Source organism: Mobula birostris, chromosome 4 (assembly GCF_030028105.1).
Source record: "Mobula birostris isolate sMobBir1 chromosome 4, sMobBir1.hap1, whole genome shotgun sequence".
Taxonomy (NCBI): Eukaryota; Metazoa; Chordata; class Chondrichthyes; order Myliobatiformes; family Myliobatidae; genus Mobula; species Mobula birostris.
Genome location: NC_092373.1, coordinates 206,443,713 through 206,557,865, shown reverse-complemented (window position 1 = coordinate 206,557,865; position 114,153 = coordinate 206,443,713). Strand labels below are relative to the sequence as shown.

The window sequence follows — 114,153 nt, the reverse complement described above, 5'->3', positions numbered from 1 at the left end:
GTACCCTAATGTACCTGTACCCCAATGTACCTGTACCCTAATGTACCTGTACCCTAATGTACCTGTACCCTAATGTATCTGTACCCTAATGAATCTGTACCCTAATGTATCTGTACCCTAATGTACCTGTACCCTAATGTATCTGTACACTAATGTATCTGTACCCTAATGTATCTGTACACTAATGTATCTGTACCCTAATGTATCTGTACCCTAATGCACCTGTACCCTAATGCACCTGTACCCTAATGTACCTGTACCCTAATGTATCTGTACCCTAATGTACCTGTACCCTAATGTATCTGTACCCTAATGCACCTGTACCCTAATGTATCTGTACCCCAATGTACCTGTACCCTAATGCACCTGTACCCTAATGTATCTGTACCCTAATGCACCTGTACCCTAATGTATCTGTACCCTAATGCACCTGTACCCTAATGCACCTGTACCCTAATGCACCTGTACCCTAATGTACCTGTACCCTAATGTATCTGTACCCTAATGCACCTGTACCCTAATGTATCTGTACCCCAATGTACCTGTACCCTAATACACCTGTACCCTAATGTACCTGTACCCTAATGCACCTGTACCCTAATGTACCTGTACCCTAATGTACCTGTACCGTAATGTATCTGTACCCTAATGTACCTGTACCCTAATGCACCTGTACCCTAATGTATCTGTACCCTAATGCACCTGTACCCTAATGTATCTGTACCCTAATGTATCTGTACCCTAATGTACCTGTACCCTAATGTATCTGTACCCTAATGCACCTGTACCCTAATGTACCTGTACCCTAATGTACCTGCACCCTAATGTATCTGTACCCTAATGTATCTGTACCCCATTGTATCTGTACCCTAATGTACCTGTACCCTAATGCACCTGTACCCTAATGTATCTGTACCCTAATGTACCTGTACCCTAATGTATCTGTACCCTAATGTATCTGTACCCTAATGCACCTGTACCCTAATGTATTTGTACCCTAATGCACCTGTACCCTAATGCACCTGTACCCTAATGTATCTGTACCCTAATGTACCTGTACCCTAATGTACCTGTACCCTAATGTATCTGTACCCTAATGTATCTGTACTCTAATGTACCTGTACCCTAATGTATCTGTACCCTAATGCACCTGCACCCTAATGTATCTGTACCCCAATGTACCTGTACCCTAATGTACCTGTACCCTAATGTATCTGTACCCCATTGTATCTGTACCCTAATGTACCTGTACCCTAATGCACCTGTACCCTAATGTACCTGTACCCTAATGTACCTGCACCCTAATGTATCTGTACCCTAATGTATCTGTACCCCATTGTATCTGTACCCTAATGTACCTGTACCCTAATGCACCTGTACACTAATGTATCTGTACCCTAATGTATCTGTACCCTAATGTATCTGTACCCTAATGTACCTGTACCCTAATGTATCTGTACCCTAATGCACCTGTACCCTAATGCACCTGTACCCTAATGTATCTGTACCCTAATGCACCTGTACCCTAATGTATTTGTACCCTAATGCACCTGTACCCTAATGCACCTGTACCCTAATGTATCTGTACCCTAATGTACCTGTACCCTAATGTACCTGTACCCTAATGTATCTGTACCCTAATGTACCTGTACCCTAATGTATCTGTACCCTAATGCACCTGCACCCTAATGTATCTGTACCCCAATGTACCTGTACCCTAATGTACCTGTACCCTAATGTACCTGCACCCTAATGTATCTGTACCCTAATGTATCTGTACCCCATTGTATCTGTACCCTAATGTACCTGTACCCTAATGCACCTGTACCCTAATGTATCTGTACTCTAATGTATCTGTACCCCATTGTATCTGTACCCTAATGTACCTGTACCCTAATGTATCTGTACCCTAATGTACCTGTACCCTAATGCATCTGTACCCTAATGTACCTGTACCCTAATGCACCTGTACCCTAATGTATCTGTACCCTAATGTACCTGTACCCTAATGTATCTGTACCCTAATGCACCTGTACCCTAATGTACCTGTACCCTAATGTACCTGCACCCTAATGTATCTGTACCCTAATGTATCTGTACCCCATTGTATCTGTACCCTAATGTACCTGTACCCTAATGTACCTGTACCCTAATGTATCTGTACTCTAATGTATCTGTACCCCATTGTATCTGTACCCTAATGTACCTGTACCCTAATGTATCTGTACCCTAATGTATCTGTACCCCATTGTATCTGTACCCTAATGTATCTGTACCCTAATGCACCTGTACCCTAATGTACCTGTACCCTAATGTACCTGTACCCTAATGTATCTGTACCCTAATGTATCTGTACCCTAATGTACCTGTACCCTAATGTATCTGTACCCTAATGCACCTGTACCCTAATGCACCTGTACCCTAATGTATCTGTACCCCAATGTACCTGTACCCTAATGTATCTGTACACTAATGTACCTGTACCCTAATGTATCTGTACTCTAATGTACCTGTACACTAATGTATCTGTACCCTAATGTACCTGTACCCTAATGTATCTGTGCCCTAATGCACCTGTACCCTAATGTATCTGTACCCTAATGTACCTGTACCCTAATGTATCTGTACCCTAATGCACCTGTACCCTAATGTATCTGTACCCTAATGTATCTGTACCCTAATGTACCTGTACCCTAATGCACCTGTACCCTAATGTACCTGTACCCTAATGTACCTGTACCCTAATGCACCTGTACCCTAATGTATCTGTACCCCAATGTACCTGTACCCTAATGTATCTGTACCCTAATGCACCTGTACCCTAATGTATCTGTACTCTAATGTACCTGTACCCTAATGCACCTGTACCCTAATGTATCTGTACACTAATGTACCTGTACCCTAATGTATCTGTACTCTAATGTACCTGTACACTAATGTATCTGTACCCTAATGTATCTGTACCCTAATGTATCTGTACCCCAATGTACCTGTACCCTAATGTATCTGTACACTAATGTACCTGTACCCTAATGTACCTGTACACTAATGTATCTGTACCCTAATGTATCTGTACCCTAATGTATCTGTACCCTAATGTACCTGTACCCTAATGTATCTGTACCCTAATGCACCTGTACCCTAATGTATCTGTACCCCAATGTACCTGCACCCTAATGTACCTGTACACTAATGTACCTGTACCCTAATGCATCTGTACCCTAATGTACCTGCACCCTAATGTATCTGTACCCTAATGTACCTGTACCCTAATGTATCTGTACCCTAATGTACCTGTACCCTAATGTACCTGCACCCTAATGCACCTGTACCCTAATGTATCTGTACCCTAATGTACCTGTACCCTAATGTATCTGTACCCTAATGTACCTGTACCCTAATGTACCTGCACCCTAATGCATCTGTACCCTAATGTACCTGTACCCTAATGTATCTGTACACTAATGCATCTGTACCCTAATGTACCTGTACCCTAATGTACCTGTACCCCAATGTACCTGTACCCTAATGTACCTGTACCCTAATGTACCTGTACCCTAATGTATCTGTACCCTAATGAATCTGTACCCTAATGTATCTGTACCCTAATGTACCTGTACCCTAATGTATCTGTACCCCATTGTATCTGTACCCTAATGTACCTGTACCCTAATGTACCTGTACCCTAATGTACCTGTACCCTAATGTACCTGCACCCTAATGTACCTGTACCCTAATGTATCTGTACACTAATGTATCTGTACCCTAATGTATCTGTACACTAATGTATCTGTACCCTAATGTATCTGTACCCTAATGCACCTGTACCCTAATGCACCTGTACCCTAATGTACCTGTACCCTAATGTATCTGTACCCTAATGTACCTGTACCCTAATGTATCTGTACCCTAATGCACCTGTACCCTAATGTATCTGTACCCCAATGTACCTGTACCCTAATGCACCTGTACCCTAATGTATCTGTACCCTAATGCACCTGTACCCTAATGCACCTGTACCCTAATGCACCTGTACCCTAATGTACCTGTACCCTAATGTATCTGTACACTAATGTACCTGTACCCTAATGTATCTGTACTCTAATGTACCTGTACACTAATGTATCTGTACCCTAATGTATCTGTACCCTAATGTATCTGTACCCTAATGTACCTGTACCCTAATGTATCTGTACCCTAATGCACCTGTACCCTAATGTATCTGTACCCTAATGCACCTGTACCCTAATGCACCTGTACCCTAATGCACCTGTACCCCAATGTACCTGTACCCTAATGTATCTGTACACTAATGTACCTGTACCCTAATGTATCTGTACTCTAATGTACCTGTACACTAATGTATCTGTACCCTAATGTATCTGTACCCTAATGTATCTGTACCCTAATGTACCTGTACCCTAATGTATCTGTACCCTAATGCACCTGTACCCTAATGTATCTGTACCCCAATGTACCTGCAACCTAATGTACCTGTACACTAATGTACCTGTACCCTAATGCATCTGTACCCTAATGTACCTGCACCCTAATGTATCTGTACCCTAATGTACCTGTACCCTAATGCATCTGTACCCTAATGTACCTGTACCCTAATGTATCTGTACCCTAATGTACCTGTACCCTAATGTACCTGCACCCTAATGCATCTGTACCCTAATGTACCTGTACCCTAATGTACCTGTACCCCAATGTACCTGTACCCTAATGTACCTGTACCCTAATGTACCTGTACCCTAATGTATCTGTACCCTAATGAATCTGTACCCTAATGTATCTGTACCCTAATGTACCTGTACCCTAATGTATCTGTACACTAATGTATCTGTACCCTAATGTATCTGTACACTAATGTATCTGTACCCTAATGTATCTGTACCCTAATGCACCTGTACCCTAATGCACCTGTACCCTAATGTACCTGTACCCTAATGTATCTGTACCCTAATGTACCTGTACCCTAATGTATCTGTACCCTAATGCACCTGTACCCTAATGTATCTGTACCCCAATGTACCTGTACCCTAATGCACCTGTACCCTAATGTATCTGTACCCTAATGCACCTGTACCCTAATGTATCTGTACCCTAATGCACCTGTACACTAATGCACCTGTACCCTAATGCACCTGTACCCTAATGTACCTGTACCCTAATGTATCTGTACCCTAATGCACCTGTACCCTAATGTATCTGTACCCCAATGTACCTGTACCCTAATGCACCTGTACCCTAATGTACCTGTACCCTAATGTACCTGTACCGTAATGTATCTGTACCCTAATGTACCTGTACCCTAATGCACCTGTACCCTAATGTATCTGTACCCTAATGCACCTGTACCCTAATGTACCTGTACCCTAATGTATCTGTACCCTAATGCACCTGTACCCTAATGTACCTGTACCCTAATGTACCTGCACCCTAATGTATCTGTACCCTAATGTATCTGTACCCCATTGTATCTGTACCCTAATGTACCTGTACCCTAATGCACCTGTACCCTAATGTATCTGTACCCTAATGTACCTGTACCCTAATGTATCTGTACCCTAATGTATCTGTACCCTAATGTACCTGTACCCTAATGCACCTGTACCCTAATGTATCTGTACCCTAATGCACCTGTACCCTAATGTATTTGTACCCTAATGCACCTGTACCCTAATGCACCTGTACCCTAATGTACCTGTACCCTAATGTATCTGTACTCTAATGTACCTGTACCCTAATGTACCTGTACCCTAATGTACCTGCACCCTAATGTACCTGTACCCTAATGTATCTGTACCCTAATGTACCTGTACCCTAATGTACCTGTACCCTAATGTATCTGTACTCTAATGTACCTGTACCCTAATGTATCTGTACCCTAATGTACCTGTACCCTAATGTATCTGTACCCTAATGCACCTGCACCCTAATGTATCTGTACCCCAATGTACCTGTACCCTAATGTACCTGTACCCTAATGTATCTGTACCCCATTGTATCTGTACCCTAATGTACCTGTACCCTAATGCACCTGTACCCTAATGTACCTGTACCCTAATGTACCTGCACCCTAATGTATCTGTACCCTAATGTATCTGTACCCCATTGTATCTGTACCCTAATGTACCTGTACCCTAATGCACCTGTACACTAATGTATCTGTACCCTAATGTATCTGTACCCTAATGTATCTGTACCCCATTGTATCTGTACCCTAATGTACCTGTACCCTAATGCACCTGTACCCTAATGTATCTGTACCCTAATGTACCTGTACCCTAATGTATCTGTACCCTAATGTACCTGTACCCTAATGTACCTGTACCCTAATGTATCTGTACCCTAATGTACCTGTACCCTAATGTACCTGTACCCTAATGTATCTGTACCCTAATGTATCTGTACTCTAATGTACCTGTACCCTAATGTATCTGTACCCTAATGTACCTGTACCCTAATGCACCTGTACCCTAATGCACCTGCACCCTAATGTATCTGTACCCCAATGTACCTGTACCCTAATGTACCTGTACCCTAATGTACCTGCACCCTAATGTATCTGTACCCTAATGTATCTGTACCCCATTGTATCTGTACCCTAATGTACCTGTACCCTAATGCACCTGTACCCTAATGTATCTGTACTCTAATGTATCTGTACCCCATTGTATCTGTACCCTAATGTACCTGTACCCTAATGTATCTGTACCCTAATGTATCTGTACCCCATTGTATCTGTACCCTAATGTACCTGTACACTAATGTACCTGTACCCTAATGCATCTGTACCCTAATGTACCTGTACCCTAATGTATCTGTACCCTAATGCACCTGTACCCTAATGTACCTGTACCCTAATGTACCTGCACCCTAATGTATCTGTACCCTAATGTATCTGTACCCTAATGTACCTGTACCCTAATGTACCTGTACCCTAATGTATCTGTACCCTAATGTACCTGTAATGTATCTGTACACTAATGTACCTGTACCCTAATGTATCTGTACCCTAATGCACCTGCACCCTAATGTACCTGTACCCTAATGTATCTGTACCCTAATGCACCTGCACCCTAATGTACCTGTACACTAATGTATCTGTACACTAATGTACCTGTACCCTAATGCACCTGTACCCTAATGTACCTGTACCCTAATGTATCTGTACCCTAATGTACCTGTACCCTAATGTATCTGTACTCTAATGTACCTGCACCCTAATGTACCTGTACCCTAATGTACCTGCACCCTAATGCACCTGTACCCTAATGTATCTGTACACTAATGCACCTGTACCCTAATGTATCTGTACACTAATGCACCTGTACCCTAATGTATCTGTACCCTAATGTACCTGTACCCTAATGTACCTGTACCCTAATGTGCCTGTACCCTAATGCACCTGTACCCTAATGCATCTGTACCCTAATGCACCTGTACCCTAATGTATCTGTACCCTAATGTATCTGTACCCTAATGTACCTGCACCCTAATGTACCTGTACCCTAATGTACCTGCACCCTAATGCACCTGTACCCTTATGTATCTGTACACTAATGCACCTGTACCCTAATGTACCTGTACCCTAATGTATCTGTACCCTAATGTATCTGTACCCTAATGTACCTGTACCCTAATGTACCTGCACCCTAATGTACCTGCACCCTAATGTATCTGTACCCCATTGTATCTGTACCCTAATGTACCTGTACCCTAATGTATCTGTACCCTAATGTACCTGTACCCTAATGTATCTGTACACTAATGTACCTGTACCCTAATGTATCTGTACACTAATGTACCTGTACCCTAATGTATTTGCACCCTAATGTATCTGTACCCTAATGTATCTGTACCCTAATGTACCTGTACCCTAATGCACCTGTACCCTAATGTACCTGTACCCTAATGCACCTGTACTCTAATGTACCTGTACCCTAATGTATCTGTACCCTAATGTACCTGTACCCTAATGCACCTGTACCCTAATGTACCTGTACCCTAATGTACCTGTACCCTAATGTATTTGTACCCTAATGCACCTGTACCCTAATGTATCTGTACCCTAATGTACCTGTACCCTAATGCACCTGTACCCTAATGTATTTGTACCCTAATGCACCTGTACCCTAATGTATCTGTACCCTAATGTACCTGTACCCTAATGCACCTGCACCCTAATGTATCTGTACCCTAATGTACCTGTACCCTAATGTACCTGTACCCTAATGTATCTGTACCCTAATGTATCTGTACTCTAATGTACCTGTACCCTAATGTATCTGTACCCTAATGCACCTGCACCCTAATGTATCTGTACCCTAATGTATCTGTACCCCATTGTATCTGTACCCTAATGTATCTGTACCCTAATGTATCTGTACCCTAATGTACCTGTACCCTAATGCACCTGTACCCTAATGTACCTGTACCCTAATGTACCTGCACCCTAATGTATCTGTACCCTAATGTATCTGTACCCCATTGTATCTGTACCCTAATGTACCTGTACCCTAATGCACCTGTACCCTAATGTACCTGTACCCTAATGTATCTGTACCCTAATGTATCTGTACCCTAATGTACCTGCACCCTAATGTACCTGTACACTAATGTACCTGTACCCTAATGTATTTGTACCCTAATGTACCTGCACCCTAATGTACCTGTACCCTAATGTACCTGTACACTAATGTACCTGTACCCTAATGCATCTGTACCCTAATGCACCTGCACCCTAATGTACCTGTACACTAATGTATCTGTACCCTAATGCACCTGTACCCTAATGTACCTGTACCCTAATGTATTTGTACCCTAATGTATTTGTACCCTAATGTACCTGTACCCTAATGCACCTGTACCCTAATGTATCTGTACCCTAATGTATCTGTACCCTAATGTATCTGTACCCTAATGCACCTGTACCCTAATGTACCTGTACCCTAATGTATCTGTACCCTAATGTACCTGTACCCTAATGCATCTGTACCCTAATGTACCTGTACCCTAATGTATCTGTACTCTAATGTACCTGTACCCTAATGTATCTGTACCCTAATGTACCTGTACCCTAATGCATCTGTACCCTAATGTACCTGTACCCTAATGTATCTGTACCCTAATGTACCTGTACCCTAATGCATCTGTACCCTAATGTACCTGTACCCTAATGCACCATCCGAAGCAGCACATTCCAGGCACCCACCACTCTCTGTTAAAAACGTGCTCCTCACATCTCCTTTGAAATTATCCCCTCTCTCCATAAATGCCAGCTCTCTCATATAAGACTTCTCAGCTCTGGGAAAAAGATACTATCAGTCTACTCTATTTATGCCTTTCATAATCTTATAAACATTCAGCAGATCTCCCCTTTAGCCTCTGCCAATCCAGAGGAAAAACCCAGGTTTATCCAACCTATTTTTATAGCTTAAGGAAATTTGTGATGGAGTTTAGTAGATCGTGTGTGACTGAAACACACGAGATCTTAAAGGGGTCTGATGTTGAGCTGTATTCACTGGTGGGAGAATGTTGAATGATTGAATACGGTGGTAAGAAGGTGGCCATTTAAAAGTGAGCTGTGTAGGAGCAGATTGCAAAGGGTGGTAAATTTTTGCATTGTGGTGGCTGAACCACCACTTCACTCACCCCAACACTGAACTGATTCCACAACCTATGGACTCACTTCAAGGACCCTTGACAACTCATGTTCTCAATATTATGTATTATTTATTTAATATTATTATTATTTTGTTTCTCTTTTTGTATTTGTATAATCTATTGTCTTTTGCACATTGGTTGTTTGTCTTTGTTGCGTGTGGTTTTCTATTGATTCTGTTGAGTTGCCTTGTATTTACTGTGAATGCCTGCAAGAAAGCAATTCACAGGGTAGTTTATGCTGACATATATGTACTTTGGTAATAAATTTACTTTAAACTTTGAACATAAAGTACAGAATATGAACAAGCACCTTGATCATGATGGCTATACTGACCATGATGCCAATTTGAACTGGCATGTCTGAAATACTAACACTTTGGATCTGACCTCTCTGCTAGACTGGTTTAAACCCAGCCAGACAGCTCCAGTAAATCTCCATTCTGGGATATTGATCCCCTTCCAATTCAGGTGCAACTCGTACCTCTTGTGATTCCTTTGGTTCAAGTACCTGAAGCCCTCCTTCCCGCTCCAGTCCTCCAACCACATATTCATCTGCCCTACCCTCACCAGTACATGGCACTGGGAGAAGTCCAGAGATTACAGACCTTTGTGTCTGTAATTTCTGCCTGATTCCCAGGACCTCATTTCCCTTCCTGCCTATGTCATTGGTACCAATATGGACCGTGACCTCTGACTGCTCACTCTTTTTCAAAGCTTGCCACTCTCTAAATCTCTTTCCCATTATCCTAAATCTATGTCTTCTAGTTTTATTTACCTCTGTTAGAAAATAGAACAATACAGCACAGTGTAGGCCCTTCAGCCCACTGTGTTGTGCTGACCTTTTTAAACTAAGATCAATCTAACCCTTCCCTCCTATATAGCCCTCCATTTTTCAAGGAGTCTCTTAAATGTTCCTAATGTATCTGCTTTTATCACCACACTGGCAGTGTGTTCCATTACTGTCTAGGAAAAAAAAGTTCTACCTCTTACATCTCCCCTATAATTTCCTCCAATCACCATGAAATTATGCCACCTTTTATTAATCATTACTCTCCTGGCAGAAAAATGGCTATCCACTCCATCTATAGTTCATACCTTCGATCAAGTCACCTCTCATCCTCCTTCACTCCAAAGTGAAATGGCCTGGCTTTCTCGATCTATCCTCATAAGGCATGCTCTCTGATGCAGGCAGTCTGCTGGTAAATCTCCTCTGCACCCTCGAATGCTCTGTATAATGAGGTGACCAGAACTGAACACAATATTCCAAATGTGATCTAATCTGAGTTTTATAGAGCTGCAAAATTAACTCAATGATAGGGGAGACATGTCTTGTTGTCTTCCTCACCTGTGCCTTTCATAAGTTAGTCCAATTCTTTATAGTTCAAGACAACTAATCAATGCAGCATCTGGTAAACCTCCACTGTACATATATTTATCCCTTCTGCCTAGGGGATGTCCATATCCCTTCATTTTCTGTGTAATCTTAAGAGACTCTTAATGTATTTCCCTCCACTACCACTCTGACACCGCTACCTGTAAAAACAAAACTTGCCACATACATTTCCTTTGAACTTTACCCTTCTCACCTGTAATGCATGTCCTTTAGTATTAGTTTTGACCCTGGTTAGGAGATACTTGTGTGCACAATCTATCCCCTTTGTAATCTTATAAATATCCAACAGCTCTCCTACTGCTCCAGAGAAGACAACCTACTTTATTCAATTTCTCATAGTATGTACCCTCTAATCCAAGCGACATCCTCATGATCCTCTTCTGCACAGCTTCCATGTCCTTCCTGATGTGGGGAAACTAGAATTAAACAGTTGTGCCCTTGCCGTATTAGAACCTGGGTGGTGGGGTGGCGATGTTCTTCTGCTAGTCTGCAGGTCACCCTGCTTAGCCTCCTGATTGGGGTCACATAAAGCCATGGGAGCAGGTGGTGGATGGTCATATGCGCAGCTAGTCTTGGTATGCGACCACTGATGGGTCTCTAAAGAGTATTGATAATGGCTGGGGTCACCTGCCTTGTAAGGACACTGCCCAGAAGAAGGCTATGGCAAACCGCTTCCATAGAAAAATTTGCCAAGAACAATCATGGTCATGGAAACACCATGATCGTCCGTGTCATATGACACGGCACATGAATGAATGTATTAGATCCAGCAGTCTGGAAGATGAAATGTTGTATGGTGCTACTTTGAAGCAATGAGCGCAAGATCAGAGGGTATAGGATAGTGTTAACATATTATGTTTTCCATTTTAGTATTACAGTAACAACATCCTGCTACCCAGTGCCATCCATCTGCTGTCATGACCTTGTGTATGACTGGTTTGATAGCCTTGCTGAGTGCCTACACTGGAATGTCCGCAAAAAGCAGTCGCGCTTTGAAGAAATCACGGATTCTTCAGACACTGAATGTTAGTCCGAGGTGCACGTTCATTTTCCCCTATATCACTCTCCTTGCTATTTCCCTTAAAAATAAATCCTAACCCCCTTGAGTTAGGCTGAAAGGGTATGCATCCCATTCACATTAATTGGAAGACTGCCAGAGTAATACTTGATCAGTTACAATTATTTTGTCTTCCTCTCTCTGGAAGCCCCCTTCCATGCCCAATTCCTTGTACCTTTGTCACCCTGAAGAAAAGAAAATTCCTGGAGTCAGAAAACCGGGGAGAATGGTGAAAATGCATCAGCTCCCTTCACTCGGGACTGGAATTTGGATTTTACTGCTTTCTTGCCTTTCTTTCAAGGTGCCTTTATAAGCAAGTTAGCAGATTTTACGGAATGCATCCTTGCTGCAGATGTAATGTTAAAAATGGAATATGACAGTTTCACCCGAGACAGAAGAATGGAATGAAGTATCACTCCAGAGACCTGAAGACAGTCTCGTCCCATTGCTGAGGAGGTGCTGCAGAGTCAGACCATCGTTTTGGATGTGTTGGTAAGCAAAGGTCCCATGTTCTCTCTTGCGGGCATAAAAATTTGTTGTTACTTTGAATTACAGATCTTTCTCCATTGTCCTACCAACATTTGCTTCCCTATTTACCATGATTGAAGCAGATTCACCATTGTTGCTGTTTATGGGATCTTTTAGATTGATTTCTCTATTTACCACAGAGACGACACCTGAAGAAGGAACCTGATTTGGATTTATATTGGAATCTCCAGTGATTAAAAGCCATGCTATTGAAATGCATATTTATTTTTAGCCAAGACATTACTTCAAGTCTAATGCTTGCGACATCATTACTGACTGGCACAGTTGAAGTTTATTTCCAGTTGGTGAATGAAGGGAAGTTGGCCATTACTTTGTTTCCCAAGTTTCAGCATTCCAGGATGTTAAAATTTGCCACTTTGGATGGAGCGGTGTAACTACATTGTCCCTTTGGCAAAAATAGAAAATAATATCTAGGAAAGATACTATTTCAAAATGGTCATTTTTGAGGCCTATCATTAGTTTGCAACTTAGTCAAGTGAGACTTGTTGCGAAATTGGCAGCCTATATTCCTTGGCTTGTTTTCTTAAAGTTAATTCATTCAATTGCCCCACATTTAAGTGCGGATGAGTTCAGGCTGCAATATCAGCAAACCAATCTTTCCTGAGGAATTCAAACTTCATTCCTGCCCAGTCTGATGGGATACAGTTATCTTCACTAGCCTATGTGGCTTTTGCCCGAATGGAGATTTCACCTGGTTTAATTTCCATTGTGCATGTCTACAACGTAATTCGTCAGTCTTGGATCCAACTTGTGGATGAACGTTGTCCTGAGAGCAGGGACGAGGGCAAAGGAAGAGCTATGCATTGGGGCTACAGTGCTAAATGCCCAAGAGCTAGCAAACACTGCATTTCGGGTGATGATCAAAATTCAATGTTTGTACCCTTTAACTTAAGGAGGTCAAACTAAAATGATTTCCAGCTGTAATTGACATTAATGTTCCCAATTTAACTTACAGATAATATGTCAAAGAGAACCAAATTCAAAAATAATATCTACATTTTCATAATGGATGAATGCACAGTATAGTGAGGTAGATATTGAACTTGCTGCAGATACACCCATAACATTAAAACAGTTTACATTTCCAGTTTAAGTATATGGAATATTATACAAAATTACCAAAGATTTTTCAATAAACTATTTTAAATCTTATATCATGCTACTCTTTTACTTGGTTAAATTAACAAGAGTGCAGTGTATTTGATAAACATGAGATTCTGCAGATGCTGGAAATCTAGAAGAACACACACAATCCTGGAGGAACTGAACAGGTCAGATAGCAGTGATGGAAATGAGTAAACAACAGTTCAGCTGAGACCTTACTGATGAATGACATTTGTTTAGTCATTTTCATAGATGTTGCCTGACCTGTTGAGTTCCTCCAGCATTTTGTGTGTGTTGCAGTGTAGTTGATGTAACTTTAAAGTCATGCTGGCATTTGGTTGAGAGGTAGCAGCAATAAATGGGATGTGGTAATTGAAGTTCCACAGCATTTCTGTCTGCTCACTTTCAACATTCATTTGACCCTCATACCCCGCATCTGGGGCCCTCATACTTGATGCTGGAGAACGCAGGGGGTCAGGCACATCTGTGGAGGAAATGGATAGCCAAGGTTTCAGATTGAGATCTTACCAGTCAGATGAAAAATCTTCACCAGAAACAATGACTCCCCATCCTCCATCCCAACCCCAACAGATGTTCCTCCAGCTTCTTGTTTTGCTGCTCCAGATTCCAGTATCTGTGGTCTCGGCTGCTTGGGATCAATAGCTCTGGCCAGTGGGAACCAAGATTCTTTCCAATCTATACTTGTTCATGAATGCCCTCAAACACTGAATCACTTTATGTTGTTGAAAGTTTAAAGATGTGTGAAAGAAGCTTTTTGCACAAAGGGTGGTTGTGAGGCAGGTACAGTGGCAACGTTTAGGAGGCATTTAGATGAGCAAACAAACAGGCAGGGAATGGAGTGATGTACAGGCAAATGGGGTTAGTCTAGATTCACATGGCGGGTCGAAGGGCTTATTCCTGTATTGTACTGTTCTGTCCTATCTTGACTTCCCTCCATCTTCTTTGAGTCCACTCTATTCTAGTTTCCCTTGCTTTAATCATACAATTCTGATGACCAGTGTTCAAATTTTTTTTAACAATACTGTGCTTTCTCCATTAGTATGGGTTGCATATCTCTCTGGCTTGCACTATATCTCATTTCCTGCACTACTGCTCTCACCCAGAACAAAAAGTTCCTCATTCTCATCTTGCACTCCCACCTAGACTCCAGATTCAAAAATCATACTTTAATTTCTGCCTCTTATAGGGTGACAGCTCCAACAGACATCTTCCTTTTGTAGTATTTTGAAGGGACAGACCTCTGACTCTCTGGTCCACTCTTCCATCACTAGCAATGGCCACCCCCACTCCAGGCACCTTCCCCTGGAACTACAGATGCAATTCCAGCCCTTTTCAGTTTTCTTCTGGAAACCCAAGCATTTTTTTCAGATGAGGCAGTCTTTCAGATTTACTCAATTCAGCATTTCATCATGGCTAATCCAATTTTCCTCTCAGCCCCAGTTTCCTGCCGCCTTCCCCTATCCCTGACCAATCAAGAATCTGTCAATCTCTGACTTAAATATACATGAAGACTTGGCATCCACAAATAACTGTGGCAAAGAATTCCACCTCATCTCTGTTCTGAGGCTGTCCCCACTTGCCTTACTCTCACATGGTGGGAAATATCATCTCAACATCCACTCTATCAAAGCCTTTCACCATTCAATAGGTTTCGATGAGGTCACCCCTCATTCTTCTGAATTCAAGTGAATGCTCGCCAAGAGCCATCAAACACTCTTCAGGAGACAAGCCATTAAATCCTGGAATCATTTTTGTGTACCTCTTTTGAACCCTACCAGTTTCAGCACATCCTTTCTAAGGAGCTCAAAACCTCAATACTCCGAGGTCTCACCACTGCTTTGTAAAGTCTCAACATTACATCTTTGTTTTTTATATTCTAGTCCTCTTGAAATAAATGCTAATGTTGCATCCTTCGTGCATTATTTTTGTATTTTGTCTCCATTTAGAAAATAGTCAACGCTTTCATTTCTTCTACCAAAGTGCACGACCATATATCTCCCAATGGTGTATTCCATCTGCAACTTCTAATGCCCATTCTCCTAATCTAAGTACTTCTGTAGCCTCTCTAATGTCCTTAAAATTACCTTCATATCATCTGCAAATGTTGCAGCAAAGCCATCATTCAAATCATTGACATATAAGGAAGGACATAAGCCGGGAAGATGTGGAATCGATATGGGTAGAGCTGCGTAACACTAAGGGGCAGAAGACGCTGGTGGGAGTTGTGTACAGGCCACCTAACAGTAGTAGTGAGGTCGGAGATGGTATTAAACAGGAAATTAGAAATGTGTGCAATAAAGGAACAGCAGTTATAATGGGTGACTTCAATCTACATGTAGATTGGGTGAACCAAATTGGTAAAGGTGCTGAGGAAGAGGATTTCTTGGAATGTATGCGGGATGGTTTTTTGAACCAACATGTCGAGGAACCGACTAGAGAGCAGGCTATTCTGGACTGGGTTTTGAGCAATGAGGAAGGGTTAATTAGCGATCTTGTCATGAGAGGCCCCTTGGGTAAGAGTGACCATAATATGGTGGAATTCTTCATTAAGATGGAGAGTGACATAGTTAATTCAGAAACAAAGGTTCTGAACTTAAAGAGGGGTAACTTTGAAGGTATGAGACGTGAATTAGCTAAGATAGACTGGCAAATGACACTTAAAGGATTGACGGTGGATATGCAATGGCAAGCATTTAAAGGTTGCATGGATGAACTGCAACAAATGTTCATCCCAGTTTGGCAAAAGAATAAATCAAGGAAGGTAGTGCACCCGTGGCTGACAAGAGAAATGTGACAAGTATCAATTCCAAAGAAGCAACATACAAATTAGCCAGAGAAAGTGGCTCACCTGAGGACTGGGAGAAATTCAGAGTTCAGCAGAGGAGGACAAAGGGCTTAATTAGGAAGGGGAAAAAAGATTATGAGTGAAAACTGGCAGGGAACATAAAAACTGACTGTAAAAGCTTTTATAGATATGTAAAAAGGAAAAGACTGGTAAAGACAAATGTAGGTCCCCTGCAGACAGAAGCAGGTGAATTGATTATGGGGAGCAAGGACATGGCAGACCAATTGAATAATTACTTTGGTTCTGTCTTCACTAAGGAGGACATAAATAATCTTCCAGAAATAGTAGGGGACAGAGGGTCCAGTGAGATGGAGGAACTGAGCGAAATACATGTTAGTAGGGAAGTGGTGTTAGGTAAATTGAAGGGATTGAAGGCAGATAAATCCCCAGGGCCAGATGGTCTGCATCCCAGGGTGCTTAAGGAAGTAGCCCAAGAAATAGTGGATGCATTAGTGATAATTTTTCAAAACTCGTTAGATTCTGGACTAGTTCCTGAGGATTGGAGGGTGGCTAATGTAACTCCACTTTTTAAAAAAGGAGGGAGAGAGAAACCGGGGAATTATAGACCGGTTAGCCTAACGTCGGTGGTGGGGAAACTGCTGGAGTCAGTTATCAAGGATGTGATAACAGCACATTTGGAAAGTGGTGAAATCATCAGACAAAGTCAGCATGGATTTGTGAAAGGAAAATCATGTCTGACGAATCTCATAGAATTTTTTGAGGATGTAACTAGTAGAGTGGATAGGGGAGAACCAGTGGATGTGGTATATTTGGATTTTCAGAAGGCTTTTGACAAGGTCCCACACAGGAGATTAGTGTGCAAACTTAAAGCACACGGTATTGGGGGTAAGGTATTGGTGTGGGTGGAGAGTTGGTTAGCAGACAGGAAGCAAAGAGTGGGAATAAACGGGACCTTTTCAGAATGGCAGGCGGTGACTAGTGGGGTACCACAAGGCTCAGTGCTGGGACCCCAGTTTACAATATATATTAATGACTTGGATGAGGGAATTAAATGCAGCATCTCCAAGTTTGCGGATGACACGAAGCTGGGTGGCAGTGTTAACTGTGAGGAGGATGCTAAGAGGATGCAGAGTGACTTGGATAGGTTGGGTGAGTGGGCAAATTCATGGCAGATGCAATTTAATGTGGATAAATGTGAAGTTATCCACTTTGGTGGCAAAAATAGGAAAACAGATTATTATCTGAATGGTGGCCGATTAGGAAAAGGGGAGGTGCAACGTGACCTGGGTGTCATTATACACCAGTCATTGAAAGTGGGCATGCAGGTACAGCAGGCAGTGAAAAAGGCGAATGGTATGCTGGCATTTATAGCGAGAGGATTTGAGTACAGGAGCAGGGAGGTACTACTGCAGTTGTACAAGGCCTTGGTGAGACCGCACCTGGAGTATTGTGTGCAGTTTTGGTCCCCTAATCTGAGGAAAGACATCCTTGCCATAGAGGGAGTACAGAGAAGGTTCACCAGATTGATTCCTGGGATGGCAGGACTTTCATATGAAGAAAGAATGGATGAACTGGGCTTGTACTCGTTGGAATTTAGAAGATTGAGGGGGGATCTGATTGAAACGTATAAGATCCTAAAGGGATTGGACAGGCTAGATGCAGGAAGATTGTTCCCGATGTTGGGGAAGTCCAGAACGAGGGGTCACAGTTTGAGGATAGAGGGGAAGCCTTTTAGGACTGAGATTAGGAAAAACTTCTTCACACAGAGAGTGGTGAATCTGTGGAATTCTCTGCCACAGGAAACAGTTGAGGCCAGTTCATTGGCTATATTTAAGAGGGAGTTAGATATGGCCCTTGTGGCTACGGGGGTCAGGGGGAATGGAGGGAAGGCTGGGGCGGTGTTCTGAGTTGGATGATCAGCCATGATCATAATAAATGGCGGTGCAGGCTCGAAGGGCCGAATGGCCTATTCCTGCACCTATTTTCTATGTTTCTATGATTCTATATTCTGCCAACATATTTGGTCTACCAAAATGAACCACCTGACACTTAACTGGGCTGAACTCCATCTGCCACTTCTCAGCCCAGTTTTGCATCCTATCAATGTCCCGCTGTAACCTCTGACAGCCCCACAACACTATCCACAACACTATCCACAACACCCCCAACCTTTGTATCATCAGAAAACTTACTAACCCATCCCTCCACTCCTTCATCCAGGTCATTTATAAAAATCACAAAGAGAATGGGTCCCAGAACAGATCCCTGAGGCACACCACTGGTCACCGACCTCCATGCAGGATATGACCTGTCTACAACCACTCTTTGCCTTCTGACAGCAAGCCAATTCTAAATCCATAAAGCAAGAAATAAGTAATCAATTACAGTATATGTATATTGGAGATTAAAAATCGTGCAAAAACAGAAATAATAGATATTAACAAAGTGAGGCAGTGTTCACTGGTTCAATGTCCATTTGGGAATCGGATGGCAGAGGGGAAGAAGCTGTTCCTGAATCGCTGAGTGTGTGCCTTCAGGATTCTGTACTTCCTACCTGATGGTAACAGTGAGAAAAGTGCATGCCCTGGGTGCTGGGGTCGTTAGTAATAGATGCAGCCTTTCTGAGACAGTTTTTGGGTTCAAATGAGTTTGGCTATCAATCTTCATAAGATATAGGAGCAGAAGTAGGCCATTCAGCCCGTCAAGTCTGCTCAGCTGTTCAATCATGGGTTGATCCAATTCTTCCAGTCATCCCCACTCCCCTGCTTTCACCCCATACCCTTTGATGCCCTGGCTAATCAAGAACCTATCTATCTCTGACTTAAATACACCCAATGACTTGGCCTCCACAGCCACTCGTGGCAACTGAATATGTATTGTGGATATTATCTGGAGTGCACCCCTGAACAATAGGGTCCTGAAAGCTCTGAACCTCAGGCCAAACAATGCTGATTAAAAATCATTTGGTTGTCTGTGTTGTGTGTGCAAATATGGAGATGTGAATTTTCTGTGTAGTTTCAAAGAAAGCATTGTCCATACTTTGTAAATATGGAATTGTTCTTTGATGTTTATCACATAAAATATCGAGCCCCATGTTGGACCAGCAAGACATATCAACCGAAATCATAAGACCATAAGATCATAAGATACAGGAGCAGAATTACTACTCTCTGCCTAAAGAAATTTCTCCGCATCTCTGTTTTGAGAGGACACCCTTCTAACCTGAGGCTGTGTCCTCTTGTCCTAGACTCTCCCACCATGGGAAACATCCTTTCCACATCTACTCTGTCTAGGCCTTTCAACATTTGAAAGGTTTCAGTGAGACCCCTCCCCACCAATCCTTCTAACTTCCAATGAGTTCAGACCCAGAGCCATCAAACGTTCCTCGTATGATAACCCTTTCATTCCTGGAATCATCCTTGTGAACCTCCTCTGGACCCTTTCCAATGCCACCACATCTCTTCTAAGATGAGGAACCCAAAACTGTTCACAATACTAAAGGTGAGGCCTCACCAGTGCCTTATAAAGCCTCAGCATCACATCCCTTTCTTGTATTCTAGACCCCTTGAAATGAATGTGAACATTGCATTTGCCTTCCTCACCGTCGACTCAACCTGCAAGTTAATCTTTAGGGTGTTCTGCATAAGGGCTCCCAAGTCCCTCTGCATCTCAGAATTTTGGATTTTCTCCCCATTTAGAAAATTGTCCATATATTTATTTCTACGACCACAGTGCATGACCATGCATTTTCCAACATTGTATTTCATTTGCCACTTTCTTGCCCATTCTCCTAATCTGTTTAAGTTCTTCTGCATCCTACCTGTTTCCTCAACACTACCTGCCCCTCCACCAATCTTTGTATCATCTGCAAACTTGGTAACAAAGCCATCTATTTCATCATCTAAATCATTTATATACAGCATAAAAAGAAGTGGTCCCAACACCGACCCCTGCAGAACACCACTAGTCACTGGCAGCCAACCAGAAAAGGATCCTTTTATTCCCACTCGCTGCCTCCTACCAATTAGCTAATGCTGTAACCATCTTACCAACTTTCCTGTAATGCATCGGGCTCCTAACTTGTCAAAGGCCATCTGAAGTTCAAATATACAACATTCACTGCATCTCTTTTATCTATCCTTCCTGTAATCTCCTTAAGGAATTCCAAGAGCTTCACCAGGCAGGATTTTCCCTGAAGGAAACCATGCTGACTTTGTACTATCTTGTCCTGTGTCATTAAGAACTCCATCACCTTGTCTTTAACAATTGACTCTAACATCTTCCCAAGCACTGAGGTCAGACTAACTGGTCTATAATCTCGATATGATGCCTGCTGTATCTTGTTTTGTCAAATAAAGAAGCTGCTTTGTATCTACCAGTATTTATCTCTGGTGTCTTCATTCACGCAGCAACATTTGGTGTCAGAAGTGGGATACCTTCATCACCCATCGCGTGGCCAGTAATCTTACTGGTCTAAGTGGGTGAGTATTTTTAGAAATTAGCTCTCACACTTGGATCTGTTTGAGTCGGTGCTACATGGGAACACGAGGTATTACAAACACGGAGAGCTGAACTGGTAGACATAAAAGTCGTGTGTTTGTGTGTGTGTGTGTGTGTGTGTGTGTTTGTGTAAGAGACGAAACTTTGCGTATTAATTTGGAGCGAACGGTGGTTACCAACGGTTCAGGACGCCAGAGTGGGGGCGTGTATACTCATTCCGGGGAGTTTCATTTTAGCATACAGGTTTTGCAAGTGTGATGCAAAGGAATACAACAGGCATCATGAGTTCAGATGCTGAAGAGTGGCAGATTGCGGAGTACATGCTCTGCAGGTTTAAGTATGTGCTGTTTAACTGGTACCCTTCTTTTATACTTTGTGAAGTGTGGGGATATTTCAGGGAAAGGTTTTACCCAGATATATCTCTCAGGATGGCACCTATTGAGATCTGGCAACGTCAGGTCGAGATCCCTGATGATCTGAGCCAGCCCGTGACTCTGATTACGACCATTCATAAGCCCTTCAACCCCGCCCCCCTCCCCCCGGGAGAAACAGAGCATTTTGTCAAAGTTGCCTCCACTTAAAGTTGCATGTGGGAATTCAGAATTCTGGCGCAAGCTCGAGGAACTGGTTGAAATTCATCAGATGCACCCTAAAGATATACATGTGTTGGTAAAAGCAAAGTGCCCAAGGAATATGTGGGACAGGGTGACCCAGGGAGTGCGGGTTGGTACCTGGGCAACTATCGGGAACGCCAGCAATAAAGAAAGATATCGCTTTTTTAAAGGGGAAGTGAGGCAGCAACTGGGGGGAGGCGAAAGTAACTGGGGAACGATAATGGCAGAGGATCAAAGAGCTGATGAGACAGCCATGGATTATGCAGAATGTAAATATCGAGCGTATGAGGAGTATTCCGGGCTGGATAATCCAGGGAGGGACGAACAAGTCTTCCTGAAAATGCTGAAGGAAGGTCAGAGCTCAGCCCACCAGGAAATTTTAGATTTAGGGTGGGGTCAACCTACTCTGTGATAGCTTTGTGGGCCAGTGAGATAGACTGAAGAACGTGCAAGAGAGATCATAAAGTGGCTATAGCTGCTGTGATATACCAGAGAGTTTGTTTTGGTTGCCAGTGACCAGGGCTCGAAGCTAGGAACTGCTGGAATAGATGTGGGAGGGTAAGGGAGTTGATATGCTCCAGTTGCGGCCTATTGGGACATGGTTGGAGGCAGTGTTCAAAAAAGAGGAAAGAAAAACAGGTGAACGTCACAGCAGACACGCAATCTCTCACCCCACCAGCGCCCAGTCTGACTGTCGATCAGATCATAGGGCTGGTAAAAACGGCTTCTAGGTCAGGAAAAGATGTGGCGGCGGCCCTCACTGCCGGCGCTAGTGACCCATGGATGTACACATCAGCATTGTTAGGGGGACGGCAATGTAATATGTTAGTGGACACAGGGGCATTGGTATCGATAACAGACCTACCCTTGCCAACAACCGAACAGGTAATTTACATTCAGGGTGTAGGAGGGAAAACAGTGAAAGCAGAAAGAAGGGATTCGCAATTACTCGAGATCCAGGGAGTGCAGCTTCCAGAGGATTTCTGAGTGTGTCCAAATAATGAGGGGCACCATCCTTGGAATAGACAACCTAAGACAAGCAGGGGCTGTTTTCGATGTGTGAAAGGGAGAATTAACATGGACAAGTCAGGAGCAGCGAACATGTACAACCCACAGAATACACAACACACACAACGCTGGAGGAACTCAGCAGGCCAGGCAGCATCCAGGAAAAGAGTACAGTTGACGTTTCCGGCCAATACGTCTCTTGCATAGAAGAGAAATTATGGGTTATGGGGAAAAGGCAGGTGGCTGGAGATGAGTCCATGGTCAGATCAGCCATGATCGTACTGAATGGCGGAGCAGGCTCGACGGGCCAGATGGCCGACTCCTGCTCCTAGTTCTTATGTTATGAAACCCTTCGGCAGGACTGGAGAAAAAAGCCGAGGAGTAGATTTAAAAGGTGGGGGAAGGAGAGAGAGAAACACAAGGTGACAGGTGAAGCTTGGAGGGGGAGGGATGAAGTAAAGAGCTGGGAAGTTGATTGGTGGAAGAGACAAAAAGAAAAGGGGAGGAACACTGGAGGGAGGCGATGGGTGGGCAAGGAGATGAGGTGAGAGAGGGAAAGGGGATGGGAAATGGTGAAGGGGGGGCATTACCAGAAGTTCGAGAAAGGCCCCCCACATCTGCCCCTTCTTAATTACGAGTTGCGGGGAGCCTATGGGCTTACAGGGATAGAATGACACAATGTGTGAAAGACCTCTGTAACCAACTTAAAGTGTTGAAGAACTGAGCAAAACAACAGCAGCGCAGTGCTGATCGGAGAGAGCCAGAGGGCAAGGAGATAGTCCTCCCCCAGCCCAGCGACCAAGTCATGGTGAGGGTGCTGCCGGAAAGGCCAGGGTTTGCTCCCAGATGGATAGGACCACAGCAGGTACTTTTGACAAGTGACACTTGGTCTGTGTGCAAGCTCGGCGAGGCAGCCAGTTGAAACACTGGACTCAGGTTAAACCGTACGGCTCACCTTCTTGTTGCTCCACAGACAGAGCATTTCAGTGTCTGACCGTCACTCCAACCCATCCTTGTGGACTGTATTTGGACACACAGGCTACACTCACACTCACACTCTCCAAGGGCACTGGACCTTGATCTATTGTGCCAGTGCATCAACAGTACCATCCACATGTAAAAAAATCTGTTAAGCAAAGATGCTTTCAAAAATAAAGAAATATCCAAATATCAAAAAATTAATATAAAGAGCAGTAAATAGTAAAAATGAAATCAAATCAATGTTTGGTGTGACCATCCTTTGCCTTTAAAGTTATATTCTGTGGATGCAAAGAGGAAACACAGATGGTAGTTTGTCTCCCAGGTGCCAAGGTCCGAGATGTTCCTGGACACATCCACAATATCCTGGGAGGGTGAGCAGCCAGAAGTCGTGGAACATATTGGTACCAACGACATAGGAAGACAAAGGGAGGAGGTCCTGAAAACAGAATACAGGGAGCTAGGAAGGAAGCTGAGAAGCAGGACCTCAAGGGTAGTAATCTCGGGATTGCTGCCTGTGCCACGCGACAGTGAGGATAGGAATAGAGTGAAGTGGCAGATAAGTGCGTGGCTGAGAATTGGAGCGGGGGCAGGGATTCAGATTTCTGGATAATTGGGACCTCTTCTGGGGCAGGTGGGACCTGTACAAAAGGGACGGGTTGCACTTGAATCCAAGGGGGACTAATATTCTTGTGGGCTGATTTACTAGAGCTGTGGGTGGGAATAGTTTAAACTACTATGGCAGGGGGACGGGCACCAGTATGGTAGAGCTGAGGATGAGCCAGCAGGTTTACAAGTTGATGATGGGTGTAACATGAATGTAAGGAAGGACAGGCCAATGATTGGGTACAAATGCAGACAGAGCAAAGAGTTAAACTGTAACTCAGAGGCAAAATTCAAAAGGGTGAAGAATACAGGACTGAAGGTTCTGTGTTTAAATGTGAGTAGCATTCAGAATAAGGTGGATGAACTCGTGGTGCAATTAGAGATTGGTCAGTAAGACATTGTGAGAATCCCTGAGTTGTGGTTGAAAGAAGGCCGTAGTTGAGAGCTTAACATCAAAGGATATAGTTTGTATCGAAAGGTCAGCCAGGAAGGCATAGGCGGTGGTGTGGCTCTCTTGGTAAGAGGTGGAATTACATCTTTAGAAAAAGGTGACATAGGGTCAGAGAATGTTCAGTCTTTGTGGGTGGAGTTAAGAAATTGCATGGTTAAAAAAACATTATGGAAATAATTTAAAGGCCTCCAAGTAGTAGCCAAGATGTGGGGTTGAGATTGCAAAGGGAGCTGGAAAGGGCATGTAATAAGGGTAATGACACAATTGTCCTGAGAGACTTCAGTATGCAAGTGGAATATTCAATATGTGCTTGAGCCTACTCGGGGAAAGGCTGTCTTAGATTGGGTGTTGTGTAATATCCCAGATCTTATTAGGGAGCTTAATGTAAATGAACCCTCAGGAGGTACTGATCATAATACGATTGAATTCATAGTGCAATTTGAGAGGGAGAAACATAACTCACATGTATCTGAATTGCAATGGAATAAAGGGAGAGAGGAGCTTGCCGAGATGGATTGGAGGAGGATACAGGCAAAGATGACGGCAGAGCAGAGATGGCTGAAGTTTCTGGGAATAGTTCACAAGGCACAGGATAGTTATGCCCCACAGAGGAAGAAGTTCTCAAATGGCAACCGTGGCTGACAAAGGAAGCCAAGGAAAGGGCGTATAAGGTAACAAAAGTGAGTGAGAAGTTTGATGATTGGGAAGCTTCTAAAATCCAACAAAAGGCAACTAAAAAAGCTATAAGAAGGGAAAAGATGTAATATGAGGGCAGACTAGCCAATAATATAAAGCAGGATACCAAAAATGTTGTCAGTTATATAACAAGTAAAAGGAAGGTAAGAGTTGATATTGGACCACTGGAAAATGATGCTGGTGAGGTAGTACTGGGGGACAAAGAAGTGGCAGATGAACTTAATGAGTACTTTGCATCTGTCTTCACTGTGGAAAACACTAGCAGTGTGCCAGAGGTCCGTGATTGTCAGGGAGCAGGAGAGCCTGCCATTGCTGTTACGAAGTGTAGAAGTGCTAGACAAACTCTAAGATCTTAAGGTGGATAAGTCGCCTAGACTAGATGCGCTACATCCCAGAGTCCTGAGAGAGGTTGCTGAAGAGATAACAGATGCATTGGTCATGATCTTTCAAGAATCACTTGATTCTGGCATGGTCCCGGAGGACCTGAAAATTACAAATGTCATTCCACTTTTTAAGAAGAGAGGAAGGCAAAAGAAAGGAATTTATAGGCCAGTTAGCCTAACTTCAGTGGTTGGGAAAGTGTAAGAGTTTATTATTAAAGATGAGGTTTCGAGGTACTTGGAGACTAATGATAAAATGAATCAAAGGCAGCATGGTTTCTGTGAAGCGAAATCTTGCCTGTCAAATCTGTTGGAGTTCTTCGAGGAAGTAACAAGCAAGGTAGACAAAGGAGAAGCAGTGGATGGCATTTACTTGGATTTTCAGAAGGCATTTGATAAGGTGCCTCGCGTGATTATCGAGAAATCATGGCATTACAGTTGGGCAAAGGCATTACAGGAAAGATACTGGCATGATAGAGGAACAGCTGACAGGCAGGAAGCAGTGAGTGGGAATAAAGGGGGCCTTTTCTGGTTGGCTGCCAGTGACTAGTGCTGTTCCTCAGGGGTCAGTGTTGGAATCACTACTTTTCACCTTGTTTGTCAATGATTTGGATAATGGAATTAACAACAGGAATTCTGCAGATGCTGGAAATTCAAGCAACACACATCAAAGTTGCTGGTGAACGCAGCAGGCCAGGCACCATCTCTAGGAAGAGGTGCAGTTGACGTTTCAGGCCGAGACCCTTCGTCAGGACACTGGAATAATGGAATTGATGGCTTTGTGGCAAAGTTTGTGGATGATACAAAGATAGGTGGAGGGGTAGGTAGTGCTGAGGAAGCAATGCGATTGTAGCAGGACTTGGACGGATTGGAAGAATGGGCAAAAAGGTGGCAGATGGAATACAATGTTGGGAAATATATGATAATGCATTTTGCTAAAAGGACCAATTGTGCGGACTACTATCTAAATGGGGGAAATGTTCAAACATCAGAGGTGCAGAGGGACTTGGGAGTCCTTGTGCAAGACTCCCGGAAGATTAATTTACGGGTTGAGTCAGTGGTAAAGAAGGCAAATGTGATGTTGCCATTTACTTCAAGGGGAATAGAGTATAAAAGCAAGGAGATAGTTCTGAGCCTTTATAAGACACTAGTCAGGCCACAAGGAGTATTGTCAACAGTTTTGGGCCCCATTTCTCTGAAAAGATGTGTTGTCATTGGAGAGAGTCCAGAGAAGATTCATCAGAGTGATTCTGGGGATGAAGGGGTTAACAAATAAGGGGTGTTTGGCGACTTTGGGCCTATACTTACTGGAATTTAGAAGAATGTGGGGGGATCTCATTGAAACCTACTGAATGTTGAAAGGACTAGATGGGGTGGATGTGGAGAGGATGTTTCCTATGGTGGGGGTGTCCACAACTAGAGGGCACAGCCTCAAAATTGAGGGGTGAACTTTTCGAACAGAGGTAAGGAGGAATTATTTTAGCCAGAGAGTAGTAAATTGGTGGATTGCTCTGCCACAGACTGTGGTGGAGGCCACATCCGTGCGTTTTTAAGGCAGAAGTTGATCATTTCCTGATTGGTCAGGGCATCAAAGGATATGGTGGGAAGGCAAGTGCATGGGGTTGAGTGGGATCTGGGATCAGCCATGATGGAATGGCGGAGCACACTGATGGGCTGAATGGCCTAATTCTGCTCCGATGTCTTATGGTCTAATATCAATTCTGTTCAGCGCAGGGGCGGCGATAAGGTGGTGCTAGCTGGGGCTATAGCCCCAGCAGAAGTTGCAATAGCCCCACCATAGCACCACCAAGAAATTAACTGCAGCTGCTTTGCTTTCTCCGTATAGATTTGAATACAGCTTGTTTCTCCAGCTGATCAAGTGAAACAGTGCCCCCAATTACCATAGCACCCACGCAGCAATAGAGTTATAAACTCTGTCAGATCCACTCTACACTTCTGCTTATTTTTCGTTGTCAATGTCTCGCTGTTGCTGTCCTCCGATCAGTTAAGCTGATCTAAGATCACTTAAGGTGGTGATGTCACTCACTCTCACTCACGCGAGAGATTGATAATATACATTGAGGCACAGATTCATAGTCTCGCGAGACCAACGGATGCCACACGCGCACACTGTGCTTTTACAAGCGAGTGTGGGCCTGGCACATGCATTATTTTGGCCGACATGAAGAATGGATCGATTTTTAGTCAGAAAATGACCTCATCCAGAGGAATCAGTGGTGTCTCAGCCTGAGCCTGTCTTAATTGAAAGTGACATGCAGAAAGAAGTAAGTGTGGATGAGGACGACAGCAGTTCATCGAAGGAGTTTGAGGGCGAAGTACAGGAACAAGAAATGGAGCGGGATTCAGAAAATAAAGGACATGTAAAGATTGTCCAAGAAAATCATGAATATATGAGAGCAGTGGTTGAGTCTCTACCCTATACTGCGTGCCAAGGCATTGCCCAGCTAGCACACCTGGAGGATGATTCATCTGGCAATACATGAAACTTTGTTGAGTTGCCCAGTGTAATTGAGAAGTTTGTTAAGACTGTAGCTAAAAAAATAGAGGACAATCCTGGAAATGCAAGAACCACCCATCACGATATCCAAAATGAAATTATGGGTATTATGGCAGATATGGTCAGATGTCAAGTAAGTGCAGAGATCAAGGAGGCTGGATATTTTGCCATCACGGTGGATGAAAGTAAAGACTTGAGTAAAAAGGAGAAAATATCAGTGGCGGTGCGGTATTTGAATAATGAAACAGTGCTTGAAGAATTCTTGCACTTCACTCCAGCAGAAGGGTTGGACGCAGAGTCGCTTCTTAAAAGCATTGAACAGACACTCGCCCAGTATGCTATTGATACGAACGCGTGTATAGGTCAGTGTTATGACGGGGCGGCAGTGACGTTGGGGTGCAATAACGGGATACAAGAGAGGTTCAGGAAAGAGGGCCCACAGGCATTATATATACACTGCCATGCTCACAGACTTAACCTTGTTTTAGTGAATGTTGTGAGCAATGTACCACAAGCAGGCAGGTGAGTTTTTTGAAACTGTGCAGCGCTTTACAACTTCTTTTCAAACTCTGTTGCCCACGATCTTTTCATGAAGAAACAGAGAGAACTGGAATCAACTGCACAGCCCGTGGAGTTGAAGAAATTGTCAGATACACACTGGGCATGGCAGTATACAGCTTTGTGAGCTATAAGGAAATCACTCCCTGCCATTCTAGCTACACTACAAGATATTATGGGTCAACCAAATACATGGAGGAAAATGGAGGCCAGAGCTGTAAATGGACTGATTGACGAGCAGTTTGCTTTACTTCTCACTCAGTTTGAGGATTTATTCCGAATCACCAAGTTCATGTTAGACCAGCTACAGTCTCCCAATTTGGAACTTTCATCCGCTGTGGAATTGGCTCAGCCTGTTATCGATGCACTCTCAGCAAAACGGGGAGAGGAATCATGGAGTGAAATTCAGACAAGAGCTAGGGACCTGTGCGTCAAGGCCGGTATACAGAGCAGACCACATGAAAGGAGACAGGCCCAGCCACCCTGCCGCCTACATGATTTTGTTGTTGAGGCCCAAATTGAACGCACACCTGTCACATCCTCTGATGACCTTCGCAACCACTGTTTCTATCCAGTTATAACCAGACTTCTGACTGAAATGAAAAGACGGTTCTCAGTTGAGACTGGGGGTGTTCTGACTGGAGTCTCAGCATTGAGTCCCAAACACAAGTTCTTCCTAAACAAGAATTGTCTTTGGCTAATGGCCCAATACTATGGAGTGACTGAAGTGAACCTGACTGCAGAGCTACATCAGGTTCGGCGTCTGCTGGAAATAAAACAAAAGCAAGGACAGACAGTGACATCCAGAAAATCATTGATACTTTCGCCACCAATCACAACAACAGATGGATTGTACTTCTCTGAAAACATTTATGGTGAGTGCAGTTGATTTTTTTAAAAATTTGGGCCAAGACTAATGCTGATTATTATTATTATCATTGACCAATGTAAGTGCATTATCGCCACCTACTGTTGCAGTGTGGAGCAAAGACAGAAAGTATACCCACTAATTTCCCCTCCACAAAAAAAATCTCAAATCGAAAAGGGTAGATACAGGACGAAGGAGTTTACTTTTGAATGTGCGCAGTACACAGAACAAGGTAGATGAGCTTGTAACATGGTTGTAGATTGGCACGGATGATGTTGGAGGCATCACTGAGAAAAGACTATAGCTGGGAGTTTGATGTCCAAGGATACGCATTGTACCAAAAGGATGGACAGGTTGGCAGAAGGGGTGTGTAGCTCTGTTGGTAAAAAAATGAAATCAAATCATCAGAAAGAGGTGACATAGAGTCCAAAAGTGTTGAATCATTGTGGGTAGAACTGAGGAACTCAAGGGAAAAAAAGACCCTGATGGGAGTTAGAAATAGAACACAAACGGTAGTAAGGATGTGGTCTACAAATTACAACAGGAAATAGAAAAGGCATGTCAAAAGGGCTATGTTACAATAGTCATGGGGGACTTCAATATTCAGGTAGACTGGGAAAACCAGGTTCGTGCTGAATCCTAAGAGCGGTAATTTCTAGAGTGTCTACAAGATGGCTTTTTAGAGCAACTCCCGGTTGAGACCACTGGGGGATCAGGTATTATGGATAAGGTGCTGTGCAATGAACCAGAATTAATTAGAGAGCTTAAGATAAAGGAACCTTAGCGACAAGTGATCATAATATGATAAAATTCACCCTGCAGTTTGAGAAGGAGGAGATAAAATCAGATGTATCAGTATTACAGTGGAGTAAAGAGAATTTCAGAGGCTTGAGAAATGAGTTGGCCAAAATTAATTGGAAAAGAACACTGGCAGGGATGACGGCAGAGCAGCAACGGCTGAAATTTCTGGAAGCAATGTGGAAGGCACAGGAGATATACATCCCAAAGAGGAAGAAATATTCTAAATGCAAGATGACACAACTATGGCTAACAAGAGAAGTCAAAGCCAAAGAGAGGGCATATAAGAGAGCAAACATTAGTGGGAAGTTAGAGGATTGGGAAGCTCTTAAAGAGGATAACAAAAGTTTCTTCAGGTACATCAAGTGAAGGTAAGAGATGAGAGTGGTTATTGGACTGCTAGAAAATGATGCTGGAGAGGTAGTAATGGGGGACAAGGAAATTGCGGACGAATGGAATAAATACTTTGCATCAGTCTTCACTGTGGAAAATACGAGCAGTATGACAGAAGTTCAAGAGTGTCAGGGGCAGAAGTGTATGAAGCTGCCAATACTAGGGAGAAAGATTTTGGGAAACTGAAAGATCTGAAGGTAGATAAGTCACTTGGACCAGATACACCCCATTTTCTGAAAGAGGTGGCTAAAGAGATTGTGGATGCATTAGTAATGACCTTTCAAGAATCAATTGATTCTGGAATGGTTCTGGAAGATTGGAGAATTGTAAATATCATTCCATTCTTCGAGAAGGGAGAGAGGCAAAAGAAAGGAAATTATAGAGACCTGTTGGTCTGACCTCAGTGGTTGGGAAGATTTAGGGGTCAATTGTTAAGGATGTGGTTTCAGGGTACTTGAAGGCACATGATAAAATCGGCTGTAGTTAGCATGGTTTGTTGTGTCTGTACTCTTGACTTGGAACTTCACTCTTGACTTGGACTTGGAACAGACTTGACTTAGATACAGGACACATAACACTGAGCCGGGGCTCCTCCTTGGACACAGGACATACAGCCGGGACATAACCGGAGTACAGAATCCACGGACCGGACCGTGAACCGGAATGTGGACATCACGGACTGGACCATGACAGATGATGCTGCTGCCTGCTACTCAAAGATGTCAGAGTTGGTGCACGAAAGTTGTGTGCAGTGTAACCATAAATGACAGTTTTGGATGATTTTCTTGCGATCACAAGACTCTGTTGGACGTTGATAATGTGAAATGCTGCAGGCTTGTTTCCCTTGTTTGGTGACAAGACAGGCGATGAGGCAGCAGTGTGATTGCAGCAAGGACTAGGCCTCAAGGGGGCTTGCCTGCTGTTGCAGTCCAGGTGAGACAACGCTGGAGACAGTGTAGCATGGCATCCATGTTCAGATAGGAGATGGCTTCTCCCATCAGTGCTGCCCTCCAGTGTTCGACTGGAGGAATGACAGGCAGGATTGCTTGGAGCTGTACCATCAATTGCATGTCACTCAGAAACTGGACTATACATATGTTTTCTTACATAACAATGTGAGTTGTTGTTTTCTTCTCTCACTATTTTGAATGTATGTTACGCACCTGGGCCCGGAGGAATGCTGTCTCGTTCAACTGCATCCATGTAGGGTCTGAATGATAATTAAATATGATTTGATTTGATTTGAAACATTTTCTTCTGTATGTTTTTTTTTTATCTTTGGTTGTGCTTTTTGTTGCCTTGCACACTGTCTCTATGTGGCCTTGTCTATGACACTTTCAGCAAGCCTTTCCTTTGAACCAACATTCATTTGCATCATGGGAGTATTTATCACATCGATAAAATTTTTGTTTTTTTACACCATTCAGGGACATTTTGTGCATTTCACATTCTAAACTCTTTTCCTGTAGTTCTGCTGCATTCTTTTCTGCAGTCTCTAACGATATTGCAAAGGTCGATGCCCATTCTAAGGTTAGGTCTTTCAGGCAGTAGCCTCTTCTGAGTGTTTTGACTACGCATGCCACATACAACCCTATCCCTTAATGCATTACAAAGTCCATCACTAAAGTCACAGTATTGGGAAAGTTTGCACAGTTCTGCAATATATTCGGAAATGCTTTCGTCCTTTGACCGGTGTCTTCGGTGAAATCTAAATGTCGCAGCTATTACTAGCGGTTTTGGGTTCAAATGACTTTGCAAAATTGCAACAATTTTGTTGAATGTCCTACTTGCTTGCTTTTCAGGAGTAACTAAATTGCTGAAGAGACTATATAATTCTAGCACCCGTTAAGCTAAGAAGTGTGGAGATTTTCTTTACCTCATCCACATTGTTAGTATTACAAAACAGTTCAACCCTCCCAGTCCTCATTAGCAATATCAAATTCATCAGCTTCCCTGACTAAGGCCATTGCCCTGTTATTTTTGTTTTAGCTTTGCTATACATGAATACTCATGTACAGGGTCAAGGTGCAAAAATACATTATTAACAGCCAGACACAGCGAGCACACACAAGACCACAATCACGTAATAAGACAACTCCCTCCTTTGTGATGCTGTGAGTTGATGCACAGTCCTCACACATACAAGTCAACAAACCCATACAGAGTGTCAGTAAAAATACAATGATGCAGAATATGCATATAGAGCCCAGACCCACACCCCCAGCCCACCAATATCATCTGTCGACAGGCCTCTGATGCCTGCGAGGTGACACCATGGCTCTGAGTCCCAGTTCTCACTCCAATGCCCGACTCCAGTGAGACAAATCCGCGGGTTTGAGGCCCAGCCCTCACATTTACAAGCACATATAGAATATTAGTAGAAGCACTGCCACACAAATACATATGTGTATAGTCCAGATCCCTCAGTCCTTTGAAATCTTCAGTCACCACGAAGCTTGTCTTCTGTCGAGCAAAACCCTGGGAGGGCAGCACCAACTTCATGTATCTACTGCCCCCGATGAAGGGCAACAACTTCATCTCCTCATTCCAGACAAATGCGAAAAAGGCGGCACTGAGGCTTCAGGCCTAATGCTAACTACGACCGAGGACTAGCCCCCTCCATAAAAGGGTTGACTATTTTCTAAAGAGAGAGAAAATTTAAAAATCTGAGGTGCTTGGGACCTGGGAGTCCTTGTGCAGGATTCCCTAAAGGTTAATTTGCAGATTGAGTCTGTGGCGAGGAAGGCAAAATGCAATGTTAGCATTATCTTAGAAGGGATGTGCTGCGAGTCTGTGGTGGCCAGTGCTATCATGTTCGCTGTTGCGTGCTGGGGCAGCAGGCTGAGGGTAGCAGACACCAACAGAATCAACAAACTCATTCGTAAGGCCAGTGATGTTGTGGGGATGGAACTGGACTGTCTCACGGTGGTGTCTGAAAAGAGGATGCTGTCCAAGTTGCATGCCATCTTGGTCAATGTCTCCCATCCACTCCATAATGTACAGGGTGGGCACAGGAGTACATTCAGCCAGAGACTCATTCCACCGAGATGCAACACAGAGCGTCATAGGAAGTCATTCCTGCCTGTGGCCATCAAACTTTACAACTCCTCCCTTGGAGGGTCAGACACCCTGAGCCAATAGGTTGGTCCTGGACTTATTTCATAATTTATTGGCATAAATTACATATTACTATTTAACTATTTATGGTTCTATTACTATTTATTATTTATGGAGCAACTGTAACGAAAACCAATTTCCCCCGGGATTAATAAAGTATGACTGACTATGACTAAACTGGAGAGGGTTCAAAGAAGGTTCATGAAAATGATTCTGGGACTGAAAGGCTTGTCACATGAAGAGCTCTGGGACTGTATTCTTTGGAATTTAGAAGAATAAGGTGTGACCTAATTAAAACCTATTGAATGTTGAAAGGCCTTGATAGGGGCCGTCTGGTGGCATTGGCACTGGACCCGGGAGCGGAGGTTGCCGGGTTCGAAACTAGTCGGGTCCACTCCCGAGTACGCTTTCCATCCGTGCCGGGTTGAGCGTCGAGGTCGCAACTCAACCTCGTAAAACAAAGGGAGAAATACTGCGAAAAATATCTGTGTGAGGGGTGGCGCGCCACACAGTCTCTCTCTCTTGCTCCGCGCCTTGTAAAAGCCATGAAAAAGACATCATCACAGATGCACGCACGCACACACACAGACTCACACGCACGCAGGCATACGCAAAAAAAAAAAGAAAGGTCCTGATAGTGTGGACATGGAGAGGATGTTTCCTTCGGTAAGAGAGTCAAGGACCAGAGGACACAGCCTCAGCATAGAGGGGTGTCATAAGAACATAAGAAATTGGAGCAGGAGTCGGCCATCTGGCCCATCAAGCCTGCTCCGCTATTCAATAAGATCCTGGATGATCTGGTCATCTCAACCTACCTGCCTTTTCCCCATAACCTTCAATTCCCCTACTATGCAAAAATCTATTCCAACTTGTCTTAGATATATTTACTGAGGAACGCTCCACTGCTTCATTGGGCAGAGAATTCCACAGATTCACTGCTCTCTGGGAAAAGCAGTTCCTCCTCATCGCCGTCCTAAATCTATTCCCTGTAGTTCTAGTCTCACTACCAGTGGAAGCACCTTTCCTGCCTCTATCTTGTCTATCCCTTTCATAATTTATATGTTTCTCTAAGATCTCTCATTCTTCTGAATTCCAGCCAGTACAGTCCGAGGTGACTCAATCTCTCCTCATAGTCTAACCCCCTCATCTCTAGAACCTCCTCTGCACCACTTCCAAAGCCAGTATATCCTTCTGGTAAAGAGACCAGAATTGCATGCAGTACTCCAAGTATGGCCTCACCAGTACCCTGTATAGTTGCAGCATAACCTCGCTGCTCTTGAATTCAATCCCTCTAACAATGAAGGCCAACGTTCCATTTGCCTTCTTGATAGCCTGCTGCACCTGCAACCCAACCTTTAGTGATTCATGTACAAGCACTCCCAAGTCCCTCTGCACAGCAGCATGCTGCAATTTATTACCATTTAATTAATAATCTGTGCTTTCATTTTTCCTTCCAAAGTGGACGACATCGCATTTACTAACATTGTACTCCATCTGTCAGACCCTTGCCCACTCACTTAAGCCATCTACATCTCTCTGCAGACTCTCTATATCCTCTGCACAATTTGCTTTTCGACTCAATTTAGTGTCATCAGCAAACTTAGATACACTACATTCGTGTCCCCTCTTCCAGATTGTTAATGTATATTGTGGACAGCTGCAGGCCCAGCACTGACCCCTGTGGCATACCGCTCACCACTGCTTTCCATTGGTTAACCAATCTACTATCCATGCTAATACATCACCCTCAACTCTATGCATCCTTATCTTATGGATAAGTCTTTTATGTGGCACCTTATCGAATGCATTCTGGAAATCCAAGTAAATAATGCCCATCAGTTCCCCTCTATCCACTGCGCTCATTATATCCTCAAAGAGCTCCAGTAAGTTTGTAAAACAGGGCCTACCTTCGCTAAGTCCATGCTGTGTCTGCCTGATGCCTCGCTATTTCTTCTTTAATGATAGCTTTAAGCATTTTCCCAACCGCAGTTGTTAAACTAACAGGCCTATAGTCACCTAATTTTTGCCTAGATCTATTTTTGAACAGTGGTGTGACATTTGCCATCTTCCGATCTTCTGGGACCTGCCCAGAGTCCAGATAATTTTGTTAAATTATCACTGAAGCCTCTACTATAACTTCTGCCATTTCTGTCAGTACCCTGGCATGCATTCCATCATGACCAGAAGACTTGTCTGTCTTCAGGCCCACAAGTTTGCTTAGCACTACTTGTTTAGTGATAGCTATTGTATCGAGGTCCTCACCTCCCATCACATCCATAACATCTCTCCTTGTGTGCAGTTTTGGGCTCCTTATTTTAGAAAGGATACACTGACATTGGAAAGGGTTCAGAGAAGATTCACAAGAATGATTCCTGCAATGAAAGGGTTACCGTATGAGGAACGTCTGGCAGCTCTTGGGCTGTATTCCCTGGAGTTCAGGAGAATGAGGGGAGATCTCTTAGAAACATTCCGAATGTTAAAAGGCCTGAACAGATTAGATATGGCAAAGTTATTTCCCATGATAGGGGAGTCTAGGACAAGAGGGCACAACTTCAGGATTGAAGAACGTCCATTTAGAACAGAGCTGTGGAGAAATTACTTTAGTCAGAGGGTGGTAGATCTGTGGAATTTGTTGCCATGAGTGGCTGTGGAGGCCAAGTCATTGGGTGTATTTAAGGCAGAGATAGATAGGTTCTTGATTAGCCAGGGCATCAAAGGGTATGGGGAGAAGGCAGGGGAGTGGGGATGACTGGAAGAATTAGATCAACCCATGATTGAATGGCAGAGCAGACTTGATGGGCCTACAATAAGATAGTCAGATATGTACTTATATACATTCCGATGGCAGTGATACTCTAACAAAATTTCCCTGTTAAACCGGATCTGTCCCAAAGATCTCAATTTCACAATTAGATGGTTCCTCTGCTCCTTGGAGGACCTGCGTTCAAACAATATACGTTGCACCATTTCTACACAAGTGCACTCCCTACAAATGTCCGTATCATGTATATTAATTCTGAACAAGGTTAATTCAACCTGTTATGTCCAATACACAAACGTGCAAGTATAACTTCATCCCCCGTCTTGTACCCATATCCAGTTGAGGTCCCACCACCCTCTCAGTTTTATATAAATTCTGTCCTTCTTTTTCATTGTCCCAGCTTTGCTGCCACAGAGATTGAATGGGTTTTTTAATTATCATCTCCCCCTTTGGCAAAGACACCACTGCATTGGAATCCCTAATAGTAAGTGATTGCTTGGCTAGAATGTCTGCCACCTTTCATTCAACCCCAACATGGGCAGGACCTGTTATGAAATGTCTACACACGCCTAGACCCTCTCAGGAAGAATATCTGGCCTACAGTTTGAAATCCTGAAGAAGGGTCTTGGCCTGAAATGCCGACTGTTCACACTTTTCCATAGATGCTGCCTGGTCTGCTGAGTTCCTCCAGTATTTTGTGTGTGTTGCTACAATTTGAAATACCTGTTTTAATAGATGTCAAGACCGAGAATGAATCAGAGCACCTCAGTACATAATCAGGGCGTACTTCTTTGCCCAACTCTAAGGCTAAAATGATAGCAACCACGTCAAGTCTTTTCTTACTAGTCAGCTGAAACTTTGAACATAATCTAGCTACAAGAACTTGTCTGGAATAAATAGTGAAGTGCTTCTCAACTCTTTCACCATGAATTATCCATGAATTGATCTTGAACAATTGTTTAGTAACACATCATTTAAAACAGCATTGTTTATTTCAGGGTCATGAAAATGTAATGCATGAAGTGTAGTGTGCAAATGACTATTCGTCGATTTTGGTTCGCTGCAGAAAACCTCTCCAACATGAGGTGTGCATGTCTGGATGAGTTGTTTCTGGCATTGGACCTGTATTTAATAATGTCACAATAGCATAAAATGATACTGTTTTTCTAGTGTTGCTAGGTGAAATTTAATGATGTTCTTCCAAACTGAACTGTCAGTGGTCACTCACAAGCCAACAAGATTTTAAGAACAATGATGGCTCTCCAACTGTGTTATTTAAAAGGATACTCATATTGTCACTTGCAACATATGGATTCTGCTGCAGGGCACCCTGGAAGCTGTGAGTCATTCTAAAGTACACTGAGTCACTTTAGGTGTTTATAATGAGCTTCAATGGAATTTCATAATTTGGAAGCTCTTTTGTATATGTGATTCTTTCACTGATGTAGCAGTAAGACAGAATGGGATTTCAACTGGTGGAGAAATCAAGATTTACACAAAATTTAAGGGAGGAAGCATTTAAAAGGTGGTAGCCGAAGACCTTACCCCACAGAACCTGTCGTCCTACCTTGAGCACTGCAAGTATCCACATTTCTGTAGAGTCCTAGGGTCCATGGACCCCTTGATTAATGGTAGGACTCCATGGCATAAAAGAAGTTGTGAAACCCTGCTGTAGATGGCAGTTAACTAAGGTAGTTGTCACACAGATCTACAATGTTCTGTAGTCTCAACTATAGATCCATACCCTTATCTGACTGCTCTACAAGTTAAGATCAAGGTAGCTATTAAACTGTAGGGTCAGTACAGCCAGCTTATTGTGATCAATGCCATATTTTACAGTTTGCCCCTCTTTACTGTATTGCTAATTTCACTGATGTGCTAAGCTGTAGGAAATAAAGTGAACTTGTGGATTTGCCAACATTACTGGCTTCCCCAAATTTCAGCCCATCTTCTTTTATACTTAAAGCTTCCTTCAGGATCTGGAGGTTTTTCATAGATCACTAGCACTTTAACTCAATCAATTTATGGTCAGCTGTGAGAGAAACTTCCTTAAGGTCAATGTTTGCATGCCTCTTTCATTTTATGGTGTTAATAGTTATTACCTTTCTGGGAGGGGGCAGTACAGTTAATATAATGCTATTATAGTGACAGCTGTAAGATTGGAGTTCTGTAAGGAGATTGTATGTTCTCCCCATGATGGTGTGGGTTTCCTTCCACATTCCAAAAATGCATGGTTTGTTGTTATGGGCAAGTTATCCTGGCGCCCGAGGGGGGGGGTGGCAACGTTTGCGGGCTGCCCAGCACAATCTTTGCCAATTTGATTTGATAGAAACAATGCATTTCACCGTATGTTTCAATGTACATTTGACAAATACTGTAAAACTAATCTTGAATCTTTTAAATTTTTAAACATACTGCCCTGATAGATGGATATTGCCGAATGAAAGCCTCACCCTCTTTTCCTGACTTCTGACTCCCATGGGTTTTCCAGCCACTGCTGCTTCAATGAAAGGTTCAGGATGCTGCCTCAAATATTGTGTTTTTGCCTTTTTGCAAAAGAAGGTCTTATATGATCATTATGCATTATGATCAGAGATTAAGGGAACTAAGGCTTTACTCTTTGGAGAGGAGGAGGATGAGAGGAGACATGGTAGAGGTGTACAAGATAATAAGAGGATTGGATAGAGTGGACAGCCAGCGCCTCTTCCCCAGGGCACCACTGCTCAATACAAGAGGACATGGCTTTAAGGTAAGGGGTGGGAAGTTCAAGGGGGATATTAGAGGAAGGTTTTTTACTCGGAGAGTGGTTGGTGCGTGGAATGCGCTGCCTGAGTCAGTGGTGGAGGCAGATACACTAGTGAAGTTTAAGAGACTACTAGACAGGTATATGGAGGAATTTAAGGTGGGGGCTTATATGGGAGGCAGGGTTTGAGGGTCGGCACAACATTGTGGGCCGAAGGGCCTGTACCGTGCTATACTGTTCTATGTTCTATAAAATTACACCTGAACACTAACTACTGGATGTTTTGGACCATCTGTTTAGATATATAAGAACGCATAATATCTGCCTGTCAGATATAGCTGAACTACCGGTCCGTCTTCAGGCGCCACCCCGCCCCCACCCGGTTGCGCGGGATCCATCCAGAGCGCGGCGTTTGAAAGTCCCGCTCAGCCGCCTACTCTATGCTAATTAGCCTGTGTTGGGCAGCCAGTCAGAGCCCGCTTTGGTACGAGGTGGGCCGGTATAAGATGCTGCGTCACGCGGTGCCGAGCCTCAGTCGGAGCGGGAGGTTGTTGAGTGTGGCGGCGTCATGGTGAGCAGGCCTGGGTCATGGCGCCGTGAGGGAGTCGGGCATGGGAGAGGCGAGCGCGGGCCGGGTTAGGCCTCGGGCTGTGGGGAGGGGTTGGGGGGGAGTGAGGAGCGGCGCGGCCAGCTGGGGTCTCCGGGGTCAAGTGCGTGGCCGCCCCCTGACGCTGTTTCTGCCACCCTGCAGGTGCTGCTGCATGTGTTGTTCGAGCACGCCGCCGGCTACGCGCTGCTGGCGGTGAAGGAGGTGGAGGAGATCGGCCTGCTGCTGCCTCAGGTGAGGATATCGCTATCGATCGGCCGGCCTGCAGGCATCTCTCCCCTCCCCCCCACCAGGGCCGCAGCCACCACGTGTGGGGCCTGGACTACAGGCCGCCCTCTCCCGCAGTACGCACGCTGAATTCCTCCTGACCCTTTCGTTTCTCGTCCGGACGTGCCGCCAAACTTGGCGGATGTTCTCGTCACGTACACACTTACCCGCTTACTAATTTCCTTTATGTCTCAGCTTCATGCTCTTTGGGAACTTCCATCCCCTTTATATGTGCTATACCCGTTATATTTTGTTTACGTCCATTTTAGGCTTGCGGCGTCAGACTGCTGTGTTCAATATTAACATTGCAATCCGGTTTTTGATGCTTAAAACGTAAATCCGACTTAGTTACAGATTTAATATGTCGTGAAATTTGGAGGCAGAAATGCAAAAGCGTAAAATTACTGAAAAAGTGATGAAGATGTACAATTTATCTTTTGATTGTCTATCTTGTGTGTGCTTCTTCATTGATTCTGTTGTGTTTTTGTATTTTAATTACATACTATAAAAATAAGTTTACTTTAAACTTTAGGTTTCACTGGGTTGGGGTCACATTTTGGCTCATGGGATCTGTGTGGGAATGAGCTAATGTTGGATTTTATTTCTGAATTGTTGAGCTCTTTGAACATGGTCACCTCACTACAGGAAGGATGTGGAAGCCATAGAAAGGGTGCAGAGGAGATTTACAAGGATGTTGCCTGGTTTGGAGAGCATGCCTTGTGAAAACAGGTTGAGTGAATTTGGCTTTTTCTCCTTGGAGCGACAGAGGATGAGAGGTGACCTGATAGAGGTGTATAAGATAATGAGAGGCATTGATTGTGTGGATAGAGGCTTTTTTCCAGGGGTGAAACGGCTAGCACGAGATGGCATAGTTTTAATGCTTGGAAGTAGGTACTGAAGAGATGTTGGGGTAAATTCTTTTTATGCAGAGAGTGGTGAGTGCATGGAATGGGCTGCCGGCAGCAGTGGTGGAGGCAGATACGATAGGGTCTTTTAAGAGACTCCTGGATAGGTACATGGAGCTTAGAAAAATAGAGGGCTATGTATAAGCCTAGGTAATTTTTAAGGTAAAGACATGTGGACATGTTTGGCACAGCTTTGTGGGCTGAAGTACCTGTATTGTGCTGTAGGTTTTCTGTTTCTATGGCCATGGTGTACCTATCATGTAGTTTCTGCCTGACAGGTGGAGGAGGGCATTGTGTCCATTGGGAAGTTCAACAACATAGTTAAACTGGTGGCGTTCTCGCCGTTTAAATCTGCGCAGAGTGCCCTGGAGAACATCAATGCTGTTTCTGAAGGTGAGTGTTTCAAATGCGGTAATGGGTTAACTCCAGTGAGTGAGCTGCTCACTATCTCCAACATGTGCTTATATCCCCTGGCATGTACATCAACAGCCAATCCACCCAGGGGTGTAGCCAGCAGGTGTCGCCATGCCAACATGACATGCCCACCACACCATGTTCAGCAGAGCACAACAGCAAACAAGTCCCCATGTGAACAGACCTCCCAACATGTCAAGGGTTTGATATCCAGGCTTCTGATTTATTCCCAAGGTGTGGGTGTTGTGGCAATCCATGCAACACAAAATTCCGGAGGGACTCGGTAGGTCAGGTAGCTTCTATGGAAAAGAAGTAGTGCACTTGTACATTTAGCTCACTCAGTGTTATTCTTATCCTGAGCAGAATAAACATAATACTTAATGTCACAAATTAAAAAAAAATCTGCAGATGTTGGGAATCAAAGCACTTTCTGTTGTACATCTCTTCTCCCTCCCCACACACACATCACCTGCTTTCCATAGGGATCACTCCCTAAGTGACACCCTTGTCTATTCATCCCTCCCCACTGATCTCCCCCAGCACTTATCCTTACATGTGGAACAAATGCTACACCTGCCCCTACGTCGTCTCCTCCCTCACTACCATTCAGGGCCCCAGTCTTTCCAAGTGAGGCAACACTTCACCTGCGAGTCTGTTGGTCATACACTCTGCTCCCAGTGTGGCCTCTGTATATTAATGAGACTGCTTCGCTGAGCACCTACACTGTCTGCCCAATAAAAGCAGGATCTCCGGGTGGACACCCATTTTAATTCCACTTCCTATTCCCCTTCTGATATGTCCATCCATCACTGTCAGGCCACACGATGGCATGAACATCGATTTCTCGAACTTCTGGTAGTTCCCAATCCCAACCTTGACCATTCCCTCTCCCCTTGTCTGCCTGCCCATCACTTGCCTCTGGTGCCCCACCCCTCTTTCTTTCATGCCTTCTGTCCTCTCCTATCAGACTCCCCCTTCTCCAGCCTTGTGTCTCTTTCACCAATCAACTTGGTGAACCCTTCAGGTTTCACCCATCACCTTGTGTTTCTTCCCCCCCCCCCCCCCACCCATCTTCTCTAGTTCTGCTGAAGGGTCTCAGCCAGAAATGTCGACGACTTTTCTATAGATGCTGCCTGGCCTGCTCAAGTTACTCCAGTATTTTGTCTTGATAATATTCCAAGTATCGAGTTCAGCTGTAGAGTGACTAGCAGCAAGCTGGGTGAGGAGGGGTGTAGGAGTACAGTTTGTTTGGCTGGTAATTGGTTGCAGCAGCTCTCAGTTTGCAGTGACTTTTCCTGGCTGGCTGAGTTGCTTTCAATGCTTGGTCTGGGGTGGAGAGTTCGTGGGGACTGGCATTGGGCATTCCTCAGTGCGATGATGACTCATTAATCAAATCTGTCAATCCACTGACTTCCAGTGAAGTGAACCAGTGAGACTGAGCACTGCAGCGAGCAACGCATCTCCCTCCCCTACTCCAGCTCTGCTCCCCTCAAACTGCAACTTGCTCCCTCCCAGGTATCGTTCATGAGGACATGAGGCTGCTGTTGGAGACCAACATGCCGGCTTCCAGCAAGAAAAGGAAGGTGATGCTTGGCGTGGGCGATCAGAAGCTGGGAGCGGCCATCCAGGAAGAGCTTGGCATCCAGTGCCAAGCAGGAGGGGTGGTGGCCGAGATACTTCGTGGTGAGTCACCTGATGAAACAAGATAAGAGGCATAATAGACAGCAGGATGTAATGGGGCATAATTTTAATGTGATTAGAGGAGCAGAAGGGTGATAGCAGAGTATCTGGAATGCCCTGCCAGGGGTGATGGTAGAGGCAAATACATTAGAGATGATTAGAGACTTGGAAAGGCACATGGATAGAAAAATCGAGGCTGTGTGGGAGTGAAGAGATTGATCTTGCAGTAAGTTTAATGATTAGTACAAGATCTTGGGCTGAAGGGTGTGTACCGTGCTTACTCTATCTGCCTGATCTTGCCACCCTGAGTGCATAATGCCAATCTGTTAGGCCATTAGATAATGGGGTGAGAGTGTCTCCCTGTTGCCTGGTTGGTGTTGTGAGGGGTCTTCTGTTGGTGTGTTAACCTCTCCTGATTCACTGGTTCTCCACTGTTTTGGTCTAGGTGTCCGCCTGCATTTCCATTCCCTGATCCAGGGCCTGACTGCACTCTCCGCTGCCAAGGCCCAGTTGGGGTTGGGCCACAGCTACTCGCGTGCCAAGGTCAAGTTCAATGTCAATCGGGTTGATAATATGATCATTCAGTCCATCAGCCTGTTGGACCAACTGGACAAGGACATAAACACTTTTTCCATGAGGGTCAGGTAATTCAGCAATTCTCCATGAGGGTCAGGTACCCGCAGGCTTGGCCAATAATTAGCGTATTTTAGAATCTCATTGTAGGAAGGATGTGGAAGCTGTTGGGAGTTCAGGAGATTTATCAGGGTGCTGACTGTATTAGAGAGCATGTTTTGAAAGGTTGAGCGAGCCCAAGCTTTTCTCTTTGGAACAAAAAAGAAAGATTGCCTTTAAACTTGCCCAACATGATCACCCCCCCCCCCCCCCCCGAACATTAAGCGCGTGTCCTCTGGTGTTTGATGTAATAAAAGTGCTATCCATCCGCCCTGATTGTTGGATGTGTATTGAATTGCCGGCACCCATGGGAAAAGGTAGGGGTGAGTGACCAGGAGCTTTTGAGGTACTGGATCTCTCCAAGCTTACCACAGGCTCTGCTCTCGTTTGGACAGCCTGTACAGGAAGGGGAGGCAGAGCAAGATCCCTGTTACACCCCAGTCCGGCTCTTCCTGTGGCCTGGGCTGGATTGTTGTCAGGGAGACACAGATTGCTGGCTTTGGCAGGCTGTGCTGCACATTGAGGATGGGGATTGCCTGCTCTGCTATATCCTGACATTCTCTCATCCTTGCAGAGAGTGGTATGGCTACCATTTCCCAGAGCTCATCAAGATTGTGGGTGAAAACTACACCTACTGCCGGTTGGCAAAGCTGATCGGAAACAGGAAGGAGCTTAACGAGGAGAGTCTGCCGGCGCTGGAGGAGATTGTGATGGATAGTGCCAAGGCCCAGGCCATCCTGGATGCATCGCGCAGCTCCATGGGTAAGTGGGTGATGGGCTCTAGACTGTGGGGTGGGGTCTGGAAAAGGGATAATCTAAAGGCAATGCTCTGCCATTTGTGGAGCAGCTAGTTATTTGCTCCTGGGTTAGTCGTTCCCCTCTGCCCCATGATAAGGGTGCTGGGTAACTCCACAATATGAGGTGCCTTCAGCTTCAATTCAGTTCAGTTTGGTTATGGATAGGACAAGCGTAGAGGGATATGGGCTAAACATTGGCAATTCGGACCTGCTTGGCTGGGAATGGCACAGACCAGTTGGGCCAAACGGCATGTTCCTATATACTGCCTGACGTGACCACGACCACATGTGCTGGAGGGGGCCTAATGTTTTCAACATAGGGCATTAATTTAAAGCATTTACCTATACTTCAGTAGTTGCACAGCTTGGGTTTGTTGTCCTGGTTCCAAGATGTCTGTCTATAATTACTCTCCTGTTGCAGGAATGGATATCTCTCCCATTGATCTCATTAACATCGAGAGCTTCTCAAACAGAGTGGTCTCTCTTGCGGAATACAGGAAAACTCTCCAGGAATATCTGCGTTCCAAGATGAACCAGGTGGCACCGAACCTGGCCACGCTCATTGGAGAGGTGGTAAGTGTCTGGTGTTTTGTCTCCCAGCAGCTTAGTGCTCAAAATATGCTTGCCTCTGCTGGGATATTCCTGTCAGGCCTCCAGCAGGTCATAGAGCACCTGGTCATAGAGCGGGAAGATTCCCAGATTCACTTAGAGTAAGTGTTGTCATGGCCACAGATGGCACAGTGATTAGATTACCTTTATTTGTCACGTGTAGTCTGTCGCAGTGCATTCACTGTGTTTTGATGTACACGTGACAAATAAAGGTAATCTAATCACTGTGCCATCTGTGGCCATGACAACACTTACTCTATATATGGGGAGAACGTAAAAGTTGTTAAACGGCTGCTATGCTAATGTGCTAGCAGTCAGTATTCCTGGGGTGAGAGTTTCTGGGCAGACAATCTGCTCTTTTGTTCAGTAAGTCACGTGACTTCCGGTGGCAAGGACGAGAAGGGTGCTGAATCTCAGAAAATAAATTCTAAACTAGAAAAAGAAATAGCAAGGAATTAAAATGGATGGCGTCAGACAAAAATTAAGGGAGATTAATTGATAAAAAGAACAAAGCTGATTCTGGTATTTGCTTGCAGTTTAAGTTGTGGTTTTCTCCCTGCAGGTTGGAGCTCGTCTGATCTCGCACGCAGGCAGCCTGACTAATCTGGCCAAATACCCGGCCTCTACAGTACAGATCCTGGGAGCAGAGAAAGCTCTGTTCAGGTACAACTGCAGGGTGGCTGTGATGATGGCAGCAGACTGGGAGTCCTTGTTGATGCACTGTCCGCAGTGTGTGTGATACCAGACCCCAGGCTCTGAGCAGCCACCACTTTGCTTCATTATGGTGCAGTGTGCATGTCTGTTCAGGGGTTTGGCAGGTATTTTGTCTTTCTGTCACGTTCCTCCAGTCTTGTTCTAATTGTTATCTTTAAAGTGGTGGTCCCCTGTGTTCTCCCATGACATACTCAATGGGCTGAATAGTGCAGCTGACTCTTGGGGTATTTAGTCAGTACCAGTTCCCTGTAACCCATTACAACATAGACCAGTACAGCACAGTGTGCTGAAGCAGTTAAATTAGTGATCAAACAAGCCATATACTTACATTTCCATCACATTCATGTGCCTGTCTGAGTATCTCATCTTTCTGCCTCTGCCATCACCCCAGCCACTCTTGTCATGCCCATTTACTACCTCCCACTAGTCTTCAGACAGTAACTAAACTGTCCATGCTTTTGGACTTGGGAGCAAAATTAGGCGAATCAGCCCATTTCATCATGGCTGATTTGTTGTCCTCAACCGCATTCTCCTATCTCCCTGTAACCTTCGATGGCCAGTGACTTGATCTCTACAACTGTTAATGGTAGTGAATTTCAGACTAACTACCCCCTGGCTAAAAAAATTCCTCATCTGTTCTAAGGCAGCGCCTGTGTTCTGAGGCTGTGCCCATTGGTCCTGACTGTGCCACTACAGGAAAAATTTCCCTCCACATCTGCTCTGCTCCTTTCAATAATGGATTTTGATGAGATTATTCTCTCTTCTCCCCCCCCCCCCTCCCCCCACCCCCCAAAACAGCATCAGGCCCAGAGCCATCAAATGCTTCTTGTTCACGGGAAGCTGGAAGCCCTGGGAGAGCTGTCAACTACCTAAGGCTCAGGACCAGATGTGGGTCTCAGCAGCTCACCTATTGTTGGAATAATTGCTCATTGGTATGGCAGAGGGTTCCGGTCCTTGTGGTGAATGGAGTTGTGTTTTAACCTTTGCTTCCATTTTTGCGGACTGCAGGGCCCTGAAGACGAGGAGCAACACTCCCAAGTACGGTCTGATCTTCCACTCCACCTTCATTGGCAGAGCAGCTGCTAAAAACAAGGGCCGTATCTCGCGTTACTTGGCTAACAAATGTACGATTGCTTCCAGGATTGACTGCTTCTCAGGTGAGTGGGTGTGGGGAGGTGTCTGCTGGTCCACTCCAGGCAGCTGCAGTGATGCTCTATTTTTCGTCAACAGCATCTCACTGCTGTGAATGTTGACAGCTACCTTCTGAGCAGAGTGGTGTGCTGTGTAGGGTTCCTTTGGTTCCCGGTGTTAGTCCATCACACTTGTCTAACTTTTCACAGAGGTCCCCACTAACGTGTTTGGAGACAAGCTGCGAGACCAGGTTGAAGAGCGGCTGGCGTTCTATGAAACGGGAGAGGCTCCTCGCAAGAATATTGATGTCATGAAGGAGGCTGCTGCTGAGGTGGGTGTCAGAGCAAGCTGTGTGTTTAGTGTGCCTTGTCCTGGGCAGATCTGATGGAGGTGATGTGACATTACCCACCTGACTAACACTGGAGGGAAAAGACTGATTTAATGAGACTGATCCGATTGGGTCTGTTTGGTTTGGTGATTCCACCAGGGCTGCTGGTGTGTGTTACCTGGCCCTCCCTGCCACAGCAGTACTCACCAGCAGTTGTCTCCTTGCAGGCAGCGGAGGTGACAGCACAACTGAAACGTAAAATGGAGAAGAAAGAGAAAAGGAGGAAGAAGAGGGAGAAACGAGCGCTGGAAGCTGCAGCAGCGGAGAGGGAGCTGGCTGAGGAGGACCAGGAGCCGCCTGAGAAGAGGGTTAAAATAGAGAATGAGGTAAGGATCTGACTGAGTAGAGGGTTAAAACGGAGAGCACGACCTGCATGTCTTCTAACTCAAACACTCTTGGGACTTCCTGCAGGTTGGAGACACAGAGCTGGTGAAGAAGAAGAAAAAGAAAAAGAAGGTGGAGATGCAGATTGAGGAAGAACCAACAGTGGACAGTGTGACAAATGGGGTGCAGGAGACTCCAGCCAAGAAAAAGCATCGCCAGCTTCTTGAGGCTGAGACACCAGAGGTCCCGGTTCTGGATGGTAAAAAGAAAAAGAAGAAGAAACACAAAGGTGGGGAAGAAGCCTCTCCCCTGTGACCTTTGGCTGCTGGAGCCACCTGACCTGCGAAGTTGTCCCAGTGGGTTTGGTCTTCGTGGACCTGGTCCCCTTGGTGAGGAAGACCCATTGCTGAGCCTCTTCCTTCACCAGTGTCTGGCAGCTCTCTTGTCACTGCTGTCAGCTCACAGGTGCCACTCAGATTACAGCAGTCATGTATTTGGCCTCTGGAGAGAGTGGGTTGCAGCCTTGTCTGCCTTGTAAATATGTAAAGACAATAAAACTCCAAACTCTTTCAGACTGAGTTCACTGGTGTAAGTTGTATACAGCCACAGGGTACCTGCGTGGATCAGGACAGTTCATCTCTGCCTGTAGCCCAATCCACGGCAGCAGCTCTGCCACTGAAGGCTGACAGTGGAATATTGCATTGGAGGGAAGCCCTGTGATAACTGGGAATGAATGGTAATTGCCACTACTCCTTCCCACTGGGAATACTTGGATTTTTTTTATGCCTATTGAGATAATTCAGTCCTCAGCCTGTGACTGGAGTAGATATGGGTTGCATCCCCTCAATGCCAGTCTTTGCAAGTGGGTGTCTGGAACTGCAATACTCCTGGAGTGTTCAGAACAATGCTTTAATAGTTCACCTGTGCTGCAAGCCTAGTGATTTTAATTGTGCTGCTACAGACAACCCATTCTCCTACACAAACATAGACCAGTGTGGCACATGAATGGGCTGTTTTGCCTAGTGTTGTGCTAAACCAACTTAGTAATCAAATGCCAACTAATCTCTGCCTACATAATGTCTATCCTTCCATTTCCTCCCATTCATGTGCTGATCTAAATGTCTACCACTACCACCTGCCACTGTCCCAGGCACCCACCATGTTATTTAAAACCTTGCTTCTCACATCTATAATTTTCCCCACTCATCTTAAATGCATGCCCTCTGGTATCCAGAACTGCATGCAATATTCCAGATGTGGCTTAATGAGTTTTATAGGGTTTTGCAACAGAACTTCCTGACTTTTGAATGATGTCTTGCATATTAATCACCCTATCCACCTGTGTAGCCATGTTCTGGTAGCTATGAACCTCTGCACATCTCCACTTAAGGGCAAGGCCCTAGTGTAGTTTCATTTCACAGTTGACACCAGGTTATTTCTCCACCCACAACTAATCTACATTCTTTGCCAGTCTAATGCTGCTGGACCAGACAGCATCAGCCCCAGGGTACTGAAGGTCTGCGAGCCAGCTGTCTGGTATTTTGCAGCACCTTTACAAGTCTTGAGTCAGGATAAGATACCAGTGCTATGAATGACTTTTGTGTTTGGTGTCTGTACCCAAGGAAATGCCACCTGAACTTAATGACTACAGACAAATTGCCCTCAGTGTTGGAGAGGCTGGTCCTGACTTGCCTAGAACTACAGGTGAGATCTTCATTAAACCCTTGACATTTTGCCTACCAACCTTCTGTGAGAGTGGACTCACTCCCACCTGGATGATGCTGGTGGCATTGAGAATCGCATTTTTTTGATTTCTCGCACCTTAAATACAATCCAGCCACTATGTGAGAAGCTGAATTACTGACTAGCTGACAGATAGACCCCAGTTTGTACAGCTGGGTAGTTCTGTCTGAGAAGGAGGAAGGGACGGGACTGACCTGTTTGCATTTCTGTTCACACTCTACGTAAAGATCAGAGTCTCCTGCAGTGGTTGGGGGGAAATTGCTGCTGAATGTGGCCAAAACCAGGGAGATTTTAGGATGAAGAGGACATTTTGGGAGAAGTGGTTGTGTTGGTGGAAGAGTACCTGGACACCAGACTTGACTACACCAAGGCTGTCCACAAGAAGGGGATGCTGGAGATCTTTTGCAGCATGTACAGCTGCCTCTGCGGCTTTACTTTGGGGGAGTGGTGCTGGTGATGCCAAAAGGCTGGATCAGTCCTTGGCTAAAAACCAAACATGACACAATCTGCAGATGCTGGAGGAGCTGAGTGGGCCAGGCAGCAGCTATGGAAAGCTGTGTTGCTTGTCTAAAACATGGACTCGAGCTAGTGGTGGAGTGGTCAGTAGGCCATGGAAAGGATATGCCTGATTGTCCAGTAGTGGAGCACCCTTTCGAACAGACTCATTTAACTCTGCTGTCACAAGGATTGTTGCAAAAAACCTTTCCTACCAAATGTAGTGAGTATATTCAACAATTCATCTCTACAACAGGAGAACACACACAGTACAATATCATACATTATTGCACATTGGTAAATTGTGTATATTCTGTACTTTATTGATAGTTAATATATTTGTTTTTAAATGCTGTAAAATAATTTCCCACTCATGATCGATAAGTACTCCGTGTTAATAAAAATGTCTGCAAACTTTATAAGGGCATTGAAGGTTACTGGATGATGATCAAAAATCTATTGGTCTTTGCTTTAAATATACTCACACCCAATGCTCTCTGAGAATGAATCATGTAGATTCACCACCTGCAGTTTAAAATTCATCTATGTTCCAAGGGTGCATAGATTCAACTATAGGAAACATGCACACCCTCAAGATCTTTCAATATTTGATGGATTACAATGAAATCTCCGTCATTCTTCTGAACTCCCAAGTACAGCCCAAGCCATTCCCAGAATCCGATGGTGAGAATAAGGAGCTTAAGCTACTACAGATTAACAAAATTCACACATACACCAGTATGATTAATTCAATTTAATAACACCACAGATGTGTGGACCGGGCAGCACTAAAACTAATGGGTAGGCTTGAGAGTCTGGTGGATCTCGGCTCCTCTGCGTTCAGGTGCCAAGGTTGGTGATCACAGCTGCTGTGAATTCTGCTGAAGTTGAGTATCCGCCCATGTCAGCAGTCCGGACCTGAGAAAGAGAATCTAGTTGAAGGCTGTTAACAGTCTGCTATCAGTGAGGGTTACAGCAGCACTGGTCAGAGAAAGCTTAATAGACCCACCTTTCCCATTCTGGTCCATCCACAACTTCAACATTTACCCTTAAGGCAGTTATGCATAGGTGCACATGCTGGGAGACTACCATCACTGGAGATGTAGACATTGTTTTATTTAATCAGTCAGCATCAAATGTTATGGGGGGAGGGAGGGGTTGAGAGGGATAATAAATCAGCCATAACAGAAATGGCCCAATTCTCCTAAGTCTTATAAGCAAAGCTGCTTTAATGAGGGCCACGGATAATTCTTCCATTCCCAATACCTGTTGCCAATGGAGCAAGGAAGCTTTGCACGCACCGTTTACAAACATACTGTCTGACTTTGTAGAAAAAATTCAATTCCTTGCCCCAAAGACCCATTAATCTTTCTCATCGAGGACGTATGACTTCTTCCCGCGCATTGGGGACACTCCCAGGATGGAAGAGCAACACTTCATTCTGTCTAAGTACCTTCTAACCTGATGGCATGAACATTTGCTTTTTCTGACTGCTTAACTTTTTTGCCCTCCCCCTTCTGTCTTCTATTCCCCACTCTGGCCTCTTTCTATTTCTCCCATCTCCCTGCTTGTCCTCCTTCCCCTCCCCCCACATTTTTGTCATCCTCCTTCCTTTCCAGTCCTGATAAAAGGTCTCGTTGTCCTCCTAAAACATCAGTTTTCTCATTTCCCTAAATACTGTCTGGCCTGCTGAGTTCCTCCAGCATTCTGTGTAATACTTTGGATTTCCATCAACTGCAGAATCTCAAACGAGGAAACCTGCAGATGCTAGAAAAACAAACACACAATGCCGGAGGAACTCAGTAGGCCAGGCATCTTCTATGCCAACGTTTCAGCCTGAGACCCTTCAACATGACTTGGGGGGAGAAAAAGATGAGTGATTTCTTAGTCTGAAACTTTTGGTTATACCTTTTTCCCATAGGTGCTGCCTGGCCTGCTGAGTTCCTCCGGTATTTTGTGTGTGTTACCTTCAGAATCTCTTCAGTTTATTATTTACATCGGGTACTGACCACTTTGCTCCATGGAGGAGCAGAGGGATCTGGGGATACATGTCCACAGATCCCTGAAAGTGGCCTCACAGGTAGACAGGGTAGTTAAGAAAGCTTATGGAATATTAGCTTTTATAAGTGAAGGGATAGAGTTTAAGAGTCGCAAGGTAATGATGCAGCTTTCTCTCACTCTCTTTCTTACACACATTCTTTCTCTCTCTCTCCTTTTTCTCCTTCTGTCCCTCTGACTATACCCCTTCCCCATCCTCTGGTTCCACCCCACCCCCGTCTTTCTTCCCGGACTTCCTGTCCCATGATCCTCTCGTATCCCTTTTGCCAATCACCTGTCCAGCTCTTGGCTCCATCCCTCCCCCTCCTGTCTCCTCCTATCATTTTGGATCTCCCCCTCCCCCTCCCACTTTCAAATCTCTTACTCACTCTTCCTTCAGTTAGTCCTGACGAAGGGTCTCGGCCTGAAACGTCGACTGCACCTCTTCCTAGAGATGCTGCCTGGCCTGCTGCGTTCACCAGCAACTTTGATGTGTGTTGCTTGAATTTCCAGCATCTGCAGAATTCCTGTTGTTTGCAGCTCTATAAAACTGGTGAGGCCACACTTGGAGCACTGTGTCCAGTTCTGGTCGCCTCACTATAGGAAGGATGTGGAAGCATTGGAAAGGGTACAGAGGAGATTTACCAGGATGCTGCCTGGTTTAGAGAGTATGCATTATGATAGGGCGAGATTAAGGGAGCTAGGGCTTTACTCTTTGGAGAGAAGGAGGATGAGAGGAGACATGATAGAGGTACACAAGATATTAAGAGGAATAGATATAGTGGATAGCCCGCGCCTCTTCCCCAGGGCACCACTGCTCAATACAAGAGGACATGGCTTTAAGGTAAGGGGTGGGAAGTTCAAGGGGGATATTACAGGAAGGTTTTTTTACTCAGAGTGGTTGGTGCGTGGAATGCACTACCTGAGTCAGTGGTGGAGGCAGATACACTAGTGAAGTTTAAGAGACTACTAGACAGGTATATGGAGGAATTTAAGGTGGGGGGTTATATGGGAGGCAGGGTTTAAGGGTTGGCACAATATTGTGGGCCAAAGGGCCTGTACTGTTCTATGATTGGTGTTGGTCTCCACACTTAGATAGACCTTCCTTTGACAGAACATCACAGGATAGGACACATTTTCCCTGCTCCCTCCACACTGAACACACCCTGGATTGTCAGTTCATGCTGGAGCTGCAGCCCAATTAAATTTTCCATCTCCATGCAAGAGTCAGGATTTTTCAGAGAGTGTAACAGATGGTCCATTGATTGGACTCTTTCTCATACCACACCAGTGGTTTTTAGATGCCTCCCTTCATCTAAAAACTCAAAGATCTCAACAGATGGACGTGGAGGAAATCTGCAAGAGGGACCAATCTCTGCTGTAAAACAGCCGCGAAAGGAGAGGCTGATCGAAAGACACAGCCGCCTGAGGACCCACCAATAGACATTCCCTTAGGGATCATACTTGAGTTCAGTGATCACACCACCATCCCTTCAAATAATCTCAGTCTTATGATTCCGTTTAATTTGTTAAAAAAGGACAAAGGAGATCAGGTCTGACCGGAGGGAGGTGGTTATTGTCAACACGCCTCCGGCACCAGCAGCATTTTGCGTTTGCATTCCCAGAAGGAGGGCTAGTCTGCTGGGTCCTGGCTCTGGGGTGCAATTAGTAGGAGGAAGTGGTCATGCAGGCACATGTCTCCCCTCTTCGATGCCCCCATCTCTAATCCAAAATGGCCAGCACCCAGTGGGATGTTTAACATGGCCCCTGGGCCACCCCCAAAGGAACTGAGGTGGGGCTCGAGGAGGCGGGCAGCCCCTGCCCTGACGGCGTGGCACAGCACTAGCGAAGGCGAGGAGGGTACAGGCTCTCGATGACGTTCTTCAGGAAGTCACTGGTGGTGCTGTAACCGCCCATGTCCCGGGTCCGCACCTGATCCGGGGAAGGAAGACCCATGGGAGAAACGGAAGTAAAAGAAAATGAGTGGAAACGAAAGAAACTGGGAAATTAACAACAGTCTTGTCAGCCCTGGACCCTGTGTACACACACTCACCATCATTCAGATTGGGCTGGCATGGCTAGAGTAACGCTTTACAGCACCAGCAACCGGTTTCACGTCCCACCGGTGCCAGCACATTCTCCCCGTGACAGCATGGGTTTCCTCTCTCAGTACAAAGGCATGCGGATTAGTACACGGGCTCACTGGGTCAGAAGGGCCTGTTACCATGCCAGATCTCTAATTTAAATTCATTAAAATTTAACCCCAGCTTCTCCAGGCCACAACTCTCTATGGGTTCCTCTGGATTTCCAGCATCTGCTTCCTGTCTCCCTGCGACTCTGCCCGCCCTAAGGATGGTGGGCAAATGAGGAGTGGGGTTACACAGCCACTGTGGTACAAATCCCGAGGTCCACATTCGCACTCCAGTTGTGCCGCGGACGGTCTGAAGCCCGGCTGCAAAAGGAGGAGGTTTTGCATGGGGCTGGCAAGCCAGTGTTAAAGAAACGGCAACAGGAATTACAGGGACCTCATCACTGGGAGAGGAAGGATGGGTCTGAAAGACTGGCCCAAGACAGAGGACCCTGGTGAGTTGCTGTTGGGCTTAACAAGAAGATACATCCAGAAACAGGCGTTCAGGTCCCACCACAGGCAAATGCCTGACTCCAGGTTCTGCGACACCAGTCATCCAGGTCACCGAGTCTGTGGCTCAGCTCTGATTCCCAACCTCAAATGAGTTGTAGGGAATAGAGAATCGACCACCCAGCCTCACCTGTCTCTCAGGGTCTGACACCACACACACAGGCCACAACTTTAGTGGTCAAGACCTCCCCTGAGACATAGGCCGTGGTAAACCCCCCACCTCCCAAGCTCTGTCCAAGGGCAGGACACTTCCCCCTATCGGCCCCCAGTCTCACCTACCTTGCCCTGTTTGATCACCTTCTTCACGGCCTTGGCTACCAGGTTGGAGTGGAAATCCAGGCTGCAACAGGACGAGAGGTCAGACTAACACTGCCACGCACATCCCGTCAGACCACCCACCTCGGGCAGAGTGGAACAGCCCCACCCCTCCCTCCAGAAATCACACCGCAGTACGGAAATGCTCAGCCTCAGACCTCCAGCACTGTCTGTAGAGTTCTCCATGTGAGCGCGCGGGTTTCCCATGGGTGCTCCTGTTTCCTCCCACTTCCTGACGAATGTAAATTGCCCTATTTCTGGTGAGGGGAAATAACTCAATGGGTCAAATGGCCTAATTCTGCTCCTATGCCTTAGGGTCGAAGAAGGTAACATCCAATGATCCCTAGCATCTTCTCCGCTACCACCGGACAGGAGGTACAGAAGCCTGAAGTCCCACACCACCAGGTTCATGAACAGTTACTTCAACCACTCAGTTCTTGAACCAACCAGCACAACCCTGATCACTACCTCCGTACAGCAACACTGTGAGCACCTGGCACTGCAATGGATTTATTTTTGTTCTAATTGTGGAAATTTTGTGTGTAATTGATGATTTTTTTCTCCTGAATTTCACAACATGTGTGATTCTATCTGATACTGTGTGCCTGTGCGTACAGGTACTGTGCCCCTGAGGCTACAGCCAGTACCCAGCGGGGTCAGCCCAACGCGGCAGTCGGTACCCAGAGTCACTTACTTCAGGTGTTTCAGCATGTTGGCGGCGCTCAGTAACATGGCGGTGGGGTTAGCGATGTTCCGGCCCATGGCCTGAGAGAATGGGTGGCGAGCTCCCTGAAACCAGACACTTTGTTAGTGGACGAACAGGCAGATACCTCCCCTCAGGTAGGCTCACAACCCCGTACCCACAGGTCCATCGCGGGTAGATATCCCACCCCCAACACCGAGCACATCAGGAAAGCAGCATCCGTACTCAGAGACCCCCAGCACCCAGGACATGCTCACTTCTCGCTGCTGCCAGGAAGAAGGTACAGGAGCCTCAGGACTCACACCACCAGAGTCAGGAAAAGTTATTACCCTTCAACTATCAGGGCCCTGAAACAGAGGGGATAAATTCACTCAAATTCATTTGCCCCGCCACTGCAACCTATGGACTCACTTTCAAGGACTCTTCATCTCATGTTCTCGATACTTACCACATTTATTTATTTATTCTTGTTGTTTTTGCACAATTTGTTGTATTTTACACACTTGTCCATCTCGTGCGCAGTTTTTCACTGAGTTTCTTGTACTTACTGTGAATGAATCTCGGTTGTATTTGGTGAGATACATGTACTTTGATCATACATCTACTCTGAACTTTGAGGTAGGTGGTGGAAAGGGTACTGGGAACTGACTGGGAAGTCCCGTTACTGCTGAACAAGACAGGTTTTGGTGTAGTCACACTGCAGGAGCATGTGGCAACAACAAAAGGGAGTGCAGCAGGGATTCGCCAGCATGTTCCCTGGAATGGAGGGCTGCACTTAGAAAGGCATACAGTTGATAGAAAAATGGAAGGCTATGGAGGAGGGGAGAGTTAGATTGAGCTTAAGGTTAAAAGGTCAACACAAACTCATGGGCTGAAAGGCCTATACTGTGCAGTAGTATTCAAACCTCTATCTGAGTGAGTGAGCTGTGGAATGGAAATCAGGTCCCTTTTAAACCTTTCCTTTCTCAGAAAACTCCATACAATGTGCCTGACCCTTTTTGCTTGTTATTTTTGTTGGGGGGAGGATTTGGGGGTTGACGTGCCTGATCAGCTTTGTTCGTTTTTCTTGTGTGGGAATGGGAGGAAGAATCTGATTGGCTTTGTTTATTTGTTTGTTATTTTGCAGGGAGGTGGGTTCTGGGGGTTAATAACCATGTTGCCTTTTTCTTTTTATCTCTTGGTTTCATTGCTACTAGCTGTGTATGTTGATAATAAAATGAACCTTTGAGATTGGTTACACATGACTTGCCACACACAAAGTCATGTTAACTATCCCTAACCAGGCCTTGCCTATCCAAATACTTTTAAGCACAAAAAGGTTAAGTTATGCCTGAACCCAGGGGGACCAATATCCTTATAGTAAGTTTTGCTAGAAGGTTTAAACGGGGGGACGGGAATTGGGGTGACAAGGCAGAGGATGCAAGTATACTTACATATACACACATACAGATAGGAGCAGTGTCTCCTGAGACTGAAGAAGGATAGGCAGTTGATAGAGCTATGTTCTATGTTGTAAGGAGAGACTGGATAGCAAATCATAAACACAAGAGACTCTGCTGAATATCTTCAGCAACACACAGACAAAATGTTGGAGGAAATCAGAAAGCATCAATGGAGAGGAATAAACAGTTGACATTTCAGGCAGACAGCCTTCGTCAAGACTGGCTTGACGTGCTGAATTTCTCTAGCATTTTGTGTTCGTGTGTGTCGCCAGTGATTGAATAGCCTGAGCTTATTCTCACTGGAGCTGAGTGTTTATAAAATTATGAGGGGCGCAGATGAGGACAGATGTCTGTCCCTCACCATTTTGAAGACGGATACACGGAGAAGGAATTGGTAGGGTGAGGTAGAGGACGCAACTGGAAGGGGCAGGCCGGATGTCTGTCTCTTACCGTTTCGAAAACGGCATACTCAGAACTGAAGCTTTCCCCCGGCACCACGCCAGCACCGCCCACCAGGCCTGCTGCAAGGTTGTCGATGATGTTTCCATAGAGATTCGGCATCACTAACACGTCGAACTGGTACGGGTCAGACACCAGCTGTGGGCCAGAGGGGCAGAGACTCAATGTGGGGGGTGGAGGGAGGCAGTGGGCTAACAGTGAGGATGGGGTGGGGGGAGGCGGCACATGACATGGGACGGGAGGTGATGGTTAGGCACACAGTGGGGGACGGAAGGAGTCAAGGGTTAGTACGTGAGAGAGGACAAAGGGATGACGGGAAGGGGAAGGGGCAGGGAACAGGGCATACGGCATGCGACAGTGGGGCAGGGCAGTGAGGGTTGGTGGACACAGATGGGGAAGGGTAACAGGGAGTGAGGGGGTGAGAGTTGTTGGATAGGCATCCATGAGACAGATGGTTTACCTGCATGCAGCAGTTGTCAATGATAACTGACTCGTACCGGATGTTGGGGTAAAGCTGGGCTATTTCCTCACAGCACTGCAGAAACAGACCGTCAGCCAGCTTCCTGTGGACAGCATGCACAGTGTCAGAGAACCAGAGAAGGGGGCAGGTGAGGGACAGAGGCAGACGGGTACAGGAGAGGGCAAGGGTGGGGTGGGGAGACAGTGAGCGAGGAGCGGCGGTGTGAGAGAGAGGTGTGCAGGTTGAGGGCAGGGAGGAGGTGAGGGGCTGGGAGGCGTCACTCACATGATGTTGGCTTTGTGCACGGCTGTGACTTTGCGGCGCCCGTTCTTGGTGGCGAAGTCGAAGGCAAACTTGGCGATACGACGCGACTTGTCCCTGGTGATGATCTTCAGACACTCAATAACGCCCTGAACACTCTGATACAAGAGAGAGTGAGAGGGAGAGAGAGGGAATGCCAGGGTCAGAGGTGGCATCTGGGATTAATGGTCAGGTCTGGGCTGGTTGCAGAGTTAATGGACAAGGTCAGGGCATTCAGGGGAAGGGTCGAAGTTGGGTTGGTGATCAGGGTGATTAGTGAGGGGTGGGAGTCAGAGGCCGGGCACTCACCTGGTGCTCCAGCGAGCTATACTCGCCCTCAGTCTGCTCACGGATGATAACTAAGTCCAGGTTGTTGTGTCGGGTTGGGAATCCGGGCAAACTCTTCACATGCACCACGTTAGCGAAGAGGTCCAGCTTCTTCCTGCAGAGCCCCGCCAGCCAATCAGCTCACAGCATCCTGACCCCGACCTTTCCCCCCTCCTCAGACTGACCCTTCCTCTCCCCACCGGTCCTGGCCGGTACGCTGGGGTACCTTGCAGTGGCAGAACAGACGCACAGATACAGATAAAACCACACACATCGCCCCCTCCCTCCGCTCTGCCCCGTCCTCAGCTGATCCCACCTCCTTACCCCCCTAACCCCCCCTCCTCACCACCAGTCTCACTCAGACACAGCCTCACATCCCCCCTCCTCACCCCCTCCAACCCCCCCTCCTCACCACCAGTCTCTCACTCTGACACAGCCTCACATCCCCCCTCCTCACCCCCTCCAGCCCCCCCTCCTCACCAGTTTCTCACTCAGACACAGCCTCACATCCCCACTCCTCACCCCCTCCAGCCCCCCCTCCTCACCCCCAGTCTCTCACTCAGACACAGCCTCACATCCCCACTCCTCACCCCCTCCTCACCACCAGTCTCTCACTCAGACACAGCCTCACATCCCCACTCCTCACCACCAGTCTCTCACTCAGACACAGCCTCACATCCCCACTCCTCACCCCCTCCAACCCCCCCACCACCAGTCTCTCACTCAGACACAGCCTCACAAACCCCCCTCCTCACCATCAGTCGCTCACAGACACAGCCTCACATCCCACCCCCAACACCTACCTCAGCTTCATCTCGTAGGACGAAAGCTCCCCTTTGTATTCCATTGGAGTGTGTATCTTCCCTGGAACAACGAGGGAGGCATCAGAGGGACAAAGAAGCTGAGAGAGAGGGTACGTGGAGAAACTCCAATAACTAACGCAATGTTATAACAAAGCCGGTGGCTGGAGGCTGCCCTGGAGTTGGAGGACTGTCTGAGTGGGGCTGATCTTGCTGAACATCGTGGATGTGCTGCGTCACTGCTGAAATGTATGGCAAACATTGCGGGTACCCACCGCATGTCTTCATTTATTTTGGTTGATAACATAAACAACGTATTTCACTATACACGTGATAAATAAATCACACACTGAAATTACAGGGGAATCTTAATCTGAGTAAGTGGGCTAAAGTATGGCAAATGCAATTTAATTCTGAGAAGTGCGAGGTGCTGTCTTGCATTTTTGGAAGACAAATGAGGCTAGGACAGTGAAGAAGAGTACAGGGTTGGTACGTTATATTACAGTGATGAAGAGTACAGAGTAGTGTACTTTATATTACAGTGATGAAGAGAACAGGGTTGGTACATTACATTTGTTATGTACTCCAGGGGTTCACTTTGGGGCACAGGAGGGAACTGAGACTAGCTTTTGGATTTCTGCTGATGAGAGAGAGGGGCGGCATCTGCCTTTCAGCTCGTGTTTACACTTTTACAAGGACACTGACTACTGCTGTCAGTTTCTGGGTTGCCATGGAAAGGGAAAGAGAAAGAGAGAGAGAGGTGGAGTTATTTGATGGACAATCCATGTTATGGTTTCTCTGCAGCGTGTTTACTTTTTACAAGGACAGTTACAGACACAGAGAAACACATGTTCTGAGTCAAGGTGGATTCGATCAATGGAAGACACCAGTGAGTGAGGTCCTGGTTTAAACTTTCAGTAGCCCAAAAGGGGTAAGTTGAGATCGATCCTGAGTATTGATAAATGACTCTCACAAGTTTTCTGCAACTAGAATAAGTTTAAAGGAAGGGAAGCGAGGAGAGATAGGTTTGAAACAGAATAAACCTAGTGACAAAGAGGTCACTGTTTGGACTCTGTGCTCTGTAGCCCGTAAGGGTGAGTTTGAGTTCTATTCAAATACGAAGGTGTGACTGTCACGTAGTTAATCCACAGGAGTGGGTTCTCTGGTGAGGGGAGTATCTTTGTGAATACCACTTGTGTGTTACCCTTGTTTGGGTGTGGTAGTTCGCTGAAGAAAGGCACCCCTGTGGCAAATCACTTTTGGGAGTTATTTCTCATGTCATGGAACTGAATAAATGGCTATCACATTGTGTGTGGGGTAACCTTGTGTGGAAACTACCTGTGTGTGATAATCCTTGCCCGGGTTGGTAGTTTTACCACTTGAGGACGGTACCTCAGTGATAAGCTACCGTTGGTGATAATCCATACGTGGATTCTGTTGGAGTATCCTGTGGCCACCACTTTGGAATGACCCGTAGCTGAATTCAGGTGTGGTACCACTTGTGTTGAAAGGATATTCACTGTCGGTGGTATTTCGTGTGTGGAGTGGAACAACTTCGGAGATAAAACCTATTACTATTGTTATCTTGTATTGCTGTCGTGGAATCTGTGGAATATCGACGTAATTGCCTTCTCTCGACATTTACTCTGGATTACAAGTATCTCTCTTTCTCATCACCTATTCTGTGGATGAACTGAACTTTCATACGTTACCATCTCAAGACCCTAAGCCTTGTTTCCCCCAAGCTCAATAGTTTGGGAGTTATATTTGCACACACATATACACGTAACACTGTTAACCTGTTTGATAGATCTGGTTTTATATTACTGTATTGCGTAGTTACTAATAAAATAGCTTTAGATAACAGCAATACCAGACTCCAGCTGTTTTCCATTTCTGCTGGTTCTTTAACCCGTTACGGGGTACGTAACACAATACAGTTGTATAAGATGTTGGTGAGACCTCATTTGGAGTGTTGTGGTTAGTTTTAGCCAATCTGTTACAGGAAAGATGCCACTAAGTTGAAAATACTGACAAAAAAGTTTATGAGAATGCTACAGGGACTTGAAGGACTAAGTCATGGAGAGAGGTTTTGCAGGTTGGGGCTTCGTTCTTTAGAGCATAGAAGGGAGACTGCGCCTGTCTGTAAATGGAGTAGCAGCAGTTTTGTGCTGCTCTTAGTTTTGTTTCTCCCCCGCTAGCTTAAATTTCAAATTTAAAATTTTTATTTGCTGATTCTTGAGGGGGAACAATATGTCTACGAGGAATGGGAAGAACTTGTCTGAATCTAGTGACAAAAGTAATGGGAAAGGAAAGAGCTGATGAAATGCCACCATGGGCTGAAGATATCATTCCGACACTGAATTCAATTAGAGATCAGAATGGGTCAATTAAAGACTAACTGGAAAAGAATAGTAATGAAATGAAGTCATTTCTGGGAAAACTTAAAGACTTGGAAACTCAAGTTATTACACACGAAGAGGAATTGAAGATAACTAAGCAAAAATTGTTTGAAGCTACAACTCATTTGGAAAGATATCAAAATGAGATTATAGACCTGGAAACTAGGTCTCGCCGAAGGAATATACGAATTGTTGGGCTGCAAGAAGGAGCTGAAGATGGAGATTTAACTGCGTACTTTGGTAAGCTTTTTGATACCTTATTTCCTACCATGTTATCACAGCCACCTACTATAGAAACAGCACACAGAGCTTCTACTTCGAAATTTAAAGATCCAAATAAACCAAGGTCTGTTTTGGTTTGTTTTCATCACTTTAAAACTAAAGATCAAATAATGCGACAGGCAAGAAAACAGAGAGTTTTTAGAAAACTCTCTTTTTAGAGTTTCAAGAAAACGTACGATCTGCTCCCAACATCTGCCAACCTCAGCACTTGTCTTATGTTGAAGATAAGACAGACAGGTGTGCTGCTTGTGGCGAGAAGGGAACACTTCAACATATTTTGAGTGCATGCAGAGTCAATCTTTCCAGTGGCATGTACACTTGGAGACATAACAATGTTCTCAAAGTTGTAACAGAAGCAGTTGAGCAGAGAGTACTGCAGCACAACTTATCTCATGCCCCATGCTGCAAAGAACATCGCATATCATTTGTGAAAGAAGGCTCCAAGTCAAGGGTGTTACAGCATAGGCTCACGATCAAGCATACTTTCTTCAGCCAATGATTGGTGTGTCAAAGCCGATCTGGATGGGCAAGGCAGTTTCCCAGAGCAAATAGCTTTCACAGCATTGTGTCCAGATATAATCGTATGGTTTGACACCAGTAGAGAAGCGGTTATTGGTGAACTCACAGTCCCCTGGGAAGACAACATCGATGAAGCCCATGAGCGCAAGTTAACCAAATATGCAGAGTTGAGATCAGAGTGCAAAGACAGAGGGTGGAGGGTCTCATGCTATCCATTCCAAGTGGGTTGCCGTGGCTTTATTGCGTTCACTTTCCAGAAGTGGCTGCGTGACCTTGGCTTCACTAGAAGAGAGATCAAGTCAACCAGCAGGGCTGTAGCTGAGGCAGCAGAGAAAGGATCAGCATGGGTGTGGACCAAGTATGTCCAGAGGGGCAGATAGTCAGACAGCGTATACATCTTTTGCAAACCCTTCAGTAGTTGCATAGACACCTGAAGAGTAGACTATCTGTTGGATGGAAGTGACCAACAACTCTGATAGAGGCAGATGCCAAGTTTTTAAGCTCACCGGTGGGAGGTGGTGCTTTAGCACTGCTGGCCCACCACCTCGAAGGAGTCTTGATCATAAGTGGGCCGAAACTCCTGGAGACAGGTGGCAGATCAACTGATGATCCCACTGGTGATAGCACAGGACAGTTAACATCTTAGTCCAAGTGTATTTTCAATTCATAGATTTAAGGAATCTGAGCTCTGTTTTTATGAGGGTTATCCGAAGGAGGTGATGGAACAAAGATGGAGATTTGCTCTGGTAATGAAACAGGCATATGATAAGAAACTGTTTCCTTCTTTGCGTTACCCGACAAGAATTAAAGCTTTTCCTCCTAACTCTCCTCCTTGTACATTTTTTGATCCAAAAGCCGCACTGGAGTTCGTTCAAACTATACCTGCCGCCGCGACCAAATGAACTATCTGAAAGGTTGTTTGGTTACCTGTATATTATTAGCATTTCAGAAAGAAGATTTATGAAGGTTACTTGGATATTTCATTAAGCGACTAATAAAAGAAGATAAGGAGATTTGTTCATTATTGCATATCATTAGTTTTTTTGGAAAGAAGATCTATGGTTCAAGTATGACTGTTTAAATAGTTAATCGGACATTCGACTGAGAAAAAGAAGATAAAGGGACTTGTTCCTTTAACCTAATATCAGGCTTGATGTTTTGTTTTGTTTCTTTCTTAATTAATTAATTGGTAGTTTTTCCTACTAATGGGGCTTCTTTTTATATATATATTTAAGGGAGGGTTCAATTACTTATGATATTATTAATTGGTATTTTTTGAAAATTTAATTGGGTTAAATATGCTATTAACTTTTTTCTGCTTTATTATAGCATCTTATAACAGAATTTAAAGTTTTTTTTAGGGATTTAATGCTAAATTTAAAAATGGCACTGGTTTTTCTTCATAAGAGGTAACATTATTTTGGTTCTTTCTTGTTTAAAAAAAGATTAAATATAAATATGGGATAGCTTGTAGATGCTGAAATGCAAACTTTCCTTTGTTGAGACTTCATCGTTCCTCTTACAAGGTCGGTCGGTTTTTTTTTAAACTGGGGGAGGGAGGGAGAATCTTTTAAAAAATTCTTCTGTACAGACAGTGCAGTCTCTGGCTTCGTATTCTATCATAGGGTGCCTGCTTTTTTTCGGGCTTTGGGGGGTGGAGGGTGGGGTTAGAGTTAGGAATTTTTTCCCATTGGGAGCATGCGTGTTTTCTATGTGGTTGTATTCTTCATCGCCGCCATTTTTGATCATCTTGTACTGGTATGTGCTCTGCGCATGTGTAAAGTAGAATAAAATTATAGTATGGTATTTAAACCGATTAATGTAATAAGTTGGAATGTACGTGGTTGGAATCATCCTATCAAATGAAAAAAGACTTTTAAAATCATTAACCGATTCCAACCTGATATAATTTTTGCTCAAGAGATACATATCAGGGCAGGAGACCAAAATAGATTTTTTGGATGGTGGAGGGGGTTTGCAGTTTCGCTCCACTTCTCCGAGTAAAACTATGGGCGTGTCCATCTTTATTAAATCCAATATATTTACTCAAGAGGATACTGAGTCAGATTTTAATGGTAGATTTTTAATTGTTAAAGGAGTGATCAGTAACAGAAAAGTTGTTTTGGTCAATTTGTACAGTCCTAATTTAGATGATTCTTCTTTTTTTAAAAAAGTATTTGCTTTACTGCCTGATTTAAATGAATATATGCTGATAATGGGTGGGGATTTTAACTGTTGTTTAAACCCTTTGATTGACAAGAGCTCAAGCAATCAGCGACTTCCAAATCACTCCGTGTCACTTATTAACTCATTTTTGACTGATTTCGGATTGATTGAATTATGGAGATATTTACACCCTGATAACAGAGAATATTCTTTCTTTTCACATGTTTATAAAAAATATTCGAGGATCGATTATATTCTAATCTATCCTCGCTTCTTGCCTAGTGTTAAAAAAATTGTGAATATGACACTATTGCTATATCTGGTCATGCGCCTCTGGGTTTGTCTTTTGAATTTGATGATGTCATTCTTGCCCGTTCACCTTGGCGCATGTCTCAGACATTATTGTAAAACTCGCTGACTTTGTCAGTTTCATTGAAACCCAGACAAAAGAATTTTTTCTTTTTAATGTCCAAATTAATTATATGGGATACATTTAAAGCATTTTTACGTGGTTAGATCATTTCTTATTCAGCTAAGCTTAAAAAACAGACTAAAATAGAATTGGATAAGATTTCAAAACAAATTAAAGACTTAGCTAATATTTATGCAATTTCCCTTAATATTGATTTATTTATTTATTGGGACTTGTGTACAGGCCACCTAACAGTAGTAGTGAGGTCGGAGATGGTATTAAACAGGAAATTAGAAATGTGTGCAATAAAGGAACAGCAGTTATAATGGGTGACTTCAATCTACATGTAGATTAGATGAACCAAATTGGTAAAGGTGCTGAGGAAGAAGATTTCTTGGAATGTATGCGGGATGGTTTTTTGAACCAACATGTCGAGGAACCGACTAGAGAGCAGGCTATTCTGGACTGGGTTTTGAGCAATGAGGAAGGGTTAATTAGCAATCTTGTCGCGAGAGGCCCCTTGGGTAAGAGTGACCATAATATGGTGGAATTCTTCATTAAGATGGTGAGTGACATAGTTAATTCAGAAACAAAGGTTCTGAACTTAAAGAGGGGTAACTTTGAAGGTATGAGACGTGAATTAGCTAAGATAGACTGGCAAATGACACTTAAAGGATTGACGTTGGATATGCAATGGCAAGCATTTAAAGGTTGCATGAATGAACTACAACAATTGTTTATCCCAGTTTGGCAAAAGAATAAATCAAGGAAGGTAGTGCACCCGTGGCTGACAAGAGAAATTAGGGATAGTATCAATTCCAAAGAAGAAGCATACAAATTAGCCAGAGAAAGTGGCTCACCTGAGGACTGGGAGAAATTCAGAGTTCAGCAGAGGAGGACAAAGGGCTTAATTAGGAAGGGGAAAAAAGATTATGAGAGAAAACTGGCAGGGAACATAAAAACTGACTGTAAAAGCTTTTATAGGTATGTAAAAAGGAAAAGACTGGTAAAGACAAATGTAGGTCCCCTACAGACAGAAACAGGTGAATTGATTATGGGGAGCAAGGACATGGCAGACCAATTGAATAATTACTTTGGTTCTGTCTTCACTAAGGAGGACATAAATAATCTTCCAGAAATAGTAGGGGACAGAGGGTCCAGTGAGATGGAGGAACTGAGCGAAATACTTGTTAGTAGGGAAGTGGTGTTAGGTAAATTGAAGGGATTGAAGGCAGATAAATCCCCAGGGCCAGATGGTCTGCATCCTAGAGTGCTTAAGGAAGTAGCCCAAGAAATAATGGATGCATTAGTGATAATTTTTCAAATCTCGTTAGATTCTGGACTAGTTCCTGAGGATTGGAGGATGGCTAATGTAACCCCACTTTTTAAAAAAGGATGGAGAGAGAAACCGGGGAATTATAGACCGGTTAGCCTAACGTCGGTGGTGGGGAAACTGCTGGAGTCAGTTATCAAAGATGTGATAACAGCACATTTGGAAAGTGGTGAAATCATCAGACAAAGTCAACATGGATTTGTGAAAGGAAAATCATGTCTGATGAATCTCATTGAATTTTTTGAGGATGTAACTAGTAGAGTGGATAGGGGAGAACCAGTGGATGTGGTATATTTGGATTTTCAAAAGGCTTTTGACAAGGTCCCACACAGGAGATTAGTGTGCAAACTTAAAGCACATGGTATTGGGGGTAAGGTATTGATGTGGATGGAGAATTGGTTAGCAGACAGGAAGCAAAGAATGGGAATAAACGGGACCTTTTCAGAATGGCAGGCGGTGACTAGTGGGGTACCGCAAGGCTCAGTGCTGGGACCCCAGTTGTTTACAATATATATTAATGACTTGGATGAGGGAATTAAATGCAGCATCTCCAAGTTTGCGGATGACACGAAGCTGGGTGGCAGTGTTAACTGTGAGGAGGATGCTAAGAGGATGCAGAGTGACTTGGATAGGTTGGGTGAGTGGGCAAATTCATGGCAGATGCAATTTAATGTGGATAAATGTGAAGTTATCCACTTTGGTGGCAAAAATAGGAAAACAGATTATTATCTGAATGGTGGCCGATTAGGAAAAGGGGAGGTGCAACGAGACCTAGGTGTCATTATACACCAGTCATTGAAAGTGGGCATGCAGGTACAGCAGGCGGTGAAAAAGGCGAATGGTATGCTGGCATTTATAGCGAGAGGATTCGAGTACAGGAGCAGGGAGGTACTACTGCAGTTATACAAGGCCTTGGTGAGACCACACCTGGAGTATTGTGTGCAGTTTTGGTCCACTAATCTGAGGAAAGACATCCTTGCCATAGAGGGAGCACAAAGAAGGTTCACCAGATTGATTCCTGGGATGGCAGGACCTTCATATGAAGAAAAACTGGATGAACTGGGCTTGTACTCGTTGGAATTTAGAAGATTGAGGGGGGATCTGATTGAAACGTATAAAATCCTAAAGGGATTGGACAGGCTAGATGCAGGAAGATTGTTCCCGATGTCGGGGAAGTCCAGAACAAGGGGTCACAGTTTGAGGATAAAGGGGAAGCCTTTTAGGACTGAGATTCGGAAAAACTTCTTCACTCAGAGAGTGGTGAATCTGTGGAATTCTCTGCTACAGGAAGCAGTTGAGGCCAGTTCATTGGCTATATTTAAGAGGGAGTTAGATATGGCCCTTGTGGCTACGGGGATCAGGGGGTATGGAGGGAAGGCTGGGGCGGGGTTCTGAGTTGGATGATCAGCCATGATCATAATAAATGGTGGTGCAGGCTCGAAGGGCTGAATGGCCTACTCCTGCACCTATTTTCTATGTTTCTATTTAAACAAAGGGTGGAAATTCAATTACAATATAACCTATTATTAACTCATCCTATTGAAGGCTATTTGCTTAAGTTAAAGAGCCAATTTTATATGTTTGGAGATAAAAATAATAAACTACTTGCATCTCAATTAAAAATGGCTGCAGCCAAAAGGCAAATTTTGAAAATCTGTAGGAAAGATGGTACCCTGGCTTGGGAATATGAAGAAATTAATAAGATTTTTCAAGATTTTTATACTGAACTTTATAAATTGCAATGTCCAGTAGAAAGATTGCTTTTCCTAAAATTTCTGTTGAGAATCACAAAACTCTTGATGCCCAAATTACTGAAGCCGAAATTCATAAAGCTATTATTTCAATGCAATCTGGTAAGGCCCCTGGACTTCATGGCTATCCTGTAGAATTTTATAAAAAATTTGTAAAATTGCTTTCTCCGTAAATGTTGGAAATGTTTAAGGATTCTTTTGTGAAAGGTGATTTACCTTCTGCTTTCTATGAGGCTTCTATTCCTTTAATTCTTAAAAAGGAAAAAGATCCTACTGATTGTACTGATTCACTAATGATTCATTACTGAATGTTGATGCTAAGATTCTGTCAAAGATAATGGCCAATCAGTTGGAGAATATTTTGGGTAAAATTATTTTTAAAGATCAAACAGGCTTTATAAAGGGTCGTTATTCTTTTTCAAATGTTTGGAGACTATGTAATATTATATGTTCGTCCTCTTTTAAAACTCCACAATGCAGCGTCTCTTTGGATGCTGAAAAAGCGTTCGATCAAGCGAATGGAAATATTTATTTAATGTTTTAGAGAAATTTGGCTTTGGTATTAATTTTAATAATTGGATTAGAATGATATATAAAGCTCCTATTGCTACTGTTATTATTAATAACTGTAGGTCTCCTTTTTTTCAGCTTTCACGGGGACAAGACAAGGTTGTCCATTAAGTCCTTTGTTATTTGATTTAATATTAGAACCCCTTGTTCTTCGTGAAGCTAAAAATATTTATGGGATTTTTGTGAATGAGACCATTCATAAGATTTCTCTTTACGCTGACGATTTAGTGGTTTATATATCTAATCCCGAGGAATCTATTCCTGCCTTGCTAAAATTATTTAATGAATTTGGAGATGTTTCAGGATATAAAATAAATTTTAGTAAAAGTGAATTGTTTCCTTTAAATGAATCTGTTTCTGTATACGATAATACTCCTTTCAAAGTCATAGATTCTTTTAGATATTTAGGTGTTATAACCACTAAAAAAAATAAGGATCTTTATAAAGCCAATTTTGTTCCCTTGGTAGACTCTATGAAGTATTTATTTAGTAGATGGAGTCCACTTACGTTTTAACTTGTTGGTCGCATCCATATAGTCAAAATGATGATTTTACCAAAATTTTTATATTTATTTCAGAATATTCCTGTTTTTTTGACTGAGAAGTTTTTTGAACGGATTGATTCTATTATTTTATCTTTTATTTGGAATAATAAAAGACCAAGAATTAGTAATTGTCACTTGCAAAAGTTGAAAAAGGATGGACGTCTCGCTTTGCCTAATTTAAGAATGTATTATTGGGTTGTTAATGTGTGATACATGTCCTTTTGGTTATATTGGGTTGATAAGAACGATCGGCCAGTTTGGGTAGACTTGGAATTGAAAGCTGTGAAACAGCTTTATTTAACCTCGTTATTGGGAGCTGCTTTACCTATACAATTAGCTAAAGTTGCTCATTTAAACGTATAACCTGTGATTAAGCATTCTTTACAAACCTGGCTCCAGTGCCGCAATTTTTTTAATCTTAAAAAATTTAAACTTTGTAGTTTTATTTATTGAAATTACTTTTTTAAGTCTCCTTTGAGTGAGCCAATTTTTTTTACTTTGGAAAAATAAAGGTATTAATTCCTTTTTTGGATTTATTTAAAGAAGATAGACTGATGTCTTTTGAACAATCAGTTGATAAATATTCTCTTTCATACTCACACTTTTTACAATACATTCAAGTTAGACACTATTACAAGTGAAGGGTTCCATTGGAAGAATTTATAATTTACTATTACAATGGGATAAGCGTCCTTTATTTAAGATTAAACAAGATTGGGAAAAGGAACTCAATTTGACTTTTATGACGGAGGACTGGACGCGGATTCTGAAGCTGGTTAACTCTTCTTCGATCTGTGCTAGTCATTCACTGCTTCAATTTAAAATTGTACATCGTTAACATTTGATAAAGGAGAGATTGTCGAAAATATTCCCTAATGTTGATAGTTATTGCGATAGATGTAAAACTGAGACAGCTACAGTGACACACATGTTTTGGTCTTGCTTTATACTGGAACAGGTCTGGAAGTCAGTTTTTTCAACAATTTCTAAAGCACTTAAAATTAATTTACAACCTATCAAATTAACTGTGCTTTTTGGAATAATTCCTCAAAATATCTGTGATATCTCTGTGTCTGACCAACATGTTATTGCATTTGTTACCTTGATAGCTAGGAGGGCCATTTTGTTGAAGTGGAAGGATACATCAGCTTCCACTTTGTCACAATGGTTCTCCCAACTGATGTTATGTCTTAGTTTGGAGAAAATTAGAAGTCGAACCTTTGAACCTGTTTGGCTTTGAGAAAAGATGGGATTCATTTGCTCGTTATTATCATTTGAGTTAATTCCTCCACGATCTAATTGTAAATTTTTGGTACATTTTTTTTTCTTGCTGGCGGTTTGATTTTTATCTTTAGAAGCTTTTTGTATGACGCACGGCTCCGGGGTTGAACACCTAATGGTTTTTTTCCCCACTTTTTCTTGCTTAGTAGGGTTTTTTTAAATCACCAAAATTTTTTCAATCTTTAAAATAATGTTTTTTTTTCTTGAGACATTGTAAGTGTTGTTTACTTTGATGTACTTGTGTTAATTTTGGATAATAATAATGAAAAGATTTGAAAAGAAAGGAGCATAGAAAACTGAGGGGTGACCTTACTGAGGTTCACACAATAATATAGATAGAGTGAATGCACAGTCTTTTTCCCAGAGTGAGGTAATACAAGAACCAGTGGACACAGGTTTAAGGAGCAAGGGGAGATATTTAATGGGAAGCCAATGGTGAGGGAGGAGATGTAGATTTTCCAGCTGGGGAATGCTGTGAATCCTCACCTTTAATGGCCACCCTGTTGGTCTTCATGGAGTCAAGAACTTGTTCCAGCTTCTGTTCTGAGGCTAAATTCTGTACCTCACTGACGTGGTGCTCATCAAACACTACCGGTACCTCTGCCGCCTGGGGAGAGGGAGAACACAGTCAGCAAACACCCCCACACAACACTCCTCTGTGCCATTCATCTTACACACCTTTCCGAAAAACAACACCGGTACCTTCACTGCCTGGGGAGTGTACATTCCCCCACCCTTGACATACAGTCCCACCTCATTCCCCCTCACAGTTATGAGCGGCTCACCTACACCCCCACCTCATTCAAACCCAGGACCCTATCGACACAGCTCACCCAACTGCACACACCTACACCACCTCCACAGCCCTCGTCCATGAATTCCCTTTCCTTGCTCTGTTGGCCCCCAACTCACAGATCCCTGCCCCGTCATCCCCCAAACCCCCACTCCCCCCAGCCTCTAACCCCTCTCACCCTCCTGCACTCTCGTACCTTGAACACCTCTTTAACGATGTGCATCAGCTCTGGTCCCACACCATCGCCCGGAATCATCGTCACCCGGTAACTGCCGTCACTCCTCCCCATGGTTGGGACGCCCATCTGCAGGAGAACCATGTCCCAGGTTGGAGAGCAGGGAAAAGGGAGTTTAATAAAGAGCAGCAGGCCATTCAGCCCAAACAATCCCTACTAGTAATGTCTCCATTCCACTCCAGCCCCTGGCCATCTCTGCTCTAGCCCTCCCTAACGTGAACCATCTCCCTGGTACCCGCGGACTCCCCAGCCACGCCCGACCAGCACCTCCCACAGCCTCACTCTCCAGATTCTCAGCCGAGTTTCCTGGAAATGTCACAATGATTTCCCCCAGCTAAGGGCTTTCAGCACTTTAAAGATCACCATGAAGTTGCCCCTTGACAGCAGAGGCTGTTTTGGTTCAGTCCTTTCTGAAGAGCACAAAGATCCTCGGTGTGCACATAACGGACAGTCTAACCTGGGCCCACTTGTCAAGGTTACATCATTGTGTTACACTGAGCTGCAAAACCCTATAGAGGACAAGAAAAAAAGCCAGGATCCCCAGAGTCTCCCTCTCCCCCTTTTTGTGATATTTACCCAGAACATCACAGATGAAGGGCCCAAAACATCGTTGAGAATCCCTACCATCCATCCTACAATCTCTTTAGCTGAAAGGAGGTACAGGAGCATCAGGATCAGGACTATCGGACTGAGTAACAGCTTCTCATGTAGATAAGCCAACTAGATGAGAGGCTGTAGTTGATCTGGTATCGGGAAAAGAACCTGCTCAGGTGTCAGATCTCTCGGTGGGAGGGCATTTTGGAGACAGTGATCACAACTCTATCTCCTTCAATGGAAAGAGTGAGGAGCAGACAATTTGGGAAAACATTTAATTGAAGTAGGGGGAAATATGATGCTATCATGCAGAAACTTGGGAGCAGATGTTCTCATGGCAAAAATGTTTCTGCACAGGTATGTTCCATTGAGGCAGGGAAAGGATGGTGGGGTAAAGACCATCATGTACAAAGGATGTAGAAAATTCAGTTAAGAAAATCTTATGAAAGGTTCGAGAAACTAGGTAGTTAGAGCTCTGGAAAATTACAAGGTTGCTAGGGAGGAGCTCAAGAATGGAATTAGGAGAGCCAGAAGGGGCCATGAGAAGGCCTTGGTGAGCATGATTAAGGAAAACCCCAAGGCATTCTACAAATATGTAAACAGCAAGAGGATGAGCCATGTGATAATAGGACCAAACAGGTGTGATAGTGGAAACATTGGCATGGAGTCAAGAGAAGGTAGCAGAGGTACTTAATGAATACTTTGCTTCAGTATTCACCAGGGAACAGGACCTTGGAAATTGTGGGGATGACTTACAACAGACTGAAACACTTGAGCATATAGACATTAAGAAAGAGGACGTGCTGGAGCTTTTGAAAAGCATTTAAGTTAGATTAAGTCCATGGGACTGGACAAGATGTACCCTAGGCTACTGTGGGAAGCGAAGGAGGAGATTGCTTAGCCTCTGGCGATGATCTTTGCATCATCAATAGGGACGGGAGAAGTTCCGAATATTAGAGGGTTGCAAATGTTGTTCCCTTGTTCAAGAAAGGAAGTGGAGATAACCTAGCAAGTTACAGGTCAGTGAGTCTGGCTTTATTGGTGAGCAAGTTGTTGGAGAAGATCCTGAGAGGCAGGATTTATGAGCATTTGGGGATAGTCAGCATGGTTTTGTCAAGGGCAGGTCGTGCCTTACGAGCCTGATTGAATTCTTTGAGGATGTAACACAACACATTGATGAAGATAGAGTAGTGGATGTAGTGTATATGGATTTCAGCAAGGCATTTGATAAGGTTCCCCGTGCAAGGCTCATTCAGAAAATAATGAGGCATGAGATCTAAGGAGACCTTGCTTTGTGGATCCAGAATTGGCTTGCCCATAGAAGGCAAAGAGTGGTTGTAGACGGGTCACATTCTGCATGGAGGTCGGTGACCAGTGGTGCTCTGCAGGGATCTGTTCTGGGACCCCTCCTCTTTGTGATTTTTACAAATGACCTGGACGAAGAAGTAGAAGGCTGGGTTAGTAAGTTTGCTGATAACATAAAGCTTGGGGGTGTTGTGGATAGTGTGGAGGGCTGTCAGAGGTCACAGCGAGACATCAATAGGATGCAGAACTGGGCTGAGAAGTGGCAGATGGACTTTAACACAGATAAGTGTGAAGTGGTTAATCTTGGTAGGTCAAATTTGAAGACAGAATATAGTATTAATGGCAAGACTCTTGGCAATGTGGAGGATCAGAGAGACCTTGGGGTCCGTGTCCTTAGGACACTCAAAGCTGCTGCGCAGGTTGACAGTGTTGTTAAGAAGGTGTATGGTGTGTTGGCCTTCATCAACCGTGGGATTGAGTTCAAGAGCCATGAGGCAATGTTGCAGCTATATAGGATCTTGGTTAGTCCCCACTTGCACTACTGTGCTCAGTTCTGGTCACCTCACTACAGGAAGGATAGGGATACTATAGAGAGAGCGCAGAGGAGATTTACAAGGATGTTGTCTGGATTGGAGAGTGTGCCTTATCAGAACAGATTGAGTGAACTTGATGTTTTCTTGTTGGAGCGACGGAGGATGAGAGGTGACCTGATGGAGGTGTATAAGATGATGAAGGGCATTGATCGTGTGGATAGTCAGAAACTTTTTCCCGGGGCTGAAATGGATAACACGAAGGAGCATATTTTTAAGGTGCTTGGAAGTAGGTACAAGGGGGAGGTCAGAGGTAAGTTTTTCACAGAGAGTGGTGGGTGCATGGACTGCACTACCAGTGATGGTGGTAGAGGTGGATACAATAGGGTCTTTTAAGAGACTCTTAGATAGATACATGGAGCTTAGAGAAATAGAGGGCAATGTGGTAGGGAAATTCTAGGCAGTTTCTAGAGTAGGTTACATGGTCATCACAACATTGTGGGCCGAAGGGCCTGTAATGTGCTGTAGATTTCTATGTTCAATGTTCTCCCCTAGTCTGTGACACAAATGAATACCCTGCCACCACCGAGTTCTCGTCACTAGGATAGCGAGCTGTTCACTGTTTACCCGTGCTGTGTACTACATACATTTTATTAACTTATCTGTGGTAATATTTTGTGCTGTGTGATATATGTCTTGTGGATACAGCGTAGTGCAGAGGAATGTTGTATATACGTATGGTCAGATGGCAACAGGCTTGAACAGGAACCTCTGTGTGCACTGCCATTCAACAGTGACAGTACACCATGCCACCCACAGACCGATCCCGTAAGCTGCCAGTTTTTACCTTCTCTGCATCTGGGTTTGCTTTCATGGCTTCAACAAGCAGCACAGAATGTTCAGGTATTGTGCTCTCTGACTCTGCTATGGCCATTGCACAGGATCGGAAAAACCTGCCGAGAGTTGTAAGCACAGCCAGCTCCACTGTGGGCACTGGCCCCCCCCCCGGCCCCAGCATCTTCAAAAGCTGATGCCTCAAAAAGACGGCATTACCGTAAGGTGGCTGGACATCATCTCCTAAATCTCTCACGTCTGCCACAAGGGGCGCTGGGGGACGTTGGCTGTGGTCTGGCTTAGAGAGGGAAGGGTGCTGCCAGGTCTCACTTGCCAAGACACGCGACAGCGCCCCTACAACCCACTGGCGGGTCGCAGTGATAAAGTTTAAGGGAATGGGGGATTCTCAGCAATGGGTTAAGTTCTGACTATGTCTGTGACTGCAGTGTGTTTGAATAATGTCTCACAGCTGCTTTCTTTGCAGCAAAATAAGGGTTAAAGTTCACCCAGATCCACATAGATGTCTCTGGGCTTTTCACACCTTTTGATTTTGACAAAAGGCAGAACCTGATGGAAATTAGACAGGCCATTCCCTTCTTAATTAAAACATACATTTGACGGATGTTCTTATCTTTGTACTTAAGTCGTGGCTCCAACAAACCAGGCAGGACATTCCTTTCTTTAATTAAGGTGGCTGGAGAGTCTATCAAACTGATTGTTTGATGGATTTGACCATATCAGCTGCCTCCTGATAATATGGCCGGTTGAAATTGATTAAGGGGGACACAGACTAGCCAACTTTCTTGCCCGTCCCACTTTCAAATCTCTTACTAGCTCTTCCTTCAGTTAGTCCTGACGAAGGGTCTCGGCCCGAAACGAACACTGTACCTCTTCCTAGAGATGCTGCCTGGCCTGCTGCGTTCACCAGCAACTTTGATGTGTGTTCTCACCCAGTGGCTTGTGCCTAGGCCCTTGTGTTGTGTATTTTGTGTCTATACGCTGTTTGCCTCGTTGGTTTGTCTGTGTTTCGTGTATTTGTGATTTTGGCTACTTGCTTTACTTTGTACAGCACCTTGGTCAATGCGGGTTGTTTTTAAATGTGCTCTATACTTGTCGATAAATAAGAACAACTGATAAGGGCAATAATGGGACAGGCCCTTGATACAGCTGTGTGTGAACGAATACCGGCTGTTAAGTGCAGCGCTAACAAAGAAACTAGGGAAATAGTGTGGCCACCAGGAGAAACAAGCACTGAATTTAATTTGGGAAAAGAATCGCGGTAAAAAGTGGAAATTATTGATTAAAGAATGGAAAGGTAGAGCCTATACTAAATGGAATGGTACCAGCTGGAGGAATAATGCATGTGATAAAGGGATAGAGGTATGTACAGCAGAAGGGACTCCCAAGAGTTGGGAGACACTGCAGGCGGGGTGCTAATGGGTAGAAGGGAGAAGAAAGAGAGAATGAAAAACAAAGAACACAGGCAAAAGTAGATATGGACAGACAGGAAGGTTTAAAATCAGCAGTGCTGCGTGCGATGGTCTAGGACCAATACGGGATCCCAAACCCATTATCTGGCATACCGACCCTGTTTAAGGACAGTGACCGCGATGAGGATTGGGCACCTACCTTACCAGAGGCCGAGTGCACCCAGTGCTTCCGAACAATCCTCTCAGTACTCAGATACGGTGGCCGCTCGGGTAAAACAGCAACGGCAGGGAAGGGAAGGCTCCCTATACCCTAGATCCAGAAAGGGAAAGAGATTATTCCGAGACTGGGAGGGAAGAATCCAATAAAACCCCAGAGTTAATGGCTCCAGACAGACAATTGCCTACCCAAATGCTGCCCAGTCCACGAGCAGCCGAGGAGGGACAGCCCTTGGTCACTCTTGTATGCACCCAGGAAGCCTCAAGAGATGGTAACGATCATGAATCAGGGCCCCGATAGAAAAGAAAAACCAGCACAGTTTGCTTAGTATGTCCACAGTACTACAGGTTTCCCCCGCCATCCAAAGGTACAGCGTTCCTATGGAACGGTTCGTAAGCCGAAATGTCGTAAAGCGAAGTAGCAATTACCATTTATTTATATGGGAAAATTTTGCGAGCATTCGCAGACTCAAAAATAACCTACCAAATCATGCCAAGTAACACATAAAACCTAAAATAACAGTAACATATAGTAAAAGCATTGCGTCGTCTCTGATCTGGGCCGACAATTACGTGTCGGCGGCACCTAATTAATTAGCATGTTTATTTCGGCTTTTTTCTTAAAGATGTGAGGTGTGCCTCCCAGCTACCGTTGCATTCTCCGCGAATCGGTATCTGTCTGCGGCCTGAGGATTGGGGTGGTGGGACATTGGGGTGTCATCTCGTCTTCTGTTTCCATTAGAGCAGGCAGCTCATCTTCTTCTATCTCTGCCCGCCTCCATGTTGAAGGTCGAGGTTCGTCGTCTGCTGTGGCTGATGTGGAAGGCATGCTTGACTGCTGAGCCTCGTGCATTTTTCTATCATACAGTTCTTTGTAAGGACTCAAACCATCCTGCAAATATCTCCTAAACCGACGTACCCTTTCAAAATTAAAGTCGTACTTTATCATTACTCATTTGGTTTCGATTGTTATCCTTTTTTCTTCCAATTGCATCAGCTCTTCATCTGTCAGTTCTTGGTCATGGGATGCCAAAACCTCTTCAACATCATGTTCGTCAGCTTCCACAAGCCAAACTCACGTTGTCCTTGCTTTGTTCACCACGATCAAAATGCTTAATTATTTCTAGTTTTACGCTAAGTGTAACACCCTTACGAGCTCTTTCAGGCTTTTCTGATACCATGGAACTCATCTTGCAAACGGCTGCTCACAGGCACGTGTTAAAGCAATGCAGTTCCGAATCCGGGGAGAACGGCTGCTCGGGGTGTGAGCTGCCTTTTATCGCGCACTGAATTTTTTTTCATAACAGTGAAAACACCTTCTGAAAGCGAAAACAGGGTACTAATGTAGGTCTTTCGTAACAGTGAGGTTTCGTAAAGCGAACATTTGAAAAGCGGGGGACACCTGTATACAAATGTTTAATGCGGCCCTGCAAGATTTATTCGGTCTCTGCTGCATGATTCTCTCATCTGATGAGAGGTGGAAATGGAAGGCAGAATTAAGATACCAAACCTATCAGGAGTTACAGGCGGGAATCCATAATGAGAATGAACAGACAGACTAGATTATTCAAGCCTTGGAGAGGGCTCTCCAGCAACCTGTAAATATCATTAAAGTACTTGAATGCAAACCTAAGCCTGGGAAATCGGGACCAGACTACTGGGAGCGATTTGTGGCCTGCTACGGCACTTTTGCAGGAGACCAAGCCTTTACTAATGGGAATCCGTCCCCCCAGTTTAATGCCCTACTGCTCTAATGCTTACCAACTAAGTTAACCAACAGGATTAAAACTAATAATATGGATTGGCCTGACAATAACCGAAATTGAATGTGACAAGCTTTGACATATGAGTGGGACCCAGCTTTCAAATCCTGATCAACTCCGAAGGGAACTAACATTAAAGGTGAATATGTTCAGCAGGAAGAAGGATGCTTCCTGCCGTGAGTAACACCCCTCAGGAAGAGCCCAGTATAATATTGTAAGATGCTGCAATTCTAATTCCGTTTATGATGGTATAAGAAAAGGGATACCGGCTATCAGACGCTACAATCACTCTGGGTTCGAAGGCACGGAACGTACATATTCACGGACCCAGCCACTGCAGATGGAATTCCAGGGGACCCAGTGTGAGGATTCATTTACAGTCACCACTAGTCTGGAGTGTAATCTAGCAGGGAGAGACTTGCTCTGTCTGTTGAAAGTCGAGATTCTATGCACGGACAAGGGTATCACCCTGGGACTAGCGAACAACCGACCGCCCAGTGCTGGGCACTTAATTTGGACTCCGCTACATTTGAACCCCCTCTGCCAGAGGCAGACTCTCATGTGACTCTGTGCTATGATCCTACAGGGTGCTCCACTGAGGAAAACCAGTATTATGCACCCCTCAAGGGACAGAAGTTCCCAGTCACGCTGACTAGAGAGGTTAAAGGAAGAGTTCTGGCTTTCCTATGGCGACAGACAGAACTGGTGGTTCCCCACACCATCGTTAGGCTTTGCCCTGGGTTGAAGCCAAACAGCTTGGGTTCCTTGCCTAAACAAACCTCCAGCACCGAGGGAGACTGGCAAGACTTGGCCGTGGGTCAACTCTGATACTGAAAGGAGTTGAAGGTGAAGACGGGACATCTGGTAAGACACTCTTTTAATATTGACCAAACCCAAGACGTTGTACCCCATCTCTGGGCAATTTCAGGCCATGAAGTCAGTTGCACCAACTGGACTCCCCCACCCGACCAGCCGTCTGGATCACCGTGAAAGAAGGACAGACTCTCCCATCCCTTCCGCAATACCCTCCTCAAGCCCGAGGCAACATTTTATGAGGATGGAAGCTCTTTTGTGGATCCAGCAGGAAAACAATGTTCTGGCTATGCGATAAGTGATGACAGTGAAGTAATTGAGCAAGTCTCCTTTGCAGCAGCAGTCTCCGCCCAGAAAGCTGAGCTACTTGCTCTGACTCATGCCTGTATCCTAGCAACAGACTAAAGTGCAGTCTAACAGTGTACTCAGTTCTGATTTTGAAGAATCCACCACAGAACCAATTCTTTGCGGAAGACCTGAAAAAAAACGCAAAGTCATGAATGAAAATGACTTTGAAAAGAGAGTCCACAACTATTTGGAACAAAATAAAAAGGGCCTGAATGAGGGCTTCAGTGGAGGAGACAAAAGTACAAGCCTAAGCTGGAATCCTCTTTGATTAACGTTTTGAATTTTAAAATGAAAAAGCCTGTGGAAAAGAAATCTCAAACAGATTAAAGTGCGGACTTTTATATTATGCCCGTTATGCCCTGACTACAGAACCTTGGGGATTCCTGACTTCCTCTGCCCCCCCCCCATTAGTAATGCTACCTTTGTAAATAACTTACTCACCGCTCTACAGCTACCTCGAGTTTTGGCTATTATTAGATGTGCAGCCCGTACTGGGGAATCCGATGATTCATCTCAGGCTGTTGCAGCAGCAAAACAGACAGCCTCGGACCCCACACTTTTAGTCCCCTCAGGAGCCCAACAAGTTCTTATTAGAGAAAACCTAAGGACGGGTATGCCAGACATGGGGGAAAATACGTAAATTCCAGGGGGATGCCCCTGAAGGAGAATGCAAACTATGGTCCCAAATGGGTTGCCACTTTGAACCTCAGACCAATTTATGGGTGACCCCTGCGGGACAGGTTTGTGTTTCCTCTGTGTTCTTATCTATCTTGATAGATTATGTAAATAACTGTACACACCTGGGCAAGGAGGGAATGGTTAATATCTTGGTGGCGGGGGCGCCCTGATTTCCAGCAAGCAGTTGAAAAGCGAGCCACAGCATGTAAAATAAAACGAATGCTGGATTGGGAATGCCTTGTGTTTTCGGAACTACCCCCTTGCTTGGTGGACCTTTTTCTTGTTTATAACTTGATTTTATAGAACTACCTAGAGTACATTGTTGTAAATACCGCTTGGTATTTAGCAGGTAGATAAAGGTTATACCAACTATTGATAATACTGTTGTAAAAATGTCAAGAGAAGTGATTCCCTGTTATGGAGTACCTGAATCAATAAGCTCAGACAATGGACCTCATTTTATTGATAAATGAGAAAATCTGTAAAGAACTGGCAATAAAACAGCAATTTCACTGTGCTCACCGTTCAAAAGCAGCTGGTATAGTGGAGCGAGCAAATGGAACCTTAAGGAATAAGCTAACTAAACTTATGCAAGAAACTGGGCTAACCTGGCTTAAGGTTTTACCTCTGGCCTTGTTCCATGTGAGAATTACACCCTCGACTAGAACTGGATTATCTCCAGCAGAAATCATCCATGGAAAGCCCATGCGAACCCCACGGGGGTCGGAACTGGCCCGACTTCCCCTTCCTGAAAGGATGGACATGCATACCTTAGGGGAGGAGATGGGAAAATATTTATGCAAGTTAACTAAAACGCTCCCAAAGCTTGCAATCACAGGTAAGACAGGCCAATCAAGAGGGCGACACCCAGCCTAAGGGTGACTACCCCACCATCAAGCCTGGAGATTTTGTCCTGATTAAGAACTGGGATCGTAAGAAGTTGGAACCGAAGTGAAAAGGACTGTACCAAGTGCTACTGGCAAGACCTACTGCAGTGAAGGTGGAAGGGCAGCTCCGATACATCGAACGGACTGTAAACACGTTACTGGCGGAACTGATAAGGACTGAAAAATGTATTGGTTAATGATGATTTTAATGACCTAAAGGGGACCTGCCCCTGTTTCAGGAGGCCCCCACATTAACACTTTTCTGTCCCTCTGCCATACCTACGCTAAGCAAGTAGAATGGGAGCATGTTGGGTATGTTTTGTATCATGTTGTAGAAGCGACAATCTGTTCTGAAAAGTTATCATGTAATGATAAGAAGAAGGGAATGATAAAGTTTAAGGGAATGGGGGATTCTCAGATCCCTGTAAACAATGGATTCAGTACTGACTATGTCTGTGACTGCAGTGTGTTTGAATAATGTCTCACAGCTGCTTTCTTTGGAGCAAGATAAGGGTTAAAGTTCACCCAGATCCACATAAGATGTCTCTGGGCTTTTCACACCTTTTGATTTTGACAAAAGGCAGAACGTGATGGAAATTAGATAGGACATTCCCTTCTTAATTAAAGCATAAATTTGACAGATGTTCTTATCTTTGTAATTAAGTTGTGGCTCCAGCAAACCAGGTAGGACATTCTTTTCTTTAATTAAGGTGGCTGGAGTGTCTAACAAACTGATTGTATTTTTGTATCAATAGTCCATTGACTTGACCGGAATGGTTATCAACCTGATTGTTCTTTTGTATCGGTGGCCTTATAACTTCTGACAATTCTGACATCGGGCAGTGAACTTGTAGAACCGCCAGGGAGATGAGAAAGATTCTCTCCCTGATGTCGGGTCCAAGGTCTCTCGCCGGCTGAACTCGAAGAAATAAAGGGTGAAAAGATAAGTAACGATCTTTTTGTGCTGTCGTTATTTGATCCAACAAATTTACATCTACAGCAGGATCCAAACCGAACATAATATTGCTGCCGCAAACTGCATCGTATGATCACTGATAATAACTGATTCTGACAACAATGATCTGCCAGTTCTCTGGTGCTAATATGCAAGGGCATCATTTTGGACGAACATAAAGAATTGGGCAAGACCAGCATTTCCTGCCCATCCTTAACTGCCCCTTGAGATGGCTAATACAACAGGGCATAATTTTAAAGTGATTGGAAGGAAGTATAAGGGAGGCTGACAGAGGTAACTTTTTACACAGAGAGTGGTGGGTGCATGGAATGACCTAGGTAGGTGGCAGAAGATGATTTATCCAGCACATTTAAAAATCTCTGAGAAAGACCCATGGATGATGAGCCATGTGGGAGGGAAGGGCTAGTGTGATCTTAGATCTTAGAGTAAAAGATTGACACAACGTTGCGGGCTGGAAAACCTGTACAGTTTCTTCTTCTATGTTTTCTATAAACCATCTCCTAACGTTCAGTAAGCGTAACTAATCCCTGGTCTAAAGTCATGGGATCATTTCTTCCTTTGAAACTCTCAAACAACAGGGTTGCATCCTTTGGACCGGGGCTGTGTTCCACTTTGCAATGATATCATTCAAATCACTCCCCAATCACATCCAGCTGATCGGGAACAACACCATGGGATACAGGAGCAGAATTGGATTATTTGGCTCTCCTCCACAAATGATGCTGCCATCTTCCAACCGTTCTCTGATCTCTGACCCAATGGCCTATTCACAGCTTCACTTTCCTTAATTTCATTCTTGCTTATAAAATATTTTACTCTGTTTTATGTTCCTTGATAACCTATCATCATAATTTCCCTTCGTTGTCGTTACATTCGCCAGTGTGTGTGAAGTCACACTCAATGTTTTAGGAACAGCTTCTTCTGGGTCTCTGAACACTTCCTCACTATTTAAAGCGCCAGCGATCACTGAACGGGTCTCAAATCCTACCGCTGTTTGTAAGCAGTTTAAATGTTCTCCCTGTGATCGCGTCTAAGTGCTCCAGTTTTTCCCACTTTCTGAAGACATATGGTTAGGGTTATCGAATTGTGGGAAAGCATTGGTGTGGTGACACCGATGGGCTGCTCAGCACATCCTCAGACTGTTAGGGTTAGGGTTAGTGTACGGCCGAGGGTTTGGGTTAGCGGGCGGCTGAGGGGTTTTTTTCATACAAAATATCTTTATTACAAATTCAGTGTTACATATGCAAAACGATTACTTCACTACAAATAGACAATACACCTTAAACCAAAATGCTTCCATCTCTATCAATGATAGCAATTACACCCCGTGGAGCCCAACAGTCCCGGAACTCCTCTAGGGTCGCTGTGGACTGCGTGTGTTCCCTTTCAATATTTACCCGGGCACGAACATACCCCCTAAACATTGGCAGGCAGTCTACCCGGGCAGATCCTCCTGCCACCTGCTTCCAAGACCCATGGATGGCTGTTTTCACCAGCCCCAGGAGCACGTTGACAAGGACATCCTCATCCCTCCATGCCCTCCTCCTTACTGGATGACCGTATATAAATAGGGTGGGGCTAAAATGCAATCAGAATACGAGAAGCAGCCCACCCAGATAGGCAAAAAGGGGCTGCAGCCTCACACACTCCATGTACATGTGGTACACGGTCTCCTCCAGCCCGCAGAAGTTACATGTGGCTGGGAGATCCGTGTACAAACTAAAGAATTTATTACAAGGCACCACTCTATGCAGCAGCCTCCACCTCAGATCCCCAAGGTGCATGGGAAGAACTCCCTCGTAAAGGGACTTCCATTGGGGACCCCCCTCACCTCCAGGTGGAAAGACTGACCGCCATAGCGTGTCAGGACGGTGGACAAGTGCTAGGAAGTGGAGGGTATGGAGTAGCAGCCCATCCCTGAATGGGATTGTGGGTGTCGAGGAGAGGCGGCTCAAGTTGTGTGGACTCGGTTCTCGGATAAGATTGCGGGGCCTGAGTCTTTCCACACAACTGAACCGCACAGACATCCACTGAGGTAGGACAAGGGTCAGCCAGGACTGTGCCCTCTGCCAGAGGAAGGGATTCCCGGCCTGAGGCAACCATGTTCTAGACTCTCAGTAGGTCCTGACAGAAGCCGGGCAGACTCAGCAAAGCAGCACAGCTAACGCCCACCTGTGGTAGCCGCATCTCTTTGTGAAGATAGCAGCCCCTCTGGAGGAAGAATGTCACCACTTGGGAGGGTGCTCGGCGTGCAGAGTCCGAGCCCAAAAGCCTGCAGGGTGCCCACCAGGAATCTGGTCTACCCGGTCAAACGCCTTCTCCTGGTCAAGAGAGAGAAATGCTGCCGGGGACCCAGTCTCTTGGAGCAGGTGGATCAGGTGGACATTGTTCTGGATGGTACAGCCCGGGACTGTGTAATTTGGTCAGGGTGGATCACCTGTCTCAATACTGAGCCAAGACGGTTGGCCATTAACACTAGACACTAGAATACTACAGCACAGTACAGGCCCTTCGGCCCTTGATGTTGTGCCGACCCATATATTCCTAAAAAAAAAGTACTAAACCCACACTACCCCGTAACCCTCTATTTTTCTTTCATCCATGTGCCTGTCCAAGAGGCTTTTAAATACCCCTGTCGTAGTCTCCACCACCATCCCTGGCAAGTCATTCCAGGAACGCACAACCCTCTGTGTAAAAAACTTACCCCTGATGTCTCCCCTAAACTTCTCTCCCTTAACCTTGTACATATGCCCTCTGGTGTTTTCTATACGTGCCCTGGGAAACAGGTACTGGCTACCACCCTATCTATGCCTCTCATAATCTTGTAGACCTCTATCAAGTCCCCTCTCATCCTCCTACGTGCCAAAGAGAAAAGTCCCAGCTCTGCTAACCTTGCCTCATAAGATTTGTTTTCCAATCCAGGCAACATCCCAGAAAATCTCCTCTGTACCCTCTCCATGGAATCAGAATTAGAATATCTTTATTGTCATTGTTGTGGAGCAATGAAACACAGTTTAGCAGCTCAATGTTTTGCAGCATGACAAAGAATATATACATAAAATAAAATCTAAAACCTCAGGAGTGCAGTCCAAATTAATAATATATGGATGGGGGGGTAGGGCTGTTGCACACCTGCCATTCCTGGAAGTGTGATGCATTTAGCTGCCGCCGCCTTAGGAGGGGGGCAGGAGAAGGGAAAGGGGTGTTATGCATTTCACTGTTTGTGGGTAGAAGCTGTTAAGGAGTCTCTTTGTTTTTGTCCTTAATGCTTTGTATCTCTTCCCAGAAGGCAGAGGGGAAAACAGGTGATGTCCAGGATGAGTGGGATCCTTTGAAATACAAGTAGCCTTCTTTTGAAGTCTGCCAGTATAAATGTCTCTGAGGGAGGGTAATGTTGTGCCAATAACCCGCTCTGCTACCCTCACCACCCGCTGCAAGTCCTTCCTGTTCTGTTCTGTGCAGCTGGCAAACCACACTGCACAGCAATGCGTCAGGTGGCTCTCTATAGTTGTCCGATAGAAGTTGATCAGCAGGTGATGAGGGAGGAGGGCGTGCTTTAGCTTCCTTAGGAAATAGAGCCTCTGTTGGGCCTTCCCCACCTGATAAGAGATATGGGCAGTCCAGGTGAGGTCAGCCGAGATGTAGACGTCGAGGAACTTGAAACTCTCTACTCTCTCCACCTCTTTCCCGTATATGTGCAGAGCAGAGTGCTCGACGCGCTTTGATTTCCTGAAGTCTACTATCAGCTCCTTGGTTTTTGTGATGTTAAGTCTAGGTTATTATGACAACACCATTCTGTCAAATGTTGCACCTCCTCCCTATAGGCTGTCTCATCACAGTCTGATATGATACCTATTAGGGTGGTATCACCCTAGCTTCCACATCCTTCCTATAATGAGGTGGCCAGAATTGAACACAATACTCTAAGTGTGGTCTCACCAGAGATTTGTAGAGTTGCAACATGACCTCTCTACCCTTGAACTCAATCCCCCTATTAATGAAGCCTAGCATCCCATAGGCCTTCTTAACTATCTGAAGCTAAGGGAGTTGTGGGCACTCTCACCAAAATGCTCCCCCATCAAGAGGTCTGCCAGCTGACCAGGTTCATTACCCAGAACTAGATCCAGTATGGCCTCTCCGCTCATTGGCCGGTCCACATACTGTGTCAGGAATCCTTCTTGAACACACCTGACAAATTCAGCCCCATCTGTCCCCCTTGCAGTCAGGAGGTGCCAGTCAATATGAGGGAAGTTGAAATCACCCATAACTACAACCCTGTATTTCCTGCACTATTCGAAACCTGCCTGCTTATCTGCTCCTCGGCGTCCTGAGGGCTATTTGGGGGCCTATAGACTACTCCCAGCACAGTGATTGATCCATTCCTATTTCTGACTTCCACCCACACTGACTCAGTGGACACTCCCTCTGCAGCATCCTCCCTTTCTATAACCGTGATACTATCCTTGACCAGTAATGCTACTCCTCCCCCTTTTCTACCTCCCATCCTATTCCTTTTAAAACACCTAAACCCCGGCACCTGCATCAGCCAATCCTGCCCTTCCCCCAGCCAAGTTTCAGTAACAGCCACAACATCGTAGTTCCACATACTGATTCATGCTCCAAATTCATCCCCTTTATTCCTAATACTCCTAGCATTGAAATAGACACATTTCAACCCCTCTAACTGGTTACATTTATGTTTTGTCCCCTGCCTGTCCTTCCTCACCAACTCAGAACACCTAGCATCATGCCTTGTCCTTCTACCCTAATCTCTGCACTCACATTCTGATTCCCACCCCCCCTGCGAAACTAGTTTAAACCCTCCCCAACAGCTCTAGCAACCTGCCCGCCAGGATATTGGTCCCTTTCCAGTTCAGGTGCAGCCCGTCCTTTTTGTACAGGTCAGACCTTCCCCAGAAGAGATCCTAATGATCCAAAAATCTGAACCCCTGCCCAGGCAAAGAACTTGTAGTCCGCAAGCAAGAGGGAGACCGGGTGCCAGTTCTTCAGCAGGCGGAGGTCTCCCTTCTTGGGCAGTAGGACCACAACAGCTCTCCGCCATGAGGGGGGCATTTCCTCGGTGGCTAGGCTCTCCCCTAGGACAAGGGTGTAATCAACCCCTAGGACATCCCAGAAAGCCTGATAAAGCTCTCCACTCAGTCCATCTAAGCCAGGGGACTTAGCCCTCAGGAGTTGCTGAAGGGCAGCAGACAGCTCCTCCTGAGTCAGGGGAGCGTCCAGATGCACTGCGTCCTCTGGGCTGACTTTAGGCAAATCTTTCCAGATCTCATTGCATACCTCTGCATTTGACGGATCTGGTGAGAACAAGGACCGACAGAATGAGCGAACTTCTTTGTTGATTTCGTCAGGGTGCGTGACGGGGGAGCCATCGGCAGCCAGTAACTCCACTAGGTCTCCCCGCCACCTCTCCAACGAGTAGAAGGGTGAGCCACGGTCCAAATCCTGCAGCATTTGGATCCGTGACCTCACATGTGTATCTCGGGACTGCTGCTGCTGCAGAATCCTTAGTGCATCCTTCTCCTGGTATTCCTGCCATAGAAATTGGTCCCCAGTGATCAGACCAAAACAGGACTCTAGGTCAAGCAATGCTCTCTCAAGCCGCTCAATCTCAGAGCTTCGCCTCTTTGTCAACCCCCTAGTGTACTCCTGACATAAAAACCAGATATCCCACCACAGCCAGAAGGAGCAGAAATCTCTTTGTCTCTTTCTCCAGGTGACCCAGAACGCTCGGAATGAATCCCGGAATCGGCTGTCCTCCAGCAGCTGGTTGTTAAAATGTTAATACCCAGATCCCACCCGAGGGTGCAGAGGAGTAAATTCCATCCACACAAGGTGATGATCCGAGCACGACACCGGCCGCGTGGAGGATGTCGACACACGGGAGATGTAAGCCCGAGAGATATACAGGCAGTCTATGCGGGAACCTCCCCCTCTAGATCTTCTCAAGAAGATGCTGGAGTCGGGGTGAAGATTCCGTCAGCTGTCCACCAAGTCAAAGGAGCCGGCTAGCTCCTTTAACTTGTTTGCCGATGCTGGGTCAGGCTGGAAACCAGAGTGGTCCTCCACCTCGAGGGTACAGTTGAAGTCTCCCCCGAGGATGACGCAGTCCCCAGGATCGATGGAACTCAGCAGAGTGGACAGCTGACAGAATAGGCGCGTCTGCATCACCCCGCGCCTCGAAGCATACACGTTGATAAAATGCAGAGGTACACCAGCCAGGCACGACATCTTGGACTCTTACGATTTCTGGCTGGAAGGCTGGGGCCAGCAAGGTCGCCACCCCACTAGAGTCGGAGCTGAGGTGGCTCATGCAAGCCACTCCAGAAGCCAAGCGGACTCATCCCCCGGATTGGTATGGGTCTCCTGCAGGAAACTCCCCGCATATCTCCCTTCCGAGGACTGAGAGATTGTTATATCTGCGGAGAGAACCGCTGCTACCATTAACATTTAGACTAGCTACAGTAGAGCTTCATGTCGGAAGTACGCTAGGCCTCGGCACCAGCACCCTTCCCAGTGAGAGCGGAGACACCCTCAACCACACTTCCCTGAAAAAGCAAGAATGCCTTTTGCTTTCCAGGCCGAAGCGGTGCCAACGCCACCCTGTAACCCACCGTCTCCCGAAGGAGTGATGTCCCTCACCAGGTCATCCAGGAGGGACTTCAGCTGTCGCCTGTCATTCCCCGACACAGTATTCCTCTTCCCCTTCTGTCTGAGGATGACACGCGAGGACTTAACCAGTCTCGGCATGCTGGACCAGCGAAGCGAGGCTAGTTTTGGCTGATGTTCTGCACCCTCAGAGGTGAGAATGAACTCTCTGATATCCTCCACAGGTATCAACGGGGATTTCTCAGGAGGAGTGGGGATGTCCATTGTCTCGCTATCAAAGGACTCTCCCTCCAACCCCTCACTACAAATAGATCCATCTTCCTCCCCGTATGTTCTAATAGATGGCTGCACTTGTGACCCACACTGCGCAGTGGGTACCTCACTCATACCTGCCCGCTCCACCATCGCATCAGTCTTATCCACAGTTACGACAATGGAGGGATAATTCCCAGGGACTCCCTGCGGGCCATTAGTTGATGGGGTCGGCATGCAGAGTATATCACCCGCCCCAGGAAACAGACATGAGGAGGACCCCAGCACCTCTGGTCCTAGGGATCCACCGGCAGCCTGATGCTGAGAGTGAGAGAGCTTGGTCTCTCTGCTTGCATTACTTGATACACTCGCCTCCAGGGAGGCGCTGACTACTAAGCTTAGGGTTAGGATACAGTTGGGGTTACATAGAACGTAGAAATCTACAGCACATTACAGACATTTCGGCCCACAATATTTGCCAATCATGTAGATTTTGTGGACGTGAAAAGGACACCCACATGGTTTGTTGCCTCCCGGGTGCCAGGGTCCGGGATGTCTCTGACCGGGTGCACGACATCCTGGTACGAGAGGGAAAGCAACCAGAAGTCGTGATACATGTTGGTACCAATGACATAGGCAGGAAGAGGGATGAGGTCCTGAAGTGTGAGTTTCGGGAACGAGGCAGAAGGCTGAAGAACAGGACCTCAAGGGTGACGTTCTCAGGATTGCTGCCAGTGCTACGTGACAGAGATGGTAAGAATTGGAGGAGATGGCAGTTGAATGCGTGGCTGAGGAGTTGGTGCAGGGAGCAGGGCTTTAGATCTTTAGATCATTGGGATCTCTTCTGGGGAAGGTGGGACCTGTACAGATTGGATGGGTTGCACCTGAACTCGAGGGGGAGCAATATCCTTGCAGTTTGCTAGCATGGTTCGGGAGGGTTTAAACTAATTTGCGAGGGGGATGGGACCCAGAGCGATAGAGCAGTGAAGGAAGTGCATGGAGTAAAGCCAGATCTAACATACAGAGAGGCTTTGAGGAAAGAGAAGCAGAATAAACGGTGTAAAGACAGTAAGGTAGAAGGGCTGAAATGTGTGTACCTCAATGCAAGAAGCATCAGAAACAAAGGTGATGAACTGAGAGCTTGGATACATACATGAATTATGATGTAGTGGCCATTACAGAGACTTGGCTGGCACCAGGGCAGGAATATATTCTCAATATTCCTGGATTTCAGTGTTGTAAAAGGGATAGGGAGGGCGGAAAAAGGGGAGGAGGGGTGGCACTACTGGTCAGGGATACTATTACAGCTACAGAAAGGGTGGGTAATGTAGCAGGATCCTCTTTTGAGCCAATATGGGTAGAAGTCAGGAACAGGAAGGGAGCAGTTACTCTACTGGGGGTATTCTATAGGCCCCCTGGTAGCAGCAGAGATACAGAGGAGCAGACTGGGAGTCAGATTTTGGAAAGGTGTAAAAATAACAGGGTTGTTATCATGGGTGACTTTAACTTCCCTAATATTGATTGGCACCTGATTAGTTTCAAGGGATTAGATGGGGCAGAGTTTGTTAAGTGCGTCCAGACGGATTCCTGTCACAGTATGTGGACAGGCCGACCAGGGGGAATGCCATACTAGATCTAGTACTAGGTAATGAACCGGGTCAGGTCACAGATCTCTCAGTGGGTGAGCATCTGGGGGACAGTGATCACCGCTCCCTGGCCTTTATAATTATCATGGAAAAGGATAGAATCAAAGAGGACAGGAAAATTTTTAATTGGGGAAGGGCAAGTTATGAGGCTATAAGGCTAGAACTTGCGGGTGTGAATTGGGATGATGTTTTTGCAGGGAAAGGTACTATGGACATGTGGTCGCTGTTTAGAGATTTCTTGCAGGATGTTAGGGATAAATTTGTCCCGGTGAGGAAGATAAAGAATGGGCGAAGGAACCATGGGTGACAAGTGAAGTGGAAAATCTAGTCAGGAGGAAGAAGGCAGCATACATGAGGTTTAGGAAGCAAGGATCAGCTGGGTCTATTGAGGAAAATAGGGAAGCAAGAAAGGAGCTTAAGAAGGGGCTGAGAAGAGCAAGAAGGGGGCATGAGAAGGCCTTGGCGAGTAGGGTAAAGGAAAACCCCAAGGCATTCTTCAATTATGTGAAGAAAAAAAGGATGACAGGAGTGAAGGTAGGACCGATTAGAGATAAAGGTGGGAAGATGTGCCTGAAGGCTGTGGAAGTGAGCGAGGTCCTCAATGAATACTTCTCTTCGGTATTCACCAATGAGAGGGAACTTGATGATGGTGAGGACAATATGAGTGAGGTTGATGTTCTGGAGCATGCTGATATTAAGGGAGAGGAGATGTTGGAGTTGTTAAAATACATTAGGACAGATAAGTCCCCGGGGCCTGACGAAATATTCCCCAGGCTGCTCCACGAGGCGAGAGAAGAGATTGCTGAGCCTCTGGCTAGGATCTTTATGTCCTCGTTGTCCACGGGAATGGTACTGGAGGATTGGAGGGAGGCGAATGTTGTTCCCTTGTTCAAAAAAGGTAGTAGGGATAGTCTGGGTAATTATAGACCAGTGAGCCTTACGTCTGTGGTGGGAAGGCTGTTGGAAAAGATTCTTAGAGATAGGATCTATAGGCATTTAGAGAATCATGGTCTGATCAGGAACAGTCAGCATAGCTTTGTGAAGGGCAGATCATGTCTAACAAGCCTGATAGAGTTCTTTGAGGAGGTGACCAGGCATATAGATGAGGGTAGTGCAGTGGATGTGATCTATATGGATTTTAGTAAGGCATTTGACAAAGTTCCACACGGTAGGCTTATTCAGAAAGTTAGAAGGCATGGGATCCAGAGAAGTTTGGCCAGGTGGATTCAGAATTGGCTTGCCCGCAGAAGGCAGAGGGTGGTGGTGGAGGGAGTACATTCAGATTGGAGGATTGTGACTAGTGGTGTCGCACAAGGGTCTGTTCTGGGACCTCCACTTTTCGTGATTTTTATTAACGACCTGGATGTAGGGGTAGAAGGGTGGGTTGGCAAGTTTGCAGACGACACAAAGGTTGGTGATGTTGTAGATAGTGTAGAGGATTGTCAAAGATTGCAGAGAGACACTGATAGGATGCAGAAGTGGGCTGAGAAGTGGCAGATGGAGTTCAACCCGGAGAAGTGTGAGGTGGTACACTTTGGAAGGACAAACTCCAAGGCAGAGTACAAAGTAAATGGCAGGGTACTTGGTAGTGTGGAGGAGCAGAGGGATCTCGGGGTACATGTCCACAGACCCCTGAAAGTTGCCTCACAGGTGGATAGAGTAGTTAAGAAAGCTTATGGGGTGTTAGCTTTCACAAGTCGAGGGATAGAGTTTAAGAGTCACGATGTAATGATGCAGCTCTATAAAACTCTGGTTAGGCCACACTTGGAGTATTGTGTCCAGTTCTGGTCACCTCACTATAGGAAGGATGTGGAAGCATTGGAAAGGGTACAGAGGAGATTTGCCAGGATGCTGCCTGGTTTAGAAAGTATGCATTATGATCAGAGATTAAGGGAGCTAGGGCTTTACTCTTTGGAGAGAAGGAGGATAAGAGGAGACATGATAGAGGTGTACAAGATAATAAGAGGAATAGATAGAGTGGATAGCCAGCGCCTCTTCCCCAGGGCACCACTGTTCAATACAAGAGGACATGGCTTTAAGGTAAGGGGTGGGATGTTCAAGGGGGATATTAGAGTAAGGTTTATTACTCAGAGAGTGGTTGGTGCGTGGAATGCACTGCCTGAGTCAGTGGTGGAGGCAAATACACTAGTGAAGTTTAAGAGACTACTAGACAGGTATATGGAGGAAATTAAGGTGGGGGCTTATATGGGAGGCAGGGTTTGAGGGTCGGCACAACATTGTGGGCCGAAGGGTCTGTACTGTGCTGTACTATTCTATGTTCTATGTTAACCTACTCTGGAAACCACCTAGAATTTCCCTAGCGCATAGCCCTCTAGTTTTCTAAGCTCCATGTACCTATCTAAGAGTCTCTTAAAAGACCCTATTGTATCCACTTCTACCAACACCGCTGGCAGTGCATTCCACGCACTCACCACTCTCTGTGTGAAAAACTTACCCCTAACATCCACCTATTTCCAAGCACCTTAAAACTATGCCCTCTCGTGCTAGTCACTTCAGCCCTGGGGAAAAAGCCTCTGACGATCCACACGATCAATGCCACTCATCATCTTATTCACCTCTATCAGGTCACCTCTCATCCTCCATCGCTCCAAGGAGAAAAGGCCGAGTTCACTCAACCTGTTTTCATAAGGCATGCTCCCCAATCCAGGCAACATCCTTGTAAATCTCCTCTGCACCCTTTCTATGGTTTCCACATCCTTCCTGTAGTGAGGCAGAACTCAGCACAGTTCTCCAAGTGGGGTCTGACCAGGGTCCTATATAGCTGCAACATTACCTCTCGGCTCCTAAACTCAGTCCCACGATTGATGAAGGCCAATGCACCGTATGCCTTCTTAACCACAGAGTCAACCTGCGCAGCTGCTTTGAGTGTCCTATGGACTTGGACCCCAAGATCCCTCTGATCCTCCACACTGCCAAGAGTATTACCATTAATACTACATTCTGTCTTCAAATTTGACCTACCAAAATGAACCCTCCAAACTATCCACAACACCCCTAACTTTTGTGTCATCAGCAAACTTACTAACCCACCCCCCACTTCTTCATCCAGGCCATTTATAAAAAAATCACAAAGAGGAGGGGTCCCAGAGCAGATCAGTATGGAACACAACTGGTCACTGACCTTCATGCAAAATACGAACCACCTACAACCACTCTTCGTCTTCTGTGGGCAAGCCAATTCTGGATCCACAGAGCAAGGTCTCCTTGGATCCCGTGCCTCCTTACTTTCTGAATGAGCCTGGCATGGGGAACCTTATCAAATGCCTTACTGAAATCCATATACACTACATCCACTGCTCAAGGTTAGGGTACGGGTTGGGGTTGTGAATTGTGGGCATGCTATGTTGGGAGCAGAGACATGGTGACACCGATGGAGTGCCGAGCACATCCTCAGACTGTGTTGGTCTTTGATATAAGCATTGCATTTCACCATGTACGGATGCCCATGTGAGAAATAAAGCTAATCTTACCTGCAACTTATAGTACATGTTATGTATTGCACTGTACCGCTGCGACATGTCAGTGATAATCAACCCAATTCTTTCATTCTCTGTTTTTCTGCAGTGATTATGAGCACCTGGGCATTTATAATGAAGCTGGAGAGAAATTCCACAATTGCTTGAGGACCTGTGCTTTCCATGTACTGTAATGCAACATCTGAGACAGGCAGAACTGCATTAAGGACCCCCATCACCTCCTCTTCTGATCACTACCATCAGGCAGGAAGTACATGAGCCTGATGTACACACTCAACGATTCAGAAACAGCTTCTTCCCCTGCACTACCAGATTGCTGGACAGGCAATGAACACTACTTTTGCACTTTTAAAAATATTTCTTATTGCAACACAGTAAACTTATGTCCTGGTCTGCACTGTTGTCACAAAGGCACCAATTTCACGATAAATGTCAGCGATAACAAACCTGATACCAATTCAGTTGTTATGGCCAGAGGAAGGGTCCCTTGCGGAGACGGGCCAATAGCGTATGGTCCCATGCACCGGTCCGTTCTCCCACAGATGCTGCAGTGGTTGATGCTGCCCCAAGTACGGGTCCCCGATCTCGGCCGCCCTCCTACCCAGCCCTGCTCTCACCCTCAGCGGGACAGCGGCCGATCACTTGTCCGTACTTTCCCCTGGGGTATCCCGTATCCTACCGGCCACGTCCACCCCGACAATGCCTGTCGGCACCGCACCGGCCTGAGCAGGTGTCCGAGTTCGGGTAAGGGGACTGCCTCCCGCACCCCGCCCGGTCCCGGTCCCGGTCCCGGTCCCCCTCTGACCTTCCTCGCCGCCCCGACAGCCGCTCTCAGCGCCGCCATTCCGCTCCGGTCACACTTCCCGCTCACACGGCTGCTCAGAGAATCCCGCTCCCGCTGACTCCCCCGTCAGGCCGGAGTCCGACACCAGCCCGCTGACTCCCCCGTCAGGCCGGAGGCCGACACCAGCCCGCTGACTCCCCCCTCAGGCCGGAGTTCGGGACCTGCTCGCTGACTCCCCCCTCAGGCCGGAGGCCGACACCAGCCCGCTGACGCCCCCGTCAGGCCGGAGGCCGACACCAGCCCGCTGACTCCCCCGTCAGGCCGGAGTTCGGGATCCGCTCGCTGACTCCCCCGTCAGGCCGGAGTCCGACACCAGCCCGCTGACTCCCCCGTCAGGCCGGAGGCCGACACCAGCCCGCTGACTCCCCCCTCAGGCCGGAGTTCGGGACCTGCTCGCTGACTCCCCCCTCAGGCCGGAGGCCGACACCAGCCCGCTGACGCCCCCGTCAGGCCGGAGGCCGACACCAGCCCGCTGACTCCCCCGTCAGGCCGGAGTTCGGGATCCGCTCGCTGACTCCCCCGTCAGGCCGGAGGCCGACACCAGCCCGCTGACTCCCCCGTCAGGCCGGAGGCCGACACCAGCCCGCTGACTCCCCCCTCAGGCCGGAGTTCGGGATCCGCTCGCTGACTCCCCCCTCAGGCCGGAGGCTGACACCAGCCCGCTGACTCCCCCCTCAGGCCGGAGGCCGACACCAGCCCGCTGACTCCCCCCTCAGGCCGGAGTTCGGGATCCGCTCGCTGACTCCCCCCTCAGGCCGGAGTTCGGGATCCGCTCGCTGACTCCCCCCTCAGGCCGGAGTTCGGGATCCGCTCGCTGACTCCCCCCTCAGGCCGGAGTTCGGGATCCGCTCGCTGACTCCCCCCTCAGGCCGGAGTTCGGGATCCGCTCGCTGACTCCCCCCTCAGGCCGGAGTTCGGGATCCGCTCGCTGACTCCCCCCTCAGGCCGGAGTTCGGGATCCGCTCGCTGACTCCCCCCTCAGGCCGGAGTTCGGGATCCGCTCGCTTTCATAATCGGACGTGGAAAAGAGAAATAAAACTAACGTTGGGTTTTTGCTGTGGAAAGGAGGTGGGAGGTGTGATGGAGAAGTCACTTGCAGACTGATGTTCCTCACCACCCCACCCATTCCCCACTCTCTGAGGCATTCCGGCCTCCGAAGCCCTGGGGTGGGACCGCGGGGATGTTGGTGAACAGCGGGAGCCCAAGTACAGTCTGAGCAGCCCTTCTCGGCTTTTTGCCCTAAAGGAACCCTTGAAATAATTTCCAGGCCTCAGGGAACCCCTGTGTAAAAAATGTTAACTTTACAGCTCATGGAACGTTAGCGTGATCAGTAAGTGTTAGATATAATAATCCAAAAATAATTGTCAGTGCCCTTTTCAGTAGAGAACAATGTTTGTGCCAACCTTTCTTGAAAAAGCAGGTAGTTAAGCTTATCTTACCTTTCTTGAAATTAATCTCTTTCTTTCCCTCTCATAGATTCTAAAAACTCATAAGTCAAACATAATTAATTTCTGTTAAATAACTGGCTTTAGTCAAAATGGATTTCTGGGTGACTTTCAATTATGCTGGAAATTTTCTGAACCTTCCTCACTCTTAAGCCCAGGCAGCAGTGGAAGCATTTCAAGGTTTCCTTTGGCAACATGATTTTTCCAAAGATTCAGTTTCCTTTTAAATCCAAGAAACTTGTCATGAAGTGAAAACATTGTCTCCAGGGCCTTGCAGAGACTTGTTCAACTGGTTCATGTGATGAAAAATGTCTGGTAAGTAGGCTAGTTTCTGCAGACATTCTTCATCTCAAAGCCCTCAGCAACAGTTGGCCAACTATTTTCTTGGAAGTACTCCTGTAATTCATTTTTCAGCTCTAACACCCTGTTGAGAACTCCTCCTCTGCTAACTGATAGAGAAAGTGCTGTCTGTAAACAGTTATTTTAATCACTTATTTACGACAATAAAAACTTGACCAAGCATTCATGTTCCCCAAGTTACAGATACGACAAATCTGAATATGGACAGATAATTTCCATCAACCGTCTTTCTTTGTCGTCAGAGGAATTGATATCAGCGGCATCCCTTCTGTGATGTAGTAAGGAGTCTTCGTACAGATTCAGCAATTTGACCCGTTGGTCCAGTGTGGAATTTCAAACACCATCCACAGGAATGTATAACCGGATCTCCCACCACAAATCAGCACCTGCCACTTCGCCGTTCTGTAATACAGGGAGGTATAAATGTACTCACTCCTGATTAGTCACTGGTTATTTAGAAAATGCAAAAACAATTGCTCCCCAAATGCTCAATTCCTTCTGATATGTGAGCATCTCAAATCCAGAATAAAGTTGCACCAATTTCTACTCCAATTTCAAATGGCCACTATGAAAAACGAGTCATCCCTAAATCCAATTACAAAAACCATGGGGAAACAAGTAAAAAAGTAATAAAGTAAAGATTAGGGCACAATAAATATGTAACAGATTAAAAAACAAAGTAACAGATGAGAACACAAATCACAAAGCTGGGCTGTACTCCTCTTCTTTCAAGCTTCCTATGAAACTGTTATCAAAGAATGTCTGATAAGGAAAAAGCAACTGGGCAGAATCCAACACATTTACAAAGGTCTCTCTCTCTCTTGCTCTCTCTCTCTCTCTCTCTCATATATTAATTGTTTTTTGAGCCTATCCCCTCCCTGCTTCCCTTCCCCTCCCCCACCCCTTTATCTTTCCCCTTAACTGGTTTTTCACCTGGAACCTACCAGCCTTCTCCTTCCCACCCTCCCCCCACCTTCTTTATAGGGGCTCTGCTCCTTCCCTCTTCAGTCCTGACGAAGGGTTCCGGCCCGAAACGTTGACTGATCGTTTCCACGGATGCTGCCCGACCTGCTGAGTTCCTCCAGCATGTTGTGAGTGTTGCTTTGACCCCAGCATCTGCAGAGTATTTTGTGTTAGCCATTATTAAATGTTCGGCTCATCTAAAAGACGAATCTTCAGTGACTAAAGGGAATAACAGGGCCGATTTGGCAGCCAAGCAGGTTGCGCAGGAGGTGACTGCTATAGTCTTAACTGCAGAACATTTGGCCTCCACCCTGACTGAAACACCATGAGCGCCAGGCACTCCAGACAGGGCTACAGTTCAAAAACTCCACGGGGACACCCAATTCAGAAAAGCATCTCTGGAAGACACACGGATGTGCGCATTCAGTGTCCACGGGCCTCTGGCATACCCCAGCTGGCCAAGTTTGTATTCCTGATGCATTGCTGCCTATGTTGCTCGATTGCTTGCATACGGACACCCACCTTGGCAAGGGGGGAATGAGTAATATTTTGCTCCGCACATGGTGGCACCCCAGGCTGGAGGAAGCTGCTGCAGCAAAAATACAAGCCTGTTTGATTTGCCAAAAGAAACGCGGGGAAGGGAGTAAAGTGTGCCCCAGGGAAAACCCCCTTGCCAAGTGGTCCTTTTGAATGTATTCAGCTCGATTGTATCGAACCGCCGCGTGTACATTGTTATAAGTATTGTTTAGTGATTGTAGATGTGTCCAGTAAATGGATTGAAGCCTTTCCGACCACCAATAATAAAGCTTCCATAGTGGTAAGGTTGGTGCTTACAGAGATTATACCGAGATTCGGAGTGCCCAGACAAATAAGTTCGGGTAATGGCCCCCACTTTGTAGGAAATATAAATAAAGAACTATGTGAGGTGCTGCGCATCAAACAGCAGTTTCATTGTGCTTCCCACCCGAAGACTGCAGGAACAGTGGAACGGGCCAACGGCACCCTGATAAACAAGCTGTCTAAGTTAATGTCCGAAACCGGACTGAGTCGGCTGAAGGTCCTTTCGCTGGCTTTATACCGTAGGAGAATTACCCCGCACTCCGCTACAGGGGTCTCTGCAGCTGAACTTGTTTATGGGCGCCCTGGAAGGACCCCGTGGAACGCTGACATGCAGCCTCCCACCCAAATTGATCTAAATGTCATGGGGGACGAATTGCAGAGGTACTTTCACCAACTAAAATCCTCTCTGAAGTTTCTTCACTCGCAGGTGCAGAATACCCTTAAGGAGCCTGGAGGCCAGGGAACGGAGTGGCCGGAGTTGAAAATTGGAGATTCGGTACTGATCAGGGATTGGGAGCGCTCCAAGCTTGGACTCCGGTGGAAAGGGCCATTCCAGATACTCTTGCAAACCCCAAAGGCCATTAAGGTTCAAAGGCACAGCCGCTGGATCCACCTGAGTGACTGCAAACGATGGGCTCCGCAGGTGGACTAAAGACTGTTATTGGACTTTTCGTTACTAGGATTGCCCCCGTGGCATTAAGCCTGAAGGACAATTTATTTTATACAGCTCATATGCGTCTGCATGGTAACCGTAAAGCATGTTATCCTTTGGTAAAATCTGTAGAAGCATTATTTGTTGCTAACCCATCGGGGCTAAATTGGGCGGAACATGACTTAATAGTGGAGGATAGATCGGGGCAGAATGTAAGGGGATAAGAGGAAAGTTTAAAAGAGGGGTTATGGGAAAGTGCCTCAATAGAGTGGGTGGTGGGACTACTGGCGAGGGCGTCAGGGATTATCCCTTCTGTTTTGTAGGAAGAGGGGGAGAGGTGCATCCTTATCAGGGTTCCCCCGGAGATACCTTGTCTGAAGAAACATTGTCCGGACCACTGATGTAGGATAGACCAGGGAATATTCCCTTGCGAATGTATCCACGAACAATGCGTGCCCCTCTCTACGGGAACTCAGCATGTGTGTGGATATTGCAATGGGACTCATGTGTCGGCAGGTTCAGGGACTTTTGAAAACTCCCCCCTGTATCCACAGGAGCACTTGTGGTATGATAAAATAGTGAGTTACAAAAATACCTGCTACAAGGCCAAGACAGGATATGTGTTATTGTCCAACGGTACCTGTACTACAGCTACCTCCACTCTGCCTAACCTCCTTGCAGTAGGAATGATTGGACCACCTTCTGTTCCCTGCCCCCAGGCCGCCCACGTTCAACGGCGACTGACAGCTCGAGCCGTGAGTAAGGAATTCTGTATTGACTGGAGGAGTCCCGTTACTCTGGGCTCTTCTCTGGGCTACGGGTTTCTGAGCACTCTCTCTCTAGGGGGTTCGGCAGGAACCATGGCCACGATGAACCGCAACTATCTGATTTCAAGGTATAGATAAATATGGGAAGAATAGTGTGGGGGTTAGAATGTTCTACAGAAAAGGGGAAGGGTCCGAATGAGGAACTGATTAAGCTTTGGCTTAAAATAATTATAACTAACTAACAATGATTATCTTACATCTAATTGTATCGTAGCATGTGATTGAAATGATTCTAATATTGTCTAAACTTGTAATTGTAAGATTTCCTGCTACCTGATCAATGTTATAAATTGTAGAGAATTGTGTAATTCGGGGGCAGTGTCTGGACTGGCTCCTTTGGGAGATCAGTCTGTAACTTCCCCCATAGCATGCTATGAGTAGAGAATAAAGGTTTGAAAAGAATCACGTGTGTTAGTGTATTTGTGGTACGATTGTCTTTGCATTGGTCGATCCAGTACAACACTGTGTGTGGTGTGTAGTGTGGGTGGGGCATGGTGTGTGGTTAGTGGTGTGTGTAGTGTGTTTGGTAGCGTGTTGTGGGTGTGTTTGGTAGTGTGTTGTGGGTGTGTTTGGTAGTGTGTTGTGTGTGTTTGGTAGTGTGTTGTGGGTGTGTTTGGTAGTGTGTTGTGGGTGTTTGGTAGTGTGTGTGTGTTTGGTAGTGTGTTGTGTGTGTTTGGTAGTGTGTTGGGGGTGTGTTTGGTAGTGTGTTGTGGGTGTGTTTGGTAGTGTGTTGTGTGTGTGTGTGTTGCTCTGTTTTGCAGCCTCTTTCAGGGAGTCATTGCTTCATTCGTAGGTGTGCATGTTGCTAGACCAATGACAGCAGGCGTGGTTTCACTTGAGTAACTGGCTGAACATTGCTATGCGACATCAACCTCTGATCCAAAAACAGAAGGGGGAGGTGTCTCCGGTCATATAGCCACGCCTGGATAGTGTAAACCAGTTTGAGCACAGCCCAGATCCAGGTCTGGAAAAAGTTTTAAGATTAGCAGAAACTACACGACACACTCAAAAGCTCCGGTGGAGGGGACTGACAAAGTGAGACATGACTATAGTTTGTGTATTAGAATAGGGAAAAAGAGGAGAAACAAAAAGAAGCGAGGTCAGAACTAGATTCTGTTCCACTATATCCAAAAAATTGGACTGGCAGCATTGCGGAACTCTGGCCGTGGATCCCGTTCAAAGTTCAGTTATATGGCAGATGGAGTTCAACCCAGATAAGTGTGAGGTGGTTCATTTTGGTAGGTCAAATATGATGGCAGAATATAGTATTCATGGTAAGACTCTTGGCAGTGTGGAAGATCAGAGGGATCTTGGGGTCCGAGTTCATAGGACACTCAAAGCTGCTGCACAGGTTGACGCTGTGGTGAAGAAGGCATACGGTGTATTGGCCTTCATCAACCCTGGGATTGAATTTAGGAGCCGAGAAGAATGTTACAGCTATATAGGACCCCACTTGGAGGACCGTGCTCAGTTCTAGTCGCCACATTACAGGAAGGACGTGGAAACCATAGAAAGGGTGCACAGGAGATTTACAAGGTTTAGATTAGATTATGAGGACATGCAGTGCTCTTTTATTGTCATTTAGTAATGCATGCATTAAGAAATGATACAATATTCCTCCGGTGTGATATCACAGAAACACAGGACAGACCAAGACTAAAATTAACAAAAACCACATAATTATGACATATCGTTACAACAGTGCAACAATACCATAACTTGATGAAGAACAGGCCATGGCACAGTAAAAAAGTTCAAAGTCCCATAAGACCATAAGACAAAGGAGCAGAAGTTGGCCATTCGGCCCATCGAGTCCGCTCCACCATTTTATCATGAGCTGATCCATTCTCCCATTTAGTCCCACTCCTCCACCTTCTCACGACAACCTTTGATGCCCTGGCTACTCAGATACCTATCAACCTCTGCCTAAAATACACCCAATGACTTGGCCTCCACTGCTGCCCGTGGCAACAAATTCCATAGATTCACCACCCTCTGACTAAAAAAATTTCTTCACATTTCTGTTCTGTATGGGTGCCCTTCAATCCTTAAGTCATGCCCTCTCATACTAGACTCCCCCATCATAGGAAACAACTTTGCCACATCCACTCTGTCCATGCCTTTCAACATTCGAAATGTTTCTATGAGGTCTCCCCTCATTCTTCTAAACTCCAAGGAATACAGTCCAAGAGCGGACAAACGTTCCTCATATGTTAACCCTCTCATTCCCGGTATCATTCTAGTGAATCTTCTCTGTACCCTCTCCAACATCAGCACATCCTTTCTTAATTAAGGAGACCAAAACTGCCCACAGTACTCCAAGTGAGGTCTCACCAGAGCCTTATAGAGCCTCAACATCACATCCCTGCTCCTATACTCTATTCCTCTAGAAATGAATGCCAACATTGCATTCGCCTTCTTCACTACTGACTCAACCTGGAGGTTAACCTTAAGGGTATCCTGTACGAGGACTCCCAAGTCCCGTTGCATCTCAGAACTTTGAATTCTTTCCCCGTTTAAATAATAGTCTGCCCATTTATTTCTTCTGCCAAAGTGCATAACCATACACTTTCCAACATTGTATTTCATTTGCCACTTCTTTGCCCATTCTTCCAATCTATCCAAGTTTCTCTGCAGACTCTCCGTTTCCTCAGCACTACCAGCCCGTCCACCTATCTTCGTATCGTCAGCAAGCTTAGCCACAAAGCCATCTATTCCATAATCCAAATCGTTAATGTACAACGTAAAAAGAAGCGGCCCCAACACAGACCGCTGTGGAACACCACTGGTAACTGACAGCCAACCAGAATAGGATCCCTTTATTCCCACTCTCTGTTTCCTGCCAATCAGCCAATGCTCTATCCATGTATGTAACTTTCCCGTAATTCCACAGGCTCTTATCTTGTTAAGTAGCCTCATGTGTGGCCCCTTGTCAAAGGCCTTCTGAAAATCCAAATTTACAACATCTACTGCATCTCCCTTGTCTAGCCTACTGGTAATTTCCTCAAAAAATTGTAATAGGTTTGGCAGGCAGGATTTTCCTTTAAGGAATCCATGCTGAGTTCTGCCTATCTTGTCATATGCCTCCAGGTACTCCGTGACCTCATCCCTGACAATCGACTCCAACAACTTTCCAACCACTGATGTCAAGCTAACAGGTCTATAATTTCCTTTTTGCTTCCTTGCCCCCTTCTTAAATAGCGGAGTGACATTTGCAATCTTCCAGTCATCCGGAACCATGCCATGACTTTTGAAAGATCATCGCTAATGTCTCCGCAATCTCCACAGCTACTTCCTTCAGAACATGAGGGTGCATTCCATCTGGTCTGGGAAATTTATCTACCTTTAGACTATTCAGCTTCCTGAGTACTTTCTCTGTTGTAATTGTGACTGCGCACACTTCTCTTCCCTGCCACCCTTTAGTGTCCGGTATACTGCTGATGTCTTCCTCAGTGAAGACTGATGCAAAATACTTGTTCAGTTCCTCCGCCATCTCCTTATCTCCCATTACAATTCCTCCAGCATCATTTTCTATCGGTCCTATATCTACTCTCACCTGTCTTTTACTCTTTATATACTTGAAAAAGCGTTTAGTATCCTCTTTGATATTATTTACTAGCTTCCTTTCATAGTTACTCTTTTCCCTCTTAATGACCTTCTTAGTTTCCTTTTGTAAGGCTTTAAAAACTTCCCAATCCTCTGTCTTCCCACTAATTTTTGCTTCCCGATGTTGGGGAAGTCCAGAACGAGGGATCACAGTTTGAGGATAAAGGGGAAGCCTTTTAGGACCGAGATTAGGAAAAACTTTTTCACACAGAGAGTGGTGAATCTGTGGAATTCTCTGCCACAGGAAACAGTTGAGGTCAGTTCATTGGCTATATTTAAGAGGGAGTTAGATATGGCCCTTGTGGCTAAAGGGATCGGGGGGTATGGAGAGAAGGCAGGTACAGGGTTCTGAGTTGGATGATCAGCCATGATCATACTGAATGGCGGTGCAGGCTCGAAGGGCAGAATGGTCTACTGCTGCTCCTATTTTCTATGTTTCTATGTTTCCCCGGGTAAACCACTGTGGCGGGATCGCTTGAGTGTTCCTTTTGCCGCAGGAGCTTGCCCATGCGCCAGCTTAGCGAGGGCACGCGGGAGTCCCTTGTGGACTCAGCCAGTCCACAAGCCAGACCTCTGTTTGTGTGAAGCCATGAGAAATCCATCGCGCGTGTTCCGTTGCACCAACCCTTGTTTGGGCTTCACAGATGTCATTGGCCGGAAGGCTGAGTGAATATCGATGCTGCCGGGACATAACGTTAACCATTGAGGGTCGAGACACCGCGGCTTGCTTAGCAGCGGCATCACCGCGGGAGGCTTCATCTGTTTCCCCTGTGTCTGCTACACACTTGACAATCGCCAGCTGTGAAGATAGTAGAAGAGTTTGGAGTACATTATCCCCTCAGTCTCAGTTAAATGATGAAAGGCATGGACAGAGTGGATGTGGCAAAGTTGTTTCCCATGATGGGGGAGTCTAGTACGAGAGGGCATGACTTCAGGATTGAAGGGCACCCTTTCAGGACAGAAATGCGAAGAAACTTTTTTAGTCAGAGGGTGGTGAATCTATGGAATTTGTTGCCACGGGCGGCAGTGGAGGCCAAGTCATTGGGTGTATTTAAGGCAGAGATTGATAGGTATCTGAGTAGCCAAGGCATCAAAGGTTATGGTGAGAAGGCGGGGGAGTGGGACTAAACGGGAGAATGGATCAGCTCATGATAAAATGGCGGAGCAGACTCGATGGGCCGAATGGCCGACTTCTGCTCCTTTGTCTTATGGTCTTATGGTCTTAATGGAAGAAGAGAAGCAGGGTTTCGTGCAGGGGCCCGCTGGAAAGAAAGATTGGGTTTGGAAAGCAACGTGACCTCATAACGTGTTCGCTTTACTGCGTGGATGCTGAATTTAAAAAAATAACCCAAAATGCATGGGACCTGAAACTGTCCAAGGGTGGTCCAATACTCTGGGGTCTCAACAGAACCTCAGACGTTAGACAACCAGGCATGCCCCTTAATTCTGGCGTAATTATACAGAATAATACACAATGCTTTGTCCGAGGCCGCCCTGCCGTTACGGTAAAATACCGCTAGCAAACCCTTGGCGTTCATTGATGCTTATCCTAAAAAAATAAGAACCCAACTGAATGTTCTTCATATAGACCAATTTCCTTACTTAATGTTGATGCTAAAATTCTATCTAAAGTTCTGGCCCGTAGGATGGAAAATATCTTACCATCTATCATTTCTGACGATCAGACTGGTTTTATTAAAAATTGATATTCCCATTTTAATATTCGTGATTATTAAATGTTATTTATTCTCCTTCTAAGGAGATATCGGAGTGTGTGATATCGTTAGACGCTGAGAAGGCTTTTGATCGGGTTGAATGGCACTATTTATTTAAAACCTTAGAAATATTTAATTTTGCGTCCAACTTTATTCAATGGATTAAATTACGTACTGTATTTATCCCCTTTCGCTCAGGTTCTTACTAACTCTCAGAATTCTAAACCATTTAAACTTCACCGTGGAACCAGACAAGGTTGCCCTTTGAGTCCTTTGCCTCTTGACCTGGCTTTAGAACCTTTAGCTATTGCTTTTCGAGAATCTAACGATATCACTGGTATTTTACTATCCACAAAGTTTCACTTTATGCGGATGATTTATTGCTTTACATTTCTAACTTCATTACCTTTTGTGCTTTCTTTACTCTCTTGTTTTAGTCAGTTTTCTGGATATAAACTGAACCTACATAACAGCGAACTTTTTCCTTTGAATATTTTGCCACTAACTGATATTAACCTTCCTTTTAACATCGTAAGAAACCAGTTCACTTACTTGGGTGTAACAATTACTAAGAATTATAAATACCTCTTTAAAGAAAATTTTCTTACTTTATTAAATTATATAAAAAGAACACTATCAAATTGGTCACCTCTTTCGTTATCATTGATTGGTCAAATTAATTCTATTAAAATGAATGGTTTACCAAAATTTATATACCTCTTTCAGGCTTTACCCGTTCTTATTCCTAAATCCTTTTTTGACTCTCTGGACTCTATTTTATCCTCCTACATATGGAAAAATAAACGTCCTCGATTGAATAAAGTCCATCTCCAGAAAGTTAAAAAGAATGTAGGTTTAGCTTTACCAAATTTTAGGTTTTATTACTGGGCAGCTAATATACTGAATCTCACGTTTTGTTTATACTATATTAATGATGAGGGCTGTCCTGGGTGGGTTTCTTTAGAAGCTAACTCAGTTAATCAATTTTCTATTATCTCTCTTTTGGGATCTTCACTTTCTTTATCCTTAAGTAAGGTAACTGAAAATGTGGTAGTCAAACATATTTTGAGGATTTGGATACAATTTAGAAAACACTTTGGTTTATTGAGATTCTCCCTTTCTCGCTTTTTTTAAGCCTTCTATGACTGATGTAGTTTTTAAACAATGGGAAGGATTGGGCATTACATGTTTCCGGGATCTGTTTGTTGGAGGCAGTCTTTCTTCGTTCGAACAATTGTCAACTAAATATAGTTTACCAAAACCCCATTTTTTCGGTAGTTACAAATTAGAAATTTTCTGCAATCTCAATTATATACATTTCCTAATAGTCCTGATAAGAACGTATTAGATGAAATTCTTAATATGAAATCATTTTATAATGGTTCAATATCCAATATTTATGATATGTTGTTGGGAATGAGAAATGATTCTTTAGACAAAATCAAAATCTTTGGGAACAAGATTTACAGACCCCAATTTCTGCAGAAATCTGGAATGAGATTTTTAAATTGGTTAATAGTTCATCGTTATGTGCTCGTCATTCCCTCCTACAACTTAAAGTGGTTCATAGGGCTGACATGACCAAGGATAAGTTATCTCGTTTTTATATGGATATATCTCCCTACTGTGATAGGTGTAACAATAGAAAAGCTTCATTTATTCATATGTTTTGGACGTGCCCAAGTCTTGGAAAATATTGGAAGGAAGCATTCCAAACTTTTTCTGTACTCTTTATGGTAAATGTTAAACCTAATCTTTTGACTGCCCTATTTGGTATAGTTGGAAGGAAAGATATCATCTTGAAGACATCTGATCTGCACATTCTGGCTTTTGTCTCTCTAATGGGTAGGAGGACAGTTTTGTTTAAATGGAAGGATGCTGTTCTGCCTAATCATGCTCAGTGGTTACGGGATGTTATGGCATGCCTAAATTCAGAAAAGATTCATTGTTCAATTTCTGAATCTAACCAAGATTTTCAAAATTTGTGGGGGCCGTTTTAAAATTATTTTCATACTCTTTGAGTACAGAAGTACAGCATATTTTATTATCTGATAAATTTTTTTCCCCCCAAACAGCTTCGACTTTGGTAGTGGGTGTAGATCTTTTTTTTAATAAAATTGTTTATATTCTAATATACGAATTAGTCTAATCCATATGAATATAGAGTAAGGAGTTTGTTAATGTGATTCAATATACTGTATCTGGTATTATTATATTTTTTCTTTTGTTTTATAATATGTATTCTCTTGAACTCCGTATTCTTCTATATAGAAATCAATAAAAATATTGGAAAAGAAAGGCGTTCATTGGCAAATTATTGGAAAGGGGCTGAATAGTCTGTGATGGGATCTTAAGTTTCATTTGTTATGGAGGGAGGGAGGAAGGAAGGGAGGGAGAGAGGGAGGGAGGGAGGGATAGAGGAAGAGAGGGAGGGAGGGAGGGATAGAGGAAGAGAGGGAGGGAGGGAGGGATGGAGGGAGGAAGAGTGGGAGGGAGGGAGGGAGAGAGGGGGAGAGAGAGGGAGGCTGAGTACAGTGTTACGAAAAGCAGCTGTCTTCCGCAGCTGACTGAGTCGCTATAGTGAGAGAAAGAGAGAGAGAGGGGAGCGGTTACATGATGGACAGCTGGTGTTCAGTGTATGTGGATTTAAACAAGGTCAACTGTCTTTCTCGCAGACACACAGAGGCTGGTGACAAAAGAGCCAGTGAATGAACTTTTCGAGTGCCCACGAGGGTGGGTTGAGAATCGATCAGGAGAGATCGATCAGTGGCTGTCACAGTGCGTGTGAGGGTGACCCTGTGGGAACTACTGGTGTGTCTGGGTTGGTAGTTTTACCACTTGAAGACGGTACCCTTAGTGTAGCCACATTTGGGTTAACTTGAAGGATTCGGAGGACAACGGGAAGATCGACGATACCTGTTTATTTGGATTACAAATACCTCTCTCACCTCAATTCCGTGGACTGAGCTGAACTTTCTTACATACCATGGTAAGACTGCGACTCTGACCACCTGAGCTTGAATGAGTTTGGGAACTTTATCTATACACCTATACATACATAACACTTAACTCTTGATTTACCTGGTTTAAGTTACCATATTACGTAGTTACAAATAAAAGTGATCTGGTTTTTTTTAATAGTCTTTTTATTTTTTTATTACAAACAAACAAACAAATAAAACAAAAAAAAAGCACATCCACAAAAACCACGACCTTAACAAAATCAAATTACATATTGAGCAGCAGAAGGGAGAAAAATATAAAGGCAGAAGTAAACATACACAGCAGAGGTGCACCGCACCAGAAAACCTCAGTCCTCACCCTGTAAGAAAACCAATACAGGGCCCCATATCCTTTCAAAGATGTCCCCTCTATCCTTATTACATAGTCTCAGTCTCTCCAAAAGTAAAGTATTTGCCAGTTCTCTCAGCCACAGATTGTACGTAGGCACAGAGTGCATTTTCCACATTTGCAGGATTAACTTCTTAGCAATCACCATTCCAAACAATACAGCCATTTTTTCATACATATTGGCTGAAGATAGGGAGCTTGTTGCTCCAAAGATGGCTGTGAGCGAGTCTGGTTCCCACCGCTTCCCAAAAGCCTCAGAGAAACAGTGAAAAATACTTTTCCAGTATGCATAAAGCTTACAACATGACCAGAATGAATGTGACAAGTTACTGTTTACAGATTTACATCTATTACAAACTGGTGAAACATCAGGGTAGAAACTGTGCAACTTTTCTTTGGAGTAATGAAGTTTATGTGTTGTTTTAAACTGTATAAGTCTGTGTCTGACGTTGACCGAACAATCATGTATACTCTTTAAACACTCATCCCAGACCTCCTCTGTCAGTTCTATATCCAATTCATCCACGCATGCCTGTTTAAGACCTGCAGTATTCACCCGAGCTCCATTATGTAGGATCTGATAAAAATAGGATACGGCACTACCAGTAACAGGATCAGATTTATTTATTGCCTCCGGGGACTCATGTTTGTCTAAAACCTCAAAGTTAGGTATATATTTCTTAACATAATCTCAAATGTGTAAATATCTAAAAAAACTAGATGCAGGAATATTGTAGCAACACACATCAAAGTTGCTGGTGAACGCAGCAGGTCAGGCAGCATCTCTAGGAAGAGGTACAGTCGACGCTTCAGGTCGAGACCCGGGTCTCAGCCTGAAGCGTCGACTGTACCTCTTCCTAGAGATGCTGCCTGACCTGCTGCATTCACCAGCAACTTTGATATGTGTTGCTTGAATTTCCAGCATCTGCAGAATTCCTCGTGTTTGCAGGAATATTGTAAAACTGCTCGTAACTGCGCAAATGAGGCAAAGTTTCTATTAATATATAGGTCACCTACACTACAGATGCCTCTCTGTTTCCAGGTGGAAAAAACGGTATCATTCAGGCCAGGCAAAAAGGAATGATTTTTACAGATTGGAGTGTCAATATAAGTTTTTGGAGCCTTAAGGTGTAATTGAATCTGCTTCCACATTCTTATAGTGCTGCCAACCACGAAGCTGTTACTAAAATGTGACTTATTAACTGCAGCGGGGCTATTAAGGAGAGCTGGTAAGGAAGTCTTCTTACAAAGCACTCGCTCTATGAGTAACCATGCTGGGCACGAGTCTGAGGTAGAGGGTGGGCCTTTTTCCCACCATGCAAGAATGGATAGGTGGGCAGCCCAGTAATACATTTTAACGTCCGGTAGGGCAAAACCACCTGCTTCCTTGGGCTTTGACAAGTGTTTTTTTTAGTAATTCTAATGGCTTTATAATTCCAAATGAAGGGTATAATAATTGAATCCAATTGCTTACAATATGACAGAGGAATAAAACATGGAATTGACTGGAAAAGATGAAGAAATCGTGGCAGTACAATCATCTTGATTGTGTTAACCCTCCCCACCAAAGAAATTGGAAGGAATTTCCAAAAGTCAATATTGCGTTTAACCTGCTCAACTTTGTTTCGCCAATTCACTTGCAAAAGGTCATCTGGGTTTTTTGTAATAGTCACACCAAGATAAGAAAAATTATCATAAATTATTTTAAAGGAAATGGACTGTAAATATGCTGTATTAACCACTGCAGTGACTGGCATTATTTCACTATTATCCCAATTAATAGAGAAAACTGAGAAACTACCAACATTATTAATTAGAGTCAGAAGGGCGGGTATTGATGTTTGTGGGCTGGAGATGTATAAAAGGACATCGTCAGTGTATAACGAAAGGTGATGTTTATGTCCATGCATATCAATGGAGATATCAAAGGGTCCTGTCAGATGCTGACAGCCAGTGGCTCAATGATAACTGCAGACAAAAACGGAGAAGGGGGCAGCCTTGACCAGTCCCACGATGAACTGCAAAATGGGAGGAAATATCCTGATTAGTGATAATAGAAGCAGTTGGGTGTGAATAAATTATCTCAATCCATTGAACGAAAGATGGTCCAAATCCAAATTTCTTAAATGCAAACATCATGTATGGCCACTCCACTTGGTCAAACACACGTTGCACATCTAATGAAATGACTACAGCCTCTTCTGCATGTTTTGTATATAAAATATTGAAAAGACGATGCAAATTAAAATACATATGTCTACCTGGCATAAAGCCAGTTTGATCTGGATGAATAATCTTTCTCCTTTCTCCGTTTTTGTTTGCAGTTATCATTGATAGAGTTCTTTGAGGAAGTGACCAGGCACATAGATGAGGGTAGTGCAGTGGATGTGATCTATATGGATTTTCGTAAGGCATTTGACAAGGTTCCACACGGTAGGCTTATTCAGAAAGTTAGAAGGCATGGGATCCAGGGAAGTTTGGCCAGGTGGATTCAGAATTGGCTTGCCTGCAGAAGGCAGAGGGTGGTGGTGGAGGGAGTACATTCAGATTGGAGAATTGTGACTAGTGGTGTCCCACAAGGATCGGTTCTGGGACCTCTACTTCTCGTGATTTTTATTAACGACCTGGATGTGGGGGTAGAAGGGTGGGTTGGCAAGTTTGCAGACAACACAAAGGTTGGTAGTGTTGTAGATAGTGTAGAGGATTGTCGAAGATTTCAGAGAGACATTGATAGGATGCAGAAGTGGGCTGAGAAGTGGCAGATGGAGTTCAACCCGGAGAAGTGTGAGGTGGTACACTTTGGAAGGACAAACTCCAAGGCAGAGTACAAAGTAAATGGCAGGATACTTGGTAGTGTGGAGGGGCAGAGGGATCTCAGGGTACATGTCCACAGGTCCCTGAAAGTTGCCTCACAGGTGGATAGGGTAGTTAAGAAAGCTTATGGGGTGTTAGTTTTCATAACTCGAGGGATAGAGTTTAAGAGTCGTGATGTAATGATGCAGCTCTATAAAACTCTGGTTAGGCCACACTTGGAGTACTGTGTCCAGTTCTGGTCGCCTCGCTATAGGAAGGATGTGGAAGCATCGGAAAGGGTACAGAGGAGATTTACCAGGATGCTGCCTGGTTTAGAGAGTATGGATTATGATTAGAGATTAAGGGAGCTAGGGCTTTACTCTTTGGAGAGAAGGAGGATGAGAGGAGACATGAGAGAGGTGTACAAGATAATAAGAGGAATAGATAGAGTGGATAACCAGCGCCTCTTCCCCAGGGCACCACTGCTCAATACAAGAGGACATGGCTTTAAGGTAAGGGGTGGGAAGTTCAAGGGGGATATTAGAAGAAGGTTTTTTACTCAGAGAGTGGTTGGTGTGTGGAATGCACTGCCTGAGTCAGTGGTGGAGGCAGACACACTAGTGAAGTTTAAGAGACTACTAGACAGGCATATGGAGGAATCTAAGGTGGGGGTTATATGGGAGGCAGGGTTTGAGGGTCGGCACAATATTGTGGGCCAAAGGGCCTGTACTGTGCTGTACTATTCTATCTATAATAATAGAACAAATGTGTTATTTTAACCTATTGGCCAGGACTTTCCCAAGAATTTTGGTTTCAATGGGCAGCAGCAAAATGGGGCGATATGATGAAACCACCTCGGGATCACGGCCTGGTTTTGGAATCAGGGAGACATTGGCTTTACATAAAGTGGGTGGCAATCTGGAAGCTAACCTAGAGTGATTCAACATTCATAAGAGCAGAGGCGACAATCTTGGACTGAATACTTTGAAGAATTCCATGCTAAAACTATCCGGACCCACTGCCTTATTATTAGGGAGGGAAGAGATGACCTTCTTGATCTCATCTAGGCTTATATCAGCATCAAGTGTATTTACTGAATCTGTTGACGGTGTGGGCAGATTCAGATTATCAAAAAATGCTTCCATAGCTTCAACCTCCGGACCATCTTGTGATTAGTAAACATTAGCACAGAACTCCGTAAAACACATATTAATTTTTTCCGGGTCCGTCAATAAAAAGCCATCTTTCGCCTTTATACGATGTATGGCCCTGGAAGCCTGCATCCGTCTTAACTGACAGGCTAATAACTTATGGGGCTTTTCACTAGGCTGAAAATACCTCTGTCTGACTTGTGTCAGTAGTTTTGAAACACTGTTGGACATTACAGAATTAATAAGATTACTGTATTAATTAATAAGTTATCTTATTAAGTAATTCTGCTTCCTGGTTTATTTTGTAAGAAGCTTCTGGATTTGCCAACTGATCATCTATTTCAGTTAATCTTTTCTTGAATCTTCTTTTTTCTGTTCTCTCATATGCTATTATGCAACCACTAATAACCGCCTTCATGGCCTCCCAAAGAGTAGACACTACATTCTGCTTAGAACAAACAGTTTTTAAATAGATTCGTTTGAGTGTATCTGTGCCCACATCATTGGTGCTTAAGTATAGATCTATCTTATCTGAAAGATAAGAGCAAAAATCCTTATCCTTTAGGAAAGCATTATTTAAACGCCAACTATATTCACCTCTTTTGTGGTTCAATTTGACGGAGTCAGGAGTATGATCCGATATAAGTATATTATGGTAAGTGAAACCGACTACTGGCGAAACCAATTTCGAATCTAACAGAAAATAATCAATCCTAGAGTAGGATTTATGTACTGTGGAGAAATATGAAAAATCCTTCTTCGTGGGATTAAGAAGCCTCCAAATATCCATTATGTTATACGATTGCATGAGATTATTAAGTGTTACACTATTTTTAAGTGAACAAACTTGGGGACGTTGTCTATCTAGGAGGAAGTTTAAGATGCAATTAAAGTCTCCACCTACAATTATGTTAGAGTCAGACAGATTAGGCATGGCCTTAAAGAGGTTCTGAAAAAAATTGGATCATCAAAGTTGGGCCCATACACATTCACTAGTGTCAATTTACTGTTACATATCGGCCCCTCTGGTCAGCGATAGTTTGTGTGTGAATAAACAGTATGGTTTTTTTATTAGGATTGCAACACCTCTAGTTTTAGTA

The 114,153-nt window shown here is 44.9% G+C and overlaps 2 protein-coding genes and 2 non-coding genes across 6 annotated transcripts; 3 read left to right on the top strand and 1 right to left on the bottom strand.

The window, feature by feature from the left end:
- The first annotated feature begins 40,081 nt into the window (after window positions 1–40,081).
- Window positions 40,082–48,674, top strand: nop56 (NOP56 ribonucleoprotein homolog). The gene is made up of 12 exons (XM_072256838.1): window positions 40,082–40,165; window positions 40,346–40,435; window positions 41,652–41,766; window positions 43,303–43,470; window positions 43,913–44,111; window positions 44,714–44,901; window positions 45,358–45,509; window positions 46,108–46,208; window positions 47,268–47,416; window positions 47,600–47,721; window positions 47,946–48,104; window positions 48,190–48,674. The coding sequence occupies exons 1-12, from the start codon at window positions 40,163–40,165 to the stop codon at window positions 48,415–48,417; spliced, it is 1,674 nt and encodes a 557-aa protein (XP_072112939.1). The 5' UTR covers window positions 40,082–40,162; the 3' UTR covers window positions 48,418–48,674.
- Window positions 44,492–44,628, top strand: LOC140197140 (small nucleolar RNA SNORA51). Its single transcript, XR_011885859.1, has one exon. It is a non-coding gene; the product is annotated as a small nucleolar RNA SNORA51 (small nucleolar RNA).
- Window positions 47,776–47,844, top strand: LOC140197136 (small nucleolar RNA SNORD57). The gene has a single exon (XR_011885855.1). It is a non-coding gene; the product is annotated as a small nucleolar RNA SNORD57 (small nucleolar RNA).
- Window positions 48,675–51,081: 2,407 nt separating the features above from the next.
- idh3b (isocitrate dehydrogenase (NAD(+)) 3 non-catalytic subunit beta) lies at window positions 51,082–95,443 on the bottom strand. 3 transcript variants are annotated; one of them, XR_011885831.1, is made up of 13 exons: window positions 95,312–95,443; window positions 77,003–77,113; window positions 72,072–72,179; window positions 71,569–71,689; window positions 59,825–59,885; window positions 59,004–59,136; window positions 58,680–58,813; window positions 58,395–58,497; window positions 57,926–58,072; window positions 56,025–56,119; window positions 55,295–55,355; window positions 52,767–52,974; window positions 51,216–51,258 (listed from the first exon to the last, which is right to left on the bottom strand). XR_011885831.1 is itself a non-coding variant. In XM_072256840.1 (12 exons), the coding sequence occupies exons 1-12, from the start codon at window positions 95,348–95,350 to the stop codon at window positions 51,181–51,183; spliced, it is 1,191 nt and encodes a 396-aa protein (XP_072112941.1). In that variant the 5' UTR covers window positions 95,351–95,443; the 3' UTR covers window positions 51,082–51,180. The 3 variants fall into 3 exon arrangements, 2 of the variants coding, with proteins under 2 accessions (XP_072112941.1, XP_072112940.1); XM_072256840.1 differs by lacking the exon at window positions 52,767–52,974 and having other exon boundaries at window positions 51,082–51,258; XM_072256839.1 differs by lacking the exons at window positions 51,216–51,258; window positions 52,767–52,974 and adding an exon at window positions 52,981–54,309.
- Window positions 95,444–114,153: the final 18,710 nt, after the last annotated feature.

Coding starts and splice junctions, on each gene's coding strand:
- idh3b (XM_072256839.1), bottom strand. CDS start 95,350: ATGGCGGCGCTGAGAGCGGCTGTCGGGGCGGCGAGGAAG. Junction 72,180..77,002: donor TGCACTCGGCCTCTGGTAAG/GTAGGTGCCCAA, acceptor GTTCTCCTGCAG/ATGGGCGTCCCAACCATGGG. Junction 58,498..58,679: donor GTGCACAAAGCCAACATCAT/GTGAGTGACGCC, acceptor TGCTGTCCACAG/GAAGCTGGCTGACGGTCTGT.
- nop56 (XM_072256838.1), top strand. Junction 40,436..41,651: donor TCGGCCTGCTGCTGCCTCAG/GTGAGGATATCG, acceptor TCTGCCTGACAG/GTGGAGGAGGGCATTGTGTC. Junction 47,722..47,945: donor TGAAGGAGGCTGCTGCTGAG/GTGGGTGTCAGA, acceptor GTCTCCTTGCAG/GCAGCGGAGGTGACAGCACA.